The following is a 144,179-nucleotide window of genomic DNA, read 5'->3' as shown; positions in this document are numbered from 1 at the left end:
TGATAAACCCTAATACGAAATTTGGAAGCATGACAACTGTGGTGTTCGGACAGTAGATTCCGACGTGTGTTTGACTGACCAAACGATCTTGTTTTGGTGCGATATTTTAACTGAGTAAACTTCAAGGTCTCTTCTGTGTTGTTTGTGAAAATCAGCCTTTTTGGTCGAAAGATGAAATTTTAATGAATTTTTGAAATCGACTGCGCAGTTCTGTCAGAATTTATATTCTCGACCAGTTTGTTTCGTTTTTGATTTGACCGACCTAAACATGTGATTTTGATGTGAAATTTTAACTGGATGAAATTTGATGTGTATACTGGGTTGTGGAAAAATTTCATTCCCAACGGAGGTTGGATGGATCTTTAATGATTTTTACAAAACGACTGCACTTTTCTGCCAGATTTAAGTCATGCAAAGATAATCTATGTTGTTAAGCATTGAATGATATACATGATGCATATGTGTTAAGGAACCCATTCTATGATGTAGTGATGTGTTGTATGTTGATGTATGCTATGGTGTGTTTCCTTATGTTGATAAAATGAATTGATGGGAAAAGGGAAACGTTGGAGACATGCAGGATTTTGAGTCGATAATTGAGACTGATTTATAATACACATAAATTTTAAAGGTGATAACTCGCGCTCTCAGCGTGATAGCAAGGGGAAGAAAGTACTTGAGATCTAAGCCGTCGAGGTGGGCTTTCTTTTAAATAAGGACCATGTCCTAAATATCTTATCGATGGGAATGCAACTATATTTATCATGTGGTATTTTGATTTTAACGTGCCTATCTGATGTGGCTTTTGCCACTATTATTTAAATCGAATTCGGGTCCTCGTAGGGCCGCAAACCCTACTTGGATTAGTGTACACCTATGGTAGACTGTATGCTACCGTACGGGCTGGCCGGTCTAGTGACTTGGTTTGTGGCCACATTCCAAGTCATGTATTGGCAGATATGGTTAACGTCTATGGGAAAATGACTCATCAGTCGACTTTTACAATGGGAAATGATTTTAGTGCCTCGGACCTTTCTAAAGCTAAACTCCGATGGTTACTTATGTGTAGCATGATAAATAATACTTTTATTGAAAATGTTTTCGGCATGAGCTCACTGAGTATTTTATAGTACTCAGCCCTGCATGTGTTTTCCCTATGTGCAGGTTGAGCGAAGACGAGAGTATGGTGGTGTTGAGCAAGTTAATTGAAGAATGAATTGTTTATCTTTGATCTGTGAGTGTCGTTGTGTCTTCATACATAACTTCACTCTTCTCTTGGATGCTTCCGCTGAAACCTGTTTTACTTATTGTTTAATCTTGACACTATTTTGAGTTCCGTTTTAGAATCTAAAGACATGATACATTTTGGAGTACGTTGAACCCGTATTATTTTGAATACCAATGATAATAATTGTTTTCTCCTTTTGGTTTATCTGTCAAAGCATCATCCTTTTCTCTTGATTTATTGTTCATTTATTTCCTTGGTCAAACCCCTTTTTATAAAACCCTAGCCCTTTTCTTTGATTGCATTTAAGTCCTGTTAGGTCACGATCGCCGCATTTAAGAGCACCCGCAACACTGTGCCGTTGCGGTGCCTATGCCGTTCTGGAGGAACGGTTCCGCTGCGGCACGCGTTGCAGCCGCCGTGTCGTCGTCATTCCGTGCCTATGCCGTGCCGGGTGTCGTTGCCGCGGCACGCGGCATGACACGTTCCGCCACGCGCCGAGGCGACGTGGCGGGCTCTCAGCGCACGCGTGACGCCCACTCGCTGCCCCGCGAGTGGGTTTTGTCACGGTGACGCAATAATTCATTTTTTTTTAAATTCGAATTTAATTTAAAAAAAAATTTTGCAACGGTATTGTGACCGTTTTTTTATCCGTTTTGTATTTTTTTAAATATATTTACTCTATAAATACTCCTATTTCATATTCATTTCACTCACAAACACACATCTATTCCTCTCAAATCCTCTCTATTTCCACCCCAATTTTCATCTCAAATCAACTCTGTTTTTCTTCTCTCAAATTTAATCAAACTAATGGATCATTTTGAACAAATGTGTCAAATATTGGAACAATCACTTCAAGAAGATCGACGACGGGAGGCGGAAGAAGCCGCACCGCCCCAACGACGCTCCCGTACGTACATCCATTGTAACCGGGAGGAAGCCGCCGCAAGGTTAGTACGCGACTACTTCTGCGATAACCCGGTTTGGGGAGATACGTACTTCCGTCGCCGTTTTCGCATGGAAAACCATTATTTCTCCACATCGCGAATACTTTGGCAGCCCGGGAAGAGTTCTTCCAGGAAGCGGTCAGCCGTCCCAGCCACACGACGCTGCAGAAATGTACTGCAGCAATCCGCCAGCTTGCGACTGGACAAACGGCCGACATGTTCGACGAATACCTCCACATCGGAGACAGCACTGGGCGAATGTGCTTGCTCAAATTCTGCAAAGGCGTCCGGGCAGCCTTCACCGACGAATTTCTACGGCGGCCAAGCACGACCGATTGTCAGTTCCTGCTCGACCTTCACGAAACAGTGCACGGATTCCCCAGGATGCTCGGCAGCGTCGATTGCATACACTGGCAATGGAAGAATTACCCGGTGGCGTGGAAGAGGTCCTACACTAGCGGCCACAAAGGCACCCACCCAACCGTTATACTCAAGGCCGTTGGCGACTACCGCCTTTGGATCTGGCACGCGTACCTCGGGGTCCCCGGGTCGAACAACGACGTAAACGTGCTCCACCAGTCCGACCTCTTGACCGAAGTTTTGGATGGTAAAGCGCCGGCCATCAACTTCGACGCCAACAACCGGCTTTATAAAATGGGGTACTATCTCGCCGATGGCATCTACCCGAAGTGGCCTACCTTCGTGAAGATGTGCAATGGGTCTGCGAACCCAAAACAGGCTCTTTTTGCGCAGAAGCAGGAGGCTGCTCGCAAGGATGTGGATAGGGCGTTCGGGATTCTCCAAGCGCGCTTCAACATCATCAAAGCCCCGGCTCGTACGTGGTTCATGGAAAACATGGTCGACATCATGTATACGTGCATAATCTTACACAACATGATTGTCCAAGACGAAGGACCCTAGGCGGGAAATTGGTTCTACCCCGAATCCCCCGAAAGCTCAACCGCAAGTAGTCCGCCTCGAAGTGGAGCGCATCCGTCTATACAAGAACGATTATCTATTCGTGCAAGGACACGCGACTCTAGCGCCCACACCCAACTCCAACAGGATCTAATTGAGCACATTTGGGCAAACTTTGGCGGATGAAATTATTAAAATTGTGTACTTTTATTTTTTTAGGATTTTAAGTGTGTGCTTTTTATTTTTTAAGTTTAAGTTGTAACTTTGTTTTAATGTTGTGTGTTTTTTAATAAAGTGTGTTTGTTTTTTATTAAAGTGTGTTTTTTAATTGAATTGAGTTGGAAATTAAAAAAAATGAAATTGAATGAATAGTAATTTAAGGAACGGTTAAGGAACGGAGGGTTGCAGGTTCCGTTCCTTAGTTAAAGAATGGAGTAAAAAAGTACAGTGGGACCCGCAAATAGTAGTTTAAGGAACGGTATAGGAACAGCGTTGTGGATGGCCTAATTACCCTAGAAGGGCGGTTGTGACAATTATTTTAGTTTGATACCTCTAAAAGGAAATACAAGTCGATTAAGTTGAGGTACATAACAAATATTAATTAATGGAAATAAAAGAAATTTTTTTAATTAATTAATAATATAGCCCCACTCTCCATAATCCACTAACAATATTTTTATTACTATTTATTTTTTTACTTTATCAATTGCATATTAAAATTCATATTTAATAATCCATATTACTCGCACTTTTCTATTTCGTCTAGTTCCAAACTACTAACATTATTTATATTTTAAGTAAGAACTAGGATATTTAATTAATATACTAGAGTAATTAAGTATTCATTATTAAGTGATCTCTCATTGCACTTAAAGTACTAATTTAATTACACTAAAAAATCAATCTCAAATTAATGACCTAAAATGAAAAGTATGAGTAATATGATACGGAGGAAGTACATGAATAAGAAATAATAATTACATAGATCACTGTTGGTCTTATTCAATGTTATAACACACCAGTGTCATTCGTAATCCCAAGACTAAGATAAAGGCTAGACACTACAATCGTGCAAGATAGATAGTCCCCTTCTTCTCTAGATTGTGAATTCTTTAGATTGTGAATTTTGTTTTATATCTAGAAGAAGGCCAAGAGACTTTTAGTGATCACAATTTATTTTATAATGCATAATGTGTAGACTCTTCTTCAAATTAATCACTCCCTCCGTCCCAAGGAAGATGACCTCTTTCTTGGGCGGCATTAGATTTTATGCAACTTTATTTTTGGGTGTTAAGTGTAAAGAATAAAGTACGAGAGGAGGAATACAGTACAGATAAATGTGTTTCTATTTTTAGTAGTAATAGATTATCTTAATTGTGACAAATAAAAAGGAAAGTGAGTCATCTTCAGTGGGATGGATGGAACGGATGGAGGAGTATTTTCTAATTCAATGTAATGAATTTTTTCCTCATATAGCTTGAAAATAAGGTTACTGACATCTTGAATCATGCTATTATTTTCAATCCATTTTTCTACATTTAACTGATAAAACACCAATTTAATTAAATTAGAATGAAGGAAGTAATATAGTATAGTTTATTAATTATTTTCTTATATCGAAAATAATCATTACATTTCTATATGTATCTTAATCTCATTCTTCCCTTGTTTCATTCTAATATCGAAATATGACGATAATGGCTCTTAATTAATTCCTTTCCAATCCACTCTTAGCATAAATCCGTCTTCTTGCTGCATTATTTAACTACGTAATTTCTCATCTAAATTGATGTAATCTAAAAGTGAAAAATATTAGTAACAAGTCTTGCATGAAGATGGTTGCCAATCTGCGGTTTATTATTCAAAGTGAAATATCCATCTTTCTATACTAGGCAGAGTCTTTTCAATTTATCGTGGCCAAATTTATTCATATGTTTTTCTATGTCTATAAATACTCTTAATATCCACCCACTTGAGCACCTTGGCTTAATTAAGCTCCGTAGCTCGCACTTATATAATCATATTTACATATTGTCGGTTGATTTATTTTGTTTCATCAGAATCCGGAGTATACACATTAATTGAGTAGGAAACTTGATTTAGTTAGAACAAGTTACACTATAGTAGTACATGATGAGCTACAACATTATTAGAGTCGTTTCTTAATAAGACTCAACACCTCACACACAACATAAAAACACACACACACACACACACACTATTTAATATTTATATAAAAAAGAAAACATCTCTTTTAGAGTAGTAGAGAAGCTAGTCTGCCCGCCGTGGCAGCGCAGTTGATTCCAGAGGGGCAGAGTTGCAAGAGAGAGGCTAACCAAGGCAAATGCAGTACTTTCCTTTCGGACCGGTTGCACATGTTGCGCTAGCAAACTTTCCCTGCAAAATTTTCATGCATGCAGTGATGCATTCCGGAAGTGTACAAGGATTCAGATCTATCCCAATTGCACACTCTACAGATTTTGGAGCCAATACTAGAAACACCATCATTATTGCTAAACCTACAACAATCATGTTTTTATTTTTGTAACCCATAATGTATAACTGTCTATTTTGGGTAGGTGGAGGCAGATGCTCTCTTTATTGTGCAAATATGGACAGCCAACTCAACGGTATTTATAGAGGTACTGAGAGTCATGATGAGTCATGTAAAGTTTGGTATAATTTTTAATTTTCATGTTACATTATTCGACATCTAAGTGGTGCACAAATGCCAATCAAATTCTAGGATTTCTCCACCGCAATCGTCACGTAATTAATCTAATTTACACTGCATCAAATGTTTTTTGGAGTGTGACACTCATCAAGCTTCATTACTAACCATCCACCAAAGAAGCCTCACTGTTGATCAAAACTGACAGGTCAATGATCTATTGGTCTAACGAATGTATTAAAAGTTGATCCAAACTGACAGGACAATGATCTATTGGTCTAACGAATGAATGTATTAAAAGTTCGATCCTTATATGAATAAATAAAATTATAAAAGTTCGATCCTTATATGAATAAATAAAATTATCGATTCATGATTCAGTCGAACATTAAAGCCTGCCCACTAATTTGGCCGAATTACTATAATATAATATCTAGTATTGAGTAATGATAAAATAGAAACTCTAAACATTATATAAACTTTAAATTATAATCTGGACCGGCAGAAAATGTCAACAGATGACAAAATAACAACAAAAAATGTTAACATATTGTCAACATAGTATCAACCGTTGACACTGTGTTGACATTTTTTGTTGTTGATATTTTGTCATCTGTTGATATTTTCTAACAATCCAGATCATAGTTGAGAATTAGTACAATATTTTAAAGTTTGCATTTGATTACATCCCTATAAGTATATATATATATAGAAACGTGGCAAGAAAATATTACTACCTGTAAATACTATATAAATATATATATATAGGGATGTATTCATTTCCTTTTCCTATATTTCCTCCTTTTTCCTTCTTAATATCAGTCATTAGATTAGAAAAATGGACGGTCCAGATCAACATTGGGTAATTAATCCCGTGTTGCATTATTTGTCCTATTTTGTGCATTAGGAGGGCACAATAGTAATCTAATAATGGCTGGAAACCGCTACGAATAATGCACCACATGGTCACGAGTAATGCATATAATTGCCTATATAATGCACCATATGTGAACTGCAATGCATACGAACAAGATGTGTTGTGTTATGATGTTTGACACACGTTTCTTGTTTCCCCTAAGGGTTTAATAAGCTTAGGGGCTAGGGTATAGTACGTAGACATGTATGTAATCTTCACATGGTAACGAGTAATGCATATAATTGACTATATAATGCACAATTTGTGAACTACAATGCATACGAACAAGATGTGCTGTGTTATTATGTTTGACACACGTTTCTTGTTTCCCCTAAGGGTTTAATAAGCTTAGGGGCTAGGGTATAGTACGTACGCATTAATAACAAATTATAAAACGATACGAATAATTCACCAAATTGTCACGAGTAATAGATGTTATTAACTATATAATGCACAATATGTGAACTGCAATGCATACGAATAAGATGTACCATGTTATGATGTTTGACACACGTTTCTTGTTTCCCCTAAGGGTTTAATAAGCTTAGGGGCTAGGGTATAGTACGTAGACATTACTAAATGCACGTATGTAATCTTCAATCCGTTGATTAACCCATATACACAATACCTCTAATAATGCATAATATACTGAGATAATGACAATTAACAGCTACATAATGCACTACCTAAACCAAATAATGCACATACGTATATTCCAATAACAACAATTTGTTAGTAATGTCTACGTACTATACCCTAGCCCCTAAGCTTATTAAACCCTTAGGGAAACAAGAAACGTGTGTCAAACATCATAACATGGTACATCTTATTCGTATGCATTGCAGTTCACATATTGTGCATTATATAGTTAATAACATCCATTACTCGTGACAATTTGGTGAATTATTCGTATCGTTTTATAATTTGTTATTAATGCGTACGTACTATACCCTAGCCCCTAAGCTTATTAAACCCTTAGGGGAAACAAGAAACGTGTGTCAAACATCATAACACAGCACATCTTGTTCGTATGCATTGCAGTTCACAAATTGTGCATTATATAGTCAATTATATCCATTACTCGTTACCATGTGAAGATTACATACGTGTCTACGTACTATACCCTAGCCCCTAAGCTTATTAAACCCTTAGGGGAAACAAGAAACGTGTGTCCAAACATCATAACATGGTACATCTTATTCGTATGCATTGCAGTTCACATATTGTGCATTATATAGTCAATTATATGCATTACTCGTGACCATGTGGTGCATTATTCGCAGATACCAAAATTTGGCAGTTACTTTTCCGTCAAATGTCAATAATAACCCTGTAATGCATACAACCACCTTCTATAATACAACACAGAACCAGTTTTATAGAATCAATCTGATCCGTTGATGCCTTAGATCTAACGCGTAATATTAAGAAGGAAAAAGGATCTAAGATGTGAAAAGGAGAATAACGCTCCCCTATATATATATATATATATATATATATATATATATATATATATATATATATATATATATATATATATATAGAAATGTGGCAAGAAAATATTACTACCTCCATTCCCTTGTAGCTGAGTCACTTCTTTTTCGCACTCGTTTTGGAAAAATCATAGTAATAAATAGTTAAAGTGGAGAAAGAGTAAAGTAAGAGATAGAATAATGTAGATGGGATTTTTTCTTTCTTTCTCTGCTAAACAATATCTCAATAACTTTTTCTTCCTATCTCTAAATCACACTTTATAATACCAGCTATTTCACACAATATCAATATACGTCAGAATAGTTTTCTATATCAACATACTAACATGGAGTACATCAGTACAAAAATACTCTCTCAATCCTATAAAGATGATTAACTTTCTTTTTTGATTTGTCTCAACAAAAATGACTTATTACTAAAAATAGAAACACATTTATCTCTACTTTATTCCTCATCTCTTACTCGACTCCCTCCACTATCACACAAAATAAAGCTACATAAATTTTGTGTTGCTTGAGAAATTGGCCATCTTCCTTCGGAATTTGGTATGGAAGTAGTATTATTTATGCATAATATCAGTATCTATCACACACAATATTAGCAATTTCTTTCACACACTTTCGCCCGGTCGGGTGATTTTCATGGTGAAAAACACCCGGCCGGGTAATTTCTTTCACACGGTGCATAGTATACGTATTGACAGTTTTATTTCACAACTAGCTTAATTTTAATTGACAATTGTACACTTTTACCAGTAATTATTGATGTCATTAATTTATAGATAACATAAAAAGTTACTCCCACTATACTATACAAATAAGTATTTCTCTTCTCATCTGACCCATGGAAATAGTCTACATCTATATACGTTAATTGTTTTCTCCTTCTAATTTACTTTATCATTTATAGGTCACATCATCCACTACACAATTTCAACTATTTTTTATCTTCTCTCATAATTTACCAATCACGCATTAAAACATGTGTCAACTCTAAATGAGCTATTTCTATAGGATGGCGGGGAGAATAATTTAATTTATTTTGTTTAGTTATTTAAAGTTAATAGAGAAAATAAATAAATCAAGTTGATATTTATGTTATTTATAAAATTAATAACGTTAATTATAATTTTGATGCATTAAAATCACACAAATATACTAAACAAAAATAATAATGTTATCCTAGATCAAACTAGACTAAATAATAGCAATATTGATGCATACTTTGCCTTCAATATTAAAGTAAACCCGATGGCCTTTTAGTTTTAGAGACCTCTAGCGAAAAAAAAATCCTTTTAAATCGAGGAACCAAATCTAATTGTTTATAAGGTCTTGTCTATATTTAGTGAATTAGTGTATATTTGGAAATGATCACTACCCATTAATTAGTTATTTATAAGTGCACCTTATTTTGATGACTATTTGTAATTGGCCACTTATTATAACATGCTATGTCTAGTGATTCAACGTCCGTAACGATGATGCATTTGATTGGACACCAATCTCATCATATGATTAACTTTTCATTTGTGTGTTCTTTTAAAATTAAAGCAAGATTTAGTAAGAGTTAAAAATGGAAGTTGGGCTGAAAAGCATAGTTTTATATTATTGAGGCACCAAAGTTTTAAGGTTTGTGAATTAAAGAACAACAATTGCTGGCGCCTTTCCACGCGTTGGAGTTCGATAATACTATGTTTTGAGCACTAATATAAGCCAAGATCCTCTAGTATCTCACCTGAATACTCAAATATTTTTTATATTAAATAAGTATTTCTAGAAGGGAAAATGACAGTGTATAGTCTGTACTTTCCTCCAATTATTAGAGGGAAGATACACTCTAGTGCATGAGTGTGTCGACCTTAATTAAATCACATACATAACTAATCATATCTAATTAAGAATTCATAATATATTTAATATTATTGAAATTTAGTAATATGTTGTATACATACACTTATTACAATAGGGCATCTTACCAAAATTTAGTAATATGTTGTATACATACACTTATTACAATAGGGCATCTTACCAAAGTTAATATGTCATGTGTAATTTAACACTCTCTCAGATGTTCATAATAAACACAATTTTTTTATTATTCAAAATGCTCGAGCCAAGAGAAGCGAGTTGTGGAGTACAAATAGATACAAAACAACATCAAAACAGCAAGGAAAGGAGCTAGCAACAAACTCCACCTCAATCAAAGCTAGAAAAGAAAACCACAATAAGCGAAAGGAGCCATAAAACCACATACAAGAAGGCCACAAAAAGCTTACCACCTAGCCTCATGTTGACAAGAACTTGCCCACTTCCTAACTTCCTCCAAATTATCAAGAATTGTCTGGGCAAGAAGGGAAAATCATGGCACCAACCTCGAGTCCACATATGCCGAGGCGCCAAAACAAAGCTTAAAACGTCGTGACATTCTTGGTGAGGACATTACCATTCAATCCTAGATATGCCAACAAAAGAAATTGAATTTAGTTAATAATAACACAGTATGTATATGTCTTAACTCATCAAAGTAAGACCTATCTGAAAAGAAAAAAATATAATAGTACTTCTTTTTTCTTAGAAATCAATATATGAAAAAAAACTATTAGCAATAATTATAGTTTCCCCATATTTGGCAATATTCTATTTAATAATTAAATTAATTGTAATTTTATTAGTTTTAGTTGATTTACGGTATATATTAAATACTCCCTCCGTCCCGGATAATTCGTCTCACTTTAACAAGGCACGAGTTTTAAGAAATGTAATGAAAAGTGAGTTAAAAAAATTAGTGGAATGTGGGTCCTACTTTTATATATTAGTTTTATAATAAAATGTGAGTAAGAATGAGTTAGTGGAATATGTGGTCCACTACCAGAAATGGTAAAAAGTTAAATGAGACAAACTATGTAGGACGGACCGAAATAGAAAAATGGGACAAATTATCCGGGACGGGGGGAGTATTATTCTTTTTAATTATTCAGTGTGGTTTTTATTCATAATATATACTCCGTACCACATTTTGTTAGGATCTACTATGTGTGAACAAATTATGGTACATACGAATACTATGAATATATTTATTTTAATTATATAGTAAAACATTGCTAAACCTTTGAATACTAACATCAAATCGATGGCATAGATCTAAAACTCTAATTATATGATACTGCGATCGAATACTTTTAATACTTTATCAAATAGATCGTCCATGTATAATAAAAATGAGAAACACCTGAAATGCATCATTTTATAATGAACACATAGATTTATATCACTAAACCTTTAAACAACATGAATTTATTTACAAAAACAAAGATTACTACTATTTTTTGAGAACATAAATTTTAAAAATAAAAAATTTAATCTTAACATAAAATGCAATTCCTTACATGTTCCCTTCCAACTAATAAGTTGCAAGCTTGAATTACTACGGAAAAATATGATAAATTATTATTGATGTTTAATTGATAGTATAAGATCAGAAAAAACTCTAATTTTTTATTTTGTGTCTATAGACTATAATATTTTAGGTGCATGATTCATGATTGGCCAAATTAGTTGGTCACAAATCTAAATCTTACTGCCGCATATATTTACTACTTTAATCGTAAATTAACGTTTTCTACATTGTCACGGGATCATGGAAGAGAAAATGTATCTCTAAAGAGTATGTTAAAACATAAGAAATGGTATTATGAAAATAATTATATATTCGAAGTTCGAACCTTAATTTGTACTTACTCTGTCTGGATCTGATCCAAAATTAATAGAGCTTGTGCTGCCTCCCTGATGCTCGATTAGCTTACTCTCAAACACAATTAAACAAAATCTCTTAATTCATAATTAAAGACGGTGATCAATTATTAATGAAAAATAATTCATGTTGGATAAAAATTTCCGAGCAGTTTACAGGCAGTACTCTAACTATTACAACCGAAGAGCAATACAAATACAAGAGAAATGGAAATTACAACAAAAATAGAAAATAACTGTACTAACTATAAGTCGAGTTGAGGAAAGCCCTCTTTCCGCAAGACAAATTACGCCCTGGCTAGTGCTCACGGATTGGCGTAGTGTCCCCAAAGATAAAACGACTTCGTCCTAGTGAGTAGAAGCACCTCAAACTCACTAGGCACTGACGAACTTTCGGAGTTTCGAGAAAATGAGAAGACGATGCTCCTAAAGAGGCTATATGAGAATGAGAGAACAAGTTTAGAGAGGAAATGGAGATGTTGTGATGTTGATGTTATTATGATTTCTCCTTCAACCTCCACACATATATATAGGCTTAGGAAATGATGAAGTGATAATCATCTTGAACTTTGCTTCCACAAAAGGTGATCATTTTTTATTTTACTACTTAAGAGGTAGTTATCAAATTGATAACTAAGTGGTTATCAAATTGATAACTCCTTAAGAAGCTTCTAACTTAATCAAATTGATAACTAAGTGGTTATCAAATTGATAATTCCAACAATCCCCCACATTGGTTAGAGCTTCACAAGCTCAAACCAACATCTTAGTCACACTTCCATCGGAAGAATGCATATGCATGTATGCAGACGCTAGCCTCAATTCTCAAGAAATAATATTGCATTTGAAATGGTAGCTTGGGGCTTTGAACCTTCCATAGTCAATACGATCGGGCATACCGGCGGCCTGGTGGACGTGATGCCTTGAACCATTCCTCCTTGGTGCATACCGAGACAATAGTATTGACACAATATTATTTACAAACTCATCAATTCTCACGTTTGTGTCCTTTTCTGGCCATGGAACACCACTTTGGATTCATTAGTGATTTTACATATTTTGAAGCGGCCCTCACTTCTCACTTATATAGGTGATTCTTTTTCGAGTATCCTGCTATACTCTACCTCCTAGAGGTTTCCAAGAATCATTAAAAGTTAAAGACTTAATCTCTTACCACGTGCAGGTTACAACACTCAATGCTTTCTAAGGAATGGGCGAAGACTAAGATCTTCTGAGTGTTACGACTAGATTCATATAGCTTCGTTTTCCCATTGAACCAAGCCCATGGGATCTCTAATCGTATGGTTGGGTTACCACTATAGTCATCCTTTAGATGTGGTTTTCAACCCCATTCCTTCTAGCAGCTTAGCATTTGATCACGACATAACCATTTGGTTAATGGATCCGCTAAGTTATCTTTTGACTTTACATAATCAACTGATATAACACCACTCGTGATCAATTGCCTCACGGTATTGTGACTTCGACGTATATGTCGAGACTTTCCGTTATACAAACTATTATGTGCTCTCCCTATAGCCGCTTGGCTATCACAGTGTATCACTACTGTGGGTACTGGCTTCTTCCAACATGGGATGTCTTCTAGGAAGTTTCTAAGCCACTCAGCTTCTTCCCCTGCTTTATCTAGAGCGATAAATTCAGATTCCATGGTGGATCGAGCTATACAGGTTTGTTTCGTTGACTTCCATGAAACAACATCACCCCCCACAGTGAACACATACCCACTTGTTGAAAATGAGTCTTTTGAATCAGAAATCCAATTTGCGTCACAATACCCTTCAAGTACTTGGGGATATCTGGTGTAATGCAGCCCAAAGTTGAGAGTATACTTTAAGTATCTCAAAACTCTACGAAGAGCTTTCCAATGTTCGTTACTTGGATTGCTCGTAAATCAGCTCAACTTGTTCACTGGACATGCAAGATCAGGTCGGGTGTAGTTTGTGATAAACATCATACTCCCTATGATCCTTGCATATTCTTCTTCAGCAATAGGCTCACCCGTGTGCACGCTCAATGGAGTCTTAGCTGGCTCACAATCAAATGAGCGGAACTTCTTGAGCACTTTCTCAGCGTAGTGAGATTGTGTCAAAGTAATTGCCTCGTGATCTCTTACAATCTTGATTCCAAGAATCACATCAGCTAGACCCATATCTTTCATGTCGAAATTTCTATTCAACAGATTTTTCATCTCGTAGATAATGTGATTATTACTGCCCATAATCAACATATTGTCTACATAAAGACACACAATAACAAACCCATTATATGTGTTTTTAATGTAAACACACTTATCACACTCGTTGATAGTAAATCCATTTGACAACATCACTTTGTCAAACTTCAAGTGCCATTGCAATGGCGCTTGCTTTAATCCATATAGAGACCTCACTAGTTTGCATACCTTCCTTTCTTGGTTAGGTACAACAAACCCTTCAGGTTGCTCCATATATATCTCTTCTTCCAATTCACCGTTCAGAAATGCAGTTTTCACATCCATTTGATGAATCTCAAGATTGAGCAATGAAGCAATCGCAAGAAGCATCCGAATAGAAGTGATTCTCGTAACCGGTGAATAGGTATCAAAGAAGTCATATCCTTCTTTCTGCTTAAAGCCTTTTACGACTAAGCGAGCTTTGTACTTATCAATGGTACCATCAACTTTATATTTCCTTCTCAGGATCCACTTGCACCCTAAAGGCTTACAACCTTCTGGCAAGTCCACTAACACCCATGTGTTATTTCTCATGATCGATTCAATTTCACTATTGATCGCTTCTAGCCAGAATGGTGCATCTGGGCCAGATAGAGCTTCTGCTAGTGACTTTGGCTCATCATCCAACATAAAAGTAATAAAGTCGGGACCAAAGGTCTTTGCAACTCTGGCTCTTTTGCTACGTCTTGGTTCTTCATTCTTAGGACTTGGCTTCGTCCTTTCTAGAGAATGAGAACTAGTAGCTTCATCCACCATTCTTTCACTAGAACGGTCCTCTTGTTTCTTGGAAGGATAAACATTCTCAAAGGATATAGCATTCCTTGATTCCATGGTCGTTCCTTCAGCTATGTCAGACACAGCTGACTTATGGACCAAGAAACGATAGGCGTAGCTATTGAGTGCATAACCAATAAAGATACAATCGACAGTTTTGGGGCCAATTGCAACTTGTTTTGGAAGAGGCACTTCCACCTTCGCTAAACATCCCCAGACTTTGAGGTATGAATACGATGGTTTCTTTCCTTTCCACAACTCGTAAGGAGTTACATCCCTACCTTTAAGTGAAATTTTATTCAAGATATAATTCGCTGTTAACACAGCATCCCCCCACATGTTCTGGGGTAACCCTGAATTAATCAAAAGAGCATTCATCATATCTTTCAATGTTCGATTTTTGAGTTCAGCAACGCCATTCGACTGGGGAGAATAAGGAGCCGTCGTTTGGTGAATTATACCACTCGCATGAAATAATTCTGCAAACGGGGCTACATATTCGCCACCTCTATCACTTCGAACACACTTAATTTGACAACTAAGTTGATTTTCGGCTTCATTTTTGAAGTCTTTAAACGCTTCAATTGCCTCATCTTTACCTCTTAACAGATAAAGGTAACAATACCTTGTGCAATCATCAATAAATGTGATAAAATATTTTTTACCACCTCTAGTTTGTACAACTTTCAAATCGCATACATCAGTATGGATCAACTCTAGAAGTTTCGTGCTCCGTTCTACCGAGTGAAATGACAGCTTAGTCATTTTAGCTTCAACACATACCTCACATCTTTCAGGTGAGTTGAATTTGTTGACTTTTAGTAAATCGAGATTCACTAATCTTTTTATAGCATTTAAATTTACATGTCCCAATCTACAATGCCACAAATCGGAGCACTCAAGCAAGTAAGAAGAAGATGCATCATTTTCATTACTTGATAATTTCGGAGTGCGGCGCACAACCGTTACATTTAGTTTGAACAGACCATTGGAAAGATAACTTTTTCCAAGGAAAGTACCAAACTTAGTCAATACAAACTTGTCAGACATAAAAACTAACTTGAAACCATGACTAACAAGTAGGCTACCCGAAACTAGGTTCTTCTGGATGTCTGGGACATGCAGCACATCCTTCAGTTTCAGCTCATGACCTGACGTCATCTTGAGCTTCACTTCTCCCAAGCCGATAGCTTCAGATGAGTTTTGGTTGCCCATGTGAAGCTTTTTCCCTTCGACTTGTTTGTATGTTGAAAACTGATTTCGATCTGAGCAGACATGTACAGTCGCTCCAGTGTCGATAAACCAAGACTTTGGGTTATCTACATGGTTCACTTCAGAGACCACAACCGCCAAGTCATCCTCATCGAAGTTCTTCTCGACCAGGTACAAGTCTTTCTTGGCTTTCTTTTTCTTGGGTTTTCGGCAGTCCTTCGCCATTTGCCCGATTTGTCACAGTTATAGCAGTTGCCTTCAAACTTTCGGGCAACTGCCTTCCCTTTATCTTTCTCATTCGGGCGGGGACGTTTTGAGGATCTTCCTCGCTCTATCAGATTTTCCTTTGAGTCTTCCGAGCTTCCCGGCTTCTGATGATAACGCCTGTTGTCCTCTTCTACACGAAGACGAACAATCAGGTCGCTTCATCTCTTTTCGTTTGTGCTTCAGATAATTTTTAAAATCTGTCCAGCACGGAGGACGTTTCTCAATCATTGCCGCAACAATGAACTGATCTGGTAAGACCATTCCTTCGGTGTGGACATCATGGATTATGATTTGCAGCTCTTCAGCTTGCGCCACCACTGGACGAGAGTCCACCATCTTGTAGTCCAAAATTTTTGCAACTACATACTTTTTTTGTACTGGCGTCCTCGACGCGGTACTTCTTGTCAAGAGCCTCCCACAATTCTTTTGAGGTCTTAGTCCCTGCGAAGATAGAATAAAGACTATCCTCTAAGCAGTTCAGGACGTAATTCTTGCACAAGAAATCGCCTTGATGCCAAACATCATAGGCATTCCGGACATGGAAGTCCGTCTCTTCCTCTGATACGACTGGCGCATCTTTTGTGAGGAAGTTGGCAATACCTAACGTAGTTAGGTAGAACAACATCTTTTGTTGCCAATGTTTAAATTCAGAGCCCTTAAATTTCTCTGGCTTATCGGCCTGAGGCATCACCCTCGAGGTCGAAACAGGTGTCAACACCGACGTTTTGGCAGTAGAAAAAGTAGATCCATTTTTTTTGTGTTCGTTTCCTCCAGCTCCATGGTTTCCGTTCATCGTAACTTCGGTCGACATCACCTAGAGTACGACTAATTTGTCTTGCGACTGTTGGATAAAATTGGGAAATTTTCCGAGCCGTTTACAGGCAGTACTCTAACTATTACAACCGAAGAGCAATACAAATACAAGTGAAATGGAAATTACAACAAAATTAGAAAATAATTGTACTAACTATAAGTCGAGTCGAGGAAAGCCCCCTTTCCGCAAGACAAATTACGCCCCGGCTAGTACTCACGGATTGCCGTAGTGTCCCCAAAGATAAAACGACTTCGTCCTAGTGAGTAGAAGCACCTCAAACTCACTAGGCACCGGCGAACTGTCGGAGTTTCGAGAAAATGAGGAGATGATGCTCCTAAAGAGGCTATATGAGAATGAGAGAACAAGTTTAGAGATGAAATGGAGATGTTGTGATGTTGATGTTATTATGATTTCTCCTTCAACCTCCACGCATATATATAGGCTTAGAAAAGGATGAAGTGATAATCATCTTGAACTTTGCTTCCACAAAAGGTGATCATTTTTTATTTTACTACTTAAGAGGAAGTTATCAAATTGATAACTAAGTGATTATCAAATTGATAACTTCTTAAGAAGCTTCTAACTTAATCAAATTGATAACTAAATGGTTATCAAATTGACAATTCCAACACTTCACAATGAAATTCGAATTTACATTTCACTCGAATATGAAATGCACGAACACGTTCTCCACGTTGCAATTATGTTGTACATTAGGTCTAGAACAATAAACAATTAAACACACTGGCAACAGAAAGACTTCATGTGCTAGTCAACAACCGAACAAAATCATGATCTTCTTATTTATTTACTTTTGAACTTAAGTGATGAATATTTTGACTTAGTTATCTTTGTTACTTCAATTAATAAAATGAGTTAATAATATGATTAAGCAGCTAGCTAATGGATTCCAGTTCCACGCCATATTTTAAATTTGAGGATAACAAGATTGATCTTTCAACGGCTCAAATCTTTTAGAGAATGATAATATTACACTTTATATTTTAAATTATTAGAGTTTGTTACTTCAAATTTGTAGAGAGTTATATAAACTAAATAAGTTAGAATAATGTTAAAACTACAGTTAACAAAATATACTCCACATATTTGCTAATTTATCAAATATAACACTACCCAAAGTTCAAATTAATCCCTTAAAAATCGAATGATGAAGAAGGTGTAGCAATGACAAGTCGAAACGTTGCGAACTGGGTAAATAAGGGCACCGTTAACGCGTCGGGCCGGGCAGCAAATCGCGAGTCCCGGCCCGTCCTGCGCGTAAGAGGAGGGCGACTTGCGGCCTGGGCAGGTCCCGAGGCCGCGTTTGCGGCCTGGTGACGGCCACGGGGTCCGGCCCGGCCTTGCGTTAATCGGAGACGGGACGTGACGGAGCTGCAATTTTTTTCAAAAATTGGAAGAGGAAGAAGAGGGACAGGGAGATGGGTGACGGAGCCTGATTGCATTTCTACACGTCTCTAAGGTGTGAATTATTGACGGAGCCTGATTGCATTTCTACACGTCTCTACGGTGTGAATTATTGATGAGATGTAGGATTGGACGTGTTGGAATATTTGACTCACTTCAACAAAAAATATTTACACTAGAATTTTTTGCTTTTTGTGGTGTAAATAAAGTCTGTCTTCACATTGCTGTGAAGGGATGACAGGTTATACATGTACAGCTCTGTGGTCCGGTCAACACAATTAGATTGGGTCATACAAGTGACGGATTATTTAATTTTAAAATAATTAAATAATTTATAATTGATCTACGCTCTGAGTAGATGATTGTGGTATATTCACTTTCTCTAAACCGATTCCCGGTGAGTGAGAAATAATATACTCCCTCCTTCCACAAAAAATAGGGCACATTTACCATTTTTGGCCGTCCACAAAAAATAGAGCAAATTCATTTATGGAAAGTTTTCAACAAAATAATAACCTTACACATCATTTTATTTACCACTTATGCCATTAGAAATAAAACTTCTCTCTTACACTAACACTACTTCTTTCTTACTTTTTTATCCTTCTCTCATACTTTTTTCCCTTCTCTCTTACTTTACTAATTCTTCCAATTGCCCTATTTTTGTGGACGGATGGAGTATTAAAATATGTCACGATATATGAACATATGAAATTAATTAATTAACTTATTAATTTATCTATTTTGGACATGCAGACAAAACAATGTGGTAAATTAGCACGCGGACAAAGCTTCGTAGAATGCGTGAACATAGTCCATGAATGACGTTTGTAACGTCCGTAACGGCTTGTAACCCCCGGCGGTTACAGATCATGACACATATAGTTGGTGTTGACTCCATCAATACTAATGAAAGGACTTGGCCTATAAATAGGCATGCATCCCTTACTTTCCACACAACCATATTGCAAACCAAGCATATCATTTGCATAGCCCTCTCCCTCTCTGCGCATAGTCTTCCGTCGAAGCTCTACCCTCGCCATCATTCAGTTCACCAGAGCTTGTTCTGTTTGCGGTGCTGCAACGAACAAGACGAATCTGTTTTATCTTTGGGGACGACACGCCAATCCGAGAGCACTACCGGGGCGTATCTCATCTTGCGGAAAGAGGATTTCTCGACTCGGCTTACATCTTTACGGTTTACAGTTTCGATTATTGTTTTGTTATTTCAATTCAGTTTATTGTACTTTTATCTTCGTTCTTCATTTGGGTTGTATTAAGTCCGGTTAGTGTAACTTGTATCACAGTCAATAATTTTAAGAAGAACCAACAATCGCAAGACGAGATATACTTGTCGTTGAAAAAGGAGTTTGGACTTTAAACTAAATCTAAAACTTTTGAAACTAATGCCTTAACGTGGAAGATGGATCCCTTAGCCGCTTTCTCCGACTCTAACACCGATGTGCCCACTGTTCCCCCACTGGGTCCCCGCCGTGTCCATAAACCCCGTCGGGTCTACAATGTTATCCTTGAATACCCAGGCGCCATGGGCGCTAGCGAACCTGTTGAGGTCGACTGGTGCATCCACCTTGGGTGGCACCGTTGGTTCCACATTAAGTTGTTCCATTAGATCCTTGATAGGATCGAGTGTTGGACCATTCGGGGTCAACACGGGTGTTAGGGCCTTCAGGGCCAACACGAAAGTGACGGTTCCACTATTAGTGGTTCCGTGAGATCCTACAATGGATCAAGTGTTGAGGCCTTCGGGGTCAACACATGTGTGGGGGCCTTAGGGGCCAACACGAGAACTTGTGGTTCCACGTTTAGTGGCTCAATAGAATCCTCTAATGGATTGAGTGTTGGAACCGTCGGGTCCAACACGAGAGTTGATGCATTTGGGATCAACACGACTGACTCCAATATGGGGGAGAGACCTCGTGAAGGTCAATGGATGGGAAGTCCTACTGGACATCTCCCGTCGACCCATGGACAGGGTCCTTGGGCGTGTCCCATTGGTCCCAAGGGACATCTCCCGCTTATCGGGAGACATTTGGCTCCTTTCCATGCCTTAGAATATGTAGGGAGACATTTAGCACACGCTAGTCCCTTGGAAAATGTCAGGAGACATTTGGCACTCGCCCATTCCATGGGAGATGCGGGAGACATTTTGCACCAGTCCAGATGTCGGGAGAAAGATGACTCCAATATGAAGCCACCAGCCAAAAGGCTTGGTGGAGCCAACTTCATCAAACATGCCAAATGCAACATGGTCGTCGTAGCAACTGAAGAAGTCAACCACAACGAGAGCAAAGGTGGTTGGCATATCGATACGGGCGCTACTGCCCACGTGTGTGCCGATAGAAGTAAGTTCTTCAGTTACAAGACTGTTGAGGCGAGGAATGTAACATCCCTAACTAAATTAAATCATGTACTTTATTTTGCGTAGGTGTGTATAAGCTTTGTAAAATAAATATGTTAAGTGAATATCATAGAGGATAATATTTTTAATATATGGTAATTGTGGTTAAATATGGCTACCATATATTTATGTGTAATCATATTATATACGTATATAAGCTTACAATTGTGTTAATTATTAAGTTTAATTTAAATAAGTAAATAGTACATGCAAAATAAAATTGTAACGTGTGTTTGCATGGGAGCGTATTAGATTATTTAATACACATATGTTAATAATTAAATATTTATGTATATGATGAGTGTATTTTGTTAGGAAGTAAAATGCAAACATGTGGCTGAATTTTGATTAACGTACGAGTGACTAAGCTCATAGGATATGTTACTAAATTATTTAAATTAGTAAGTCGGTGGAACCGACTATGGTTATTTGATAAATAGTTGAGGTGAGTTTGTTTTGAAAAAAAAAAGGAGAGATGAATCTTTTTATATGGAGAGGGAGAATAGAGATATAGGAGGAAAAATATATGCGTAGCATTTTTTGTGAGTAGAAGCAGAGTTATGGAGTATTAGAAAAGTTCCCGCCGAGCAAATAAGAAAAAAAAAGGGAAAACAAAACAAAAGAAAAAAAAGGGAAAAAACAATGATGGAGAGTTTTAAAGCAGGAGATGAAATTAGGAGCACGATTAAATTATCAGTAATAATAAGGTGTGTATAAATCATGGTTTTAATTTTTTATTTGTTATGTGGTTGGTTTACTTATGTAGAATTAGAGTGAATAATTGGAATATATGGTGTGAATCTAATATGGCTATGTGTTATTTGATAGTGATAGTGGAATATTGTGTTATGTATATTGAATTGGTGCAATAGATATGTTTTATAGATTGTATTGGAATATATTAATGGAATATGATATGGGTATTCAATAGATATGTTTTACATATGGTATTGTGCCTATATAAATCATATGACTAAAGAGGATCTGTGACGGTCTTGTCCTGGATCTGAAATCACAATGGATATATTGGGACCTTCGGGTCAATCATATTGGGCCCTTCGGGTCAATCATATTGGGACCTTGGTCAAATCACAGTGGGACCTTCGGGTCAAATCACAGTGGGACATTCAAGTCAATCATAGTGGGACCTTCGGGTCAAATCATATCGGTATATTAGAAACCCCGGGCAGATACCAGGCTTGATTTGTCACAGAATAATAAACTATACAGAGATGCATATGCATAAGGATTTCGTCACAGAATAAAAAACTAGACAGAGAGGCATATGCATATGGATGTGAAATTATTTATGATATTTAATACTTATGGTTATATGTATTGATTAGAGAATTTGTTTGATAATGTTTAATGTGAAATTGAAGGTGAAATTTATACACTGAGTTGTGGCTCATATAAATCGCTAGTATTTTTCATGAGCAAGATATCAATGATATAGATAAATGTTGTTGATATTAGTGTTTTATTTAACATGTGGGTTAAAGGTTTTAAATTTATGGATTTATTGACTATAAGAATATACGTCAGAGGGGTTGAGGTGTGACAAGGAAGCTCAACATGGGGAACCAAGTCTCATCTGAAGTTGTCGGCGTTGGAGATGTGGTCCTGACTCAACTTTATTTTACCCAAATAATACCCGCAAGTGTACGGTGTTATCGTAGCAAATAGCAAGCAAAAGTATATCGTATCCCACAGAGACAATTAAGTGTAAACCTAAGTACCACGAACAAACTTCAACTACTATCCAGACAATCAGGAATTTTGGTTTTGAAACTAACAACTACTGAAAACATGTAAATGCAGAGATTAAATTAGAACAAATAAGCAAGAGAGCGATAAAGCAAGTTGTGTAGATGATGGAGAAATATGCAGAATTCAAGGATCCGATGCACAACTCATAGCCTAACCCAATTAAAACCAATTTACCATTTAAAGTCTCTAGAATTGTTGAATCAATCACAAATGTGGATTAAACCCCCTCCCGAGGTGAGAAATCTGTAGATTAGGTGTAATAAGTGAAGTCCCCTTCTAAATCTTAGACCTAACTCCCAAAGGTTTGATTAGATTAAAGATCCCACTCATAATCTCAACTCTCCCGAGTTTTATTGAATTAAGGTGTGAATTATTCTTCTTTCAAGATTAATTAATTCATCTCCCGATTACTCTAAGAAATCCTAACACTCCCAATTGGTGATCAAGCAATTGATAGGAAAAAGCACAAGAATAATTCAAACAATTACAAGAGCAAGATAAAAACGAACTTAATTGGATTAAAACTATGAATCAATGCATCTTCACCAAGAATTCCACATAAAGGGTTTAGTTACTCATGTTCATGGCGGAAATCAGACAAAAACTAAGAAAAACAAGAGAAACCATGATACGAATTACAATTGGCGGAGGAATCGAAGCTTGAATCTTCAATCTTCTTCCAAGAGTTCTTCAGAGAGAAGGAACGTGTTTTTTGCGGCTAGTAGAGAATGCTTTTTCATTGCCCTAGCTTCTCTCTCTTATTTTTTCCCTCAGAAAAATCGCGTCTGGGCTAAAAAACGTCAGTCAGACGGACCCGGCCGAGTGGAATTATTGCACATAAAATTCACCCGGTCGGGTAGAAGTCTCTGGACTCTTTATGAACAAAATTGTCCACCCGGCCGGGTAGAATTATTGCACATAAAATTCACCCGGCCGGGTAGCTCCCGGCAGTCCGCGCAGCTTTCGTAGATCGGCCGTATCTCTCTCATCCGAACTCCGATTGGGGCGTGTGAGGTACCCACGCGAAGCTCTTTCGATGATGAAGTCAATGGTACTCTCAAAATAGGATTTGGACCACATATTGATAGGCAGATTAACGTTTGAAGCAGACCCCAGTCAATGCTTGGCTCATTTTGACCCTTTTTTACCTATTTTAACTTCAAACACTGGATAAACTCATCAAAGCACCTTTATAGTGAAATATGGACGTAAACTCAAGTAATATGCATTTAAACACCAATTATCATCACGTTTAACGCCCAATAAAACAGTTAAAATACGAGTTTATCAACTCGAGATGACGTCCGACGTGACAATCACTCTAAAGGAAGTGTTGCATGTCTCGGACATTCGCAAGAACATAGTTTCAGGATCAATACTTGTAAATAAGGGTTTTAAACTTGTATTTGAGTCTGATAAATTCTGTGTATAAGTTTGGAAAGCCCATCGGAAAAGGTTATGTGACCGGATGTCTTTTTAAGCTAAGTTTATCAGCTATTCGCCGTATTGAAAAATCATTGGCTAATAATGAAAATGCTACTACTTCCTCTTATTTGACTGAGTATTCAAATTTGTGGCATTATAGATTAGGACACGTGAATCCAAATGCTATCAAATGGCTAGTAAACTTGGATTTACTAAAGACAAATGAAATCAATACCCAAAATAAATATGAGATTTGTCTAGAGGCAAAAATGACTAAGTTACTGTTTCACTCTGTTTAAACGGAACGCGAAATCCCTTGAATTAATTCACACCATTGTATGAGATTTAAAATTCGTGTAGATTATAAGTGGTAAAAAGTACTTTATTACGTTCATAGATGATTGCACAAGATATTGTTGTCTTTATCTTTTAAGAAGTAAAGATGAAGCAATTGAAGCGTTCAAAACAATTATAAGAACGAAGTCGAGAATCAACTTGGATGTAAAATCAAAATGATTCGAAGTGTGTTGCAAACCGCAAAAATCGAACTCTTAAAGAGATGATGAATGCATTGTTGATCGGTTCAAGGATGTCCCAGAACATGTGGGCGGAAGCTGTTTTGACAGCCAATTACATCCTAAACAAAATCTCACCCAAAAGTAAGGATGTCACTCCTTATGAGTTGTGGAAGGGAAGGAAGTCATCCTGCAAATACCTCAAAGTGTGGGGGTGTTTGGCAAAGGTGATGGTTCCTCCACCGAAAGAAATTACAATCGGTCCTAAAAAAATTGATTGCATCTTTATTGAATATGCATTTAATAGTAGTGCATATCGATTTGTTGTCTACAAGTCTGAAATATCGACTATGCTCGTAGGAACAACAATCGAGTCAAGGAATGTCATATTTCTTGAAAATATATATCCTCGAAAAGACAAGGAAAATGTTGCATCCAATTCTGAGACGAGAATTGAGGATGAAACACTAGTTCTAAATCAGTGGATGAAGAGCCAAAATCACGCAAGTGAACAAGACCCGATCCAATCAATAAAAGTAGCCTTTGCTGGCCCAGACGGATTGCATTGGAGAGAAGCTGTTCAAAGCGCAATTGATTCAATTTTGCTAAACCATATTTGGTTATTATTTGTTCGTTGTATATATTTAAGATACTCCATTTATATTCATCTTTAATTGCATGAGAATCGAGATATATTCACATAACAATTTGTGGACAAAGTTTAATCAATGAAATGATGCTATATCATTCGGATAACACAATTTTTTTAGTGTTCCCTCAATAAATGGTAGAGTGGGCTATGGATCAATTTTTGAAAATTATATATTTGCAGCTCATATACTCAATCTCTTCCCCCAAATCAGAAAATAAGTAATTTATTGAAATACAGTATTTGCAGCCCATTTACTTCATCTCCTTCCCCAAATCAGCAAATAAATCAGCCGAGTTAGAGGAGGGCATGGTGAGGGCTAAGGTGGCACAAGGTCTTTAATTATACTATTTCCTTCCCCAGAAAGATAAATTTCTAATTTTGATGAAGCATGAGAATTGGATAAAGATGGCTTCTAACTTTGCACAAGCAACACAACGGCGCTGGTTTAAATAGTTGCATTTTCACCAAATTATGTCTTATTGTTCATAATTTTTGATTGGTTCTCTGCCTGAATTCAGAGATTCATTAGATGTAGATTTTATTCAGGTATTACTCCTCCTGTTCACACCACTGTTACCTGAAGGTACTAAACCTTTAGGATACAAATAAGTCATAAAAAGGAAGTTTAAGGTCGATAGAACAGTTGATAAATATAAATTCGATTGGTAGTTGATAAGTCGCATTCTAGGCCTTGGTTACTGGTCAGTATAAGGAGCTTTATTGGATAATATCTGCAAAATAGTTGTTAAAGTGTGCAGGTTGAAGTACTAAATCAGGAGGGAAGGTTCAGAAGGAATTCGAGTGAAAAAGCTGCGAAGAGTGTGCAAACTGGTCAGTATGAGCAGAAAATACGCAAACTGGTCAGGATGGATGCTACAGAGCTGGACACGAGAAGGAAGGACTTGCTTGGAATAATCACCTATCTAAAGAAGGGCAAAATTGTCATTCCACATGAAGAGAAAGCCCTAGAAATTAGGGCAAGCCACCCTATAAATAGGAGCTGAACATAAAGAAAAAGGGGAATCTACACACCACTTTACTTAGGACTTATCATCACTTTTGAGGAGAATAGCTCCACTAGCTCTTAGTTCCATCTAAATCCAGCATCCTGACTTGAAGATTCCGGCCACCTGCCGGCGAGGAGCATCATGCCTGATTCATTCCAGCCGCCGTAGTTCCAGAAATTCCTCCAGTTTCAGTTTCCGATGAGCCAAACAATCTTTTACTTGCTTTGTTTTTAAGATTTCTTAGTTTAAGTACTTGTTTTTGCTTGCCTTTGATTTGGATTCCAGTAGCTACTTAGTTGGAATATCTTTTGGATGATAATCTTGAATGCAATGAAGTTTATTGTGGTTTTATTTTGTGTTTCAGCTTGCTTATTATTTCTTTCTGCCAAGTAGCTAGATCTGGTAGTTTTACGTTGATTTCCGTGGTTTAAGTGCTTGAATCTGCTTTGCTTAGTTAGATCTAGGTTTTCTTGGAGTGTTTACAAGTTTTAATCGAGTTAAGTTTCTAAAAAATGCATGGGAATCGTTTCTGCTTGCTTCTGTCACCTTGTCTCGCTGACCAGTTTGCGTAGATCTCAGTTTTCTTAGCTTTCGTTCTCGATTTCAAGTTAAATATTGCATTTACGAATTTTCAAGCATGATCATTCATCAATGGAGTTTTTTTAGATCTTGTTGTTTAGCTTGGTGAAGAAGATAATGTCACAATCAAAGAATGGGACCACTTGTGTTGCTTTTGTTGCTTTTTGCTTTTGTACTTGCACTTTTTCAGCTTTTCTGCACACCCAGGAGGCAGTCTGCCAGCATGTCCTTTGATTCTGTTTACCTTTTGTCTAGTCATTTTTAGTAAGTTTTGTCTAGTAGCTTCTCACATACACACTCGTACCCTAATTTACACACGCACTTTAATTTCTCTTAGCACGCAGCATTTAGAGCCCACCCTGACCTACTGGTCAGGAGGGGTATAGGTTCCAATTCATTTTCCGACTAGGTAAAACTCAACCCCAAAAAAGCGTGGTAGCTAACCAACCGCTCCCAGAATGTCATCGCAAGTGTATCTCGCCTACATCCATCTCTGTGGGATTCGACCCTTACTCCACTATACTAGCCAGTAGAAGTGGGTTGAGGTATTTTTTTGTTGATAGGGAAGATAGACACAGACCCAACGACACAGCTAGGTCTAGGTACCCTCCTGGCCAGCTGACACACACACACAGAGTCATAGTCTCATCTTTTCCCTCCTATCAAATGGCGCCGTTGCCGGGGATGGATGGCGTTTTTGCATACATTTGTTGCATGACACTTTGGTGTACATATAGTTAATTGTTTTTCTTTTCTTTTGTTTCGTAGTTTATGAGGAGTTTTGTTAAGAATTTGGGTGTGAATATTGTAGATAAACTTTTCTTTATTTTTTGTGTTCCGCAGTTAAATGAAACTGAGTCCAACTGGCCAAAGGAAGAAGGGGTAAATCCAGTCACCACTCATTCAGAATTAACCACTTCCTTGCCTGTTGACTTGGATGCGAGCGGTGAGGAGGATCGCGGCACAGCTATCAAGAGTGAACCGGAATCAATATCCGCAGCTGAAGAGGAGAAAGCCAACATGGCTGACGACCAGGAAGATGATCCCGAGATAAGCTCATTGTACGCCCACTTGGATGGTGAACACCACAAGCAATCGTCGTGACCCTAGGACAAGAAGTAGACTACGTGAAGCCTCGTATTATGGCCGTTCTGCCTGTGTTCTTGGGGAGGAGTTGTGACAACCCATACGAGTTCTTGCATGAATTTTGCAAAATCTGCAAGGCTCAAAAGCGGCCAGCAGGGTCGAGCGAAAATGACTACAGACTGAAGGCCCTTCCCCTTGCCCTTAAAGGGGAGGCGAATACTTGGTTCAAGAGGCTGCCACCAAATTGTATCAGAACCTGGTCTGACTTCAAGATGATGTTCTTGGATCAGTTCTTCCCAGCGGCCAGGATAAGCGCATTAAGAGAAAAAATCCGAGGAGTTACACAAAGTTATGATGAGACCCTTACTCAGTACTGGTCAAAATACATGGGTCTGTTGGATGCGTGTCCGAACCATCGCATGACGGATATTGAGATACACCATACCTTCTATGAGGGGATGAACAAGGCAACCAAGGATCTTGTAAACTCATCGTCCGGAGGAAGCTTCACGCAACTACGGGTCAGCGAAGCGAAGAGGGTCCTAGGGAAGCTACTAAGTGCAAAAAAGGAGTACGACAATTCAAGGGATGGATACAGCCGAGAAAGGGTTGCAAGTGCCTCGTTTACTGATCAGGAGCAGAAGCTTGAACAGAAGATGGATTTGAAGATGGAAGAGTTGAAGAAGACACTTCTGAGTGCAATTGAGAAAAACACTCCACCACCTTCCCCAACTGGGAGCTACAAGGGTGCAAAGCAAGGGAATCAAGGGTTGACCTATGATCAGCCAAACGACTTGGCCAGTATGGAGCAGGTCAATGCTGCCGGCTACTTTAATTCAAGTGGGAATTGGATCCAGGGTAGGCAACGGGATGCACCATGGAGGGATCACCCGAACTTTCGTTGGGGAGATGGGAACCAGAATCAAAACCAAGGTCAAGGTCAGAACCAATATAACTCCCATCCGAACCAGAACCAAAACCCAAACCGTGGCCCAGCAAACCCTGACCACCAGTTTAGCTGGTCAGGAAGGAACCAACAACCCCAAAACCAAAACCCACAGAACCAAAACTCTAACCCTAACCAGCATCACTACCCCAACCAGTTCAGTCAGTACCCTTCATACCGAAATCAGCCAAACTACCCTTACAATAAAAACCATCCCATCTACCAGTCGCATCCCAACGGCCAGTATAACTCCCATCACCAGCAAAATCCCTACCTACACCAACTGAATCCCAATGACAGTCAACACCACAACTCTAACCAATTCGGCCAGTACCCATCTCATCAAAATCAGCCAAACTATGCCTACCACCCATACCCTACCACCCAGTATAATCTCCACCATCAGCAAAACCTTAACCATTTTCTACACCAAAACAAGTCAGGAAGATCTATGGAAGAGATGATGGGAGAGATGCTTGCTTACCAACAAACCATGAGGAATGAATTTCAGTCAAATAATGAAGTGGTGCAAGGCATGCAAAACGCCCAGAAAGAGCATAAGGAAAATATGGACATGCTGAATAAGCAACTGTCCTACCTGGCCAGTTCGATGAACGAGATTTGTGAGAATGAGGAAAGGCTCCCAGTTACGGTGCAAATACCTGATAAGGCTAATGTGAGCAAGGTGACATTGTGGTCAGGAACATCCTACAAGGAGCCTGAGCGGAAGGAGTCATTTGGGGAATCAAGTAAGACGAAGGATATGGGGGACATACTGATCAAGATGAGTGGTCCTGATGAAAATGAACCAGTTGCTGAACCTGAAATCAATCAAGGCCCGGAAGAGAATTCAAGGGAAACCACTAAAGAACCTGATGAAGAGGTGAAGGAAGAAAAGTCATTCCCTTACTGTTTTGAAAAAAAGAGGAAGGAGGGAGAACCCGTAGACTACATGTCTATCTTTGGGAAACTTGAAGTGACCATACCTTGCATCCAAGCTGTAAAGCTACCTCCATTCGGTACAAATATAAAGGTGTACATAGTTGGAAGTACAAGGGATGAAGAAAAGATTGTGATAGAAGGCAACACTCCAACCATGGTCTTAAAGAAGCTACCACCCAGGAGGAGTGACCCAAGATGGTGTGATCTAACCAATAGCCAAACGCTTACTGACCAGGATATTGAAGAGACTATTTGTCAGAAGTCAAGATTCGCTAGAGCCATTGGGGCTCTTCAACTGGCCGAGAAGAAGGCAGAGAGAAAACTAGGGCTGAAGCGCGCATCGAGGCTAATCATCGGGCGTAGCATTGGGAAAAAGAAGGGGCCCAGCAAGGTTCATGATCTTGTAGAGATCTCAAGTGAGGAGGACAAGACTCCTTGCAACAAAAAGAAGAGCAAGGACACTGATATTGGCCAGGAAGATAGTGGACCTCCTACAAAACCTGGGGAGGATCCAAAACATGCTACAATTAAGTCAGAGACCCTTGCTGTTGTTGGACATCCGTCATCGACCCTTACTATCCAGGAAGGGGGTTCTCCTACAAAGCCTGGGGAGAACCCGACTGCAACTTTCTCCCAGCCAGTACAGGAGGCCAACATCGACAATCCACTTGCCATCCCTGTTGCCCAGAAAGAGACACCAGTACCAGAAACTGACTTACAGGAAAATCAAGACAAAGAAGGAAAATGCAACCAAGAAAGAAAGAGGAAAGACAATGGGGCAGCAAAACAAAAGAAGGAGACCAAGAAGCCCAGGGTAGTCCTATCGGCCATTATGATCAAGAAGCTGGGACAAGTGCCCAAACTGATCGGGAGCAAGGTCCCCAGCAACCATCATCTGCGGCCCATGGAAAAGAGGAAAATCAAGGGGACTTTCAAGAATCATAAGAAAAAGAGTGACACCCTGATGTGTACCAACAAAGGAACCCGAGAAGGAAACTGCACAAGGCTCCTAACCAGAGAGGATCCAAAGGAGAAGATGACCGACCCTACCAACTGACCAGTTAGCTTTCTTTTTATTTTCAGTAAACTTAAGTTTTTTTTCTAGTTGTGTTATTTTTTTTTTGTACGTGTTTTAGCATGCGTATACCCTCATTCATAACACTTAGTCTATTCCATAGTCTAAGTGTGAGAAGAAGAGGGTTTACAACTTTATATGTGTTTAGGATGTTTAGAAGTTGTCTTTGTTTTGTGTTTTTTTTATGTGAGTCATATACCTTCTCCCACTTAGCCTATTGCATAGTCTAAGTGTGAGAAGTTTTTGTTGACATAGTATGTTTTGCATATTAGTTCTTGTTCCACATTGTCTATGTGTTCTCTATGTTCGTTATTCTTCTCCCACTTAGCCTATTACATAGTCTAAGTGTGAGAAGTTTCATATATAATATGTTTTCCATGTATTATGTGCTTTCTGATCTTTTGTGTTTCTATGTGTTGGATACTGGTCATCCTGTTTTCCACTTCACTAAACTTGCGTGAAGGCAAGCAAGGATGAAGTGGGAGGAGGAGATAATGGCCAGTATAATTGTATATATGTGTTGTCATGTGTTGTGTCAGTCCCTAGTAAGTCAGTTTAGGTTAAGTTTTGTTTTTTTAGGACATGTGTTAAAACACGGGCTTAAAACTCAACTGCCTCAAACTGACGGTGAGGGGAATTGAGGGAGATAAGGCATGCTGGACAATGGAAACCACCCCCCTTAGTATCTCCTAGTCAGTATAGATGACGCAAGTATGAGAGAAAAACTCATCCTTAGAGCCAGATACAAAAGCCCTCTTAAATTGTGAGTTATAAGCCTAAGTGGAACCACTTTCCACCAATTTAGAAAAGAAAAGAGTGCCTGCCACATGATGCCTAGGGTAAGGTGACTGCGTGTAGCAAGTCCTGAAGGCAGTAGGAAACCCCCCATCTTAAAAAAAAAAAAAAAAAAAAAAAAAACCATCCTTTAGAACCCCTCTTCTAGCCAAATCTATACCCAGATATATAACCCACTAGCCACTGGGACTGTGTGTGCGAGGCATAAGGCAAGAAGGCGACTGGCCAGGAGGACATACAAGAAAAAAAAACAACTAGAAAAAGAAATCGAGAAGGAAGGAGAAAATCGATCAGGAGAAATTTCAGGTCCAAAAAATATAAGAAGGAATAAGGGTGGCGAAGCCACATAAAGAAATGTTGAAGAAAATGGTCAAAAACACTTGACCACAAAAAGAAAGAAGAAGGAATAAGGGTGGCGAAGCCACAAAGAAGCTACTGACCAGTTGGAGTCCAATATCAGAAAACGTCCAGCCAAAGAGAAGCAACAGCCAAGAGCTCAAATGCACACAGTTCCCCCACATCGAAATAAAGTAGTAGTTTTTGAACCTTAGAGCCTTAGGAACATCTACCCCATACACTACAAACCAATAGCCCCGTTACAAACCTTAAGGCCCTTCAGGAGCCGCACGTGAGGTCTGAGTCCAAAGCATCTGTGGTTCAGCATTTTGAGAGAAAACAGTCCTAATATCCCTAGTGAGGAATGAGCGACTGAGCGAATCTGGTGTTTGGCCGAGAGTTTGGGTGATCTTGACGAGCAGATATACTGACTGGGAAGGAAAAGGGGGGCGGCAGAAGTTCAAGGCTGTCTAAGGCCGGATTGCACCTAATCCCAAGGGGAGGGATGGTTGAAAATATAGCCCGTTCAATGTGTTTAAGTGCTTGTGAGTCTGTTTATGTGTGTTATCCGTCGTTTATGTGTTTTTCTTTGCGTCCAAGTTTTAGAGTCTTAGGTCGGTCAGGGGTGTAACCAGGCTAGAATTCGACTTATTTCTTTATGTTTGTTCTTCACGCTTGAGGACAAGCATGTGGTAAGTGTGAGCAGTTTGATAAGTCGCATTCTAGGCCTTGGTTACTGGTCAGTATAAGGTGCTTTATTGGATAATATCTGCAAAATAGTTGTTAAAGTGTGCAGGTTGAAGTACTAAATCAGGAGGGAAGGTTCAGAAGGAATTCGAGTGAAAAAGCTGCGAAGAGTGTGCAAACTGGTCAGTATGAGCAGAAAATACGCAAACTGGTCAGGATGGATGCTACAGAGCTGGACACGAGAAGGAAGGACTTGCTTGGAATAATCACCTATCTAAAGAAGGGCAAAATTGTCATTCCACATGAAGAGAAAGCCCTAGAAATTAGGGCAAGCCACCCTATAAATAGGAGCTGAACATAAAGAAAAAGGGGAATCTACACACCACTTTACTTAGGACTTATCATCACTTTTGAGGAGAATAGCTCCACTAGCTCTTAGTTCCATCTAAATCCAGCATCCTGACTTGAAGATTCCGGCCACCTGCCGGCGAGGAGCATCATGCCTGATTCATTCCAGCCGCCGTAGTTCCAGAAATTCCTCCAGTTTCAGTTTCCGATGAGCCAAACAATCTTTTACTTGCTTTGTTTTTAAGATTTCTTAGTTTAAGTACTTGTTTTTGCTTGCCTTTGATTTGGATTCCAGTAGCTACTTAGTTGGAATATCTTTTGGATGATAATCTTGAATGCAATGAAGTTTATTGTGGTTTTATTTTGTGTTTCAGCTTGCTTATTATTTCTTTCTGCCAAGTAGCTAGATCTGGTAGTTTTACGTTGATTTCTGTGGTTTAAGTGCTTGAATCTGCTTTGCTTAGTTAGATCTAGGTTTTCTTGGAGTGTTTACAAGTTTTAATCGAGTTAAGTTTCTAAAAAATGCATGGGAATCGTTTCTGCTTGCTTCTGTCACCTTGTCTCGCTGACCAGTTTGCGTAGATCTCAGTTTTCTTAGCTTTCGTTCTCGATTTCAAGTTAAATATTGCATTTACGAATTTTCAAGCTTGATCATTCATCAATGGAGTTTTTTTAGATCTTGTTGTTTAGCTTGGTGAAGAAGATAATGTCACAATCAAATAATGGGACCACTTGTGTTGCTTTTGTTGCTTTTTGCTTTTGTACTTGCACTTTTTCAGCTTTTCTGCACACCCAGGAGGCAGTCTGCCAGCATGTCCTTTGATTCTGTTTACCTTTTGTCTAGTCATTTTTAGTAAGTTTTGTCTAGTAGCTTCTCACATACACACTCGTACCCTAATTTACACACGCACTTTAATTTCTCTTAGCACGCAGCATTTAGAGCCCACCCTGACCTACTGGTCAGGAGGGGTATAGGTTCCATTTCATTTTCCGACTAGGTAAAACTCAACCCCAAAAAAGCGTGGTAGCTAACCAACCGCTCCCAGAATGTCATCGCAAGTGTATCTCGCCTACATCCATCTCTGTGGGATTCGACCCTTACTCCACTATACTAGCCAGTAGAAGTGGGTTGAGGTATTTTTTTGTTGATAGGGAAGATAGACACAGACCCAACGACACAGCTAGGTCTAGGTACCCTCCTGGCCAGCTGACACACACACACAGAGTCATAGTCTCATCTTTTCCCTCCTATCAGTAGTCAAAGGCTTTAAGCAAAGAGAATGGTACAATTGCTTTGATACCTATTCACCTGTAACGAGGATTACATCAAGTCGAGTGTTTCTCGTGATTGTTGCTATGCACAATCTTGAGATTCATCAAATGGAACGATGACCTTGAAGATGAAATCTATATGGAACAACCTGAAGGTTTGTAGTACTTGGACAAGAGAAAAAAAATGTATGCAAACTGGTTAAGTCCCTCTTGGATTGAAACAAGTGACGTTCCAAATACACTTGAAATTTGATAATGTGATGTTATCAAATGGATTTAAAATCGACGAATGTGACAAATATGTCTACATAAAGAACACTAATAATGAATACGTTATAGTGTGTCTCTATGTCGATGATATGTTATTCATGAGTAGTTACACCCAAGTGATTAACGACCCGAAACCCATTTTAAAAAGAAACTTTGACATGAAGGATATGGGTCTAGTCGATGTGATTTTTTGGAATGGAAAATTCTAAAAAAAAATCGAAGGAATCATCTTGACACAATCTCATTATGTTGAGAAAGTCCTAAAGAGATTCAACTCCTATGATGGCATGTCGGCTAAGACGCTTATAGAGCTCAATGTTCACTTGAGCAAGCACAAGGGTGAGCCTGTTTCACAAGAAGATTATGCACGGGTCATTGGGTGCATTATGTATTTGACTAATTGCACTAAACATGACATTGTCGGTGTCGTGAACAAGTTGAGTCGTTACACGAGCAATCCAAGCAAGAAGCATTGTAAATCTTTTGTAAGAGTTTTGAGGTACTTGAAGTATACTCAAAATCATGGGCTACATTTTTTGAGATACCCCCCGGTACTTGAAGGGTACTGCGATGCGAAATGGATATCTGATAACAAAGACTCACTTTAAACAAGTGGAAATGTCTTTACTATTGGGGGTTGTGCTGTCTCGTGGAAATCCACGAAGCACACATGTATAGCCCGTTCAACCATGGAATCACAATTTATAGCTTTAGACAAAGCTGGTGAAGAAGCTAAGTGACTTAAGAACTTAAATATTCCATGTAGGTCAAAGCCAGTGCCTCCAGTGTTGATTCATTGTGATAGCTAAGTTGCTATAGGATGGGCAAACAATGGCTTTTACAATGGTAAGTCTTGACATATTTATCGACGACATAATACCGTGAGACATTAGATCACAATAGAGGTGATTACATTTGACTATGTGAAGTCATTGGGTAATCTAGTGGATCCGCTAATCATATGGTTAAATCGTGATCAAATGAATAAATTGCTAGAGGGAAAGGGTTTAAAATCCACAAACTAAAGAATTATCATAGTGGTAACCCAACCATGATGACTGGAGATCCCAAGAACTTGGTTAAATGGGAAAACTAAGCTATAAGAGTTCGTGTGAAACACTCATCTATATCTATTCCCTAGAAATCAATAGAGTGTTGAAAAACTTGCCTAGTGGTGAGGTTAAGTCTATGACTTTTAATCATTCCTAAAAGATCTCGAGGAGATTTGAGTTCTCAAAGGAGACCGAGTATGGCAAGATACTCGACGAGAATCACCTATATAAGTGTGAAGTGTGGCCGCTTCGTATAACACGCTTATGAATCCAAAGTGGTGTCCAAGGCCACAAAGGACACAAAATGTGAGAACGGGTGAGGTTGAGGTGTTTAACTGTTGACATCATTGTCTCGGTGCACGCTGTGGAAGAATAGTTTAAAGCATCGAGCTACTAGTTCACTTGTGTATCCGATGGTGTTGACTAATGGATGGTTCAAAGTCAAAAACTACATATCCTTATGCTTATATACCTCTTGAGGGTTAAGCTTGTGTCTGCATACATATGCATTTGGCTATTTCCACTCATGTGGGGGATTTTTAGAATCGTGGTCCGGTCAACGCAATTAGACCGGGTCGTACAAGTGACAGATTATTTAATTTTGAAACAATGAAATAATTTATAATCGATCTACGCTCCGAGTAGATGATTGTGGTATACATACTTTCGTAGAATACGTGTACATTTATCGGGTCGTCCAGATACATTTCTAGAATGGACAACTACGTGAGAGGTGTCTAGATACATCCGTCTAGGTTCATGCTCTATGATTGACGTTTGTAACCTCCGTAACGGCTTGTAACCCCCGGCGGTTACAGTCAAGCCATCATGACACACATAATGGGTGTTGGCTCCATCAATACCAATGAGTGGACTTGGCCTATAAATAAACATGCACTCCTTACACTCCACACAACCATATTGCAAACCAAGCATATCACTTGCATAGCTCTCTTCATCTCTCTGCATACTCTTCCGTCGAAGCTCTGCCCTCGCCATCATTCAGTTCACCGGAGCTTGTTCTGTTTGCGGTGCTGCAAAGAACAAGACGAAGCCATTTTATCTTTGGGGACAACACGCCAATCCGAGAGCACTATCGGGACATATCTCGTCTTGCGGAAAGAGAACTCCTCGATTCAGCTTACATCTTTACGGTTTATAGTTTCGATTATTGTTTTGTTATTTCAATTTAGTTTATTGTACTTTTATCTTCGTTCTTCATTTGAGTTGTATTACGCCTGATTAGTGTATTTTTGTATCACAGTCAATAATTTCAAGAAAAACCAACAAGCTCTTTATTGAAAAAACAGATTGGAAGGAGCATTTTCAAGAAAAATAATCAACTTTTGTCATCATATCCAATTTATTTCATTTCTCGACAATTTGATTTGTTGTTATTAACTTTGTCGTTATTTATAAGACAACTATTTGAAATGACATGGTTGAGAAAAAAAATCTAACAAATTAAAAGGTTAAGAATTCTTCTCAACTATTTCAAGATTTAAACCTAAAACGAGTTTTGTGTTGTCACAACTTACCACTTAAGTTGCATCATACGGAGTATCAATTTTTATATTTATTTTATTTTAATTTAATTTAATTTAATGTTGCATTCACTTTGGTTGTAACTTGTAAGGAATCCTCGGCAACAAAAAAAATTCCATCTTTTATTCCACTCATGCGTTCAATCCTTATCTATAAAATATATTCCCCTATCCTATAGAAATAAGCAATTTAGGGTTAAAACGGATTTTAATGTGTAATTGATAAAATAAGAGAGAATGAATAAAATAGTTGGAATTGTATAGTGAATTATGGGACTCATAAATGACAAAGTAAAAGAGAAAGAGAAAAATAATACAATAAATAAATATGGACTATTTTTTTGGAACGGACAAAAAAATAAATATGACCTATTTCTATGGGACCGAGGGAGTAATTTCAATCTTTCTTATTCATATTTTCAGTCCAAAAAAGGATAATATTATCACACCAATACATCACGTTAATAATAATAGTATTCTTCTTCGAATGAAAATAAAGACCGAGATGTTGGAATCGTGCTTGGTCAAATGATTTTTGACAAATAATAAATATTACAAGCCATTTAATTTTGTGAAATTAAATGCAATAACGTCGATCTACGTTCCGAGTAGATGACCGTAGTATATTCATTTTCTCAAATCCGATTCCCAGTGAGTGAGAAATAATATATTAAAGTTGGTCATAATAAAGCTAGAAATGAGCTATGTGAAAAGACTAAGGGATTAATTAACTAAGTGTTAATTATCCCACATAGGGGATGATAGACTTCTTTGATGAAGTATTTAATCAGATAAATTATTATGTGTAATAATTATCGTGGAATAAGACGGGTGACAGAGCCCACACGCGCGCACACGCGCGTGCCGCCGCCGCCCGCCCGCGAGCCGCGAGCCATGACCCGTGACCCGTGCACCGGGTGCCTTGTACCTTGTGCCTTGGTCTTTGGGTGGTCGTTGAGCGTGGTTCGAGCCCCCCTTGTTCTTTTTAGACTACCCCAAACTCCATGTTATCCCCGACAGGTCTGGTCCACGTCATGGTCCCGCTGGACCCCGACGCATAACGGGAGACAAAAGGTTCCCGCTAGACCCCGACGCATGACGGGAGACAAAAGGTCCCCGCTGGACCCCGACTCACAACGGGAGTCAAAAGGTCCCCGCTGGACCCCGATGCATAACGGGAGACAAAAGGTCCCCGATGGACCCCGACGGTCCATGGTGTATCCCGTCGTGTAGCATGTTCAGGTGCGTCGTGTCTCTTCAGCTCCCACTGGCTAGTGCACCAGTAAATAACCCCCGGCGGTTACGGTCAAGCCATCATGGCACACATAATGGCTGTTGACTCCATCAATGCCCTGCAGGTGGACTTGGCCTATAAATAGGCATGCATCCATTGCATTCTAGAAATAGAATACACAAGCATTCCTGCATACACGCTATCTCCCTCTCTGCATATCTTCCCGTCGAAGCTCTGCCCCCGCCTTACTCCCGTTCGCCGGAGCTCTATTGCTAGCGGTGCTGCTACTTCAGAGACGAAGCCGTTTTATCTTTGGGGACGACACGCCAAACTAAGAGCACTACCTGGGCGTATCTCGTCTTGCGGAAAGAGGACTCCTCGACTCGGCTTACCGCTTTGCACAGATATTTTCCCGTGTAATTGTTTCAGTTTTTCCGTGTAATTTTCCTTTATTTATTTTCATTGTAATTTTCGCCCGGCAAGACTTGTATCTCATTTCGACAACAATCGCAAGACGAGATATTCTTGCCACTAAAGGACTTTACACACACCAACTAAACTGAAATCAACACCTTTGCTTGGAGATGTCGACTGACCCGTCTACCGCCGCTGCCACCGTTCCATCCACCGTGTCCCCCGTCGCTCCCGTCAACACGTCGTCGGACATAACGATGATTCTGACTCTTGGCTTCTCAACCTCTTCATCAACAGCCCCTTGGGTGTTTGACAACCCATTTGGGACGGTTTCTGGATTCACCTCGAGTGGGTCGGTCGGTTCCACTTTCAGTGGTTCCATTGGATCCTTCATTGGGTCAAGTGTCGGGGCCTTCGGGCACGGCACAGGTGCTGGACCCTCCGGGGTTGGCACGGGTGCTGGACCCTTCGGGGTCGGCACGGGTGCTAGCTCCTTCGGGGGCAGCACGGGTGTTGGACCCTTCAGGGTCAGCACGGGTGCTAGATCCATTGGGGTCGGCACGGGTGCTGGATCCATCGGGGTCGGCACGGGAGCTGGATACTTCGGGGTCGGCACAAATGCGGGGGCCTCCATGCTCCACGCAACTGTGGGGGGTACTACGCCCCAACCAATTGTTAGCTCCTACGGAGGCAACGGATTTGGTCCATTCCATGGGACAAGCTCGGCACCAATGGCACCAAGGATGATGCCACCCACTGAGAAGCCGTCGAAGTTCACTGGAACGGACTTCAAGAGATGGCAACAGAAAATGTTGTTCTACCTAACAACGTTGGGCGTCGTTAACTTCCTCAATGAGAACGAGCCAACCCCGCCAAGCGAGGATGAGGCACGTGTCGAGATGTACGTCGAGTATGACGCTTGGCGCAAAGGAGACTATCTTTGTAAAAACTTTATTTTAAGTGTTTTAGATGATAGTCTCTATAACGTGTATTGTACTATTCCCACATCAAAACAAGTGTGGGAAATGCTAGATAAGAAGTACCGTAGTGATGATGCGGGTACTAAGAAATTTGTAATAGCTAAGTACTTGGACTACAAAATGATCGACTCCCGACCAATCATGGACCAAGTGCAAGAGTTCCAGCTTATCATCCACGACCTCGCCGCCGAGGGAATGGCCATGCCTGAAGCTTTCACGGCGGGCACGGTCATTGAAAAACTTCCACCCGGCTGGAAGGACTTCAAGAGCTACCTTAAGCACAGGCGAAAGGAGATGAATCTTGAAGACTTGATTGTGAAGTTGCGCATCGAGTCAGACGTGCGCAAACGCGATGGTTTGGCTAAGGGCCATGGCCCACCTGTTGCAAAGGTCAATCTGTTGGAGCGGGGCGGTCCCTCCAACAAACGCTCCCGTCCAACTGCAAAGGACAAGGGCAAGAAGAAGCAGCCTGCGAGGAAGGTTCAAGGCAACTGCTATAACTGTGGCAAACCTGACCACTTTTCCAAGGACTGCCGCAAGCCGAAGAAGAAGCCGGCTGCTAACGTTGTTGAAAAAGAATTCAAGGACTGGGATGAAAGTGACCTTGTTGCTGTGGTCACGGAAGAAGTCAACCTTGTTGATAACAAAGGTGGCTGGTATATCGACACTGGAGCTACTGCCCACGTTTGTGCCGATAAGAGCAAGTTTGCCTCCTACACCGCTGTTGAAGGGAGGAAGATCAATATGGGGAATCAAGCCTCGTCTCAAGTCCTCGGCATTGGAGACGTGATTCTCATGATGACGTCCGGCGTCACCATCACTTTGAAGGATGTGCTGCACGTCCCGGACATCCGGAAGAACCTAGTGTCGGGATCAATACTAGTGAATAAGGGGTTTAAACTTGTATTTGAATCTGATAGGTTTTCTTTGTACAAGTTTGGGAAGTCACTCGGAAAAGGCTTTGTAACCGACGGACTTTTCAAGCTTAGTGTAGTTGTACGCAATGTCCCTAAGCCGTTGGCTAATAACAAGAATGCATCTACTTCTTCTTACTTGGCTGAGTGTTCTAACTTGTGGCACAATAGATTGGGACGTGTAAATCAAAATGTCATTAAAAGATTAGTAAGTTTAGATTTACTAAAGGCAAATGAAGTAGAAACTTAAAACAAATGTGAAACTTATCTTGAGGCAAAAATGACTAAGTTACCGTTTCATTCGGTTGAAAGGAACACGAAACCCCTTGAATTAATTCACACGGACGTATGTGACTTAAAATTGGTGCAAACGAGAGGTGGTAAAAAATACTTTATCACATTCATAGATGATTGCACAAGATATTGTTATGTCTATCTTTTAAGAAGTAAAGATGAAGCAATAGAAGCGTTCAAAAATTATAAGAACGAAGTCGAGAATCAACTTGGATGTAAAATCAAAATGATTCGAAGTGATAGAGGAGGTGAATACGTAGCCCCGTTTGAAAAAATTATGCAACGCAAGTGGTATAATTCACCAAACGACTGCACCATATTCACCACAATCTAATGGTGTTGCAGAACGCAAGAATCGAACTCTCAAAGAGATGATGAATGTGTTACTGATAAGTTCGGGGATGCCCCATAACATGTGGGGGGAAGCTGTTTTAACAGCCAACTACATCCTAAACAAAATCCCACTCAAAGGTAAGGACGTTACTCCTTATGAGTTGTGGAAGGGAAGGAAGTCATCCTACAAATACCTCAAAGTGTGGGGGTGTTTGGCTAAGGTGATGGTTCCTCCGCCCAAAGAAGTTACAATCGGTCCTAAAACGGTTGACTGCATCTTCATTGGGTATGCACTTAATAGTAGTGCATATCGATTTGTTGTCCACAAGTCTGAAATACCGACTGTGACCGTGGGAACAACAATCGAGTCAAGAAATGATGTATTTCTTGAAAACATATTTCCTCGCAAAGACAAGGAAAATATTGTACCCAATTCTAAGACGAGAATTGAGGATGAAGCCACTAGTTCTAAATCAGCGGATGAAGAGCCAGAATCGCGCAAGCGAACAAGGCCTGATCCAAACGATGCGGTACCAAGACATGGTAGCAGGGTCAGAACACCAAAGACATTTGGTCCTGACTACATTGCATTCATGTTGGATGAAGAACCAACATCGATAAAAGTAGCATTTGCTGGCCCAGACGGGTTGCATTGGAAAGAAGCTGTTCAAAGCGAAATTGAGTCAATTTTGCTAAACCACACGTGGGTGTTGGTTGATCTACCTGAAGGTGCTAAACCTTTAGGATGCAAATGGGTCCTTAAAAGAAAGTTTAAGGCCGATGGAACAGTGGACATATATAAAGCTCGACTGGTAGTCAAAGGCTTTAAACAAAAGGAAGGGTACGATTTCTTCGATACATACTCACCTGTAACGAGGATTACATCAATTCGAGTGCTTCTCGCGATTGCTGCTGTGCACAATCTTGAGATTCATCAAATGGATGTTAAGACTGCGTTTCTAAATGGTGACCTTGAAGATGAAATCTATATGGAACAACCTGAATGTTTTGTAGTACCTGGACAAGAGAAAAAGGTATGCAAGCTGGTTAAATCCCTCTATGGATTGAAACAAGCGCCATTGCAGTGGCACTTGAAATTTGATAACGTGATGTTATCAAATGGATTTAAAATCAACGAATGTGACAAATGTGTCTACATTAAGAACACTGATAATGGATAAGTTATAGTGTGTCTCTACGTTGATGATATGTTAATCATGGGTAGTAACACCCAAGTGATTAACGACACGAAAGCCATGTTGAAGAAAAACTTCGACATAAAGGATATGGGTCTAGCCGATGTAATTCTTGGAATGAAAATTCTAAGAACATCTGAAGGAATCACCTTAACACAATCTCATTATGTTGAGAAAGTATTAAAGAGATTCAATGCCTATGATGGCATCCCGGCTAAGACGCCTATAGAGCTCAATGTTCACTTGAGCAAGAACAGGGGTGAGCCCGTTGCACAAGAAGATTATGCACGGGTCATTGGATGCATTATTATCTTACTAATTGCACTCGACCTGATATTGCTTGCGCCGTGAACAAGTTGAGCCGTTATACGAACAATCCAAGCAAAGAGCTTTAGAAAGCTCTTGTAAGAGTTTTGAGATATCTCAAGTATACTCAAAATCATGGGCTACACTTTTCGAGATACCCCCGGTACTTGAAGGGTACTGCGATGCAAATTAGATATCCGATAACAAAGACTCACTTTCAACAAGTGGATATGTCTTTACTATTGGGGGTGGTGCTGTCTCGTGGAAATCCATGAAACAGACATGCATAGCCCGATCCACCATGGAATCTGAATTCATAGCTTTAGATAAAGCTGCGGAAGAAGCCGAATGGCTTAAAAACTTCCTTGAAGATATTCCATGTTGGTCAAAGCCCGTGTCTCCAGTGTTAATTCACTGTGATAGCCAAGCCGCTATTGGGAGGGCAAACAGTGGCTTGTACAATGGTAAGTCTCGACACATTCATCGACGACACAATACCGTGAGACATTTGATCACGACAGGGGTGATTACAATTGACTAAGTGAAGTCATTGGATAATCTAGCGGATCCGCTAACCAAAGGGTTAAATTGTGATCAAATGAATAAATTGCTAGAGGGAATGGGTTTGAAATCCACAAACTAAAGAATTGTCATAGTGGTAACCCAACCATGATGACTGGAGATCCCAAGAACTTGGTTCAATGGGAAAACTAAGCTATGAGAGTTCGTGTGAAACACTCATCTACATCTGTTCCCTAGAGAGCAATAGAGTGTTTGAGAAACTTGCCTAGTGGTGAGGTTAAGTCTATGACTTTTAATGATTCCTAAAGGATCTCGTTGAGATGAAGTTCTCAAGGAGACTAAGTATGGAAAGATACTTAACGAGGAATCACCTATGTAAGTGTGAAGTGGGGCCGCTTCAAACTATACACTTATGAATCCAAAGTGGTGTCCAAGGCCTGAAATGGACACAAAACGTGAGAACGGATGAGGTTGAGGTGTTTAAGTGTTAACATCATTGTCTCGGTGCACGCCATGGATGAATAGTTCAAAGCATCGCGCTACTAGTCCGCATGTGTATCCGATGGTATTGACTATGGATGGTTCAAAGCAAAAAACTACATATCCTTATGCTTACATACCTCTTGAGGGTTGAGCTTGTGTCTGCATACATATGCATTTGGCAATTTCCACCCATGTGGGGGGATTGTTGGAATCGTGCTTGGTCAAATGATTTTTGACTAATAATAAATATTACAAGATATTTAATTTTATGAAATTAAATGCAATAACGTCGATCTGCGTTCCGAGTAGATGACCGTAGTATATTCATTTTCTCAAATCCGATTCCCGGTAAGTGAGAAATAATATATTAAAGTTGGTCATAATAAAGCTAGAAATAAGTTATGTGAAAAGACTAAGGGATTAATTAACTAAGTGTTAATTATCCCACATCGGGGATGATAGACTTCTTTGATGAAGTATTTAATCAGATGAATTATTATGTGTAATAATTATCGTGGAATAAGACGGGTGACAGAGCCCACACGCGTGCACACGCGGGCGCCGCCGCCGCCCACCCGCGAGCCACGCACCGCGCACCGTGACCCGTGTCCCGTGACCCTTGTCCCATGCACCGGGTGCCGGGTGCCTTGGATCTTGGATCTTGGATCTTGGCAACTGGTCTTTGGGTGGTCTTTAGGCTGTTCTTTGGAGCTGGTCGTTGAGCGTGGTTCGAGCCCCGCTTGTTCTTTTTAGACCACCCCAAACTCCACGCTATCCCCGACGGGTCTGGTCCACGTCATGGTCCCGCTGGACCCCGACGCATAACGGGAGACAAAAGGTCCCCGATGGACCCCGACGGTCCATGGTGTATCCCGTCATGTAGCATGTCCAGGTGCGTCGTGTCTCTTCAGCTCCCACTGGCTAGTGCACCAGTAAATAACCCCCGGCGGTTACGGTCAAGCCATCATGGCACACATAATAGCTGTTGACTCCATCAATGCCCTGCAGGTGGACTTGGCCTATAAATAGGCATGCATCCATTGCATTCTAGAAATAGAATACACAAGCATTCCTGCATACACGTTCTCTCCCTCTCTGCATATCTTCCCGTCGAAGCTCTGCCCCCGCCTTACTCCCGTTCGCCGGAGCTCTGTTGCTAGCGGTGTTGCTACTTCATAGACGAAGCCGTTTTATCTTTGGGGACGACACGCCAAACCGAGAGCACTACCGGGGCGTATCTCGTCTTGCGCAAAGAGGACTCCTCGACTCGGCTTACCGCTTTCCACAAATATTTTTCCGTGTAATTGTTTCAGTTTTTCGTGTAATTTTCCTTTGTTTATTTTCATTGTAATTTTCACCCGGCAAGACTTGTATCTCATTTCGACAACACGAGAAATAGTAAAATTATTTTTTATAGATAAAAATGATAACTGTATTTTCTATATTCCTCGTTATTCTTTATAATCAAAATGAATACAGCCTAAGAAGAAGAATGGTTATAAATGGTTAAATTATTGCTCATCCTACAAGCAAGAAAAATTGTACGTAAAGAAGTCGAATAATTGGAATCTAATACCGTCAATGTAAATAGTAGATTAGATCGTACGGACGATTTTTTTAAAAAAAAATTATCAAATTAAATATTATAGATTCAATTTGAGTTCTAAGCAGATGATCGTGATAAATACATTTTCTCTAAAACGATTAATGATGATTGAAAAATAATATATTAAAGTTTGGGAGTATAATATGAAGTTCTAAAATTAATTAATGTATATGTTATTAATACTGCATTGGAAAAAAAGTAAATTTTTTTTAATCTTATATTTTAGAGCTACAATATTACTTGTAGTCTTATGTGCATAATTTAATAGCATTGCTCATCTCCCCAAACCAAAAGCAATTTAAAAAATACATAAAATCCTTATCTTGGCTCCAAGTTCGATTAATGGAACATTTCAAATCAAATAACTAAATATCATACCAAAATCAAATAAAAACACTATTGCCACTCGTATTCAACCCAAATCATACCATAACTAATTAAGGACAATGTTCCTACAATTTCTATTCAATCCAGAATATTGGATTTAAAAGAAAATCCTAATCTCAATTTTGCATCTAAAAAAGGGCAAAAGAAAATCCAGAGTCAATGGAAAATAACGCGGCTCGCCTATACTCCGTCGTCTCAGTGTCTTGCCGGTTTTTGTAACTCTCACTGTGGTAAAATTCGTTTCTTTTTATTCTACTAAGTACTACTCCCAGAAGATGACAAGAGCAGTGGGCTATTTTAATTACTAACCAAGAAGCCTAGCCCCAAACTTGAAGTTCGATCAGATTATAGAAATAGGGTTTAGGGTGACATGGACTTGTGTGGGCAATTTTTAATTAATACTCCCTCCGTCCAAAAAAATAGGCAAAGTTGTAATTGACACGGGTTTAATGCATAATTGGTAAAACAAGAGAGAAGGAGGAAAAATATGGTGGAAGTAGTGTTAGTAGATTATAAGTTCACATTTCGAATGATGTGTATGATTAGTATTGGTTTAAAACTTTTCTTTTTTATAATTAGTCTAATTTTGGTGGACGACCAAAAATGGTAAAATTTGTCTATTTTTTATGGACGGAGAGAGTAATCAAGAAGGTGAGGCTCAAAATTTGAAGTCCTATTAAAATAAATACTAAAGTCCAAATTTTGTCGTTTACATTTGCTCTAAAATATTCTTAGGTCATTTACATTATGTTTGTTAACTTTTAGTCTCAAACAATATGTTTTGGTTTAAAGTTAACATTTTCCGTTAAGCTTAACGGTCAAACATGATTTGATCAAATTAGTGACTTAATTATGAATTTAATTAGTCAGATTAATCTAATCAATTTAATATTAAAATTTATAATATTTTTTCACCTAAAGGACCAATTGTAGACTTTAGTTTAGAATAAATCATAAACACGGTGCTTCTAAACATGAAAGATAGTGTTATAGTTAACTAGATACACTTGGTATGAATTGTTGATCGTATTTACTTTTACAAGCTACAACTTGTACAAGCTAATTGTGATCATCTTTTAATTATCACTGCCCCATTTATAATTATTTGTCTGTATTACTACTATTGTTCATATTTCAATTTCATTATTTTAGTAAATGAAAATTTCATTTCTATTTTCATACATGTATATTATAGTACTACTAGTTATTAATGGTTTATTCTTCCATTTAATAAGTTAAGTAGTGGAGTACTACATTTCTATTTAGCAGAGTTTTAGAAGAAAAAATCATTGTTTTAATAAAAAGAAAATCCTACCCCGTTGTATCCATGAAGAAACAAAACAATGCAAGCCATGCCCCTCCCAAAGAAAGAAAACATCATTCCAAGGCTTAAGAGCATCCACAACGGTGGTGTCCGTCGCCACGGCCGTCCGCGCCGCTGGCACGGACGCTACCCGCCGCCGCTGCTGCGCTCGTGCCAGCGAGCAGCTGACGTGGCGCGCTGGGATTCGTCAACGGCATAGCCGTTGTGTTTAAATTTTTTTTTAATTAAAAAATTGGTTTTTAATTAAAAAAACCCTTAAAAAAATTCACTTCCCAAAAAAAATATATCCGTTTATAACCGTTTTTTTCCACTTTTAAATTTTTTTCATTTTTTTACCCCAAAAATACACACTTTCATCTATAAATACCCCCAATTTCACTTCCAAAAATTCACATCAAACTACACAATTCTCATCTTCATTCTCTCATATCCATTTTCATCTTCAATCTCTCATATCCATTTTCATCTTCATTCTCTCATACCCTACAACATCACTATGTCTGGCCAAGACGATAACCCTACGGGCTCCCACGGTTGGAACCCCGAATGGTTCGGTTCACAACCGTTTCGTAGTCCAGAAACGGACTATTCAGCCCCTCCTCTCACCCAAGATTAGGAGTTTAATTATGTAATTTTTAATTTTTAGTTTTTTAATTATGTAATTTTTAATTTTTATGATTTTAATTATGTGGTTTTTAATTTTTAGGATTTTAATTATGTCTTTTTTTATTTTATTTGTAATTTGTAATATTTATTGTGGTTTTTTAATGAATTTTAGTATTATGGAAATGTTTTTGTGTAATTGAATTTTAAATTAATTGTGCTCGTCCTTGCGGAAGAGCACAGCTGTGGGTGTTGTGCTCTTGCCAGAGAGCAGGCAGAAAAAGTGGGGTCGGGCCCACAACCGTGCCGCTGGCAAGAGCACGGTTGTGGATGCTCTAAGTTTCTCCATTCCTTCTCCATCACAACAAATTCCAACCCCATAAACAAAACAAATTTCCCAGAAAAAATACCAAAAAAAAGAAAAGAAAAGAAAAGAAAAGGAATATTCAACATCAATCCTGCCCCTTTGGCTCGTATCAATCGCCATTTTCACGGTTAATAGAGCTTGCTCACCCCTGGTAATTTCAATCCATTTTGCATGCATGCATGCATCCCGATTTCGTTAATTATTTCTTTTTTTCAATACAGGAGGAGTTGTTAATCGGAGTAAATGATGACGAGTCAAGGGGGATTGCCATCGTCCACCAAGAGAACCTTGTCGACAGGGACGGATCCAGGAATATAAATGAACGGGGGCAAAATTATATGTATTGGAAATTTGAGAATTTGAGAAGGGGCAAATATAAAGAAATTTCAAAAAAAAAATTACAAAATTGACAAAATAGCATATAGTAAAAATATTTGAGGAGGGGCATTTGCCCCACCTTATATTAAGGTGGATCCGTCCCTGCTTGTCGACGTCCTTGACTATGCATCCTCCGCCCCGCAAGAAATCCCTCGCCGCCTCTGAAGGCGCCGCAGCCTTCTTGGGCTCTCCCCCTCACCGCTAATCTCAATCTCTTTCCCTATCCACTCCCCGCTCCATGTATCTTCTCTAATTATTTCTCTTACTTATCTGCTTTGTTTTGCATGTTATTTGTGTTTTGCCACAAAACCCCAATTTATAAAATTTGTGAATAATGAAATAATTATGTGTTCATAATTGCAAACACATGTCACATCAGACAGTATCAAACTAATATGCAGTTGACGGTCATAGCAATAAGTTTAGAATATACTCAATTTTTTCTTCATCTCCCATTACAACTTTTTATCCTTTAGCTACAATTTGAAGAGAAGCAATAGTTTTAGTGTTTGTGAAACTACTAAAGTATTGTGATTGACAGAAACAGGGGAATGTCAGGGGAGAGGACGGTGAAGAGGCTGCGTATGTCGAGAGCCGTGACATTGCCTGAAACTACAAGTATCAAAGAAATCTGTCAGAGGATGGCTGCAAGAAGAGTTGATGCATTGTTGCTCACTGATTCGAATGCGTTGCTCTGCGGAATCCTCACAGATACGGTATCAACGTTCGTTTATAATGTTATTATTGTTTCTTCTTATTTCCTTTCTTAATCGTAATGTTTGTGTCAATGAAGGATATAGTTAAAAAGGTCATCGCTGGAGACCTCAACTTGGAAGAAACACCGGCTTCCAAGGTTATGACCAGGAACCCCGTCTTTGTCCTCTCCGACACTCTTGCTGTCGAAGCACTCCAAAAGATGGTTCAAGGTAGCTAGCTACTCTATGCATTGCCATTTGCAAAATTCATGCTGCCTTAATTTTCTCCTGATGTTTGTTGACAGGAAAGTTTAGGCACTTACCTGTTGTGGAAAATGGTGAGGTGATTGCGCTGCTCGACATTACAAAATGCTTGTACGATGCCATTGCCCGCTTGGAGCGTGCAGCTGAGAAGGGGAAGGCCATTGCAGCAGCTGTTGAAGGTGCTGGGAAGCAATGGGGACCCTCAGCCTCTGGTTAGTCCTTCATCTATGTCATCAACGAAATACGAGATTTGTTATTGATGTTGCTTGTACAATTTGCAGCTCCCAACACGTTCTTTGACACACTTCGAGACCGATTTAAACCCTCCTTGTCTACCATAATTTCTGAGAATAGAAAGTAGGTAATATCTTCACTTGTACTAATTATTATTTCCTTATGTCAATTTGATACTATGTAACAAAATAAATTTTCTTCTTTTTTTGTGATGTTTAGGATTGCTACAGTCGACTTAACTGACACGGTGGTAGCTGCTGCAAAAAGGATGCAGGAGCAACGAGCGAGCTGCGTTGTCGTATCAGTAGATAACAAGCCTCGAGGAATACTAACGTGAGCTAATAATGAGATTATATGCATTATAAACTATGTGGATTTTAGTGCTTGGATTTTTCTTTTAGTTCAAGAGATATAGTGAGGAGAGTCATCGCGCTCAATCTTCCGGTAGAAACCACTCTAGTTGAGAAGGTAAACCTTTAAATATTTTGCAACGGTTCGATTTATCGACTAGCGATTTGAGTCGTTATTCTTGATGTATAGGTGATGACTGAAAATCCAGAATGCTCTTCAATTGATTCTTCTATAGTTGAGGCTCTTCATAGCATGCATGATGGGAAGTACATGCACCTAATAGTAGTTGATAAAGGTAAATATCCAAATTAATCACCCAAAATTAACATTGTTTGTAGACTAAATAATCTCATTACTGCAGATGGACTGCTTGTAACTGTGATTGATGTGCTCAATGTAACGCATGCGGCCGTGACTCAGGTTCGAATTTTACTATTGCCAAAAACTACAACGAGCTTGACACTTTAGCATGTTCTTAGGTTGGTAGTGCTGGATTTAGCAATGAAGGTGCAAGCAGCATGATTCAAAGCTTCTGGGACTCTGCGATGGCGTTAGGCCCTGAGGACGATGATGAGATCCGGAGGTAGGTGCATCGTGTCATTCTTGCTGATTGATTATGTGTTGCTGATTTTTGCCTATGTTTTCGCAAGTGTGGCTTCGACGATGAGGCTGCAATCTGAGGGAGGTGAGACTGCTCTCTTCTTTCAGCAAAATTCTTCCGCGGCCAACGTTTTCGCTTTCAAGATCCAAGACAAGAAAGGAAGAATGCATAGGCTCATTTCCGGTGAGTTTTTCAAAACTAGAAAATGTTTGCATAATGATGCAATATAGGACTCGGCTTAATTGCAAGTAGACAACTCTGATCATCGTCCTCTTACAAATGATTCTCACATGTCGGAGCTCATGACGGCTATCCTTCAGAGAGTAGGAGCTGAGATTAATCGCAACAACCTTCCATAGATTCTGGTAAACTCTCCATTTCTCGAGTGGTGTTTACCTTAACTGACGGTTTTGCTATTGGAGTACTCCTCAAAATGCCTCATATGAATCGAGTTGGGGTAGCTAATATATATATGCTTGCAACTCTTACTCATTCTCCCTCCGATGTGGGATATATGGTTTGCACCCCATTTTCATTCACTATTTGAAGAATAAGATGGTCAAATCAATGAAAATGTAATCAATTCATCAAAATAACTAGTGTTACATTTCAATGACTTTCTAACTCTTGAAGAAAAAACTCTCATCATCTATGGCAGTACGAAGATGAAGACAGGGACAAAATCATCCTTGCAGCCGTGCACCATGCAAGGCTACTCGGCTTGAAGGTAGCACCTCATCACGAAAAGAAAAGATAATTTAGTGACGACGCAGCTACATGATTTTATAGTAATGTATACACTAACGAACTCCACATTATTGATGGCAGGGATTGAGGCTACATTTAGACTACTCGGGAACACCGCAGAGAGCGTCCAAGTCAAGAAGCATGCAGTATGCTCAACACGATGCATCGTCTCAATCATACACCGGCAGCCTTGCAGCCGGGGCAGTACTAGTCACCGTTTTAGGCGTCTGTACGGTGTTGAAGCGAAATCGGAACTGATAAAATTGATTTGTTTTTGTATGTTCTTTTGTCTGAAGGTGTCTACTTGCTGGAAGCATACATTTATATCTATCTATCTATCTATAGAGATTGTGATCAATTGATATAATTCAAACCGAGTTTATATATGCAGCCTCATTGATATATGATATATTTTGTAATTGAAATTTTGGACTTAGTTAGATGCATAATACAGTATTAAATGTGAAACAAACAAAAATGGACTAAAAATAAGGAAAAAAATAGATCGTCGACAGCAGGGTTCGAACCTGCGCGGGCGAAGCCCAACAGATTTCAAGTCTGTCTCCTTAACCACTCGGACATATCGACTAATTTGATTTGGTTATGCTGCAAATTAAATTAACTATTGTTTAATACACATACTCACAAAATTTACGTTACCAAATTTTGTGCGACAACTATAGTGATATTCCTTATATGTTCTCAATCCACAAGTCGATATTAACTTCACACAATATGATACATTTTGTTTAATGAATACAATGATATTAAAAATAAATTAGTTGTAATTTTATAATGAATTGATACATTTTTTTACATAGGGTATCTTTTAAGTTGAAATGTGATGATTTAGAGCATCCGCAGCGGTGGCGAAAGACGCCACCGCCGTCCGCGCCGTTGGCAAGGCGCAGGACCGCCGCCGCTGCAGCCGCGCCGCTGGCACGGCGCTGCTCGATGTATCGAGCACGTCCGTGCCAGCGGACGCACACGTGGCGCGCTCCCATTCGTCAACGGCATAGCCGTTGTGTTTAAACTTTTTTTTTTTTTTTTAAATCGGTATTTAATTATAAATAATGCTAAAAAATAAAAAAAAAATATTTTCCAAATCCCAAAAATATGGCCGTTTTTTTCCCGTTTTTTCTGAATTTTTTTTATTTTTTTTTATTTTTTTTTCCCCAAAATCATCTATAAATACACACATTCATCATCCATTTATCACATCAAATCATCTCTCATTCATCTCTCATTCATAATTCTCATACAAACTATCAACACATTCATCCCCCACTCAAAATCTCAAATGGATTTCACCCATATTATGGCGGAAGCGGAACGCGAAGAACAAGAATACTACGAACAACATCGTGCCGCTTACGAAGCATATGTCGCGGCGAATACCCCTGCTCCTCCTCCTCAACGAACCAGATCAAATCGACGGTACATCCATCGTGACCGGGAGGGAGCCCACGAAAGGCTCGTTGCCGACTACTTTGCCGACCAGCCGCGGTTTCCGGCAGATTACTTCAGGCGCCGTTTTCGCATGTCAAAGCGCTTGTTCATGCGAATTGTCAACACATTGTCCGCACGTGTTGAATACTTTCAAACAGGTGTAGATGCAGCCGGCCGGCAAAGTATCACGGCGTTGCAGAAGTGTACGTGTGCCATCCGACAACTCGCTACTGGGCAAACGGCCGACATGTTCGACGAGTATTTGCATATCGGTGAGTCCACTGGAATCCTATGTTTAAAGAATTTTTGCGAGGGCGTTCGTTCTGCTTTTGGGGATGAATTCCTTCGAGCACCCACCACTGATGATTGCCAACGGTTGCTTCGTCTTCATGAATCAGTCCATGGCTTTCCCGGAATGCTTGGCAGCATTGACTGCATGCATTGGAGGTGGAAGAATTGTCCGACTGCTTGGAGGGGGCAACACTTGAGCGGTCACAAAGGCGGCGGCCCAACGCTTATCCTTGAGGCGGTCGCCGACTACCGCCTATGGATTTGGCATGCATATTTCGGCGTTGCTGGATCCAACAACGACTTGAATGTGCTATATTCGTCACCACTCTTCAATGATGTGATGAATGGTGTAGCACCGGCGATCGACTTCACCATCAACGGAAATATATACCGCATGGGTTACTATCTCGCCGATGGTATCTACCCAAGGTGGTCGACGTTCGTGAAGACGCTCCACAACCCGCACGACCCGAGACGAGTTCTTTTTGTGCAGCGTCAAGAGTCAGCGCGGAAAGATGTCGAAAGAGCCTTCGGGGTCCTTCAAGCTCGATTCAACATTGTGAAGGCCCCGGCTCGGCTGTGGTACGTGAATAATATCGCCGACATCATGTTCACGTGTATTATATTACACAACATGATTATAGCCGACGAAGGGCCGAGGGCGGCTAGCTTCTACGACGAGGACGAAGCCGGAAGCTCAACAGCGAGGTCTCCCCTACGCCGAGGCGAGCATACGACGGTTGGCCAGAGGATCGAGACAAGACACACAATGCGCGATACTCGAATCCACAATCAACTACAAGAAGACCTAATCAACCACATGTGGGCGAAATTCGGCAACGAGTAGTGTCATTTTTAATTTTTAGGATTTTAATTATGTAATTTTTAATTTTTAGGATTTTAATTATGTAATTTTTAATTTTTAGGATTTTAATTATGCAATGTTTAATTTTATTTGTCATTTGTAATATTTATTGTGGGTTTTAAATGAATTTTAATATTATGGAAATGTTTTTGTGTAATTGAATTTTATATTAATTGTGCTCGTCCTTGCGGAAGAGCACAGTTGTGGGTGTTGTGCTCTTGCCAGAGAGCAGGCATGAATAGTACCGCCCGGGCCCACAACCGTACCGCTGGCAAGAGCACGGTTGTGGATACTCTTAGTCATTTTCATTCGGAGTGTCCAAGTTCAATTGATATATCAGCTGGTGGTACAAATTATATCAGTTGGTAGTATAAAATATTTCAGTTCAATTAATATGTTTTGTACTATCAATTGATTATTCTCAAAGTTCCATTTCAAGATAGTTATTAAATAAACTATATCCACCAAAATTAAGATTAATTAAATAGTAATGCGCCTCCACAATGTATCCTTTCCTAGTTAGTATCTCTAGTCAAAATATTATTCACTCTAAACTGGGAATTGTGTTGACTAGCTTCTCAATCATGAATCATTAAATGGACTTATGGGTATTGATTTCTTGCTCAACCAATAAAACCCAATCATGAAGATACAAATGCATCTATGCACTTTGAAAATGGAATTTTGAATTTGATTTGATCACGTTGAAAACTAAAATATTCAATATTCTAACTTATACCAATGAAAAGTTACTGAAAAGAAAGAAAATTAAATCGCTAGGCATCAAATTCCATTCATATAATCATAAAGTGGACGACAGAATTTATTGGCTATGATTTGTGCACCTAGACTTTATCTTTAAAAAGTTAAGAAATTGTACTTTTAAAATATGGGTACTAGCATTATAATATATTCTCTCACCGTCTAAAGGACATGTACGAATTTTTATAAATAGTACTCTAATAGAACCATTATTATATTTGTTTTGCGCTGTTTGCATTTACAAATTTTATTATCCACAATCAATGAAAATAATAATTTATCACGTAACTTATCACATATTATTATTTATTAATTTAATACATGAAAATAATAAAATAAATAAGTTATTCTTTTACATTGTTGATAGGTCGGTACATTGATGGTTACAACAGATCTTTCAGACGATACTTTAGTAAAAGTAAGCTATCGATATTCTCAACCAATATAGGCGTAGAGAATCTGTTGTGGATTGTTGGAAGTATCGATCCGAAGTCACTTTCTATCTTAGATAACTGTTGACAATAGAGTGTGGTAACATTGAATGGATCATGTCGAAATAAGTATTGTTTACTAGTTAAACCAAGTACGAGATTTTGATGTTTATTTATTTTTTAATCTATACAAGTAACATTGAGCATACTGTGTTGGTCGTACACATGCAGCTGCGCGTCAAGCACATAGCGAACTATTATTTCACCTTTTACTAAAGAATATTGTGTGCTCGTCGCTTATAAGCGGCTTACGCCACTTTTTGGAGGGGTGTCTTCTTTCAAGGAGGCCCTCTAAAAAATACTTTGTTAGCATGTTTTTTGCAACCCAATAATCATGACATTTTGGGAAGCGGTGAAGAGCGTGTAAGAAGAGCTAGTATTGTTACTTTACATAATAGTGTCCTCGCTTTGATGGAATTGATATTGTTTGCAAAAAATTGTTCTGATCAAGTCTTTATTGTACATAAACCTAGCTAGTTCAATTTATTCCGGTGCATTAAATAAGGTCAAACAATAATATATTTGAAAAAATTCCATATAGAGATGACAATAAGCTCAAATAGACATAGAATATCTTAAACACAAATAATAAATTCAATTAAAAAGATGCCCAAATTTGATAATATAGATTAAATGTTAAATCAATATTAATCACGACAGTGACACTTATTAATATTCTTTAAAGACTTATTCAACTCTTTTTAATCTTTTGTCAATCCCAACAAATAATCTATAAATATAAGAAGAAAATCATATCACAACTAATCAGCTCAAAAAGCTTGTCTAACAATCACACTAGTTAAATTTAAAATTTCAAAATTAACAAGAAAACAATTTTTAAAGTTCATCTCTTCCCATATTTTCAGATTAAAAGTACAACTCACAATACCTGTTATCTTAAAAATTTTTTAAATATCAAGAAGATCTTAGTGAATTATTATCTTCCATTCTTGCTAACTATGCATCTAGATTGATTTAGTTTGTGAATTGTATTGATGATCCCTATAACATTCTTGACTTGATCTTTGACGTTGAAATCAGTCTTATTTTTACTCTTTTTGATAATAAACCTGATATTTAAATAATTTATTTTATTCATATTTTATTGTAAAATTAATATATAAAAATATGAATATAAATACACTAATTTTTTTCAACCAATTTTTTACTACATTTATTAAAACTTGTAGCAAGCCACGATATTAATTAAAGAGAGACGCAAAAAGTACAACTGAGTATAAATCCACAAGGGCATCCCAGTAAACTCCCGCCAATCATACTCATAGATAAGATATAAACCATTGGCTCACATTTTTTTCTATTTTTATTGCAAAAAAACAAAAGTAAATAATTAAAATATTGGTACTAAAGAATCTAATCTAACAAATTTTTAATAATATCGCAATGCATAACCTGACAAAAATCGAATTTAAATATACTATATGAAAGAATACCAAAAAAAACCCTATCCCCACTCCCTTTGAATCGTAATCATTGTACCATTCGCATCAGGAAATGTACATCTACCTGGACGAAGGAAATTACTCCCATTCCCCATTTATTAAACTTCCCTTGGCCCTTTCCATTATTAAATCCAATTAAAAAAAGAAGAAAAGTAGAAGAAGAAATTCCCAATCTGAAAGAGTAAATGGAAAACAACCCGCAGCAGAGCGGCGTGCCGGCGGCGGGGTACCCGTCGCAGGCGCCGTACCAGCACCTCCTACAGCAGCAGCAGCAGCAATTGCAGATGTTCTGGTCGTACCAGCGGCAGGAGATCGAGGGGGTGAACGATTTCAAAAACCACCAGCTGCCCTTGGCGCGGATCAAAAAAATCATGAAGGCCGACGAGGACGTCCGCATGATCTCCGCGGAGGCGCCGATCCTCTTCGCCAAGGCCTGCGAGCTCTTCATCCTCGAGCTCACCATCCGCTCCTGGCTCCACGCCGAGGAGAACAAGCGCCGCACCCTCCAGAAGAACGACATCGCCGCCGCCATCACGCGCACCGACATCTTCGACTTCCTCGTCGACATTGTTCCCAGGGACGAGATTAAGGATGACTCCGCCGCGCTCGTTGCCTCCCCTGCTGGAGTCACCGGTGTGCCCTACTTCTATCCGCCGATGGGGCAGCCCGTCGATCCCGCGGTCTACGCGCAGCCGCCGTCCCAGGCGTGGCAGTCGGTGTGGCAGACGGCGCCTGAGGATGGCTCGTACGGGAGTGGTGGTGGTGCCAGCGGAAACCTCGACGGTTGAGGGTAATTTGCTCTATTTTACCAAGTTTTTATGTAGATCTGGTGATTCTGATTCAATCGGTTTTACTTCCTGGTGTTAAGGTCAAATTTGGTCATTTCTTTACCTTAATTTGATTTCTGTATGCTAGTTTTATGGAGTATGTGAATAATTTACTAATGGAGATTTCACATGCGCCTTTGAAATTTACTAATGGAGAATTCACTGCTTTCCTGAATTCGTTTCCTAAAATTATTCACTCATTCTGATTTCTGAGCGTTCTGCGGAAAACAATATTAAACATAAATGCATAAGATGATCAACATTACTAATGGAGATGAAACATGTTGGCCTTTCAATTGTTTAACATCCATATCTTAGAGGGTTTTGTATACTCGTGTCATCTCCTTAAGTAGGCTAACTTTTGTTAGTTGGACTTGGTTGGTAAGTTTTCTCGAGTAGTTGCGAATGAAGTCTTAAGCAGGTCCTTAAGCTGTTGCAAAATCCAGACACAACTTATCAGGGTTGCAGAATTGTTATGACTTCTGTTATGCTCTGTTTTTAAAGCTTCCATTTTGCTTGCTTCAATGCCATCCTGATGCGATTATTATTCAATTTTTGAATTTTTTATATGGATTTCTACATGTTGCTGTATGTGCAGCTACTCTGTAAACATTCTTTGATTGTATGGAGTTGGTGTTCTCCATAAAACATTGAAAATTATCAGTGGCTCGTAGGTCATGAACTTTCATTACATATATACATTGACCAGCCTATTTAGGCTAATTTAGTGACAAGCAAGACAGCTTAGGAACTTAAATACTTCTAAATTGGAAGCTATTAGCCATAGACTTGCAAGAAATTATGTATATTGGTTTGATAGAAACTGTTTCCTTGAACTTTGAAGCACATACTAGTCTCTAAATGTCCACATTATTTCACATTTCCCCATAAATATCTTGTTGTTCACTAAGCTTATGCATTGCTATGTGTACTGTAGCTTCCTGAATCAAAATTATCCATTTGATGTTATTAATATTTACATGATCCAACTGTCATTCAAGAGGCTTCTGGTGAACTTCCTCTTTTCCGTAGGTGTGTTTCTCTCATTCCTGGATGCCTAGGCATTATGGAATCAATTTCTTCATGCAAAACTCTTAACTGTCTCACAGCTTTGTCTGCATATAATTTAGTTCTTTTGCATGTATTATATCCATGCCTTCATTCCTCATTCAGTTTTTCACTCTCCACCCATGCTATGTTTCAATTTTCAGAGTAGCGTTATACAAAGTGTGCTGTCTCAGTCACCTTTCTCTATCTGTATGCTGTAATCCATTTGCATTGCATGATAAATCTGAAAGATATACTAGAAGAATGAACCCGATGGAAAGCTAAGCAATAATGTCTGTTGGTAGTTTTCCTGAACCATCTTTGTAATCAGATTCCTGGTTTTCCCTATTTGCATAGGCAGGCTACCGCCTTCTTTGTGTCTTCCTTTAAATTAATCATATTCATTTGAAGAAACTAAATGTGATGTATCATTATGTGGGGATAAGAAACATAAAGGTGTTGCGATCGGTAATTGATTTGTTTCCGTAGTAAATGGAAATCATTTTTGATCTAAAATTTCCCAATAGTGATTGGAGAATTTTTTATCAGGAACTGATACTCACATAGAAGAAGGATGTGGGTGGATCGACCTTACATAGTAAACATGAGTTATAAAACATGCAATTTTTTTTGGCACCGTTTGCTGTTCCAGAAACTTGTACAATAGAATTATTTTGTTCTATTCTTTTATTGACTGGTTGTTATGATAGACATAAGGCACCCTCATCACTAAGAATCCGATAGTTTATTGTGTTCGCGTGATTGTTGTTGCTTGCTTTAAATTAGAAGGTTTGCAAATATCTACTACTCTGGTAGAGTAGTGTTAGTGTAGCCTATTAACCATATCAAAGTTGTTTTCTTTACTCGTATTTTTCTCGACATTAATGATGGTGCTCTTGTTTCATGCAGTTGAAACAAGTGATGTTGAAGTGGTGAAGTCAGGAATATGATTTTCATCTATGATTGGGGCTTGAATTCTTGGTGAGGATAAGGTGAAAGAAGATGTATTGTTGGTTTTAGGAATTTGTATAAAACTTGATATCTTGCCTACTAATGCCATCAAAAAGCATGTGCAGAATGTTTCCCGTGATTTTCATCAATACACTGAGCTGATTCTTAAATCCCGTGCCGAAAAAAAACGCCTCAAGTAATGTGGGACGGAGGGAGTATCTTGTTTCATCTCCACTCCACCCACTATTTTTAATTTATACAACAAGTATTAATTCAACATCAAACTGAACCAAAAGTTTGGCAAAATTACAAAAGTTATTCTCCTTTTAATTTTAAATACACTTTGTCAAGTTAACATATTGACCGAAATTAGTGCATTTGTTTTAGAAAATTTGATGTTTTGGATTGATGATTTAATTTTCCATCACATTGGGGCTTTATTTCCATCACATTGGGGCTATTGATTGTGAATTGTCATACACTCATACACCATTCAATAGAATTGTATCCTTATGAAATTAACTAACACATTACAATAAAAGGAACGAAATCTAGAAATTTTACACTATATAGGCGTCTAGCTAATAGGAATGATCAACTATTAAATTAAGACTATGGAAGACAGGCTTATTATAAACATGTAATGGAAAAGTGCAAAAAATAAAATTATACTACTAATAATTGCAAAAGAAATGAAAATTGAAATTTAAAAATATTTGGCCCATGCAGGTTTCGAACCTGCGACCTTCGCGTTATTAGCACGACGCTCTAACCAACTGAGCTAATAGGCCATCTTGTTATGATGTTTAATGGTTAGTTTTATATAACTTTATTTTTTCCTTGTTTATTGATTGCCAACCACGTTTAATTCCAAATTCAAATTACTCTGAACAAGCATTTATATAAATAACATTTTTTCTTTAAACTAGCACAAGATATTTCTTCATTTATTTTAGGCTCAAAAGAACCTAAAAGTTGTCCTACATCGATTTACATTTTATTTATATTTATATTCTAAAAATTCAATGCAGATATGAAATGCCAATTTTAGTTTCCCTTTAAACCGATCCCAACTTGATGAAAAATAGTATAGTAATAGATATTTTTATTCTTAAAACCAACAACTTAGCTCCGAATCTAGACTAATAGCAAATGTTTTTTACACTAAATTGATCTAATTATAATTTATTTCATATTTTCAGATAAAAAAATATCGAAGATACAATAAATGTTTTTTTAGGTTTAACTGTTTAAGATTTAAGTAGCTTAGGTATGTAGTTAATGAAATAGTAAGAAAACAGTATAAATAGAATCTGAATTACAATTATTTAATTAACATATTTATAATGAATTAATGCATGATTCATTTGTAAAACCGCAAAAAGAGATATGGAAGAAAAAAGAGAACTATATTGATAATTTCGAAACTGAGCACTATTTAAAAGAGGAAAGAGGTAACACTCAATAAAATTTAAAATAGACTAAAACTCAAAATTAGTCCCCTTGTATTAATCTAGAAAAAAATACATTCAAGATTGATCGCTTCTAATCCCAAACAACATGTATTGGTCCAATTTTCACGGTTCCGTCTAATAAAATGCATTTTTCACCGAATTAGTAGCAACTTAAAAGGCTACTTAAAAGAGGACATGAGCGTGACCATAATGTAGAGGAGTACCATATAACTAAACTTTTGATTCATTTCACCATACATAATAAAAACAATCAATCCATGCACTAAAATCTTACATACATAAATAGCATTATTAGTTAATACACCCTAGATCAAAAGTACATTTATCATCAAATTCCTCAATAACAGATGATTTTCAACCTCTCCAATCACCTAAATACAAAAAACAGTGACAACAGAAACAAGCAATACCTCTTCCTGCTTGATAGCATATCCTCATCTACCTCAATATTTAGTTCTTCCGTCGCCTTCAGTGATCACATCTTTAAAAGCACCGCCGCTGGGAATCATAGGCAGCACGTGCTCTTGATGCGGGACAATCACATCCAACAAGTACGGGCCGGGGGTGTCCAGCATCTTCTGCAACGCCGCCCTCAGATCTTCCTTCCTAGTCACCCGGGCTGCTGGTATGTCGCACGCCTCTGCAAACTTGAGCATGTTGGGGAATATCTGCGACTCATCCGAAGGGTTTCCCAGATAAGTGTGAGCGCGGTTGGCCTTATAGAAACGGTCTTCCCATTGGACCACCATGCCCAGGTGCTGGTTATTCAACAGCATTATCTTGATCGGAAGGTTCTCCACTCTTATCGTGGCCAACTCTTGAACATTCATCATGAAACTCCCATCGCCATCAATGTCCACCACGACAGCATCAGGCCTCGCAACAGCAGCTCCAATGGCTGCAGGAAGACCAAACCCCATAGCGCCAAGACCAGCCGAGGTCAGCCACTGCCTCGGCCTATTGTACTTGTAGAACTGCGCAGCCCACATTTGGTGCTGCCCCACGCCAGTGCTAATGATAGCATTCCCCCCTGTCAACTCGTCAAGCATCTGAATCGCGTATTGAGGGGGAATTGCATCTCCAAACGTCTTAAAACTCAAGGGGTATTTGATCCTCTGCTCCTTCAACTCATCCCTCCAGCCTGAAAAGTCGAGGCTAACACCACCACCGTGCATTTTATCCTCAAGTATCGAATTCAACCCCTCAAGAGCCAGCTTGATATCTGCACAAATCGACACATGAGGCTGCTTGTTCTTCCCAATCTCAGCCGAGTCAATATCAATGTGAACAATCTTCGCCCGGCTAGCAAACGCCTCGAGCTTACCAGTCACACGGTCATCAAACCTAACCCCAAACGCAAGCAACAAATCACTCTTGTCCACTGAATAATTCGCGTATACAGTGCCGTGCATCCCCAGCATTTGCAAGGCGAAATCCTCATCAGAACCAGGATACGAACCGAGCCCCATCAAGGTGCTTGCAACCGGAATTCCAGTAAGCTCGACGAATTTCCTCAGCTCCTCACTCGAATTCAAACAACCCCCTCCTACATAAAGCACCGGCTTCTTCGATTCGGATAATAACCTAACAATCTGCTCCAACAACATCTGGCAAGGGGGTTTAGGCAATCTAGACAAATAACCACTCAATCGCATTGGCTGATTCCAATTCGGAACCACCATCTGCTGCTGAATATCTTTAGGAACATCGATCAGAACAGGGCCGGGCCTACCGGATCGGGCTATAAAGAAGGCCTCTTTCACAATTCTAGGAATATCATCAACATCCAATACAAGGTAATTATGCTTCGTAATTGACCTAGTTACCTCGACAATTGGGGTTTCCTGAAAGGCATCGGTCCCAATCATGCGGCGGGGGACTTGGCCGGTGATGGCGACCATCGGGACGCTGTCGAGGAGGGCGTCGGCGAGGCCGGAGACGAGATTGGTGGCGCCGGGGCCGGAGGTGGCGATGCAGACGCCGGGGAAGCCGGAGGCGCGGGCGTAGCCCTCGGCGGCGAAGACGCCGCCCTGCTCGTGGCGGGGGAGGACGTTGCGGATGATGTCGGAGCGCGTGAGGGCCTGGTGGATCTCCATGGAGGCGCCGCCGGGGTAGGCGAAGACGTCGGTGACGCCCTCGCGCTCCAGGGCCTCGACGAGGACGTCGCTGCCCTTTCGCGGCTCGTCGGGGGCGAATCGGGAGAGGAAGGGGGGATCCTGAGGTTGGGTGTTGGGTTTGGGGGAAAATAGGACGTTCGAGATTTGAAGGTGGCGGCGGCGGAGGGGGGAGTGGGCGGGGTGGTGGGGGGATGGGAGAGTGAATCGTGCGATGAGGTTGGGTTTGGGTAGGAGTGAGGTGTTGTTGGTGATTGCTGGGGAGGCGGAGGTGGAAGCGGCGGCCGCCATTGTCGACGGTGTAAAGAGAGGGCGGCGTAGGGTTAAGCTTAAAATTATGAGGAACAGAAAAGAAGGCAACTCTTATTAAAACTGAAGAGAGTATCTGAAATGACGAAAATAACCTTGCTGATGGCTTTCAATTCCATAATTTCTGGCTGCTACTAATCAATCTCAACTTGCATACATTATGTACCACTACTGTCGGTCTAAAACTAGAAAATATCACCTGTTCCACTAATCTCAATTCATTCCTGCTCCACACTTACGACAAAATAAAATGAATCTACTATCACTTATTAAAATTGCTCATATTTATAGGATTATTTTATTTTACTGTGAGTGTGGAGTATGAATGGATTAGGATTAGTGGAGTAGGTGATCCTTACCGATCTAAAACGTTGTAAATTTTAATTTTGATAAAATAATTCCAACTAGTATAAATGTATTATTCATATATATGGAGAATTACGTTAGTGCATTAGCAGTTGGCATGCATAAAATACTTCCACATTAATCAAAATTCACCATTAACATTAAAGATATGGTTGGCATGCTGCATCTCATACTACACACATAAGGATGAGTAATGGACTCCATCATCACTTATAATTTTTGTGTTTAGTAAGAGATGTTATAGGTGATCTTCTTCGTCGATATGACAACTTTATTTATAAACTTGAAATATCCACTAGTCAGTTACATATATAAATAAATCTCAATAGGCTTGGTTGAGTAACTACCTCCATCTCATGCTATTTGTATTTTTTTCGGTAAATTATAAATTATTTAACTATTTTTATTTTAAATAAAAATTAGATTATTTAATTAAAATATTATAGTTAATTAAATATTTATATATTAAATGTCTGCTTACTACATTTAAAATACTAGTAATTTAATTACACTAATTACTTATCATTAATTTACGATAAAAAAAATTGTGCGAATACTACAGTTTAGTCCATGAATAGTGTCTCAAGTGAAGACCATTGTAACGCTCAAACCCGACTCAGAAAATACGGTTAAGGCCATCGTCATTCCTCCACTTAGTATTTTAAATTTTAATTGCCTAACAAAACACTTCACAAAAGGGAAAAAAACAAACTTACTTTAACATAATTAAGTCATATGTACTTAATTAGTGACACTATAAGTTATATGAATAATAATGTATTAATAACTCACACACAACTCCACATGTAACCGAAAAGCGTAACTGAATGCTTAAATGTTAAGAAAATATATGTAATGATTTAGGCTCTTATAATAAAAGGCATTAAATCAAAACACATGGAGTGTTTAAATTTCATAACAGAAATAGGAACCAAGCCATCCATAGAAGGTACAGAATGAAAGATTGACCATCCATAAAGTTCTTACACAATGGAGGCCAAGTCTTCCATAAAATAGGATCGGAGAATTCATGATACAACACAACCATTGTACCATGCCACATAATCCCAAGGTTATAATAATTCATCATCTAAACAAACAAGTGTGATGAAAATATTATGAACACATACTTTCCATTCCACACTTTCATCCACTAATTATAAATTTGAACTCAAGTAATTATATCAATAACGTCAATCATCCACAACTTTCCATGATCATAAATAAACAAGAACTTCCATGATTTGCATTATTTAAAGAGAGCATCAATAGTGATGTCGATAATATGAAGATATTCTCTACATGGGTGAACTTGTGCTGAGTTGCTATATACCTGTCATTAACCGATTACGAAGATTCGAGAATCCCTTTGCCCTTGATGGAATGAGAAGCTCTTCCACTGCAATTTACTTCTTCAGCTCCAAACACATATAATAGTAATAACACAAATAAATTAGTAGCAATTACTCAAAAATCAAATTTCTCCAATGTGTCGAGTAACTTAAAATGAAAGCCCAAAAAAAGAGTAATTTAGCAATCATTTACATCTATGAATTATTCTCTTGTGTGGATGAGAGAGAAACTTAGAGAAAACAAGTTTGAGGCAAAAATCCCCAAAACAACAAACCAACAGTTTAAGTCATTCAAAACTATCAACTATTGGGAAAACAATAAATCAATTCTATGATAAATTCTGAGTCCAAAATATATATTTATAGGATTTTGTTATACTCGCTTTAGGCTTAGTGGGCACAAATACAATTGAAACCCGCTTTACTATCGAGACACGTTATACTCAAACAAGAAACACACATACTAGTTATGTTCAAACCTAAGTTTCAAATATATATTTATAGGATTTTAGGAAAACATCTACTATCTATAAAAAAACTCAAAATTCAGAAAAAATAAAAAATTCACGAAAGTTCAAGTATTTATAGACAATATACCCTTCTTGTATAAAAACAATGTTGTTTTAATGATAACTATTTTTGTCGCACTGGAATTTTTGATAATCAAATTATATTCAATTTGGAGAAAATTTAATTTTGGATAATAATAATAATAATATAAAATAGTCAAAGTTAATACTTATATTCAAAATAAATTTAGAGAAAAAACATGAAATATTAAAGTTCTCTTATTTATAGTCAAATACTCTAATAAATGTATTGCTACTCTATATAAATATAACGTCTTCTTGTATAGTAAGATTATGGGATCATCAATGTTTTAAAATTGGAATGGAGTGGGATTTAATTGGTTGGGTCGCAACCAACGAAATGTTCGGTCCCATTTTATCATAAAAATTTTCTGAAACACGATGATTAGTGCCAAAGTCTTAGCATTAAGCCTATCCAATTTCGACCCGAAAATGTGATGATACAGGGCGAACACACTCAAGCCTAAAACTAGTTATATGTGCACTTTCCTTCGTTACATAAAAATATGTGCACTTTCTATTTTCATTCGTCCCATAAAAATATAGCATATCTATTTATAGAGAGTTATCTCAATTTATTACCCCTATACATCAACTTAGTTACAACTTATACCATCAATAAATACTAATATTAATGTGGATCTTACTATCCAATAACACTACTTTAACTACATTTCTCCTCCTCTCTCTTACTTACAAATTTTGTTTTAATTCTCGTGTCATATCATATGCCCATATTTTGATGGAATAGAGGGAGTGTGATTTGATTAGTAGCATGAATGGGGCTTGGATGTGTTATGATTATAATTGTTGCAGACCTAAACGAGGGGAGGGTGGCACTCCAAATAAAGATGGATCGTACTCGTAGAAGTTGGTCTATCCGTGAAGAGGAAGTGCTGCTAGGTGCCTTCAATGGCCTAGATGGAAAGTAGATAACGATTTCCGTGGCGACTACCTATTTCGTATTTTGGAGGCGTTGAAGCGTGAATTCCTTCGTGCTGACTTGAAGATAAGCTTTCATATCACATCCAAGATTTCCCAACGGAAAAAAACTATGGCTCTCTCTCTGGAATCCTCGGACGAAGCGGTGTAGGCTTCAACCTGACTAATGACTTCAAGATTGACTGTGACAACGAGCAATGGGAACAAATCATTACGGTATGTATCTTGATGGTTATTTGAATGCTACTCCCTCTGTTCCATAGTAGTGGAGTCATTTTGCCATTTTGGTACGTTCCATAATAGTGGAATCATTTCTCTTTTTAGTAAAAGTCAACACATTTCTTATCACTTACTTTACTCTCTCTTACTTTATTCTCTCTTCATTTCTCTACCTTTTTCATTTCCTACTTTATTCTTCATTTACTTAACACAATTTTTCTTAATCTTCGTGCTGAAAAAAATGCCCCCACTACTATAAAACGGAGGGAGTGTGTTTTTTCGTTGAATTTATACCATGAACAGTAAATACTCAGTTGATCAAATTACATTGTTTACTATTACGGTGTCAGGCGGATAAGAACGTTCGCAACATGCGATTCAAGTCATAGCTTATGTGGGATGCATGGAAGGAGACCTTTGGATCTTTGGAAAAGATTGTGTTGTAGGAACTACTGCCATGGACCTGCTTGAAATATTTAAAGAAGTTTGCTCACATGCTATCACAAACCTCAAAGTGGAGGTAGTGAGTATGTTGCAAGTACTGATGCACCTTCTGGTGCCAATCCTCAAAATAACAAGAGCTCTCCTCAAGGCCTGGATCAAAGTGCAAGTGACAGTGATCACGAAACTCGGTCAGCTAAGAAAAAGAACAAGAAGCGTAAGACCGTCGATAGGTCTGATATCCTTCTAGAGATGCTTGCTAAAAATGATGAGGACATTAACTCAAGGCTTGATAAGTTGACGAATATGATCGGCTACGAATTTGATGTTAGCAAATCAAGGAATTAAGTTTTTGCAATTCTCGCAAATATACAAGGCGTCACTCTTGGGTAGCAGCTCGATGTCGCTGGGATAATTCTTGAGAAGGTGCAACGCTTGGACTTGTTCATGTGTCTTCCTGAAGCTTTTCGTCATACGTACGTGGTGCGTATGTTGGAGAAGCACACTTGATCAAGGATTTAGGTGATGATCTACTAGGTTATTTTGCGTGACAAGAATATGTACTCATAATGGTATTTTTCTTTTGGTGTGTAAGCCTAAAACTATTTGGTGTATAGGAATCTGTAATCCTCCAACTCTTTTGCCTCTGCAGATGTATGTTTTGCTTTTGGTATGTAAGCCTAAAACATTGGCATTCAAGTTTCTTTGGAGTTGATGTAAATTATAGACTCAAAGTCTTGGTATGTGTTGATCTCCATGCTGCTCTTAACCAGATCAATTAGTTTGGCAACATGTTGCATATATCTATTATCTATATTCTAATCCAACATGTACAAGCACATTTGCTCTGCATTTAGCAGCTTCTATAACCTGAAAAATAATGATGAACTTGCAGAGAGTTGATCACATGATAAGAACACTTGTACAGTCAAATATTACACTTCAGGTTTCATATGCACATTGGGACTTCCATACTTTGTTATGAGACATCTTATTTATAGTTTATTAGATTTTCCACATGCATCATTCAAGCACATTGAAGTTCTCCCAAATAATTAAAGACTTGTCTAGTCACATACCATTCTCATATTCATTTACATTGAACAGCATAATAGACCACTAAAGGATATTGTATACTAGCATATCATAGATTAAACATAACTGCTCTCACTCAACTACCCCTCGATGCTCAGTTATTTCGTTAACTCAAGGCACAATCAGACTCTGAAAAAAAAAATATTGTAGTACCACTACCTGTTTGCAATGTGCAATAATGGTGCAGAGAGGCTTCTCCACCAAAACATGTGGGGGTTTGGGGTGGTTTATAATATCCATCAAGATTTCATAGTGAGTTTTGTTTGGGGTTGTGATACGGAGGTCATCCCTGCTCTAGTGGGTGACAAGCCGACGGAGGAGGCCGAAGCCCGGCAACCGGCAGAGGAGCCGAGAACGGGGAGGGATGGCGGAGGAGTTCGCGACGACGGCATTCGAGAAAATAGCGAGAGAAGTGCCAATGATGACCCAGCGACCTCGAAGACAGCCGAAGCCGATAGCCCGGTATGGGGACTTCTTCTCGCGATGAAGAAGCAGAGGACGAGGGTGCCTTAGTTAGTTAAATTATTTCCTTAGTATTAGTAATAGTTTTTTGGATATTGTTATTTAGTTTTGGACGTTCTTTTCATTATTAATTGAGTCGGGCCCAATAAGCCCCTTTCCGGGTTTTCTTGGTGATTCTTTCCCGGATCGCAAAAGAGAGTCGAATCATCTTGGGTCCTTAGATATAAAAGAGAGTTATGTGAGAATTTGTCATTAAGAAATAACATAATATTTTCCCTACTTCCTTGTTCGTTAAGTTTTCCGCAACCCTACATCGGAGCTGTTCTCAAGGCAAACTTGGGACGTCTGCTTTTGTTATCGCCTTCGTCGACTCCGCGTCGCCGATCACATCACGTTGAGGGGAACCTCCTTAACAACTGGTGCTCTCATTGTTGTTCTCATGTCTGATTCAAGTTCGTTCGAAGGGCGCACGGAGCCCTTGTGTTCTATGCCCGTGGTTACCGATCCAGTACTAGCCCCAGTCGACGAGTCGCCTGGCCTTGATCCGATTAAGGTTATGTTTGAGCACATGTTGGCAGGGATGGCAAGGTTGGAATCGCGGATGGACGAGTATGATCGTCTCCCGTCGGCGCGCCGCACGCAACGTCCGGATCCAGACCCGCCTTACAGTCGGCCGTTCAGTGGGGGTGTCCCTACCGTTTAATCCTCCGTCATCCGCGATAGTGGTGTCTACACCAGCCCTACCGGCGGCGGCTGGCTCTTCGAGCCGTTTTGAAGGGTTTCGGCCGAACCCTAATTTTGCGCCGGGGGCGATGCGCCATGACTGTGCCCAGCCGCAGAGATCCGCGTGGGACCTACCACCCACATCTTGGTTCCAACAGTCGTCGTGGGAGACTCCGGGGCCGCAACGGCCACAGCATCCGTCCGCGTGGGACTTCCCGCTTGCAACGTGGGCACCCCCACCGTGGGACCCTTGGGGGAACCGGTTTCCAGATTTTCAGGCCCCCGGCAGCCGGCCGCAGTGGGAGCCCTCGGGTCATCGGCCGCAGTCCGCGGAGAAGCCTCCGGGGGTGTCGATGAAGCCACCTCGGTTTGATGGATCGAACGTGGCAAGTTGGATCGCGAGGATTCAATTCTATTTCGACCACTGTGCCCTTCCGGATGATCAGCGCTTACACTATGCGGTGATGCTGTTCGAGCCTCCCGTAGCGGAGTGGGTTTTTAATTATAGGGAAGGGAACCCGACGGCGAGGTGGGGTGATTTTTTGGAGGACGTCCGCCGTCGTTTCGATCCCAAGTGCTTTGTGGATCATTTTGGGGTGTTAGCAAAGCTTTTCCAAACCGGCTTGGTAGCCGACTATAACTCCGAGTTTGATGGTATGCTAAACCGGGTTCGGGGGGTTCCTGAGCGTCGGTTGGTGACGTTGTACGTCGAGGGTTTAACGCAGCCAGTTCGCAACCAAGTCAAATTTCAGTACCCGCCCTCGGTGGCAGCCGCCATGGCTTTAGCAGTTGAATTCGATGCAGCGATCGAAAGGCCACCTGCCCAGCAGCCTCGTGGGGGACAGCAACCCCAGCAGCTCCAACTGGGGTCCAGTCACCAGCAACAGACCCAGGCGCCGGCAGCACCGCCTAACCGCACGGGTCCTCAACGGGGCAGCGACTACGCCGGCATCCCGGTCAACCAATTGAGTGCAGCGGAGAAGGCTGACCGGACAAAAAAGGGGCTTTGTTGGTATTGTCCCGAGAAGTGGGTGCCCGGGCACGTATGTAATAAGACCTTCTTGGCATATATGGGCGTAGAGGTCGACGAGCCGGAGGAGTTGGAGGGTGACCAGCCGCATGAGGAGCTAATGTGCACTGATTTGTCGCACATATATGCACTGGGAGGCCGTCCGAGCCCGAATTCCTTGTTTCTTGAGGGCCGGATTGAGGCAGAGGCGGTACAGGTGCTGGTGGATACGGGCAGTTCTCATGATTTCCTACATCCGCGGGTAGCCGAAAAACTGAAGTTGCCTCTGACAGCGATACGACCCTTTCGGGTTTATGTCGGCAATGGAGCTTCATTGATCTGCTTCTTCGCGAGTGTAGCGACGCAGCTCTCGATTCAGCAGGAGTCCTTTGTGGTGACTCTGCATATTTTACCGATTCACGGTCTCGATGTGGTGTTGGGCATGGAGTGGCTGCGTTCCTTGCGTCGGGTTACAAATGATTTTGTGGACGGTACAATAGAATTCCTGCGAGGAGGTGTGCCGGTGTGCCTCAAGGTGGCACCCGCTGATCCGCGGGAGCTGTCGTTTCGGGCAGCCTCGATACTATTGTTGCGGGGTTCCGATGCCCGTGCTTACGAGCTGATTCAGGTATCGCCGGGCGCCATTGGTGCGGATGATAAGGCAACATTTCTGGCCGACCTGCCACAACCGGTTTTGGCGGTTCTGGAGGCTAACCATTCGGTCTTCCGCGTGCCGACGGGTATGCCGCCGGCGCGGCCATTTGATCACAGGATACATCTGCTGCCTAACGCGAAACCTGTGAATGTGCGCCCCTATCGATATCCTTATTTTCAGAAATCAGAAATCGAGCGCCAAGTAAAGGAGATGCTAGACGCGGGAATTATGAGGAGAAGCCACAGTCCGTTTTCGTCGCCAGTGCTGCTGATCCGAAAAAAAGATGGATCGTTTCGTTTCTGTATTGATTACAGGGCTTTGAATGCGGCCACGGTGCCCGATCACTTCCCCATCCCGACGACGGATGAGCTATTTGACGAGTTGGGGGCCGCTCGGGTGTTTACTAAATTGGACCTTAGAGCCGGGTACCACCAGATTCGAATGCACTCGGAAGACGTGTTCAAGACGGCTTTTCGCACTCATGATGGCCATTTTGAATTTTTAGTGATGCCGTTCGGGTTGACCAATGCGCCATCAACATTCCAGGCTGCGATGAACGACATTTTCCGGCCTCTACTCCGCCACTCCGTCATTGTGTTCTTCGATGACATTCTGATTTACAGTCAATCCTTGGAGAGCCACGCTACTCATTTACAGGAGGTTTTATCCATCCTTGCTTCGCATTGTTTCTTTGTTAAATTGTCGAAGTGCTCTTTTTGTTGCTCTACAGTGGATTACTTGGGTCATATATTGGGAGACGGGACCCTGCGAGCGGACCCGGAAAAGATCAGGGCCATGGAGGCCTGGCCGATTCCCACTACAGTCAAGTAGTTGCGGGGATTTTTGGGACTCACGGGGTATTATAGACGCTTTATCGCGGGGTATGCGGCCGTCGCGGCTCCGTTAACAAAGTTATTGAAGAAGGACGGGTTTGAGTGGTCCACCCAAGCGGGGGAGAGTTTTGTCGCTTTGAAGGCGGCTATGACCTCAGCGCCGGTTCTGCGGTAACCGGACTTCTCCAGGACATTCTACTTGGAGACCGACGCATCTGAATTTGGGGTGGGGGCGGTTTTGCTCCAGGATGGGCACCCTATAGCGTTTTTCAGCAAGAAGCTGGGTCCGCGACGGCGGGTGACGTCGACCTATCATAAGGAACTTTATGCGATCGTCGAGGCGTTGCAGAAATGGAGGCAGTACTTGTTGGGTCGGGAGTTTGTCATCCGGAGTGATCAGAAAAGCTTGAAGGAGTTACTGCAGCAAGTGATACAGACGCCGGATCAACAACTGTATGTCCGTAAGTTGATGGGGTATAAGTTTCGGATCGAGTACAAAACCGGAGCGTCGAATAAGGTGGCGGATGCGCTGTCACGACGGGATATGGAGGTCGATGAGGGGGACACCCGGTTGATGGCCGCTGTGAGCCATCCGATCCCGGATATCATGGAAATATTGCACGAGGAAAATAGGACCTTGGGGGAGTTGTTGGAGTTGCATACTGCCGTGGGGAAAGGGACGGCTAGCCCACGTTTTTCGGTGGTGGATGGCTTGCTTTATTTTGACAGACGCGTGGTGGTCGCGACGGCGTCCGTGGCGAAGGAGGCGCTTTTGTATGAGCACCATAGTACCCCGTTAGCCGGTCATCCGGGAGTCGACCCCACCTTTCGACGCCTAGCAGCGTTCTTCTTTTGGCGACGGATGCGCAAGGACGTTAAGCGCTACGTCGAGGCGTGTTTCGTGTGTCAGACGACCAAGTATTCGACCCAGAAACCGGCGGGTCTTTTGCAGTCTCTACCCATCCCGACGCAAGTATGGGAAGATGTTTCAATGGACTTCATCACTTGTTTACCGCAGTCTCGGGGCTATACCACGATTTTAGTGGCAGTGGATCGGCTTTCAAAGTATGCCCACTTTGCCCCGCTCCCGGCGAAGTTTAATGCTTGGCGGGTCGCCAATCTCTTTATCGACACGGTCGTCAAACATCACGGCTTTCCAAAGACGCTCGTGTCCGACAGAGATCCAATATTTTTGAGCGAGGTGTGGGGGCACATGTTGAGGTTGAGTGGTACAAAGCAGCATTTCACTACCGCCTACCATCCTCAGTCGGACGGCCAGACGGAGGTGAGGAATCGAGGCCTGGAGCAGTACTTGAGGTCTTTTGTAGCTGACCGGCCGGCGAAGTGGGCTAATTTTTTGCCATGGGCGGAGTTAGCATTAAACTGCTTCTACCATGAAGGCTTGGGGACATCGCCTTTCCACGCATTGTACGGGCGTGAGCCACCTGCGTTGATAGCAGCCCCGCCATCGGCCGCGACACCGCCGGTTGTGGCGCGATATACGGCAGCGGGGGGATTTAATTGTGGAGCTGCGTCGGAATTTGGAGCGAGCTCAGCAGAGAATGCAGTCCGCGGCGAACAAGCATCGCCGGCACGTGGAGTTTGCCGTGGGGGACAGGGTGCTGTTGAGATTGCAGCAATATCGCCAGCATTCAGTGGCTCGACCGGTCTCGGCAAAACTGGCTCGACGTTTTTACGGGCCGTTTGAAGTCCTTGAACGCATTGGACAGGTGGCGTATCGACTAAAGTTACCGGAGGGGAGTCGGATCCACAATGTGTTCCACGTTAGCCTGCTGCGACCTTTTGTGGCTGGGGCGGGAAGCGAGACACCGAAATTCCCGGTGGTGTTCGCGAGGGGTCACCCCATCGCGCGTCCAACGAAGTTGATAGAGAGGAGGCAGGTTCTTAGCGGCGGGGCTGTCCGAGCAGAGGGGTTACTGCAGTGGAGCGACGATGGAGGGGCGGCGCCCACTTGGGAGCCGATGCCGGTGATTGAGAAGCATTTTCCGTATCTCCTTGAGGACAAGGAGGTTTCCAACGACGGGGGAGTTGATACGGAGGTCATCCATGCTCTAGTGGGTGACAAGCCGACGGAGGAGGCCGAAGCCCGGCAACCGGCAGAGGAGCCGAGAACGGGGGGGATGGCGGAGGAGTTCGCGACGACGGCATTCGAGGAAGTAGCGAGATAAGTGCCAATGATGACCCAGCGACCTCGAAGACAGCCGAAGCCGATAGCCCGGTATGGGGACTTCGTCTCGCGATGAAGAAGCAGAGGACGAGGGTGCCTTAGTTAGTTAAATTATTTCCATAGTATTAGTAATAGTTTTTTGGATATTGTTATTTAGTTTTGGACGTTCTTTTCATTATTAATTGAGTCGGGCCCAATAAGCCCCTTTCCGGGTTTTCTTGGTGATTCTTTCCCGGATCGCAAAAGAGAGTCGAATCATCTAGGGTCCTTAGATATAAAAGGGAGTTATGTGAGGATTTGTCATTAAGAAATAACATAATATTTTCCCTACTTCCTTGATCGTTAAGTTTTCCGCAACCCTACATCGGAGCTGTTCTCAAGGCAAGCTTGGGACGTCCGCTTTTGTTATCGCCTTCGTCGACTCTGCGTCGCCGATCACATCACGTTGAGGGGAACCCCCTTAACAGGTTGATACAATCACTACATCACACACTCCATAGTCCAACAGCTCCTTGTAACAACAAAATACTTTCAGAATAACTATCAATATAGAATCTAAACACTCAAACAAAATAATCTAACAAAATATATACCAAATTCTCTTTTGCCGTACCAATGAAAAAGTAACTCAAAAAGTAAATAACTCGCATTTCATCGATCAATTTAACCAAAATGAAAAAAATTAAGAGCAAAATATATTCAGAAAGCTACTTCAAGATTGATTGAAAATTAATCTACCGGATTTCATGGCAGAGTAGGGCGGAGAGTGGCGACGAGGGGACTACCGACGGGGACGACGAGGGTACTGGCGGCGGGGAATCCAAGGAGTGAGACAGCGGTTTTTTTTAACTATGTAATTTTTTTTAATAATTATATATATTTTTTTTGTACTATGCATGTTTTTTTTAAATAAAGTGGTTGCAATTTCTCCGTATTTGTGTCGAAATTTTAATTCCGTAAATTGTTTAATTTGGTGAATTTGTAATTTTTTATTATTGTGGGAAGTCCGTCGGGATGTCCTTGGGGATGACGTGACAGTGCAGTGGGAAGTTCTTATGACGTGACAGTGCAATGAGAAGTTTTTATGACGTGACATGAGGTGTTTTTGGGATGTCCGCGGGGATGTCCGCCGGGATATCCGTACCACGGTGGATGCTCTTATACTACTTCTTTTCGGACAAGAATGTTATTGTGAAACCAGTGGCGGACTTACATGGGGTGCATGGGAGCAGATCCTCTGCTGTGGTACAAATCACAGCACCAAGTGCCGTGCATAAAACGCTGAAGATAACAAATGAAACGCAGCACTAATTCATTTTGTTCAAACACCACTACCTCCTTGGGCCCCACCTCACCGATCCATTCTCATTTCTCTCCACAAAATATATAAGTAGTGGAGTAATGTATTTATAAAGCTGATTCCAACATATTTATTCATTAATTAAAAATAAATTTGCATTATTAATATTTATAGCAAAATTTTAGTCATCAGTTATCAACAATGAATTTGCAATATTAATATTTATAGCAGAGAGTGAAATATAATATTTAAATATATTTATATAAAATTGATTCAATGTTTTTGTCATAGATTACTAAAAATGAATTAGTGGTAATAATCATAGTTATAGTCTTATAGGAATGGGTGTAATTGTGAAAAAAAACTAAATATTATTGGATGTAATTGGGATAAAAACTAAATACTATTGTAATATGTAAAATTATTTAATCATAAAGGAATCATTATTATAAAGAAATTTTCTTCACCGGGAAAATCGATATTTGATATACATATTTAGTCCCAATCAAAATCAGCTTTATTGAAATCAACTTAAAAATATTATTACTAGAAATATTGATAATGTAAATAATTTTTAACAATTAATCACAAAAATATTAGATTAGCTTTATATATTACTACTAATATATTTTGTGGGAGAGAATGGATCGGTAGGTGGGGCCCAGGGAGGTAGTGGTGTTTGAACAAAATGAATTAGTGCTGCGTTTCATTTGTTATCTTCGGCGTTTTATACACAGCACTTGGTGCTGTGATTTGTAGCAGACCAGAGGATCTGCTCCCGGGGTGCATTGGTGTTACACCATTTAGCCCAGTTGGTTTCCAAGTTCGGTATATATCCTTGCGGATTAGTGATCGACTCCCAGCGCTGAAGTAGGCAACCTTTTCTCATTTCTATTGTTCACAATTTGTTGATTTTCAATCCTTTACATTAGTGCATTTTGTGAACTTTCAATTTTTTTTAAAAAATAACTTAATACTAATAACTTTGTTTATATTGTTTCACATTACCAATTTTATAAGATAACTTTTGTTATTTTCTTAATTGAAATTTTTTTTATCATACTAAAAACTTTGTTTATATTATTTCACATTACCAATTTTATAAGCTAACTTTTGTTATTTTCTTATCTATGTATTCTTTATAATCTAAGAATAAAAAATAGAAATTATTTAGCCCATAAAAATTATATGTATCATAAGTACTCCCTAAATTTGATTTTAAAATTGTGTTTTTATTAAAAAAAGTTATTTTTCAATTATTTCGACACCGTCATTATTAGTGTACGTATCTTTAATTTATATTGCTCATTTTCAAATTACTTATTTCTCACTATCAACACTTTTATCGGCTCTATATTATTCATGTCGGAATTTGTCGTTGTTGACATTAAAAATATGCAGCAATTGTTGACAGTAGTTTGGACTCCCAGTATAAAAATCCTGCGTCCGCCATTGTGTGAAACCTTACTGTAAGACACGTCTCATTCACTTTTAACACGTACCTCCTTGCATGTAGTAACTCTCTTCGTTTGAAACACGTAGGTAGCAAGTGCATTATTGATCAACACGTAGGTGATAAAGTCTTCAATATGTACTTCATTTCGCAGGGTATTTGCATGATGTTTTTGGTCCATTCTATTCCTTACTATTCACACTATGCATGAAAAGATACATTGCATATATATACACACATATATATTTAGTCACGTATATCTGCCAAAATAAATTCATATATGTATCAAAATATATATATATATAGGGGTACATTATAATTATAACCCCAATTTCCGTAATAACCCTATAATTAAATCTGGACCACACATTTTTAAAATCACGCGGTCTAAATTCAAACTTAGATTTACTTCATAAAAAAAGCGCGGGGTAAATATGTCATTTCGCTCCTAATAAAATTTACGTATCCAAATTTCGCTCATTTAATTTCTGAATTTCACTCATTTTATCATTTTATCAGTCAGTCAAAAGTATCATTTTATCAACTCAGAGTATCATTCTATCCGGCAAAACTATCATTCTATGAAATAAACCTATCATTTTATCACAAAGCAGTAAACGTATCATTTTATCAACTCAGAGTATCATTTTTATAAGGTTACTGTCATTTTATCCGCTTAGATTATCATTTTATCAGGTAAAAGTATCATTTTATTAAACAAAAATGTCATTTTATACACCAAAAATACATATCATTCTATCGGCCGAAAGTATCATTCTACTCGGCAAAACTATCATTCTATCGGCTGAAAGTATCATTCTATCCGGCAAAACTATCATTTTATGCAGTAAACCTAACATTTATAAGCTAAAAGTATCATTTTATCAACTTAGAGTATCATTCTATCCGGAAAAACTATCATTCTATGCAATAAACCTAGCATATATCATTTTATCATTTTATCAGTCTGTCAAAAGTATCATTTTATCAACTCAGAGTATCATTCTATCCGGCAAAACTATCATTCTATGCAATAAACATATCATTTTATCATTTTACGTGATATTTGGCGAAATTAAGAAATTAAATGAGGGAAATGACAGTTTTACTCCCGCACTTTTTTATGAGGAAAATCTAAGTTTGAATCTCAAAACTATCATTCTATGCAATAAACCTATCATTTTATCATTTTACGTGATAATGGGCGAAATTCAGAAATTAAATGAGGGAAATGACAGTTTTACCCCGCGCTTTTTTTATGAAGTAAATCTAAGTTTGAATCTCAACCGCATGATTAGAAATATATGTGGTCCAGATTTGGTTATAGGGTTATTGCGATATTTAGGGGTTATCATATAATATATATATATATATATAGGGTTTTGATCCATGCAAAACCATTCTTAATACAAAAATACAGAACCAAGCATACAAAAGTCATTTTTAGGTCATTGTAAGCTTATTTTTACGTCATTATAGTAAGGATGACATGAAATGATCTTAACAGGACCTCAAACCCAAAGTTTATAATATGACCTAAAACTGCTTTACAATGACCCTCCGTGTTTTTGTGTTAATTATTGACCATTGGATTGTCAAATCTCATGGTCAGGATTTGGTCTGGATTTTGTATTGAGATCAAGTTTTGTATTGATCATTTTCCTATATATATATATATATATATATAGGGTTTTGATCCATGCAAAACCATTCTTAATACAAAAATGCAGAACCAAGCATACAAAAGTCATTTTTAGGTCATTGTAAGCTTATTTTTATATCATTATAGTAAGGATGACATGAAATGATCTTAACATGACCTCAAACCCAAAGTTTATAATATGACCTAAAACTGCTTTACAATGACCCTCCATGTTTTTGTTTATTTATTGCCATTGGATTGTCAAATCTCATGGTCAGGATTTGGTCTGGATTTTGTATTGAGATCAAGTTTTGTATTGATCATTTTCCTATATATATATATATATATATATATAGGGTAGTGTTAATCTCCTTTTCTCCCCTTAGATTTAAGTTCCTTCTCCATTTAGAGCGTTAGATTAGACGGATGGACGATCCGGATTAGAAGCATAGATATAATCCCGTAGGTTCATTATTTGGTGGATTTCGTGCATTATGGGGTTGAATTAGTAAATTTATATACTTAAAAACTCCCCAAAACGGTATGTGCGAGATTTAAGCGGGATATACCCACGACCTTCCATCTACTCCAACAATCCATTCACTCCAAACGTATTAACTCCCCATCTCTACCGCTGCGTCTCCCCAATTTCCATCTCATTTTAAAACCCTAGCCGCCTAATCAAGGTTCCGCAACATCTCAACGGAATTTCAAGCGCCGTCTGATTGACTGTCCAACAACCCTTCTCTTTTGGTGCAAGTGTCTTCTGTGGTCGATGAGGAGGTGGGGTTTCTCAAAATTTAATTTACTGGTTTACTGTCTGACTTCCATCAAACGTTTTCCCCGATTTTCGCTCCTTACACACCTGCCACACCACGATTCACCCATTTTTCCACATAAAGTTGTGGTGAGCGAATTTGTAGATGAATTCTTATAGGGTTATGTTTATTTGGTGTCTTTTCAGATTTAAAATGTCTAAAAGTGGACGTCCTTCGACTTCACAACAGTCGCAGACGGAGGGTGAGAAATCAATTTCATTTGTGGGTCGAATAACTGGAATAGTGGACGGATTCTATGCTTGATATTTTGGGTTTATAGCTAATTTGATTCCCGCAGTATTTAATCGAATACTTGGAATAGTGGACGGATTCTATGCTTGATATTTTGGGTTTATAGAAAATTTGATTCCCGCAGTATTTAATCGAGTTTGTACATTATTTACCTAATTTTGTGCATTAATTAACCTTATGTAGCCATTATATGTCTGCTATTGGACATTAGTCTATGAGTGAATGCAATGTTAGTGTGTTAATAACTACTGTTTGATGATTGAGGTCTTGTTCTTGCAATCTGAGTCCATTATTTCTGTTGTATTGTTGCATTATTTGGTTGGTGTGGTACATTACTGTAGTATGAGTGAAGGCTGAATGTTTATTTTCTAAATGTATATTACTGGGTTAATGTTATGCATTATTAGGTTGATGTTGTGCATTATTTAACTATTTCTATGCATTATATACATGTTTCATGCATCAAGTGCCTGCTGTTGTACATGGGTTAAAGAGTGAATGCAATATTTTTATGTTCATAACTAGCCTGAATCTGTACATTATGTAGCTATTTCTATGCATTATTTATCATGTTTTATGCATCATTTGACTGATGTTGTACATGAGTCTAAGAGTGAATAGAATATTTTTATATGTTCATTACTTGAGTGATTCTGTTCATTATTTGGCTTTTTGAATGCATTATTTATCTTGTTTTATGCATCATGTGACTGCTGTTGTACATGGGTCAAAGACTGAATGGAATATTTGTATGTTCATTACTTGACATGATCTGCACATTATTTAGTTATTTTAGTGCATTATTTATCATGGGGTATGCTTTATGTGACCGTTGTTGGACATGGGATAATGGGTGATTGCAATATTCATGGTGCATTTGTTGATTTATTATGAACATTATTTGATTATTAAAATGCATTATGTATCTGTTTTTAGGCATTATTTTGATGCTTCTGTACAAGAGTGTATAAGTGAATGCAGTATAACTGTCCACATTATTTTATTCAGTTTGTACATTATGTAACTAATTGTATGTTATTATTCCGTATGTTGTACAGCATCAAAGCAGCTAAGATTGGACATCGACGAGGCGGTCGATGATATACTGCCAGGAATTGCACAGAAATTCCGGGAGCGATTATCAGAGGTCGGGACTAGTACAGCTCCGGAAGAGACATAAGATTGGAAACCAAGGGGTAGGAACGTCGACCATCTGTATTGTCGACGAACCCCTACCGAGTTTCTGAATTGTATAAAGAGTTTAACTCCACGACAGAAGGAAGCCGTCGCGGAACTTGTACATGAGTCTAAGAGTGAATGTAATATTTGTACATTATGTAGCTATTTCTATGCATTATTTATCATGTTTTATGCATCTGTAGATTGCTGTTGTAAATGAGTCTAAGAATGAATGCAATATTTGTATGTTCATTACTTGAGTGATTCTGTACATTATTTGGTTATTTGAATGCATTATTTATCTTATTTTTTGCATCACGTGGTTATTGTTGTACATATTAGACCCTAGCCCATGGGCTTGTTAAACCCTTAGGGAAAACAAGAAACGTGCATCAAACATCGAAACCGACACAACTTAAATGAAACGGGGCCGGATAAATGTTCATTACATATTACAAATAATGCATCACAGAAACTAAAACTACGCATTATACTGCATAATATGTACATTATGTATATCTGTTTTAAAAAATGCCTACGCGCTATGCATGTGCAACCCCAGACGAATTACTGCAACTCGTGTATTTGGACAACGTTTTTTAGACTTAGAATATACTACACCCCAGCCCCTAGGCTTGTTAAACCCTTAGGGAAAACAAGAAACGTGCGTAAAGCATCGAAACACGGCACAACCTACATTAAGTGAGTAAGGATAAATGTTCATTACATACCACAAATCATGCATTACAAAAACTAAACTACGCATTATACTACATAATATATACATTATGTATATCTGTTTTGAAATATACATACGCGTTATGCATGTTCAACCCCAGACGAATTACTCCAGCTCGTGTATTTGGACAACGTTTTTTAGACTTAGAACATACTACACTCTAGCCCCTAGGCTTGTCAAACCCTTAGGGAAAACAAGAAACGTTCGTCAAACAACGACACACGGCACAACTTAAATGAAACGGGTCAGGATAAATGTTCATTACATATCACAAATAATGCATTATAGAATTTAAACTACGCATTATACTATACAAAATATACATTATGTGCAACCCAGACGAATTAATGCAGCTCGTGTATTTGGACAACGTTTTTTAGCCTTAGAACATACTACACCCTAGCCCCTAGGCTTGTTAAACCCTTAGGGAAAACAAAAAACGCGCGCCAAACATCGAAACACAACACAACTTAAATTAAACGCGTCAGTATAAATGTTCATTACATATCACAAATAATGCATTACCGAAACTAAACTACGCATTATACTATACAATATGTACATTATGTGTACATTATGTGGATCGACGACCAAGTTCACGTTCACCAGCACTTCAAAGTCCCCGAGTTGAACCATTCAACTCAACAACGCAACCTCTTCTACCGCCGCGAATGCAAAATCTAATGATTGGAACTTCTGACCAACAACGGGCTTTAATTCCGCAGAACATTCAGGCACAACGCTAATTGTTTATAACCTCAAAACAATACACATGTTAAGCTTAATAAGCATTATATGACATATACTGTACATTACCGATCACATATAGTGCATTATACAATTATACTTATACATTACATGTAACACCCCTTACTCGGTTAGTTTTAACCAAATAAGTGATGTTACCTTTCGGTACGATCGATAAATAAAACCTGCCTATTTTTTTTAATCATTTTGCAAACACTCATCATAACAACACTATCATATAAGTAACTAAACCTGATAACACAACTGATTACAACTATACATAACAAAATAACATTAACCTGTTTAGATAGATATATACAACTCCACTAGCAAAAAGAATGTTATAACCTTACGTTTGTAACCCAACTATTTACAACAAAAGATAACCTAAGCATGCCACGTGTAAACTCCGACTGAACCAGCAAAAAAAGGAGGTGGTGACTTGACACGTGCTGCTGCCAACTAGCGAGTTCACTCGCTTCTATACTCTGCAAGAGGGAGAAGAAAAGGGGGTGAGCTTCTAAAAGCTCGTAGTGTAATCGCATTCCAGAATAAAACCTCTAAAACTTCAATCCATAACACTAACACAAGTAAACACTTTATTACCTGGAATGTCGTACAACACATATTCAATTTAATCATGTAATACTTTCAATAATAGCCATCTATCACGTATCAATCCGAACTATATAACACAATACAACATACTTTTACCTGAGGAAAACATAAACACAACCATATTATTTCAAAAATAGAAAGTCACATTCAGCCCCCAAGTTATGCTTAGTGATGGACACGGGTACACGGACACTATCTGTAGCCCTATGAGGGCGTCTATCATGTAAGTCCGTATCGGACACTGTAATCTTCCATATGGCCTATGCAAGGCAACTGTCATATATTACCCCTATAGGGTACATTTCAACAATCGATATATCATATAGATCATCGCTTCGGTTATCCAGAAGACGAGTGATCAACATGTGTGCAGTACTGCTGTCCTATGGCATGCCAACTATACCATGTGATTCACTCAAGCAATGGGGCGTAACGCAACTATTTCACATCAACTTTCACATTATTCAACACATATAGCTATTTGCATCACTTTGAAGTATACAAAATCCACACAATCATTTTTAAGCTCTATGGCATAAGTATACGAATCACACAAACAAATAGTAATATTTATCGAAGTTAAAGGAATTAAATTCTAGAACACGCGTACACTACCTATACACGTAAAAAAAACGCTATTACTGGCTTAGTCAACCATGGAGGTGCACCTTTCCCTTATTGCTTGTGCTTGCACCGTGTTCACCTAAGTTTAAATAGCCACATATACACTTCATAAATAAACACTTAAAGCACAAATATAGAAGCCAAAATATCACATCTATCTATCTCCCTTTTAGCATAAAAACCTCTATTATCAACTTTTAAAGCTTTAAAATCATTGACTGCATTACATCATCTTCATATAATAAACTGACTTAGCTCGGAGACAACTAGGGGTCGAGCCCTACACCAAAATAAACCTCTAGATGTCTATTTTAATTACAAAAAAGGTTTTCCTCAAAATTCCAAGGGATTAGGGAGTTATGGACGTTTTACTACAGCCTGCCAGTTTGTGACAGATTCTGGCGACTGTTTAACATGAATTTTTAAAAATAGCAAACGTTGATGAAATGCTCTGAAATTTTGCAGACAACTTCCCAACACCTGATGGTATGCATTAAAACTTTTTAGAACATAAATTCTAGCATGTTAAAGTGGCCGAAACTGATCAGTACAGCAGCACCAGAACAGGCTACTTACAAGCTATTTCTATTTGTGTGTCATTGGGTAATTTTCTCAAACACTTCATGTTCAACAACAAAAATTACATGGGTTTAGCCCAATTATGATTCATCTCCAACAAAAGAAATCCCCAAATCAAGAACCCTAATTTTTGACCAAACAAGAAGAATCACATAAAAAAAACACCAATTAACATCGATACTACACATAAAAACAAGATTAAAGAGTTCATGGGATAATCTAACCTCCCACTTCACCTATTTTGGATATTGGTTTGATGTGGGTTTGAATTTCAATTTCTGATATGGAGATAAACTAATGGGAATTGGAACTTGGGTAAGCTATGTGCGCTTTCGGCATCCCGACGACTTTGTCGGCGATTTCGGGGCTGAGGTGTGTAGCTGAACGGAGGGAGAGAGCAGGGTGGTTGGATAGATTACAGAGAGAGAGAAGAGACGTGGAGAGAAAGAGAGAAATGAGGGTGAGAGGGAAGACTCAAACATCTATCCTTATTCTTTTTCTCACACACATTACACGTATTACTCCCCTTCCACCTCACTTATTTCTTTTTCTTTTTCTTTTTCCTTAGCTTATTTTTCCTTCCTAATTTTTCTCTATAGGGCAAGTTTCTTTTCCTTCACTTACTCATCAATCTTTCAAATCTTTTTTCTTTCTCTTATTCTTTTTCTAATTCTCTCATTAATTCTATTTCCTAATTAAAACATATACACATAAAACCTCTAACTAAAAAAATCTAATTACTAACTCTAAACTTCTAAAAGATTAGGATATTACATTACATGTACACTTTAATCCAACTAACAAGCCAATATGAAACCACACGCTATAGGGATGGCTCTAACTCGAGGTCCTACGTAAAGGTTGTGTTTCTCACACTATACTACACCCCTAGCCCCCAGAATTGGGCAACCCTACGGGAATGAATGAACCCTAGAACAACCACAAGTTCGAACACTGCCAAACATGTTTAAACCATGCTACAACCTATCCCCAAGGATGTCTGAAACCTTGGGGAATGATTAAAACAAAACACAAACATGTAAACCGTTACATGTAAACTTGTAAACATGTACATATACAACCAAACATGCATTATATAGTCAATAACATCCATTATGTATGTATACGTTGCGCATTATTTGTAGCGGTTTAAACTATTAACCAAGCAATGCCGAAAAATATATACTAAAGGAATGCCTCCTACTATACTAAACCCCTATCCCCCAGGATTGTACAACCCTAGGGGAATGAATGAACCCTAACCCCCACATTACCATAAACTGCCAATCATGTTTCCATAAAAACGTAGGGAGACACGCCAACACGAAAAACGAATTTCTTGCTATAAAACGTTTGGGATCTGCGACTGATGTGAAAATAATTTACAACCTCCGAACAATAAACATCACCGGAAACCACTGGATTACCTTCTTCCATAATTAATCGAAAGACGTCGACGGTTGATTCAAAGCCGTAAAAAAACAGTTTGTTGGAAACAAAATCTGTACGAGTTCGATTGTAGACACGATGTGAAATTGATCTTCTCGAAGGGCGACAGAAATCGTGCAGTGATGGAGAAGGGAGAGAATGAAATCTCTACAATTTTGTTGGAAAAACCGCAGAGATGCTGAAGGGAGGAAATCATGGAATTTCCATAACAACCCAATTAATTGAATCTCTATTATGCCCTTTATGTTTTTTAAAATGATTAAATTTAATAATTTCAGCAAATCATTTAGACCGTAGGATTTGATTAAATCTACGGCATAGATCTAGAAGGAAATAGGAGAAATTATGGGAAAAGGATTTGAACACAACCCTATATATATATATATATATATATATATATATATATAGGGGAGCGTTATTCTCCTATTCATCCCTTAGATCCTTTATTCTTCTTAATATGGGTCGTTAGATCTCATTCATCAACGGTCCAGATGATCTGCATTATTACACTATAATGGTGCATTATTAGTCGGTGTGCATTATTCAACTGAAAATCTGCATTATTAAATGACACGTGGCACCAATCTAACTGCCGGATGACAAAATCGTGGGGCTGGGATTAAAAAGAACAAAGAACAAAAGATACAAAAAGGAAATGAATGCATCCCTATATATATATATATATATATATAGGGGCCTTATTCTCCTTTTCCACTCTTACATCCTTTTTCCTTCTTAATAATAACCATTAGATCTAGGGAATCGACTGATTGGATTGTGTGACTAAATTTTCATCCGCGTTGCATTATAGAAGTTGGCGTAATGCAGTACAGGGGTAATTTGGCCATTTGACAGAAGCTGAAGCGCCAAATCTTGGAAACTGCTAATTTTACGGGATTTCGAACGCAACAATTCTCCTTCTTCCATCAGTCATTAATCCCACAACCCTTACATCTACTCCCACTCTCTCCACTACGAAAACCCTATATTTCAACATCCCCAGCGCCGCTTTTGGAGATTTTTGATTTTCTCGACCAAATTTTCCGATGGTATTAGCTTTCAACGCTGAAATCGACTCGGAAACCCCGACTAATTTCCAATAGGTATGTTTCAAGAGTGATTTAGGCGTCTTTTTTTTTGATTTTGCAGACCAAAGCGGTGGTTTCGTGATTTCGCAGACCCGTTTTTGGGTTCGGTTATATAATGATGAATTCCAGTACCATGATACGTGTTTGTTGGTTTTGCCAGATCGAAAATGCCGAAGAGGGGTCGTCCGCTATCGCAAGTAACAGAGGCTGCAGGTATAATTTTACATCGTCCCGCTTCAAATCAATATTTGTTTTTTCATATTGTGAGTGATGGTTTTAGCAATTCTGTTAAATCCCCAGTATACATGTTGTGTGGTGTGATGACTAAATACTTCACACGGTTCATAATTTCAGATATATTCAATGATTTGTGGAACTATAAGCATGGGTTTTTGGAGTTATTATGTGCATTATTTGTGGTATATTAGTTACAAATTGAAAAATACTTTTTTTATATGGAGTTTAATTCATATGAACTAAGCATTATGTAACATATGTTATGCATTATGTTTATCAAAACGTGCATTACAGATTAATTGTCGAACTGAAATTGTGTGTTTTGTATTACAATTTGTTGGTAACACAAGTACATTTGCATTTTGGATGAAATGCGTGATAAGGTCATTTGAATTTCCGAACATAATGTATGAATTGTGTTTCATAAAATATGCAGTACAGAGGTTCTGTGAAAAAATGTGTAGTCCGATGAAATAATAACGCATTATCAGGAGTATGTAATGAATTATCAGTAATATTTTGTCAATTATCAGTAGTATTTTATGCATTTTAAGTAATATTTAGTGCATCATCAGTATTATCTAATGCATTATCATTATTATTGATTGCATTGTCAGTGGTATCTACTGGCATTACCAGTAATATTGAGTGCATTATCAGTGATTATTAGTGCATTATCAGGGATGTTTAATGCATTATGCGAATGTGTTACGCAATCATTCATGTGATCTGATTAAGTACGCCGGTTGCATTAATATGAACACATTATGACGAACACATCATTACACATATCGTACTCTACTGTATGGAAAAGGTTTGAATTTGATTCTTTGTTTGTGCAATTTCAGAAAAACGAGTAAGATCGGAACTCGATGATGCAGTCGATGATTTGATTCCGGTAGCTTTGGCACAGAAATTGAGGGATCGGTTGGCAGCGGCTGCCCCTAGTACCTCAGTAGCTGATGTTCAACAGAAGCAAGTTAAGGGAAGAAAGACTGACCGACTTTACTGCAGACGAACACCATCGGAGTTTTTGAATTGCTTGAAGCAATTAAATCCGAGGCAGAGAAGGGCTGTGACAGAAATAGGTTTCGGTGCAGTACTCTGTTTCGACATTAAAGAAATACCCAGCTTTCTTGCGTTTTGGGTGTTGAATGCCCTCAACCTCGCCCGCTGCTAAATACAGCTTCCTGGTGGTGAAGCACTCACTTTGGACGAAGAGGACGTCCACTTGACATTGGGATTTCCAAGGGGCCCTACACAGATATCGAGACCGGACGTCCCTCAGACAAATTTTGTCTATAACGACTTGGTAGCTGAAAGGTGTCAAAAGGGACGGTTTAAGATGTCCCCGAACGACATCTCAGAGTTAATGATGGCTGACACTGAGGGGGTGAAGATTTCAAGAAGCTCTTCATGTTCCTCCTGGAGAATGCGTTAATCGAGACACCTAGTGATGGGCATTGCAAGCCAAAAATTCTACACTTCATCGAGGATGTCCAAGATATTAAAAACTTGAATTGGTGTGGGTATGTGCTATCCGTCCTAGAGGCAACGTTTCCAAGCTACGCAAAAGGACAAAGTGCTTTGTTCAATGGACCAATACATTTCTTAGTGGTATGTGAATTTCTAACTCCATCACATAAGTAATATCTTGCATTACAAGTATTCACATGCTGCATTATGCATACATAAATAACACAGTAGTCAGTTTCAATCGATTTGGGTTGTACGTGGAGTCGAAGGACACAGTATCACCAAACATGTGGTAATTTCTCTTCATTACACCGTCGCACCAAAACAAAGCAACCAACTGGTCAGATTCGTTAACTTCGTAGTGATAGGTGTAAGCCTCGGAAATCTCCTTCTTCCTCGCCATGTCATCCAACACCATTTGTACATCATATCCTTGTGCATATTCTTTGATGTCCCGTGAGGCATTCCTGATATCCCCAACCGTGCAACCAGCCAGTTCGAACCCACCAAGAATCTCCTTCAATACCTTAAATGTAAGCGTGGGTCCTATATTCGCCCTTGAACAGTCGAGGATAAATTTATGATGAACATCATCCAACTTACGATTACTAGACATGAATTGCTGATGTTCCGTCTCAACCATGTGATGGTTATGAATCTCATTGAACTCGTGAATTATGTATCCCGACGAGCCATCTTCCGAGAAAAACCTGAAGGATATACTAGCTGTGCAACCACACCGCTTAGATAACTTCCTACGCTTGATAGTGAAACCAGAACGAGCATTCAGCTGGTCATCCTCACCACCCTTTTTCCTTCATTCCCTGTTGCATACAACTTGATACCAGGTCGTGACATCATCAACCTTCCTCATAGCTTGTTTGCGCGTATCGAAGCCAACTGCACGGGCATATATGTCGTAGAAAGCAAAAGCAAAATCCAATGATTGGAATTTCTGACCTACAACAGGCTTCATCGCGGCGGAACATTCAGGTACAACAACCACTGCACACAATTGGCAACAAAAAGGGGTCAGCAAAAAATAACAACTTTGGAATAAAATAAGCTGCCAAGCAATGCACGATTTGCACACATTCAATCTGTCAAATGTTTCAGTTGGACGAACCCTTGATGTATGCATACGTATAACACACACTATTAAAAACGTCGTTTTTTATTTGTACATACTATACCCTACCCCCTTGGCTTATGAAAACCTTCGGGAAAAACAAGAAACGTGTGCCAAAATCCAAAGCTAACAACTGATATTTAAGCCCTAGTAAAACGAGGCATAAAATCATACCTATTTTAATTCGTACAACATACACATTCCAAATAATATATTATGCATTATACAAACAATATAGTGCATTACGGTTAATCAGTTGATGCATTATTGTTAAAAACTTTATTCATTAAACTATGTACGTTATAGACCTACGTAATTTATTACTGGGTCAGACACAAAGCTTTGTTAAATGTTGTTATTAATGTTTACATACTATACCCTAGCCCCTAGGATTATTAAACCCTTACGGGGAAAAAAGCAACGTGCGCCACACATCGCAAACCAGAAAAAACCGTTTTACCCCGAAAACATAGCAGTTCAAAGAATTATGCATTACATATGATCATAAGTTCATTATGCTTCATCTAGATGTGCATTATATGTCTCGTTTCAACCTAATACCTTCGACATGCCGAGAGCGAATCCATGGAGGAAGGTTTCAGAGCAAGCGCTCATGTTATACCATGGCAACACAATACACTTAATTATTGCTGGTTAAAAATCAGATAATCAAACTGCTACAAATTGAGACAGAAACATCCGCAATAAAAACAGAATCGTGAAGCTTCGAGATTTACCTTCTTCCATTGATTAGAAACGAAAGCTGTAGATCCAAAGCCAATTAGACAACCTTACACTCCCGAGGATTAATTGAGCAAAGATTTGAGAATTGTGATAATTGAAACCTTGGAAAAAAATAGAGATTCGAAATCATATACACCGCAGCATTACCTTCCTTCATCGACGTGTTTTTTGGAAAAAAACTGCCGTATATGTAATATCCAAATCTTTTAGAAGTTTAGAGTTAGTAATTAGATTTTTAGTTAGAGGTTTTATGTGTATATGTTTTATTAGGAATAAAAGAAATAAATTAGGAAATAGAATTAATGAGATAAAGAAAAAGAAGAAAGAAAAGGAATAGGAAGTTGATGAGTAAGTTAAGGAAAAGGAAACGTGTCTTATGGGGGAAAATAGGAAGAAGAATAAGAAAAAAAAAGAAAAATGAAATAGGAAAATAGAAATTTCAAAATTTTTCCTTATCTTTCTCCTCTCCCTTTCGTGCTCTCTCTCCCTCTCTGTGAAGATTTTTGACAGCCATCCACTCCCTCCGATCAGCCACCGCGACTCCTCCGATCGCTCCACCGCGTAACATGTAAAACACTCCATCAATCCAAGCTCTCAATTCCCCTTCTTTCCCTCAATTTTGGAGCTTAGGTTGCAAACCCACTTCCACTAATCTTTGGAAAATTGTTGAATTTAGAGGTTAGCTTCCTCCATAACCTCTTCAATCATGTTTCTAAGTATAGTAGTAAATAGTTGTGTTATCAGGTTTAGTTTCTTTTATGATAGTATTGTATGTTGAGTGTTGCAAAATGGTTAAAAAAAAATAGGCAGGTTTTGTTTATCGATCGTACCGAAAGGTAACGTCACTTATTTGGTTAAAACTAACCGAGTAAGGGGTGTTACAGTATATTCCCATGAGAGAATCATGGGATTTCCATAACTATCAAATAATCATGTACCAAATCTACCCTTAATCGTTTATTAAGGTATTATAATTTAATGGAATCAGTGATTAATTTCAGCCATCCGATTTATAAAATTAAAGGTTGAGATTAAGAAGGAAAAAGAAGAATATATGAGAAAAGGATATAAATACATCCCTATATATATATATATATATATATATATATATATATATATAGGGTAGTGATCTATGGCTAAAGCCCCTTAAACCTATAACTAGAGAACAAATCACAGCCACATGATCAAGAAAATCAAGGGCTAGTATTAATACATGTAATTTTAGAGTTTAAGGAGAAATTAATTCCACCAATCACAAATTTACTCCACAATAACAAGGCAGGGTATAATTGTCATTGCAGCCAAAATTACATCATTGGCAAATTCACAAATTCAATTCTTTGAGAACGAACCTGCGTTCTTCGTTGAGCTCCGAGAATCCGAGCAAGCGGAAGTAGGCGGCGGAGAAGAAGCCCTACCACGGGGATTTCAGCGACGGCGTGCCATTTTTTTCATTTTGGCAATTGAATTGCGGCGGGTGGTTGGCGGCGTGAGGTTGGGGGAATTCAGAGGGGTGTGAGAGTGAAGGGATAGGATCTGTTGGGAGATAAGAAGGATGTTTGGAGCGGCAGGACTGCAGAGTGGTGGCGATGGCTCTGCAAATTCTGAGCTTCAAATTCTTTGCCATAGCTATTTTAAGCTGCTGTAGAATGCAGTGTAAAAGGATTTAAATATAGAGGGAATTGAAGCTCACTTTTCATCTACCCTGGTTTTGATTTTTTTTATTTTTGTTAGTTTGAAGATTTAAAGCAAAAAGATGTAAATCTGGTGGGGGAAATGGAATTAATTATAGAGAAGGTATTTTTAATTTTAGTTTCTTGATGAAATTAATTTAGTGACTCGTGTTTTGTAAACAAGAGTGAAGTAAAATCACGCTAAGAGTGAAGTGTTTTGTAAACAAGAGTGAAGTAAAATCATGATAAGAGTGAAGTGTTTTGTATACAAGAGTGAAGTAAAATCATGCTAAGAGTGAAGTGTTTTGTAAACAAGAGTGAAGTAAAATCATGCTAAGAGTGATGTGTTTTTTAAACAAGAGTGAAGTAAGATCATGCTAAGAGTGAAGTGTTTTGTAAACAAGAGTGAAGTAAAATCACGCTAAGAGTGAAGTGTTTTGTAAATAAGAGTGAAGTAAAATCTGAGTAAGAGTGATGTGTTTTGTGAACAAGGGTAAAGTAAAATCTGAGTAAGAGTGATGTGTTTTGTGAACAAGAGTGAAGTAAAATCTGAGTAAGAGTGATGTGTTTTGTGAATAAGAGTGAAGTAAAATATGAGTAAGACTGATGTGTTTTGTTAACAATAGTGAAGTAAAATTATGCTAATAGTGATGTGTTTTGTTAACAACAATGAAGTAAAATTATGCTAATAGTAATATATTTCCAAGGCCAATACTAACTCGATCGTGAATCTTGAATCTGACATCTTGAACTTTATCACATGGCTAAAATCGCCATTATCGTCCTTGGAGCTACTCACACTATCATTCTGTTCAGATTCTAATTCAGGCATCATATTTCCTCTCGAAGCAAAGCATCCAATTTTCAACCTCTGCTTCTGGAGGCTCTTATTATCTCTCAAAACCACAGGCAAAAACACGTCTTTTCGACAAATTACCACTTCTCAAAAATGGCACATCAGCAAAATCGAAATACGACCTCGAGCATACTCCCGCACACAACGCCATCAAAATCAATTCAAAGTAAAACTCTCGTCAACTGCATAAACCACATATTGAGCTGAATCAGTAAATTCTCAGCTCAAAACACAATCAATTCAACATCTCAATGCTTAATTTCACAAACCGAACCAAAAATAATTCAAATTCTACACTGTAAGGAAACCAATAGCTCAACTAGACAGAGAAAGAAAGGAAACCACATAATTGATCGCAGATTTAAATTTGATAATATAATTTCCAAAAATACTCTTGGCATATTTTTTATAATTAAAATAACTAATATTTGTTCCATTAAGATGTGTGGCTGAGATTTGTTCTCTAGTTATACACTTAAGATTAGTTATATCTTGATCACTATCCTAGATATATATATATATATATATATATATATATATATATATATATATATATATATATATATATATATACTCTTGGAGTTGTAATCATATGATAACCCATATTTATGGTGATAACCTAATAACCCTCATTTTATGGACGAAAATTATCATTTTATGGATTAAAAGTATCATTTATGCATGCTAAAAAAATATCATTTTATAGTGTATAAATATCATTTTTAGTAAAAATGATATTTTTAACCCATAAAATGATAGGTAATATTATGTTATCACCGTAAATATGGTTATCATTCTAACGTACCCCTATCCTCATATGTATTGATGTCACTTTCAAGTGAATAGTACCATCTTTGTCTTTGAAGGCTATTCATGATTGACTTGGGTGAAAGAAAGGTAAGAGTTATTTTCTTACCGTGTCAATATTTCTTTTACTTGGTGTAGGATCATGATTTGAAGAAAAAGGGATGACATGCAAAGAGTGTAGCATTGGCTGTCCCAAAAGCCATGATTCTTCTTTCTATAGATATAGAAACATGTATTATATTTTTCAGTTGTAGAGAAGAGACTATTATATTTAAATGGACGTTTAATATCCACTTGGACTATAATTGTATATGGACAATCACTGGCGGATCCAAGTAGGAACAGGGGTACCACTGTACTCCCAAATTTCATACTAATATTAATACTAGTTTTAGTAATTAGTTCGATAAATCTTTGGTGGTCGGGTGGCAACTGCCTTACTTTTTCTATCTCCTATCCCGGGTTCGATTCTATTGAGGCGCACATTCCTTGAAATTTTATTCTCCTTTTCAATGTTTTTGTGGTATGCATTGCATTATTATATTTTTACCACTCCTTTCCAGTTATGTTATTATTAGTTAGCCTAGTACTAATAATTTGCACTCTTATTTTTTTTATTTCTGTAGTCATATTTTCTTTTTTTTTTGTATTGTAATTATTTTTTTTGTTTTGTAATTATTTGAAGTCCTATTTTCTTTTATAGATATTAGGCTGTTTACTATTGCCTTAATGATTTTGATTTCCCATATTATGCTCTATTATTTTTAATTGCTTTGATTTTATAATATACTCTATTACTACTTTTTTCATCATTTTATGTGATATTATTTGTAGTAAAATTCATACTTTAAATAAAAATAATCTTACTTTTATTAAATGCTTTGAATTTTTTATATTATAATATTATTTTTATCATTTTATATATTATTACGTTTAGTACAACTTGTACCTCAAATAAAAAAAATTCTTTCTATTTTAAATTATTTTAATATTTAATGCTATTTTATTCATATCATAATCATTTGTTGTACAACTTCGTACCCCCGAACTAAAATTCCTGGATCCGCCACTGTGGACAATTATTTCATAATTTCTTGTATGCTCTTCCACATTAAAACTCTTCGACAAATTTTTCTTTCTCACATCAACACTTTGATTATTAGTATAAAAATTATTAGTATAAAACCAAGAACAAAATTAAAGCAACAAAACATAAAGTAAAATAATACATACTTTACTTATTTGACACGTCGGACGTTTAATTAATTAATTAATTTGTTTTTTATTTTTTATTTTTTTTATTTACCATATGTATCATTTGCAATATTTTATTTCACTTCTTTGTCGTCTCCCCTCACTCCATCACAAATTTGCGGCAAAAGTAAAAATTTGTTCACATCATGAAATTCACATTCCTTAACGATCTACAGCCTAACAATACTTCGTCAGTGATTCGAGTGTTGTGCATGCATGTTTATGTTTATTAAACGTGGACAAACCAATGTAATCTTCTTGGAATGTGTGTTCCACGATCGGATGGTATGTGTGTCGATGCTTAGCTTATTACTAATTTTTAGTTATTTATCTAAAATTAAAATCATTCATTGTTTATTTTTACATGCATGCAACAAGTATAATTTTTAGTTATTTATCTAAAACTAAAATCATTCATTGTTTATTTTTCCATGCATGCAACAAGGATTCAAAGCACGGTTCCAAGGAATTTACATTATACTTTCAACTTTTTGTCTATAAATATGTTTCATTTGCTAGCTTATAATTCATTCCTCATTGTCATGTCCCATTGCATCACGGATTCTTTCCAAAAGGCAGAATTTTTCTCGATATGGTTATTACTCTTTACCTATAGTAGTACATTTATTTGAGATTAATTTGTTTCAACGACGTTAGTTCCTATTTCAATTTTTTCTTGATGTTAGTTTGTTTTATTTTTATTAGTTTTGTTTTAATTTTTCTGTCCAGACTATAATAGATCTATTTTTACAAATATAGAAATCACATAAGCTCTGACTATTTATAATAATTTGAAGCTTCAACATTACATATTTGTCACCAACTTCATCACTCCATAGTTTTCATGCAAAGAAAACATCTAAAGCAACGAAATGACAAAAGGAAGCAAAGAAGACGAATATAATAAACTATCACATTTATTTTTGCGCATATACATAAATCATTAATTTGGAGATGAAGGAGGAAAATAAGGCTGAGTGATCGGGATATCGGAGTTTGTGTTGTATCACTTATTTTATTTTCTTTATTTTGCTATTCTTATTAATTTACAATTAAGATTGTTCACATATAATTTTTTTTATGTCTTACAAACTATTGTTTTATTGTTCTAATGTTTATGTTTTATTTGTTTTGTACATCATTTTATCTTTTTATGATGATGTTATTGTCGTTATTATATTTTTTAGTTGCATATTTAATATTTCATATCAATTTAATATTGATAATATTTTAGTATTGAAGTGTGTATATTGTAACTATAAGTGTCGTAATTAACAAATATTTTTATGTTATTTAATTTAAAATTTATTTAATTTTATATCAATAATTATTTAAAATATTATAGTACTATATTTTTTGTATTTTTTAATCTTATGTAATGATGTTATTTTTAAGGATGGGCTAACACTAGTAATAATAAAACCAAACTTAAACAATTTACAATTTGGCTGCTCAGGCAAATGGGGCAGATATCTAAAACTGGTATAGTAAAAGGGTCAAATAGCAATAAACCCAGCCACAATCATTTGAAAACCCTAGAAACCCAAGCTTCAAACTTCTTCCCCATTGCCAAATCCGCACACGCTGCCCATCTTGTAAGTTTCTCTCTCTGAATATCCCGAATATGGCAGCCGGATATGGTTTTTCTAGTTTCACTCAGTGCTCTTTGTTCGATGCAGATCATCCAAATCGTCATTAAGAAATGGCCGTCAGTTTCTCCGACCTCAGTTCCGCCGCCGGCCTTAAGAAGCTCGATGAGTACCTTCTTACCCGCAGTTACATTACTGGGTTAGTGTAGCTTAAGCCTTTCAACTCTGCGAATTTTAGGATTCTATTGGTTGCAAATGCGACGCTGCTATTTGTTAAAATTTTGGGCATTATAACACAGTGATCTGATTCTAATATTCGATCTGAAACTTGATCACTATGCTGTTGGTTTAGGTTAGGGTATACTGACGTCGCATTGTAATTGGTGGTTGTCGATAAAAGCAATAGTCTTTTAGATACATCTGCGTTGAAAGTTGAGTTTCAGTTTGAAAATGCATGTTGATGCTGTCGTTTTGAAGTGTGTATGATTTGTTTCAGGTACCAAGCTTCAAAAGATGATTTGACTGTCTATGCTGCTATAGCCAAGCCTCCATCGTCGGACTATGTCAATGTGTCACGGTGGTTCAACCACATTGATGCGCTGTTGAGGATTTCGTATGTCCTTTCCTTCAATTATGAATCTCACGTGCTTAAACTGTTAGATTGTTAATATATATGATTGTGTTGTAGTGGTGTTTCTGGTGAGGGAAGTGGCGTAACTATTGAGGGATCGGCTCCCGTCCGTGATGCCATTGCAACTCCTCCTGCAACAGACACTAAGGCAAGATTTGATGGATATGGTTACAGATTTATAATATTTTTACAATTGTAATGATGAAGGTTTTCTTGAATGTTGATTTGTATACTTTTAGTTACTGAGTGACATTTATGACATAGAGTTAATATAGTTGATCTTGAAATTTGTGTACAATGTAGATTTGATTATCTTTAATTTGGTGTAATGTGTGGAGTCAGGCCGTTGCTGCTGATGACGATGATGATGATGTGGACTTATTTGGTGAGGAGACTGAAGAAGAGAAGAAGGCTTCTGAAGAGCGTGCTGCTGCTGCAAAGGCTGCTGGAAAGAAGAAAGTTGGTTAGTTCCTCATTTCCACTTAACTAGGAATTGTATACTTCTGCATTTGCCATCATTAAAAGCATTCAAATTGTTTTCAAAAGTTGATGTTACAAAAAGCTAATATTTTATCCATATTTTATATACATTTGTTAATCTTGCATAAAATGTAACCCTATCTTTGTTTGTTATTCCTCAGTTGGGAAGTCATCGATTGTTTTGGATATTAAACCATGGGACGATGAGACTGACATGAAAGTTCTCGAAGAAAAAGTTAGAAGTGTGCAGATGGAGGGTCTCCTTTGGGGAGCATGTAAGCTCTCTAACCTCTGGGAAATAAGTAACCGGTCACATTATGCTTGCTAACACTACATTTTGGATTCAATATAATGTATTTTGTGATTCTATAGCCAAGTTTGTTCCGGTTGGGTATCTGATCACATTTTCAAAATTGATTATTTATGTATTTTGTGATTTTACAGCTAAGCTTGTCCCTGTTGGATATGGAATCAAGAAACTGCAAATTATGATAACCATTGTGGATGACTTGGTATCAGTTGACAGCCTCATTGAGGACTATCTTACTGCAGAGCCAATCAATGAATATGTCCAGAGTGTTGACATTGTGGCCTTCAACAAAATTTGTAAGTATCTTCTATTGCAAAGATGTGCATCCCTTTCTCTGTGAATGTTCTTGGCCAAGCCCATAAGTTAAGTTACTTAGATGTAAGTAAAGATATCTTCCTAAAATCATATGCTGAGTGAGGTTGATGAGTTCAGGGATGGCTATTACGTGTGCTTAACAAATCCTGTAAGGCTGTAATGATCTATAAATTCATGTGTACAATGTAGGGGTTGTATAAATTCACATTGTCATCCTATTTCTTTGAGATTTGTTCGAAATTTGTACAGGATCTTGTGTTTTCAAGCACTGTGACACATTCATACGATACGATAGACAATTCGTCTTATGGTTGAAAATTACTATATGCTTCTTGCAAATTGCTCTTTTACTGGATATTTTATGTATATAGGAGTACTATCTAAGGGACTAAGTGGAAACATTTTATTTTGCAGAAATTTCCTGGTTCATGATTATATAGCTGGGCGGACATGGCATCACAGCAATGCAGCTTATTTACTCTGTTATATTTGGTTCCTTTTGAAACGTAAATTGTTGGTGGGGAATAGTAGTAGCCTTGTGGTGAAATTTCGACTTTGCTTGGGCGTATAATATTTTGTTTTTGTTTTTTGTTTTTTGTTTTTGTTTTTGTTTTTGTTACACTAACTAGCTGATCCGTTTTCATATCAAAATAACGGCTACAATACAGACACCTTTAGATTTAATTAAAATTCGTAAATATAATCAATTGATTTGAGTTACACTGTTTGTCGGGCGCACCCAAACTCTGGAGCTCTTGGCAGCTTATTTTGGGAAAAAATATACATGGAATCGTAGTACTACATTTGTGTCTCACAAAAAATATTATATTTCTCGTGAATTTAAAATTTTGTTTCACAGGTATCTTGAATGGAAAATTTATTATAAAGTCTAAGTTCATGAGCAAGTCCATGAAAATATCCAATTAAGGTAAAGTTTATGATATTATTTTATTATTTCATACTTAATTTTTGTATTATGTAAAATTTGTGCAATCAAATAGTTTATGTGTTTTAGCATATGATTTAAAATTATGTATGTGATTATATTCATTCATGTATTTAGTGTGTGGCAAGTATTTTAAATAGGAGACTCAATAAAATTAACTATTTAATTGTACCTAAAATCATAAACTTTGACCTAATTTGATTTAACTTTAAATCTTGCAAAAATCATAAACTTATCACTTATAGTGAATTTCCCATGAATTGAGGAAAATACTGATTGCATAGGAAATCTAGTACAAAGACTAAGTTTATGATTTTTTTAAAACCAAACAAAAAGAATTTAGTATATTATGGATGCATAGAGTTTAACATCAGAAAATTTAATTACATTACATTTTTCATTCTTAATTTTTTTAATTATAGTATTAAATTTAACATTAGGCGTTCAGAGATGAGAGGGAGAGCGCAAGAGAGGTTGAGATGCCGAAGCGAACGACGCATACGTATTCGAGCGAGGACGCTTTGCCGGAAGGCCCTGACTCCGATCTCTTCGTTTACTACTGCAAGCCTTGCGGCTCCCATGTTCTCATCACCGGTACTTTACCTCTTTCCAATTCTACCTCTGCTCTTCTGTTTCACTCTTTTTTTTAACTATTTGTCAATTTCATCCATTTATTCCTTTTTGAGAGGGGCTAATTAGTTGACCGGCTTCGATTGAATTTCATGATTGTTGTTTCTGTATATCATTTCCGGTGCAGCGCGTCATAAATCTTCCTGAGTTGATCAATGCTTTGTAGAAACACAATGACCTACCACATTGTAACTATTCATCTTGTTGGCTATTTGTTCACTTAGGTTTGCAATTGCCTCGAACTGATATTTTAAATCTTTAAGTTGATTAGTTATTAAGTACACTTACTAATGTAATTTGCTACCACAAATTCACTGTTTGGTTCTTTTTTAAGTAAACACCAGCCTGTTTTGCAGAAAATTACAATAGCAAATAATGTATTTTCATACAGGCATACAAAACCTTTCTCAAAAATTTTCGTTTGGGATTGCATAAGGAGTAATATTCATTTCAAACTTTTTGCTCCATATGATGCAAAATACTACCTCCGTATTTGAAAAATAGAAACATTTGAAACGGCACAAGTTTTACTGCACAATTGGTAAAGTAAGAGAGAAAAATTGGTAAATTAAGAAAGATAATGAAAAAAATGAATAAAGTAAGAGAGAGGAAGAGAAAAAGTAGTGAGAGTAGTGTTAGTGCATTGTGGGGTCCATTTCCAAAAATAGAAAGATTCTAAAGGTTCTATTTTTAAGAGACGGCCCAAAATGAAAATAGTTTCTATTTTTAAAATACAGAGGAAGTATAATGTGTTTCGATAGAAACATAGTAATATGATCAACAAGATTTGGAACACACAAACACTTAATATAAGATAACTATTGTATTGGAATCATGCCAACTCTAACCAAGATACTATACCTTGTACTACTGATTATAGTAGTTAGAGGATAGATTAGTGGTTCAAAATATTGCCCTTCCCCTATTTCACAAAGTTACAAGTTTTGGAGTTTCATGAAAGAATAATTTAACAAGATGAAGACTTTGAGTGTCTTCTCACTCCTTAGAAAGGAACAAGATGTTGTAAAATGATGTGAAATAATGAAGTGTGAGAAAGGTAAGAGATACGTGAGATACTCCAGAGAGAAGAGAGGTAGTTAGGGTTTTGCCTAATCATTCATAATAATTAAGATAAGTTAAACATATACTTATAGTTACCTGACAACCCTCTTGGTTCAACTCTCTTTTTATGATCCCGGAAATAACTGTAGAAAACCTTGAAAGGAGCTTATAATCTTGCTCGACTCTTTAAAGTACCATCTGTTACAATTAATTAATGGAATAGAAGGACTAACTAAATCCTATAATTAGCCTGAAGCGGGGGTGCATCTCGCCCTATTGCTTCACGGCTTGCTGCACCTTGTCTGCTATGTTTCCTCTTGATCAGTCCTGCCGCACTTCTTGATCCAGTATGTCTCGGCCTATTGCTGTTTCATGTAGGGCATCTAGCACATCTCGGCCCAAGTTGTTTTCTTCAGCTCACGGTTCCTCTTCGTCCACGACAGCATCTTGACTTAAATTCCAATCTTTGAAAATTTAGGCCTAACCTTCCAGTCTTTGCTATCTTCATCTTTGTACATATGTATTTTATTACATTCAAGTGCTGGAGTAATTTACTAATTTACTGAAGAATCGAACTTAGTCTAACTTGCTCTTACAGATTTGGGATTTTGAGAACTCATAGTAGTTTCTTTTAATCTAACATTTGCTCTTTCTACTTAATTTTTTCTCAGTTGAATGTAAGTGTTAGTGTCTATATACTGAAGTATACTTTTTTAGATACTCAATTGCAGAAAATGCCCAAAAGAAAAACAGATAATGCATATGTTTTGGACAGGAAGAAGCATCTGGCTAGGCTGAATACTAGCGAAGCAGGAAAGATCCTCTTGAAGCGGTAAGTTTCTGTTGGCTTTTCTGTATATACAAGTACTCCATATTTTAGTATTATCTGATGCATGATCACTGTGTCGTGGTTCTTCCCTACACTGTGTGGGAAATACTAGGTAACTTAACATCAATTTAGAACTTTACAATTAAGGAAAATGACACTTTTTAAGTAAGAGTGTTCTTCGTATCCTGTCTACATGTGCATTAACTGTGTTTCTTATTGCGGTTTGTAGCTTTATCTAATTTAAGGTGTTGTATACCTGTATAAGAAATGATCGTTTAATCAATCTGTTAGCAATTGAAGATAATCTAGATTGTTAATCATTTTGTGCCTTTTTCTTAGTAGTATAAATTGATCCGAATTGACAATGTTATTATTTATGGTGGTGCTTTTTAATCCAGTGGCGAAGGGAAAGTGGAGAGGCAGTATCGAATGAATTGTGTGGGCTGTGAGCTTTTTGTTTGCTATCGTGCAGAAGAAGATCTGGAGTCTGCTTCGTACATATACGTAGTTGATGGTGCACTCAGTACAATTGCTGCTGAAACTAATCCACAGGCAAGACAAATTGAATTCGTAAAACTGTCATATTCGGTAAAGTCTCTTATAATCAATGCGTCAGCCAGATATGCAACAAGGATTCATGCAGTCTCAGATTTTCTGAATTGCAGTTTTGTGACAATTCTTGAATTTTCGTCAAATTTCATTTTTTTTAACTAGTTGCATGCATTTTTTCTCTTCCTGCTGATCCACTCCTCCATCAGATAATTCAGATCATTGTTCTAGTAGATTGTAATTTGATAGTTCCTGTATGCTCTAGGATGCTCCTGTTCCACCTTGCATATCCCAATTAGAAGGGGGTCTTGTGCAAGTAGCCATAGAAGTGGAAGACCGTGCACAGCGTTCTGCAATCACAAGTAAGGCAATGGTCCATTTCCTAATAATGCATTTGACCACATCTGTGTTGCATTTAGCCTAAAAATCCTTACCAACAATAACCTGATAGCTTTTTTACAGGAATGAACATGCTTAAGACTAAATATTTATTGGTCAGTGTGTAGTCTGAAATGAGAAGAAAGGTATATTTGGCACGAGGTTAAAACTCTTAACATGGTGAATAGCTTTTGGTGCTGCTGCTTTTAGATGCCCTAGTTATACACATCTTAACAATCTTCTGCAAGTTACTACCTTTACAATGTAGTTTTCTGACATTGACTAATGATTGTGTTAGGAATACTTTTGTGATATCATTTCGGAAATATAATCATGTTACGCTAAATCTACTATTTAAATCTTGTATGGTATATATCTACTGTTAATTAATGAACCCCAATACATTCTAACACTGAAAAGAAGTATATTGGTGATGTTAAAAGACATGATTATGCATATATATCACTAGGTAATAGGTATCTTACTATCTTCTATTTTCTTCATTTAAGTTATTGTAGTGGTGCTCTTGACAATTGAAAGTACCCAACATGGGTCTTGTAATCTGTGAAAATAGGATTTTTACTACTCCCCGGCTGATTGTTTGATGGCTAATGTACCTGTCATAGATGCTTTTGAAATTTTATTTATATGTTGGATAGAATTTTTTTTAGAAGAGAATGTATTTGATGCTTATAATGCTGCTCCTTTACTATCCAGGAGTGAACGCTGATGACGTTCGAGTTTCTGTAGCTGCAGTTGCTGCCCGAGGAGAAGCTAACAATGAGCTTTTGGAATTCATGGGGAAGGTACAGAAAATAACATTTTACTTAAGTTTGTAAGTTACTGCAACTGATCCGGTAAGCTTCGAGACAGGTGCTGGGTCTAAAATTAAGCCAGATGACACTTCAACGAGGGTGGAATAACAAATCAAAGCTCCTGGTGGTACGTTGGAGACCAGCATTCGATTTTTCTTTAGAGTTTTGTATCTTTAACATTTGGTCTTGTGTGAAAGTAGAAGTAGCTTACGTATAAGGCCGAGTAAGAAGAAGTAGATATTTATGCACTCTGCTTTAAGTTTGAACTCTGCATTTTTCTGAACCAGGTAGAAGATATGACAGCTAGACAGGTCTACGAGAAGCTTCTCGAAGCAGCACAACCATGAGATACGCATTTGAGGAAAACTTTTCGACTCAATGGCTTGGCTACTTCTGCATGTTTTAGTAGACTTCTTCAACTGCAGATGTTTCCTCTCTCTTGTCATGTAACATGTTTGAATTTGAGGAATATGTTGTTTCAAACCCAAGAGTTTTGGACATGCCTCAATTCGATAACAGAGAACTAGAAATTCTATAAATTCGCCCAAATGTTCCAATTATCATTTTTCCTACAAACTGAAATTTACTGTTATCCCTAATTATTTCTATTATTGGTTTAAATTGTGAACCTTTCAAAATAAACACTATTGCTAGGAATATACGAATAAATTGCACGGGCATTGTGCATTTCGTGTTTCCCTTTTTTTTCCTCACTGAAAACACGAACGTTCTTAGAGCATCTCCAATGGTGGACGTCCGGTCGGAAGGGCGATGGGAAGGGCGGATTGTGAAGGGGATGTCCTAGTGACGTGACAGTGGGATGAGAAGTCCTAGTGACGTGGCAGGAGGTGTTTTTGAGAAGTCCTAGTGGATGTCCGAATGAGACATCCGTGCATTGGAGATGCTCTTATAAGAAATCTGATTTGACACTGGAAATAAATGGTTATATAGTGTAAATACAAATTATAATCTACAAGGCATATATATGGTTAATCTCCGAAACATTTGACACTGGAAATAATTGGTTATATATGTTGCAAGTCAATATAATTGAACTAATAATTATCTCAATAACGAAAAGAGAAAGGAAATAAAGATGCCATTTTCTACTATTTTGTAGTGCTAAAATTAAAATTCCGAAGTCATTATTCATTGTGATTGTCTGATTGACAATGACTTAAAATTTTAAAGCTACCCCTTTGCTTTGTACCTTTGCAAATTTATTATTTTTAATTTCGGCGCCGTAACGTCAAACAGTTTGGTATTTAGCCGATTAATTCGAATTTCGAAAGGGAGAATTTCGCATCATATATGATCATTAGATAATTAAGTCCAGGAGAGAATTTCAATATCATCGATTATCATGTTATATTCTAGTAATTATTTAGTTTATCTTACTCCTACTCCACCCTCACAAATATGAGTAATTACAACGAATTGGTATAGGTGATGCTCTCTGCTCTAGAAGCAATAATGAATTTAATAGTATAGTAGTAATAATTATCTTTGAAAAATTAGTTGGAACTTAATAATAAAGCGGTTACCAGCTAGCCAAACCCTTGATTTTAATTAGCGCTTTGTAGATCTTTATTTATAAAATTATACAGTAACACTGTAGCTCAATTATAATTACCAGCTATTGAATTGGATTTTTTTGTCTATCAACAACTTATACACCCACCGTGACTGATTTGTTTTGTGCAATTAAAATTTAGTTTGTATTCTTATGCTAATTGGCGGACAATTCGAAGCTGAACTCTCACTTCATTAACAACCCAGATTGCATCTTCAATTCTTCATATCTCATTTCGATTTGTTGCATTCTCTCGATTTCTTCACCACCTATGGACATCTCCTTGCCGCTGGATCAAATCCAGAGCAGATACAAATTCGCATGCTCGCTCATAAACCCCGCTGTTTTCAAACAAAAGTTCAGATTTTCAGACGAATTTTCACTCGGTGGGAGAAGGTGCAGACCCCCTATTGCCAAGTTTAGGTGTTCTATGTTAGACCAAGGATTAAGGCCTCGGCCGACGCCGAAACCTCGTCAAAAGGAGGAAAAGAATCTGAACAAATTTTTGGAGGATAGGAAATTGGAGAAATCCAATTCGGCTTTAGGGGTCTGTGGGCAGATTGAGAAATTGGTTTTGTGCAAAAGGTATAATGAGGCTCTAGAAATGTTTGAGATTGTGGAATGTGATGGCGACGTTGATGTTAGCTTTGATACTTACGACGCGCTGGTGGGTGCTTGCATTGCATTGAGATCGATTCGAGGCGTGAAGAGGGTATTCAATCACATGCGGAACTGCGAGGTGGATTTGGATTTGTATATGATGAATAGGGTGTTGCTCATGCATGTGAAATGTGGGATGATGATTGATGCGCGCCAACTGTTTGAGGATATGCCGGACCGAAATTCAGTTTCCTGGAATACGATAATAGGGGGCCTTGTGGACTCGGGTGATTTTTTTGATGCTTTCAGGTTGTTTTTGACTATGTGTGAGGACATTTCAGATGTTTGTTCTAGGACATTGTCCACGATGGTTCGGGCATCAGCTGGCTTGGAACTTATATCTCCGGGTCAGCAGCTGCATTCTTGTGCTCTGAAGATGGGGATGACTGGAGATGTCTTTGTGTCGTGTGCCTTGATTGATATGTATAGCAAATGTGGTAGCATTGAGGATGCGAGGTTGGTTTTTGAATTGATGCCGGAGAAAACTACTGTAGCATGGAACACTATCATTGCTGGTTATGCACTCCATGGGTATAGTGAAGAAGCACTGAGCATGTATTATGATATGCAGGATTCTGGCGTCAAGATGGACCATTTCACCTATTCAATGATTATACGAGTTTGTACTAGGTTGGCCTCGTTGCAGCATGCAAAGCAAGCCCATGCTGGCCTGATTCGAAATGGTTTTGGATCTGATGTGGTAGCTAATACAGCACTTGTTGATTTCTATAGCAAATGGGGGAGGTTGGAAGATGCTCGGAATGTTTTTGATAGGATGCCCAGTAAGAATGTTGTGTCATGGAATGCCTTGATATCTGGATATGGTAATCATGGCCGTGGAGCTGAGGCAGTTGATTTGTTTGAGCGGATGGTTGACCAAGGAATGGTCCCCAATCATATCACTTTTTTGGCAGTTCTGTCTGCCTGTTGTCATTCAGGATTGTCAGATCGTGGATGGGAAATATTTGAATCCATGAGTAGGGATTATAAGGTGAAGCCTCGTGCTATGCACTATGCATGTATGGTTGAGCTATTAGGGCGAGAAGGGCTCCTGGATGAAGCTTTTGCGCTGATTAGAGATGCTACATTTAAGCCCACGATCAATATGTGGGCTGCATTGCTCACAGCTTGCAGGGTCCATAAAAATTTTGAACTTGGGAAATATGCAGCTGAGCAACTTTATGGGATGGGACCTGAGAAACTATCTAATTATGTCGTGCTATTGAATATCTATAGCAGTTCAGGGAAATTAGATGAAGCAGCTGCAGTCCTCCGGAACTTGAGGAGAAAAGGTCTAAGAATGGTACCTGTTTGTACTTGGATCGAGATAAAGAAGCAGCAGTATGTTTTCTCCACTGGAGATAAGTTTCATCCTCAGACAAAGGAGATATATGATAATTTGGATAATATGAAGCTGCAACTCTCCAAACATGGATATGTACCTCAGGGAAATAATTTGCTTCCTGACGTAGATAAACGTGAAGAATCTATGCTACTTCATCACAGTGAGAAATTGGCTATTTCATTTGGGCTTATTAGCACTCCTAGCTCAACTCCTCTGCAACTTGTCCAGAGTCATAGGATATGTAATGACTGCCACAATGCAATCAAATTGATCTCCACTGTCTACAAACGAGAAATAGCCTTCAGAGATGGTAGTAGATTTCATCATTTTAAAGAAGGCCATTGTTCTTGTGGTGATTACTGGTAATAATTGTAGTTTTATATCAGAACATAGAAATAATTTTTTATTCAACAATGTAGGCCTTACCTAGCATTCTTTCTTCCAAAGAATGTCAGCCATCTGTTGACTTACTTTTCATATTGCTATAGAAACTGAAATTATATAGTCTGTAAGCTTCAGGAAAACTATATTTTGCTTTGAGTTGCATGATTCCTTTGTCTGAAACTTTTTGATGGACCAAATTACGAGTGTAATTGGGTTTTGGAAATATTGTGAATCCCAGTTTATACTCCTGGATCAAATCCTGCACTTCATTAGCAAGGATTTACTTTTATGTTCCCCTTCCTTGTTGTTGATATTCCTTTTCTTGTTTCCACCTTCCTTATACTTGGTTCTATATTTGCTATCTCAACAATGTACATATGATTCCTTCAATTTAAACAATTTACTGCAGCATATGCTGAATCTTCTTGTACATGATGATAGAGTTTATCATTTTCCCATTAAAAGATCGCAAGTTATGCTTGCTATTAGCAACACCTCGTGTTAACTGTATTAAAGTCCGTATCATATAATAAGATGAATGAATGTATCACTGTATTAAACAGTTTAATATAAACCTATGTGATCAATCATACCATTTATATACAATCCAAAACTCAGTCACTTCAGCATGATTTCATTTCAACTGTTACAGTTGAATTTCTTATTTTCCTGGTATTTTGTGTCTTATTAGTAGCATGTAGTTTCATCACTAGTTTGTATCTCAAAGTTCTTGGCACAGTGTCTTTTGGTTCATGTGTTCAAGCCTTTTTTACAGAAGTCATACTATTATTTGTTATGTCTCAATTATACTGCAAGTTATTTGTTTAGTTAAAACGGATTATCTGCAGATTAAAAATAAGATTGGTAACCCTAACCTGATCACATTCATTTAGGAGCAAACAGTTGGCAAGCCTTAGTTTAGGAAGAGGAAGATCAGCAGGGAATCAGTTAGCCAAATATTACTTTTTCACAATGATCAACTTCATTACCAGCAGGATTAGGTTGCATCATTAAAATCATAACAAAATCAATCAATTAAATATAGGGGCAGCAGGCAGAGAAGAATAATCATTGTTATTCCGCACTTTAAGCTGAATTCTTCTGACTGGTGAGAAGTTTCCTGGAGTTCATTATTGCATTCCTCTTATTTTATCTCCGTGCATTTCTGATGTGAGCAACTTAGGGAAAAGTACATTCCATTTCAGTTTACTCATTGCTATTGTTATGTGTGACATGTTTTCTGAAGCCATGGTTAGAGGTTGAGAGTTGAAACTTCTTCAGCAAATAGCAGAATGAAATTTCTTATTTTCGTATTATGCATTTGATTGTTAGTCTTTCGACTTCAGGATGAAGTGGATACCTGCCTTACTATGTTGTATCAGTAAAGTTGAAGGAAAGCTCTTACTACATAGCCTGAATATCTGTTTTGGAAATCGACCCAAAATTTATCTGTTTATACATATTATTCTAATATACATAAGGCTTGAATGGTAGGGCTGAAAGTCCCTGAAAAGGCACTGTTCACCACTTTCCCCTGTTTGGTAGCTATGAAAACCAACTTTGTGTACCCGGTAAAAAACCTTCGGGTTTCAGGCTCTCAGCATTAACTAATGTGGAGGATGGTGTAACTCTAATCACAGTGGGAGCAGGTTTAAGGATTTCCCCTTATCTCAATACTCTTGAAAACAATCTGTTCTCCCATTTTCACCCTTGTATCTCGTCGATTTCAAGCACCAGATGGCCGAATCATCAACCCCTGCATTCGAATTTCACTAGACTGCGGAATTGGAAATGATTTTCGCATCAGGTGTGTGGTTCTCGTTGAAATCATCATTTACCTGTTTCGCCTCTGTAAATGCATGTATTAAGTTTGATTTCTTTCCCGATTTTTTCCCTTTGTATGCTTGTTCATCGGAATCGCATATACTTCAATTGTATGTATTTTGGGTAGTCTCCGTCGGACCTGTCGACGGAGACTACCCGAGGTACATTAAATTGAAGCATATGAAGTCGTAATTTGAGATTTGATATATGTCCAACGGAGACTACCCAAGGTACATTAATTGAAGCATATACAGGCATGATTTGAGATTTGATATATGCAGTAGTTAATTGAGATGCGGATGTACTGTTTCCAAAAAATCTTATTGCGGACAGGCATTACTTTGTGTTTTTCATCCTTACATATCTCGCATTTAAGATTAAGCTTCTTCAATCCGTGCTGCATAATGCTGTGGAGGATTGATAATATTGTTGTTGCGTATCTGTGATGTAGCTTCATAATATCAAAAGATTCATATTCTGCATCCACATCACTTTGTATCTTTCATCCTTACATAACTCTCATTTGCGCTTTACCTTCTTAAATCTGTTGTGCTTATATCTGTGGAGAATTATGTGTATTGCTGCTGCATTTTCATGATTTAGCTTCCTAATTCCGTGATTGAGCTTTGTTTCTCAATTATTCATATTCTGCATCCCCATTAGTCTGTGTTTCTCGTCCTATCATCCTTTTATGGAGCACTGAACCTGAAGTAGTAATGATACATATAGTCACTAATAGAAGATTTTGGCGACTCATGATTCCCTAAGGGATTGATACGTATATTATACAGTAGTAAGTTGATTATCTAGCTGACTTAAGTATGGAGATCTATCGTTTCTGACTTTCCTATCATCCTAAGGCGAGTATATCCGAACCTGTTCTTGATTGTGTTTGAAGGCAATCTGACTGTTGGGTTGCTGGTCATTTGCATGTTAGTATAAAACTGAACCATTTATGTGCAGAAGCTCTGTGAATTTTGGTTGAGGGGGTTAGGCTGGTCTTTAATTTTGGCTTCCTCTTTTAACTCTTTTAGTTTGTTATCTTCTACCATAAAACCTTTAAGGAAGATTGAACAGATATCATTGATGTGTGTGAGGACACCAATTTTGCTAACAATATGATATATGTGGAATTATTTTGGAAATTCTTTTATTTCTGATTCAACGCATTTATTTCATCAATGCTCTTACTTTGAATTACAGACGCCAGTTCATATTGTCCTTTACTATCTGGTTTGGCTGTTGTAATCAGTTGATCAATGTTCAGTCAATTGCTAACATATATACTTGTTCTTCGTCTGAGATCACAGAACCTACATGTAGAGTGGGAAGTTCTTGCAGAGCCAATTTCAGTTAAATGTTACACTGTACTGTTTCTCTCAATTATTAGCTTTTATATCACTATATGTCATAAATGTATACTCAGTCTTACAAGAAATAATAACCTAGTATGCTGGCTACTTTTCTTGCATCTATTTGTTTCTACAATCTTGACAATGTCATTTATGTAAGGCACTCTAATAGAAAGATGATATACATTGCTTTGACTTGTAAAGGAGTCAATTGTGGGTGGCCACTGGCCAGTTCCACCATATTCAGGTTATAATATATTTATATGCATGTATACAATCTTCTGAGTTGGATTGTTGCTGAGCAGAAATAAATACTGTAATGCTAGGGTTGAAGCAAGAAACAAGGTCTTGCCCTGTAAAGTTGCCACTCATTGATTCAATGATCCTAGACTTGTTTATGTATCTCTTGTTTCATAATTATGTCATGTATGGAATGAACAAATGTGCCGTTGTTGGGAGATGAGGTGGGAGCTTCTCAGGCAACTTTTTCTGTCTTAAAATCCTTTCTGATGCATGATTGAACAAAAACCATTTTCTCGTTGACTAATTAATCTTATTTTTCTTGTTTGAGCTGCTGTTTATGAGGTTTATTAGGATGCTGCAAGCCAGCAGGCTTTCAGGTCTGATGGAAATTCCAGATGTATACAGTAATCTTGTCAAGGTGCATCACTAGTGCTTTTATGGCCTAGGTGGCTGAGATTATAATCTCAGTTTTATAGATTCTGAAAATGTAGAAAACTGCCAGTATGTTCTTTTAACGAGGGAGAGGAACTCAAATCGTTCTTTGCATAGTTTTAGCTTCCACATGTCTGAAGTAGTATGTTGTAGCTCTAAACACATTAACTTTGTCCTATGATCACCTTTCAAGACTAGCAACTGAAGCTTAACTTTCCACTACGGGAGATAAAGATCATGTGCTTTAAAGTGAGCCAATGGTCAGGGTTGCAAAGTAAAAATTGCTAATCATTTTAGCATGCATCATTATCAGTTTGTCACAATCATGGCCACAAAGTAAGAATTCCCATTTCAATTTATTATGCATCACTTGCACCAATCGCTATTTTGGTCATGAAGTGACAATGCTGATTCCTTTTATGATACTTCATAGTCGTATTTGTGAATATTCTGCTACAACTACAGGTAACAGATGATCATTATTTCATCGGTGCAGTTGGTATCCTCTCATTTCAAAGGTCACTCTAGCAGGCTGGTCGATTTGATATTGGCTCTCACCAAAAGTCTGATTGAATGTGATGTTAACTGCTCAAAGAGATAGCACCAGGTAACTTGATCAAAACTTTTATTTTTCGGTGTGTGGCATGTGTTTTGGCCAAGATTATACCATAGTTCTGTGGATTGAAATTCTCCAGTTTAGAAAGGTGATTGAAATATTGTGAAAGCAATAGGATGGTGACCACAGCATTAGTACAAGTTGCATGTGCAATTAGGCATAGATCTACATTCTCTCATCACATCAAGATCTTGTGTAACATGGTCATTTGTCTATTATCACTATTCTCTTATGCATTCTTGTTCTTTCATAAAAATTTTAAATCATAGCCCGCCACCGAGTTTCTATCTTGAACTGGTTTTTCTGTCTTTTAGACATCGCATTTCGTGTAGAATTAATATAAGATGCAATATGATATATAGTGCTTAGTCTTATTGTATAATGCACGCCTCTGTCAAATACATATGCTTGTGAACTAGTGTTGGATACTTGGACCACCATGAACCTTTTCTGGCTAACTAGCATAAACATATGTAGTTAGAGGTTAAAAAAAGCCTTGATATGCAGCCATTAATGCTATAGAAACAAGAGGTAGCCTTTCCACAGCCCAATTTTCATCAACTCGGATAAATCTCTCCTTTACATCAACTGAAGTCTTAGTTGGGTGTCTACTTTGACTGATAGATTGAATTGCAATACATATAATTAAGTATTTTCAAGAGTTACACTATCCAACAACTTAAAAAATATTCACTCCGTCAAAACATGTGGTAGATTAGCATCAACCATTGACTTTGTGATTACATTTTTTTGTTGCTGTTATTTTGTCATCTGTCGATATTTTATAACGGTCCAGATCATAGTTTGGAGTTTGTACAATATTTAGGGTTTGCATTTGATATTTTGATTACATCCCTGATCCCTATATATATCCATAATATATACGTGTGCAGTATCTGTGATAACCTGTGATTAGCACAGGTTACATAACATGACAACTAGAACCAAGTTTGACTCTTATGATTTATCAAGAGAAGAAGCTAAGTTTGCCAATTCATGTTATTTTCATGTTTGTTTGTTTTTTTGTCGGTTTTATGTTTAGGAAAAAAATTCAGTAAAGTGGCATAAGATAGTATATTTGAAGACAAACAGGTGGGACTAAATGAAATTGGGACTGACTATATTGGGTTTCTCCACGAAATTCATGTTCGTTATGTTGTTTTCATGTGTTTATTTGCCCAGCCTCTTAGCCTTGCACTAAGATCAGAGGCGGAGACGAGACTTGTACACGTTTAGTAGTAGCAACATCCCACATGAAGCTGGCCGGCAGGAACAAGACAAGAGCAATAATAATTGAAGATTTGGAGTGAATAATGAATCACTTTATGGTATGTACACTTATTTGTGGGCAATGATAAAAGCAATATATAAAATTTCCAGTGCAAAGCCATTTCCAGATTGTCAGTGTTTGAGTCCCACAAAAAGATGAAACTTTCATACTCACCTTCAAAAGTGATCTCTGCCATGATGCTTTCTGAACATCTTCTAAAATGGTTGAAATTAATGAATCAATCTCTCTCTTGAAACTTATTTCTGCCACTTTTCCCTTTTCAATTTTTTGGAAATTTACTGTGTATGCATGGTCTCATGTACACTAACTATTCCTTGATCAGAGGCAGTAAAAACAATAGGAATACATCCAAATATGTAAACATCTGAAATCTTTGTCATTAAGCTTTTTCCAATAGGAATACTGCGTCCTATGTACAGTTATTTTTCCAAAAAAGAATCAATGCAAGTAATTTCGTTTCTATATATGTGTCCTTTGGTACGTAGTGCAAGTTCGAATATCTTCTTACGGTAGAATATTTCAGGCATTGAAAGTCTCACATCTGGGATCTTGCAAATGGAACCTTCAGCCCCAGTGACATTTTTTAACTTCAATCTTTTCAAAAAATTCGTTGTGATGAAAATATATAAAGGAGTGGCATTGGCATACAACTCAAGTTTTAGGGCTAGGAATATAATTTTATAACCTGATAAAATAACAATTCTTATTGATTAGCATGCATTCAATTAACCTAGAACTCAAGTATAGCTGATCTGATCCGAACCTGATGAGCCGACCTGATTGAGATCCCTATCATAAACACAATAAATGAAGTACTACTATTAAGAACACGTGAATTCAAAATTGTTAAAGTTGTGAAATCTGCTCACGCGTTGACCAACCATAAAAACACAAAATCCAACAATCAACTTCAGCTTCTATGCATTAACGTTGAAGCCAAATAGTATAATTTTTAAGCATTAATGACTAATGAGTATTAATTTGCTTGTAACTAGATAGCTATGTAAGAAAGAAGATTAAGAAAAACATGGATCATGTCATCAAATGATGTGATATATAGATGGAAAGAAATTTAGATAGATATGGTTGATGGTTTTAGTAAAATTTATCATTTTATCACATAAACGTCGTCTTCTTATTCAGTGTAGGATCACAGACATGAACAGTGGGTGTTTCATGTTTGGTTTTTGGGTGAATAAAAAAGCTGAATGCATAGCAATTGCATGGATATAGGGGTGAAACTCATTCATTTGCGGGGTCTAACACATGTTTTAAGCCAGGTATGTAGAAGGTTTTCGCCAGTTCCAGGAATAGAGAAGGACAATTGCATGGTCCAAGGAAACTGGCGAATAAGTGAGCAATTTGAAGAAAAATTACAAGACGGAGGAAATCAAAGGGCTGAAGGGTAGAATGGAGATTTCTACGAAGACTTCTAGAAGATTATGTCCGCACCTATATAAAGAAGAAAGCATGCAATCAGAGGGGACCTTCTCGGTGGAGGCCTGATGACTAGATTGTTGCTCTAGCTCACTCTCTTCTACATACCTTTGGGGTTTTATCGGGAAATTGTAGGGATCCGGGTTTTACTTTGCTAGTTCGTAGTTGGGCAACACCGTCATCGCGGAAGGCGAAGATACACTTTAATCGCTTTCATTTTACTTTACCGTCGCGAATTTCACCGAGCTTCGCCGTTCGAAGCTCGGCTCTGTTTGCTGTTGAATTTCCGTAGTTATGCAATTTCTATTTTCTGTGTTTGAGCTGCTGTTGATTTCGATTATGGAAGTTTATCATTTTGAGTTTGTTGCGATCGCTGAGTTGGATGTCTGAATTTCATGTTGGTTGCTGAGTTTGAGTAAAATCATTGGAATCTAGCGTTGATCGGAGCAGATTTGTTGAATCTGAGACTATGGAGTTGAATCAGGTTGTTGTTGGGTTCGGATTGCTTGGATCCGGAGTGGGATAAGCATCCGACGTTTGGATCTGAAACAGAGTGATCGAGATTTATGCCTAGCTTTCATGTTTTATTTTCATTCCGTCTAGTATATGTAGATCTGTTTTATTTCCGGTTGTTTACAAGTTTCCGACGTCCGAATTTCTATATTCTGTTCGAATCTAGATACATGCTCTGTTTTCTTCATGTTCGTGTTTAATTCAGTTGATGAGATGCGTGTTGCTGTTAGTAAAATCCTTAGTTAGTTAGTTGCAGCTTTCCTTCCGTACTTGATATTTCTGGAAGTTGGTCCCCACTTTTATTCGCTTTCTATTTAGTTGAATTAGGAAGTTGGTTGCTAAGTCTAGAAAGGTAGTTGGTTATTTCGTAGTCATGAGAATGTTCGATGTCAGCATGATGTTTACAGTTTCCTAGGTCTAGTGTTTGATTTTGTGCCTAGGTCTAATAGTAGTCAACCTCAACCCAATTTGCGTGGCAGCAGCCGCTTTTTAAACCAAGGTCTCTAGATGCTTTCTTATGCGTCCATCTTCGTGGGATCGACCCCTGCTTCTCTATACTAATCTATAGTATAACGGGTTGAGGGATCTTTGAAACACGAGCTTGTGTGTCCAACGACTGAGTCTTCTATATTCCCTTGAGTTTCTAGACCTAGTGATCTAGTGGATTCATTGGACTTAGTACCTCGACCTAGAACAGTAGAACACACCGTACACACTCTAGCTCCAAGTGGCTTTTCACCTACACGCATATGATCACGAGTATATACTTTCTGAGTATCTTACGTTATTTGGATCTGAGGTGATTATTCATGTGACATAATAATTTTTTTTTTATCATGGTAAGATTCTTCCTGAAATTTATATAATGTCTCAACTCTCAATATTGATTTATACTCCTATTCAAACTCAGTAGTGCAGTCAATTTCATGGGATGAGGCCCTAGAACCACACAATTACCTTTGAATATCCGCCATCAATGACAAATTTTTTTGATGGAATTAAGCTGTAACAGTCACCTTAATTGAAATCGTACTCAAGTGAAATTAAATAAATTGATTATGCAAAATTCGGATCCAACATTTGTACTATAAGCTAGGTTTTTCATCTACAAGATTGATCAGTACTGCCTACATAAAATCCAGATTTTCATGCATAAAATAAAGGAAAAAGAAGAAAAGACCTTTTAAGAATTTGAAGAAAGAAAAATCATAGCTTTACCTGGTGAAATATGTAAATCAACCCCATATATCTTAATCATTTGAATTCGTCATGAACCCTCCCAATCCCAATATTTGACACTACAAGATATATATATATATATATATATATATATATATATATATATATATATATATATATATATATATATATATATATATATATATATATATATATCGTTGTTCTCCTATTCATCCCTTAGATCCTTTATTCTTCTTAATATGGGCCGTTAGATCTCATTCATCAACGGTACAGATGATCTGCATTATTACACTATAATGGTGCATTATTAGTCGGTGTGCATTATTCAACTGAAAATCTGCATTATTACACTATATTGATGCATTATTAGTCGGTGTGCATTATTTAACTGAAAATCTGCATTATTAAATGACACGTGGCACCAATCTAACCGTCGGATGACAAAATCGTGGGGCTGAGATTAAGAAGGAAATAGGAGAAAAGATACAAAAAGGAAATGAATACATCCCTATATATATATATATATACGATTTTGATCTAAACAAGAATGCATCTAAATCCAGAAATGCAGCCCAAATCGTGGCCTTAAGATTAGGCGATCTGATGGTCAATAACTAACCAAAAACATAGAAGGTCATTACTAATCAGTTTTAAATTATTTTATAAAATCTGTGTTTGATGTCACTGTTAGATCATTTTAGGTCACCCTTTATTAAAATGACCTAAAAATAAACTAACGGTGACCTAAAAATACCCTCTATATTATTTTGTTTTGCGTTTTTCTATTTAGATCTAGTTTTGCATGGATAAAAACCCAATATATATACATATGTTGATAAATGAAAGAGGAAATATATTGTTATTTATTAAGAGTATGAAAATGAAGAGAGATCAATTAGGCCTAAACTTGTGCCTGCAGGAGAGACATGTGATCTCCATGGCGGATGCTCTCTCTCTCATCTTGTGGGCCATCTGGACCTCCTCCCTCGCCCTCATAAACTCCGTCTGCGCCACCTCTATCTCCCTCCGACTCATCTCCATCACTTGCTCCGCGTACGCCTTCTCCACGCCCGCAAGCCTAATCTGCTCCGCTGCCTCCCACTTAATGGCCTCCACCGACGGCCCCCCCCCCCACGCTTATCGATAGCTGGAGGTCCACCGAGGGGCTTTGGCCCGGCCACGGAAGAGGATATTGTGGGGTGCTGGAGTAGGAGACTAGTTACATTTCTTGATGATCTTGTTCCATTGATGAAGAGAGAGAGAGAGAATATCAGTTAGGGTTAGGGGAAAAAATGGGGTTGTAAATTGTACTAATATAACAAAAAATTGTGAGTTGCCAGTAGAAGATACCCTACTTTCTTTCCCCATGCAAAAGGACTGGGGGGGACCAACAATGTATGTTAGGCTCATCAGGAGGTGGACTACCATGATTTTTATTTTTTAATTTTACTATTTTTTTAGACATTATTGAATGATCCTATGGATTTGTATATGTGTGATTGATTAGTGATAATGTGTGTTTTGGTTGAGTTTGGACTGTAGGTTAATTATTATGAGATGCTTGTTTTAGAATTTCGTTTCATCATATAAGAAAACTGGGGTTTTTGTTTCATTATATAAGGAGCATTTTTTTCTTTCCCCGAGAGTTGAGTTTGATTAGTATTGTCTAGAATTTGTTAGGATACACACCACATTCCACGTTAGGGAATAGTTGCTGTTGGGAAATAAACACAGACGATCACGAATATGAAAGAGAATGAACACAAGAAGTTGTTTACCCAGTTCGATACAATGTGTATCTACGTCTGGGGGCGATGGCAAGCCAGGGATTTCACTATGTAATTTCAGGATGATTTAACAATGAGGGAGCACCTCTATTTATAAGTAACTAGAGAGCCCTAATTCTAGTCAAACTAGGAAACATATTCCATAAGGAAATATCTTTTAAGGAATAAATCTATCACAAGGAAATATACTTCAAGGAAACAAATCCTAAACATGGTAGGAGATATTTTAGGCTCCATAATTAACAATCTCCCACTTGGAGACTAACAACTCCTAAACAACCATTTCCTCGTGATCTCATCCCTTCATCCGCTTAGCATCGCCTAACCTTCTCTTCAAGTTCCAAGGCCAATTGAAGCTATGCATAGCTTCAATTTCTCTAAGGTCACCACCTTAGTAAATATGTCTGCAGGATTCTCACTTCCAAGTATCTTCACAAGTTGCAGGATTTTCATCTCCACTAGGTGTCGGATGTAATGATATTTCAACTCCACATGCTTTGTCCTAGAATGAAACGCTGGATTCTTCGCCAAGAAAATAGCACTCTGACTATCACTGTAGAGTATGCTACTCTTGTTCTCCTTCCCAAGTTCATCTAAGAAACTCTGCAACCACACCATCTCCTTGCTTGCCTCTGTCGCAGCTACATATTCAGCCTCCGTAGTAGACAAAGCAATAGTCTTCTGCAACTTAGAAGTCCATGAAATAGCAGTACCACCATAAGTAAATACATACCCGGTTGTGCTTCTTCTCCCATCAAGATCATTGGACGCCAAGTCTGCATCCACATAACCTTCCAGCTCGACATTCTTGCCATTGAAACATAAGACACTTTCTGTAGTACCTCTCAAGTATCGAATGATCCATTTAACTGCTTCCCAATGTTGCTTGCCCGGATCACCCATGAACCGGCTCACTACTCCCACTGCTTGTGCAATATCAGGCCTCGTACACACCATTGCATACATAATACTGCCAATTGCTGAAGCATAAGGAATTTTCTTCATTTCAGCACGTTCTTCTTTTGTACTCGGCGACTCCTTCTTCGACAGCTTAAAGTGACTGCCCAAAGGCACACTTACTGGCTTCGAATTATCCATGTTGAATCTTTCCAAAACCTTACCAATGTAAGCAGCTTGCGAAAGATACAATTTTCCTGCCGCCTTGTCACGCTCGATTCTCATGCCCAAAATTTGATTAGCCTCTCCAAGAGAATCGTTCAGACAATTGCCTTTTCAACTTATCCATCTCCTTTTGATCACCTCCTGCGATCAACATATCATCAACATATAATAACAGAATAAGATAGCTCTTGTCAAACCTCTTGTAGTAACAACAATGGTCAGCTTAGCATCTTTTATAGCCAATCTCCATCATGAATCCATCAAACTTCTTGTACCACTGCTTTGGAGCTTGCTTTAAACCATACAAGCTCTTCTTCAACTTGCATACAAGGTTTTCCATTCCTTTTACTATGAATCCTTCAGGCTGTGTCATGTACAACTCATCCTCCAAATCACCATGAAGGAATGTCGTCTTTACATCCATCTGATGTAACAATAGATTTTCTGCAACTACCATACTCAACACTAAACGAATAGTAGTTAGTTTCACAACAGGAGTGAACACATCTGTATAATCAATACCGTATCGTTGCTCAAATCCCTTGACAACCAGCCTAGCCTTGTAGCGCTTGCTACCATCAGCTTCACCTTTGGTTCGATAGACCCACTTGCAATGCAATGCCTTTTTCCCTTTAGGAAGTTCCACAAGCTCCCATGTGCCATTTAGGAGAAGAGAGGCAAACTCGTCATCCATGGCAATTTTCCACCTTCGTTTATCAGGGCCTTCTCCTGCCTCTGCATAACACTCGGGCTCACCACCATCAGTAAGTAACAAATAGAAATTAGAGGGCGAGTACCTATCAGGTGCACGTCGCTCTCTAGTCGATTTAGGCAGCGGAATAGTCGGTGGTGGAGTGCTTGGTTCTTCTTCAAGCACCTCTTCAGCATTCTGACTCTCCTTGCTCCCACTCGAGTTTGAGATGTCTAGCTCGACCACTTGTGGCTCAGAACTGCTGGGACTTGACGCCTCCAATCTATCCTTGTACAATACATGTTCATTGAAGATGGCATCTCTACTGCGAATAACCTTACGGTTCTGCTCATCCCAGAGTCTATAACCGAACTCATCGCCTCCATAACCAATGAACGTACACTTAATAGATTTAGCATCCAACTTACTTCTCTCAACGGAACTAACATGAGCATAAGCAACACAACCAAAGATGCGTATGAAAGATAGATTTACCTCTTTTCCTGTCCAAACCTCCTCGGGTATCCGAAACTCCAAGGGAACTGATGGACCTCTATTAATTAGGAATGCAGTTGTGTTGACTGCATCTGCCCAAAAACTCTTTGGCAATCCACTTTTCAACCTCATGCATCTTGCTCGCTCATTCAACGTTCTGTTCATGCGCTCTGCGATTCCATTCTGCTGTGGAGTTCCTTTCACAGTTTTCTCCATGCGGATTCCATTCTCGGCGCAGAATTCCTTGAACTTTGCAAGTTCATATTCTCCTCCATTATCGGATCTTAGACACTTCACCTTCATCCCGGTTTCAGTTTCAACAAGGGCTTTCCATTTCCTGAAAGCGTCAAACGCATCGGATTTACTCTTCAGAAAATAAACCCATAGCTTTCGAGTAGAGTCGTCGATGAAAGTCATATAATATTCAGAGCCTCCTAGGGACTTCACAGGTGCTGGTCCCCATAGATCAGTGTGGACCATCTCCAACTTCTGTGTCTTCAATTTTCTGCCTCATCTTGAGAAACTCACCCTTTTCTGTTTCCCAAACACGCAATCCTCGCACAGGCCAACTTCAACAGTTTTCAAGCCAGGCAGTAAACCTCTTGAGCACATTATCTTCATCCCTTTCTCGCTCATGTGGCCAAGACGACAGTGCCACAAATCTGCATTATTTGCCTCACTTGCAATATCAATGCAATCTTTGGAGTTAGTTGTAGTATACAACGTACCCTCCTTCTTACCTCGAGCTACTATCATAGCTCCCTTGGTAATCTTCCAATTGTTGCAGCCAAACGTCACGGTGTACCCTTCTGCATCAAGCTGCCCAATCGAAATCAAACTTCTCTGCAATCCAGGAATCTGTCTGACTCCATTCAGTTTTATTACGGATCCATTGGACGTCACTACCTTCACGTTTCCCTTTCCCATGATATCTAAGGGCTCGTCATCAGCCAGACGTACCTTCCCAAAATCGCCAGAAACGTAGTCTTCCATTGTTGCAGGAGTGAAACGACGCCCCAGAATCCAATACCCATGATTCCATCGGACTACTGACGCTCAAGACCAACGCCTCGCCATCGTCATCAGACATGGTAGCGTTTGCTGTCTTCTTGTCCTTCTGATCCTTATTCTTATACTTCTTCGGTGCCTCACATTGATTTCTAAAATGCCCAAACTCATCACAATTCCAGCATTTAACTTTATCCAAATCCTTCTTGGATTGACTCCTTCCTCTGGAATTTGATCTTCCACGATTTTGCTTTCCCTTCGATCTGCCTCTCTGTTCTGTATTCAGTGCTGATCCCGAAGTAGAAGATCCTGATTCTCTCCGGAGAACTTCCTCACCAATCATCAGATCTCTTACTCTGTCAACTGTTAGTTTTGTCTCTGCAGCAGTAACTACTGTCACTGTGCCAGCCCAACTCTCAGGCAGAGACGATAGCAAAATCAGGGCACGAATTTCATCATCGAATTTTATATTAACCGAGTTCAGTTGCAAAGTAATCATGTTGAACTCGTTGAGATGTTGTTGCACCAGCTTTCCCTCTTGCATTCTAAAATTAAACAATCGTCTAATCAGATGTACCTTGTTTGCCGTTGATGGTTTCTGATACATGTCCTCCAAGATCTTTATCATCTCCTTTGTCGACTTTGCTGCAGTCGTGTGATAAGCCACATCCTTGGACAACGATAGTCTAATCGCGCTCATCGCTTTTCTGTCCAGCAGCTCCCACTCCTCATGTTCCATCTTTTCGGGTTTGGTTTTTAAAGGCTTCCAGAGATCTTTACCGTACAGGTAATCCTCAATCTGCATCTTCCAAAATCTGAAATCAAATCCATCGAACTTCTCTACAGCAATTTTCTCGTCGATCCCCATCGTGATTTCTGCCTCTTAAACCTTAGGCTCTTGATACCAGTTGTTGGGAAATAAACACAGGCAATCACGAATATGAAAGAGAATGAACACAAGAAGTTGTTTACCCAGTTCGATACAATGTGTATCTACGTCTGGGGGCGATGGCAAGCCAGGGATTTCACTATATAATTTCAGGATGATTTAACAATGAGGGAGCACCTCTATTTATAAGTAACTAGAGAGCCCTAATTCTAGTCAAACTAGGAAACATATTCCATAAGGAAATATCTTTTAAGGAATAAATCTATCACAAGGAAATATACTTCAAGGAAACAAATCCTAAACATGGTAGGAGATATTTTAGGCTCCATAATTAACAGTTGCAAGTTATACTCATATATATATAGGAGTTATCTCAACTCTATTAGTATACAACCTTTTGGAAAGTGTCCTATAAACAAACCGTAAACCCTAAAATTTATTCTGAAACAGACAATATCATACTAATGTAGAATTCGGGTGGACATCATCACTAAATCAATCCCACGGCATCATGGTTTCTTACACTGATTCCAAATTTCTATATTGTTTGTGCGTTTTTCACTACTATCTTAATTGTCACTAGCTCTAGCTTATTTTTAGAAAGGTGAGATTTGTCATTTATTTTATCCCATTGTTTTTCTGTTTTTTGTCATTTCTTTCATTCCGTCGTTTTTCTATGGGCAAGAGATTGCAAGTGTCTCATCTTTGTCACTTGAGCTAGCTCTGAGACACAAAATATACTTATATTATAGGATTGTTATAGAGTATTATTTGACCTCGAATGCTAGTTAGTATAATAAAAGCATCCATACTCGTTACTAGTAGTTTCACACTTAATTAAACAGTCTTATTGGGATTTGACTGTGTGTCAAGTTAAACAAGACGAAAATTGTAATTTTGTTTTCTACATTACTATTAAGCATGCATTATGCATACATAGTAAAAAGGGGAAAATGCCACTATATGATTACCTCTAGCTAGCATCTTCTTGTACAAATGGGAGTACAGTATTCAAAGATTTGAATATACATATTCAAACAAAATTGAGTACAGTCATCATATCAAAGTTTGTGCATCACCTTGTACAGAATATTCTCTATTGAACTCACAAATTAGTTGGTTAATGGGAAAGAAACCGTATTTTACAAAAATGAAAAACATAAATTCAAATATAACAATAGTTCTATATATTGTTTTGGTTACATATATGCTACAACTGCATACTTTTCGAGAATGTTAATAGTTAAATTTTTGTCTCGTCACAAACAACAAATTATATACTCTATATAGTCGGCATGATCGGTGTAATTAACACTCATTTCACCATAATATATGCATATTGCATTATTTTGTCAAATGCATATTATATTCTTCACCATTTTAATTCTGTACAACACTCATAGTTCATAATTTGATCAATTTTAACTTTAATTTTGTTCACGCGCAAGTTATATAAGCTACTATATGGACTTGGAATCGAAAATCCGAATTGGACTCTTTACTCAAATCAATTAACACATTTATTGAGTTTAATTTGATAAAGAAAACCTAGTAGTACTACTCCTAGACAAATACTCATTTTAACAGCTTATTCATAAATAAATTTTTATTACTACTATAAGATACAGTTGCAATTTAAATGCATGTAATTCCCACGATCCGAAACAAATACATGTCATTCCTCAATAAATATTTTTCTGAAAAGAACTTTTAAATTCTAACATCCTACTTTTAGACCAAATTATATTACACCATATTTTTATAAAATGGTTACACTTGAAGAACGCGAAAACATTTTGCAAATTCTATGAGTAAGCAACTATAAGCTATCATTTCATCAATTTACAATTATGGAAAATCAGTTCGTATTTGAGCAATCAAATTTGGATATAGATTGTTTCCCAATTTTTTATTCAAAGAAACTTTGTGATAATCTAATAATTTATCTGTCTTGTTAATTCTAAGTCACACATATACTTTTTTTAATGTCACACTTAATGATTTAAACATTAATCTCTCTACTTAAATTACAAAACAATACTGTATAAAATTCTATGCCGAGTAAAAAATGCTCTCCTTAACATTGGACGAAGGGGTATTAATCAATGAAAGAAAGTTTTTAAAAAAGTAAATCCCATTCTAATCATATTTTTATCAACACACGGAGAGAGGATAAAGATATAACTGAAAAACAACTTAGAATAGAAGAAACCTAACTTTGGTAAAGTAAGTAGTTATTTATAAATCACATGGTTCCTAAGATATAATAATTGCAATGAAGATTTTGTTGTAATAGAGAGAGAAGTGGAATGCCAATCATTAGAGATCCACGTGCGTTTTGGGGCCTTCGCTTTAATGAGTGGTTGTGGGCCTATGCGTGTCGGCCCTCTTGTCTTAACCTTTCACATAAAGCCCAGATCGGCACGTGGGAGCACCCTTTAGGCCCATCATTATGAAGTATTTCCTCTTTTTTCTTTTTCTTTTCTTTTCTTTTCTTTTTTTTTCCAATATATTTGTATATTGTCTGTTCAAAATATATCCAGCATGTGCCACCCAGTGAAGTTTCCACTTTTTGAACTATTTTATTTAAGAGAAAGAAAGGCAAAAGGCGAAAAAAGGTTATTAACTTGTTTCGAAGGGGTATTAATTAAATTTGTGTTTTTTTTATCATATTTTACTTTGATTTATTCTCTGATCCTCACCTTGCAGCCCTTAAGATATGGGACGGTTTATTCATTTGTATAATTGTATTGGCAATTCATTTTGAACTTATAAGCTTGTTGATAGACTAGGTTTATTACACCCCTTTATAGGTTGTTTGCCTGTACTACAACAGAGAAAAAAAACGACGCAACTGGAAGCGTCCTAAAAAACAAAAGATTAAGTTTATTTGTCCTTAATTTAGGAACGTTTTCTTTTACTGCCTAAATTGTTGTTTTTTTTAAAAAAATATTCTAAAGCAAGTTATTGCTTCTCGATTTTTATGTCCTTAAAAAATATTTTTTTTAGTGTTGGTTCTGAAAGGATATGGGCTAGATTAGATTAATATGGATTAAATAATTATAGTTGAGCTACAATTATAATTAGTCCATAAGCCCAACAATCATGAAACCCTAGTGACTCTTTGTCTATATAATGATTATTTATTCTCCATTGTGGGGGAGGAGAAATATCGTAACATTAGAGAGAAAATACGTAAAGCTTTAGAGAATTCCTAGCTTTCTCTATAGAGCGATTATACCGAGGGATTGTTCCTGCATCGGATCAGAATACACGTGGACCTCGATAGTAGTGGATTCAACTTGCAGGACACAATCGTAGAAGAAAACAACACAACAAGTAAGATTTAGTTCCGTTGTGTATTACATGCTCAACTTGCAATACGATTATGAATTTAGATCTGTTATTTTTGTCTGCAATTTCCGCTGCGCTCATTAGATGAATACAAGAATGCCTAACAGTGGTATCTGAGCCCAGGGCTCGATTCTTAATTAACTTTGTAATCTAATTACTTGTGGAATAATTTTAGAAATCAGAATTATGTGATTGATCTGATTCGAAATTTGATTTCTAAATTTTCATGAAATTGGTGTCATAATTGCTTAGAAGCTGAAATTAGATTTCGATTCCTTTAACAAAATTTTGTAAAAAGTACCGCAAATTGCAAACCGTTTTGGAGTTTGACTTCAATTTACGTTTTGAAAAGGTTAACAAATCATGGTTTGAAAGGATTTATCATTGAAATCTATTTATGGAAATTAGATTTCAAAATTCTTTCATCGTCTTCACCAGGAAGCAGCCGTAGTCTTCGGACAGCGGCAGTTTGCTTTCCGGGCAGCCAAGGTAGAGAGCGAAGGGCTGGACAGCAGCTCCTTCTCAACGTGCTCCAGCAGGCGGCAACTCCGGCGTTAGGCAACGAACAGCAGCTGCGTCGTCCTCAGGCGGCGGCGGAGGAACTGTCCTCGTCGGACAGCAGCTGTGTTGTCGCCGGGCAGCAGCTGCACAGCCACTGGACAGCAGCGGCTATCAGCTACAGATCTTGGCAGCTGCGACGTTGGCACCACGTCTGACAGCCGTTCTTGCCGCTGGCTTGTGGACAGCGGCAGCTCTGATTTCGGTTGGGGCAGTGGCCACCGCGTGAAGGCAACGCTATGGAGGGGGCGACTGTTCTTTTCGCAGAACCCTAGCTGGTTTTGAAGATCTGGGTCGGATCCGAATCGTGATTTTGATCACTGTAAATCACATTATTAATTTAGAATTAATAATATTAATCAACATTATTAATTTAGAATTAATAATATTAATCAAGCCAATAAATTATTTACTATCATTATTTTGAATAATAATAGTAAGTGTGTTATAATATTATTTTAGAATTAATATTAAATATCTGTTTATATTAGTTTGGAATTAATATAGATTAGGTGATAAATTTATTAATTGAATTAATGGATTAATGAGCAAGAATTTGTTAATATTATTATTTTGGAATAATAAATAATATATGTGTGCTTGATGATGATTTGGAATTATTACTTGATTTACAAATTTATTAATTTAGAATTAATATAAATTGGATTAATTTCGTTAATTAGATTAACAAATTGGGACATAATTATCATCTGGAAATGATAATATATACTCCACAGCACAATGTTAATTTGAAATTAGTATTAAATATGCATAATTATATTAATTTAGAATTAATATAATTAAATCCACATTTAATTAGTGAATAAAATTTGATTTTATTTGTTGAGCATTATTTGATATCCTATGTGATAAGTATGCTATTTGATTTATGCTTATTTATTTAACTATAGTAGTTAGAGACCGTGTTATATTATGTCTGGGTAGGCGGCGCCCAGTATGTGTAGTCCGTGTTATACTATGTCTGGGTAAGCGGCGCCCAGTATTTGTAGTCCGTGTTATACTATGTCTGGGTAGGCGGCGCCCAGTAATTGTTTAAGATTTTAATATTAGATATTAAATTGACAATTAGTATCACAAAATTATTCCCCACAAAATATAAGTCTCGTTTTGAAACAAACGCGTCGTCCATCATAATTGTTTGATGCTCCTAGCCTTTTCGACCACGAGTTTTACGCCCTCGCGTTTACTCTAAATCTACAAGGTTTAGGCTCATTCATAGATGCATGGTTGGCATCGTGTGATGGGGTTGACTTGCTTAAATTATTTTGAGTAGCCCTCGCAACCAGAATAATTTATGGACGTATATTAATTAGATTAATAAACCAAGAATTGTAAAATTGTTGTTACAATTGTCTTGGAGGCCTACCTGGTGAATTATTGTAGTCATCAGCCCTCGCAGAGGCTGCAATAATATAGACTTGGATCTTGGACCACTAAAATTTATATTAGATATAAGTTCGTATTTTATGTTTGGGGGGCATAATATATGTTAAAATTAGTGGGAGCTAATCAATACAATAAACCCTTGTTTGATTAGTGATGCGATTGTGATCTTTGTATGCTTTTCTAATTTGCTTTTCATTTTATTTTCTGTTCAGATAATATGTCAAACTTATCTTATGAATGTATGATGGAAACAAACAAATTGACTAGGTCAAATTTCACGGAGTGGCAGAGAGACTGCCCAAAACTCAAGGCACAAGGTGCAATGGGTGGGAGCTCAGCTATGTTTGTCATTGAGATAAATATGTCTATGAATAACTCACAATCCTGGGTATTGGATACCGCTTGTGGTTCACACATTTGTAATAATGTGCAATGTTTAATTGACAGCAGAAAAGTGAGGCCTGGGGAAGTAGACCTACGTGTTGGAAATGGAGCAAAAGTTGCTGCCGAACGCGTGGGAACTTATAGCAGGAAATAGATTTACATAATTGTTATTTCGTTCCAGTTATTTCAAAGAATATTATTTCCATTCCGATGTTGGACATCGAAGGTTTTTCCTTCCATTTTGCAAACAACAGGTGCTCGTTTTCTAATAATGGATTGTTTTATGGAAATGCCTCTTTAGAGAATGGATTATATATGCTTGAATGCAAACGGGATATTCTCAATGTGCAAAATAAAAGACTTTAGCTATGTAATACGGATAATGCTACTTATCTTTGGCATTGTAGACTTGGTCATATCAATGAGAAAAGGATAGCGAGATTGAGAAAGTTAGACTATCTAAATTCATTTGATTTTGAATCATATGGTGCTTGTGAATTCTGTCTCAAAGGAAAGATGACTAATAAGCCACTTTCTGGGAAAGGGGTGCGTGCTAATGATGTGCTAGAGTTGATCCACACAGATGTGTGCGGACCGTTTCCAACTCAAGCAAAAGGTGGTTATTCGTACTTCATTACTGTCACTGATGATTTGACAAGGTATGGATATGTGTATCTTATGAAACACAAATCTGAGGCCTTTGAGAAATTTATAGAGTTTAAGTGTGAAGTTGAGAAACAACTTGGGAAAAGTATAAAACTCTTCGATCAGATCGAGGAGGGGAATACTTGAGCCGAGAATTTCTTGATTACTTGAAATCGCATGGAATTCAGTCGGACTGGACACCTCCTAGTACACCACAAATGAATGGAGTATCTGAAAGGAGAAACCGAACATTATTAGATATGGTTCGATCCATGATGAGTTTAGCTAGTCTTCCTTTATTTCTCTGGGGTCATGCTTTATTGACTGCTATTTACATTCTGAATAGAGTTCCATCTAAATCAGTTAAGAAAACACCATATGAGTTATGGTATGGCAAAAAGCCTTGTCTTAACTATATGCGGACCTGGGGTTGTCCAGCTTTTGTTAAGAAACAAATGACTGATAAGTTGAAATCTAAAAGTGAGAAGTGTTACTTTGTGGGATATCCTAAACAAACTAGGGGATACGATTTCTACTGTCCTGAAAATCACTAGGTGATAACATCAAGGAATGTGACGTTCCTTGAAGACAGTTATGTCTGCAAGGAACAAGGTCAAAATACAGTAGATCTTGAAGAAATTCAAGAACCACAAGTTAACAATGAGGATGATGTATTGTCAAATGGTTTGAACAATAACTCAGTGGGAGTTTTTGATGATCTATTGGGAGGAGAAAATACTATTAGAGGAGACCTTAGAGGGACTCTCGAAGAACCTCCTCAAGACAATGAGATGCATCAAATACAAGATGATACAATAGTTGCATCACCTCTACCTCAAGAAGATCATAGTGATATTCCTGGGCCTACTCACAATCAGAATGAACAGCCCGAACCAGAAGGAAACCAACTCAATAGGCCTAGAAGGATTCGTCGTGCACCTGAGAGACTGAATCTAATGGTTGAGAACCAAGATGATGAAGTTGATTTAGATGATGATGAGCCTAAGACCTATACCGAGGCGGTGCCGGACACCGATCGAGAGAAGTGGCTTGAAGCCTTGATATCTGAAATGGACTCGATGTACTTCAACTTAGTCTGGGAACTAGTTGACTTGCCAGATGGGGTTTACCCCATAGGTTGCAAATGGATCTTCAAAGAGAAGAGAGATGCAGATGGCAAAGTACAAACCTACAAGGCTAGGTTAGTGGCAAAGGATTATAGTCAGCGCGAAGGCATTGACTATGATGAAACCTTTTCGCCAGTTGCTAAGATCAAGTCCATTAGGATATTACTTGTAATTGCTGCATACTACAATTTCGACATTTGGCAAATGGATGTCAAAACCGCATTTCTCAATGGAGAATTAGAAGGCGATGTCTATATGACACAGCCAGAAGGTTTTGTATCGAAAGAAAGGCCGAATGCAGTGTGCAAGCTAAAGAAGTCCATCTATGGACTTAAGCAAGCTTCGAGGAGTTGGAATATTTGTTTTGACAGAACAATCAAATCGTTTAGTTTTGTCAGAAGCAAAGAGGACCCATGTGTTTACAGTAAATGCGAGAATGAAAACGTTGTCTTCCTCATCATATATGTTGATGACATCTTGATTATGGGAAGCGATCGTTCCATGATGCAATCCGTGAAAGAGTGGTTGTCTAGTTCCTTTATGATGAAGGATCTAGGTGATGCTTCCTATATCCTTGGAATTAAGATCTATCGAGATAGACCAAATAGGATGTTAGGATTATCACAATCCACTTACATAGACAAGTTGCTAAGGCCCTTCTCAATGGAGAATTCTAAGAAAGGTTTTCTTCCTATGGGACATGGCATTGTATTGTCAAAGAAGGATTGTCATTCTAATGACAAAGAAAGAGACAACATGAAAAGGATCCCGTATGCTTCGGCGATAGGATCTATTATGTATGCCATGATTTCTACTAGGCCAGATGTGGCCTATGCGCTTAGCATGACAGGCAGATTTCAGCAAAATCCCGGTGAGGAACATTGAAAAACTGTTAAGACTATTCTTAAGTACCTTAGAAGGACTAAAGAATATTTCTTAGTCTATGGTGGACAACCAGAGTTATCAGTTACTGGGTACACTGATGCTAGTTTCCAAACAGACCATGACGACTATAAGTCTCAGTCTGGATATGTTTTTGTCCTCAATGGTGGAGCAGTGAGTTGGAATAGTTCCAAACAAGGTACAACTGCCGATTCCACCACCGAAGCCGAGTATATTGCTGCATCTGAAGCTGCCAAAGAAGCTGTTGCTTTGTTAGAGTTCGTTAAAGAACTGGGTGTCATTCCGAGTGCCAATAGTGCAATACCTTTGTATTGTGACAACACTGGTGCTGTTGTGCAAGTAAAAGAACCCAGAGCTACGAACAGGAACAAGCATGTTCCCAGAAGATATCATCTGATCAGAGAAATAATTGAAAGAGGCGACATAAAATTAGAAAGAGTACCCACTGATGATAACTTGGCTGATCCTTTCACCAAACCGTTATGTATAGCAAAACACAACAAGCACTTTGAGAGCTTAGGTGTTAAGCATGTTGGTAGATGGCTTTGAATCAGTGGAAGTTACAGTTTTATATGTCTTAGAAACTTTTTGTGTTGAGACAATATTACTTGATCACATTATATGAAAATTTTATTTTCTATGGGTTTTGTGCACTTATTGGAATAATTGTTTAAAATGTTTGCATTTATTCTAAATATTTGTTCCCTTGAATTATGACTGTCGTTAATGGTGTGAGACATTAATGATATAGTATAATTCTAAAATAGCCCTAGCCAATGATCATCAAGAATGGGATATTGATGATATGTCATAGGTTAGCATGGGGTTTGCATCACATTCTTCGAGAATGTAGTTATTCTCACAACTATGAGATATTAGATACTCGTGATGGACACATGGTATACTTTGGAGAGTATTGGTATACCCTACTATTAAACTGTTTTGTTGAGTGTCTACAGTTTATTAGTACATGAAGTATGTAATAGTCCTTGGATCTGAGGTCATTACACATTTTGTATGTTGAGTGGTGTGCTTTGACCTTGTCCAACGCTTTGCCTCCCCTCGGAGGATTAAGACACGGACTTGTGTTGGGTACATCATAAGATAAATGGAAATGGTAGTTGAGCCAAGAATGAGATTCATTCCTCGATTAGAATTTCGAGAGAACACTCAAATTCTCTATATTACTTGACCATTAAGTCATTGGCCAATGCAAAGATATATTCAATTAAAGTAATTGAATATGATCGAATGGGTCATTTAATAAAGATGAGATAAAGTGATTGAGCTATTTGGATGACACATGACAAATCTTAGGCTCAATCGGGTGGTTCGTGAATGAAAGGATGTTACTATAAACTTTGTGTAAAGGCTTGTTTACCGAATTCACGTAAACGTCCTTCATATATCGAGCTACGCTGCCAACGCAGTCTAGGAGTTTTGTGCAGACTTCGATTAGATCGTCGTCGATAATGAGGGCCTAAAGGGTCACACTATAAGTGTATTTTGATCCGCTCAAGGGTACAAAGTTGGAACTGCGTATTATATCTAATGCTAGTCCAAGTGGGAGATTGAAAGGATATGGGCTAGATTAGATTAATATGGATTAAATAATTATAGTTGGGCTACAATTATAATTAGTACATAAGCCCAACAATCATGAAACCCTAATGACTCTTTGTCTATATAATGGTTATTTATTCTCCATTGTGGGGGAGGAGAAATATCGTAACATTAGAGAGAAAATACGTAAAGCTTTGTAGAGAATTCCTAGCTTTCTCTATAGAGCGATTATACCGAGGAATTATTCCTGCATCGGATCAGAATACACGTGGACCTCGATAGTAGTGGATTCAACTTGCAGGACACAATCGTAGAAGAAAACGACATAACAAGTAAGATTTAGTTCCGTTGTGTATTACATGCTCAACTTGCAATATGATTATGAATCTAGATCTGTTATTCTTGTCTGCAATTTCCGCTGCGCTCATTAGATGAATACAAGAATGCCTAACAGGTTCTTGATCGATAATTGATAAATTCGCACAAGAAATGTGCATTTCTATTGCCTGCCTGGGCAATCTACGCTTGGGAAGGAAACATGTGTAATGAGGCCAAAAAAGGAAATTTCATTAACCTGGTAGGGGTGCTAAGCTCATCCCAAAAGATTAGCTTGTTAGGAGATAGTTCATTTAGTTTATAAACCCCACACTAGTTGCTCTTACGATCAATGTGGAACATTGAATCCGTAACAATCGACCCCCTTAAGGACCAACGTCCTCATTGGTCACGAATGGATTTTTTGTCAGACCACCACTCCGAGTTCTTGTTGGTAATGGCCACGTTCTTTGGTCGGCCACCACTCCGAGCCCAGCTACCCAATGTTTGAAGCTCAACCCACCATCCGTGAAGATTATCAATGTTCATTTTGTTATCCAGCGAAGAGTCCCTAAAACAATATTTATATTTACACACTCTTTTGTTCAAGTATTTTGGATATGCTCGAAACTCTAGATAGGACAAGTATTTTGTTATTCTAAGTTCTTAGTTTAATAATGTATTAATGTACATGTTAGTATGTTACCTTGAATCTTGTTCTTAAGCTAGTTCTATTTAATTTTCGTTATTATCTTGTTATTTTGTGTATTTATCATTCAACATTGCTATCATTTTCGTCGTTAAGCTGTGCAAAAAAGCTATCGAAAAAAAATAAAAAAAACTCTCAAGTATTTCTTGCATGCTAAACGCTGTTAGTCTTTAGTTAGGTAGAACTCTGTTTTAGTGTTTGTGTGTTCATAAATAATGTTTGGTAAAGTAGCATTGAAAAAAATGGACTACGTTTGTGTTTTTATCCGAGTTCAAATCTTGGCAGGTTGTTACACAATTATTTAATCACAAATACTACCCCAATTTTTGCACTTGTATCAAAAATAACAAAATCTCTATTTAATAGTAGCAATATCTCAGACACTGAACGGACCATCATTCTTGTGTTAGGGCTGTATGTCATGATTCTGGAGCCTTTCTATTTAGAAGATTAGGTATAGCACTTTGATCCTTCCTTTTCTCCTTTCCAAAAACAATTATGTTTAAATTTGCTGCAATCAATAATGCTTAAATTTCAAGAAAATCCCCCGCATATTCTGTTACATAATCTCAGACAAAACAATATGTCACTATGTGGAAACAAACATGGTAGGTTTATTACAGGATTATGTATACAGATGAAGAATTAAGCTACCGTCACAATTAATCCAACATGAAGAATTCCAACTTCATTTTGAGAAAAATCAACAGTATATCATATTAAGGTGGAAAAACAAACCAATTAGAATTTATTATTGTAAGTTAGCAACAAACACTACAACTATGGTACAAACCATAAAGCACATTCCACTGAAGAAGCTCGGTCATGTTTATCGAGTACACTTTTTGTGCTCTCGCTGCAAGTTACGTGAAAACACGAGTATTAAGAATCCTTGACAAAGGTGTATGATGCATTCAGTTTACATACTTAATTTGTTTTTAGTTTTTTTCAATCTGCCAATATCTGTAGTCTATGCAATGGAGCTGATGCATCTCCTCGTCTTTCAACAGCCATTAACTTTCCTATATTAGTCTGAACATCTCTTGATCACACTATCATACAACGATGAAATTAAGGATATTTGAACAGAAATTAAAAGGTTACAAAGGTACATGGGATATTATGATGCTAGAGTATGACGTCCCAAATGCAACAAAATCATATTAAAACTATATACCAAAAGATGTAACCAATCAATTGGTACTATTAGCTCCAATTTAATTGTATGCATGGTCATAGTAATTTTGATTTAAATTAACTAAGAGTTGCATACACTGGCACATTGTTATTGCCATTATTTATCTAAAGCTGCTCTTAACAGATTAGCTAAGAATAGATTGCAAAACTATGCATGAAGGTGTATAGATTAATTCAAGAGATTTTCATCAAATGATCATAGGTATTCAAGGAAAGTTTCACTGGAAGTTACCAGCTTTACTTTATCAAAAACCAAGAGGATTGTGATTACGTTATTCCCGAAGTGATGGTAAATTGTAAGCAATTTACTCAACTTCAAATATCATCGTAAATTATTTTATGACGTAAATAGGATCATATATATATAATCTTGTTATGACTTTGGTTAAACAAATTAACATATTATTTCAATTTTGTTAATTTAGCTAATTTGTGTAGCATCAATCATCATATATTATTATTATTATTATTATTATTATTATTATTATTATTATTATTATTATTATTATTATTATTATTATTATTATTATTATTATTATTATTATTATTATTATTATTATTATTATTATTATTATTATTATTATTATTATTATTATTATAATAACAGAAGTAATCTATTGCATGACCATAACACTTGCAGAAATTTGTTGTGCATTCATAACGAGGCCAAATAAACAGATTTGGATTTGTGCATTGACATCATCCAACCACTTGTTAAAAAGATCTCATGCAATAGCTAAAGGGGAAAACGCCAATCTCCCCTGAACGTGTATTGAAGTGATGGAATAATTAAAAACTACTCCCTCCGTCCCTCTCAAAGTGACGCATTTTCCTTTTTCGGATGTCCCTCCCAAAGTGACACGTTTCTATTAAGGAAACGTTGCTCTCTCTACACTTAATGCACTTATCGACACTACATAAAATCTCAGGCCAAACAAAAGAAATGTGATCCAATAGCATCTTTTGGGTTCTCTCTTTCTCTGTGATAATCATTCAACAATCAACATCGTATCTTCTATATTTCAATACAAAATGGACAATCTATATGTTACAATAGAAGAATTACAACTCCATACCTATCTTAAAATATGTCAAATAATAGGGTTTGCAGACAAAAAATAATATTGAAGACTGCTTATTGTAAGTCATTAAATTGTTCAACACATGACCAAATAACATATATATAAGAAAACAGAAAAAATGTACGAGATACAAAATCAACTAACTCATGCAACACAGTTGTGAAGGTGAATTCACCATTGCAGAAGAATCCCTGGCCTTTGTTACAGAGACCTCCAAAATCAACTCCATCTTGCATAAGTTTGTCGGAATCTCACATCAATCTTCAAATGGCAAGAGAACCTTGCCTCGCATTCCATGAGTAGGACCCCTAAAATCCAACTAAAAGAATGTTAATGTCTTGTAACATAACAAAAGCCACCAATGAATGTACATATGTTGTATGTATGTATGAAATATGGGTCAAATCCAATAATATAAAGAGACCAAATAAGGTGTCTTTTATTTACGTACAAGGAATACATAAAATAATAACTCCAGTCATCTTCAGACACAGAAACAATATATGATTGCAAAGTACATACTACTCCCTCATCTAACAATAAAAGGCGCATTTTTTCCATTTCGATTCGTCCCATAATAAGAGTCACATTTCACTTTTACCATTCATAAATGGTAAGTAGGTAACACATTCCACTAACTCACTTCATTTATATTTTATTATAAAACCAATATAAAAAGTAGGTCTCATATTCCACTAACTTTTCCAATTTACTAACCCTTATTTACCTTTCTTTAAACTCATGCCCATAATATGACACCTAATATGGGACGGAAGGAGTATTTGTTTAAAAAAAAAGAGATATCTGGGAATATAAACCCTTTAGCTTTGCTGAAACTATACCATCACTTAAATGGTCTAAAACAGGACCACGATCGAGCTAAAAATTTAAAATATCTAAGCTGAAACCAGCTATCATTTTGTACTAGTAATATACTCCCTTCATCCCATAAAATATGTGTACTTTCTATTTTCGTCCGTCCACAAAAATATGTGCATTGTAAATTTAGAAAGTTATATCAATTTAATAACGTAGGTCCAACTATCAACTAACACTACTTTAACTATCATTCTTATCCTCCCTCTTACTTTACCATACTATTCTCCTCTTCTGTCTTACTTTATCAATTTTGTCTTAATTCTCGTGCCATATCCATTGCCCATATTTTTATCGGATGAAGTGAGTAATAGTATTCAAACTCCATAATTAAATAGTCGCGATCTGACACCCTAGACCAATGGCCTCCGAAAAAAGGAAAATTGGCTTCTAATGCTTCACCCCTCACTTACATCAGTAATATTAATTATTAGTACTCCCTCCGTCCCATTAAATTTGCAACATTTGCTTTTTGGCACGAGATTTTATGTAGTGTTGTTTTGTGAGTTAATGAAGAGAGAATAAAGTAAGAGAGAAGAAAAAGTAGAGAGAGTATTATTTCCATTTTTAGAAACGTTTCATTTTTAATGGGACAGACCAAAAAGGAAAACGTTTCATTTCTAATGGGACATGGGGAGTACTACATACAAAGAGCCAGAACTAGAACATGACTGGACTTATAGGAATTCCCGAGCCTGAGGTGTGTAACTGCACTTACAGTAAGTAGTGAGGTGAAAAATGGACTACTAACCATTCCAAGTGGTGAGGCAAAAAACAAAGGCTGAGAATTCTAGAGTAGACTGAGTAAGAGCATCTCGGGGAAAGATATATTGAGAAGGTCTATTTCTCATTTACCTCCAAGAGAAGAAGGTAAATTAAAAAGAAAATAAAAAATAATTAACTTTTTACATTTTCTATTAAGAAGAGGTAAAGATACATTCTCAAAATAAAATTTTATGAAAAAGAGGTAAATATGCTAGTTATTTTTTTTACCTCTTCATTTACCCTTTCCCTTAGATACTAGCAACATGGAAAAATCATCTTTTGGAAACTGAAGCTTTTGTACAAAAATCGAGAAAGGCCATGAGATGACGAATAAGAGACGCCTATACATTCAGCTAGTCAAGGATTCACTACAAGAAAGCAAGCACAAGTATAATGGATTAACATGTTAAGGATTCTCTTCCTTAATTGTTCGAACTTCCCACACAATCAAGAAACATAGACCGTAGCCGTCGAGCGCCCAATAGATTTGGGTCGGCGATGACTTCCGGCGGAGGGTTGCTGGGTGCGAGAGAGATTCTCGTCGGCAGCGGTATAGTTAGTTTCTTGATGCACAATTAATTGAGCCAAATAAATAATTTCTTCGATAGCAAATTGAAAACAGAGTGGCTCTATTTATACTAAAGACCCTAGGGTTGGTTCGACCTAACCTATACGTTCGGGAAAGAACCAACTAAGAAAACCCGAACGGGGCTTATAATAAAATAATAATAATAATAATAAAATAATAATCTCAAAAAAATAAAGAAACAAAACGTAAAATAGAGAAATCCTATTAAGCTACGTAGTCGCCGATAAGCGGCCTAATCCGCGAGCCTCTACAGCGGCTTGATCCGGACCCTAGGCCTCAACGTCGGCGCTGATACACTCTTCTTCTGCTGCTTTTGCGAGGCTGCCTCCGGTGCAGCCGCGCGCTCCACTTCCTCGGAGGCGTCCTTCTCGCCGTCGTTAGGATTACTCGTATCAACTCCCCCAGCTTAACAGCATCCTTGACCTCAAGGTGGAGGTTCGGAAAATGCTTGCGCACGACGTCCAATGGCTCCCACGATGGGGAGTCCGAGCCATCCGACCATCGCACCAGTACATGCTCCACCGCCTTGCCGTCGTGCCACATTACCTGCCTATCAACAAAAGCCACCGGATATACGACGGGGCGACCCCCAACAAAGTCATTTGGTAATGGCACGTGCATAACAGAATCCTCCCGTGCCACAAATTCACAAAGGAGGCTGATGTGAAAGACGTCATGGATCCGGCTCCCCTCCGAAAGGAGCAGCCGGTACGCCACTGGCCCTACACGCTGCACTACTTCAAACGGGTCGTAGTAGCACCTGGCTAGCTTGGTTGATAGCGGTTTGGCCACCGAATGTTGTCGGTAAGGCTGAAGTTTTAGCCACTCCAGGTCTCCATCCTCAAACTCCACATGGCATCGCCATTTATTGGCGGAATCCCTCATCCTCTGCTGGGCGCGCTCTAGATTATCGCGTAACTCGTGAAGGAGCGCCCCCCGCTGGCATATCAAATCCGCAACCTTCGGTGGTGTGGCAGCCGACAGCGGTGATGCCACCAAAAGCGGCGGATCTTGGCCATAAAGTGCCCGGAATGGTGACGTCCCTAGTGCGGCGTGGTGGAAACAATTAAGAGACAGCTCAACCTAAGGTAGCACATTGCACCACTTAGAAGGACGATCAGCTGCGAACGCTCGCAGATATTTCTCCAAACCTCTGTTTCGGACCTTCGTCTGGCCATCGGATAGCGGGTGGTAAGCCGTGGAAAATGTAATTTGGTGCCACTGAGACGGAGCATTTCTTCCCAAGTGGCGTTCAAGAACACCGAGTCCCTATCCGAAACCAACGTCTTCGGAAATCCATGGTGCCGGACAAAATGTGCCACCCGTAAGACATCAAATTTGGTAGGCAATGGGGCAAAATGTGCATACTTGGAGAGGCGGTCCACCGCCACCATAATCACGGTATACCCTCGTGAGGGGGAGACCCGTAATGAAGTCCATGGACACATCTCCCAACCTTGCGAGGGAATCGGCGGTGGCTGCAGCAACCCTGCACGCTTTTGAGTGGAATACTTCGTCGATTGACACACCGCACAAGATTCGACAAATTTCTTCACATCTTTGCGCATATTTGCCAATAAAATCCCGCCGATAGGAGGCGAAAAGTTCGCTCGTGCCCTGGATGGCCTACAAGCGGCGTGTAGTGGTGTTCCGTCAAGAGGGCCCGATTGAACTTGGAGTTAGTCCTGAGGAGGATTCGGCGCTTGAAATAAACAAGGCCGTCGATGAAGGATAAATGTGACGGGGATGTGCCTGCCGTGATTTGGTCGACCAACTTACGTAGGTCGGGTAACTGCGACGTCTCCTCACTCAACGAATCCAATAATTTGGGTACCGTTTGAGCAATAGCAGCGAAGAAAGCCGCTTCCTCCGCCGACAACTGCTCCTCAGTCGCGTTCAATGCAGCCGCTGTCGTCCCGACGAGACAAGGCATCCGCGGCTTTGTTCGTACTTCCCTTCTTATACTCGATGCTGAACTTATACCCCATTAGCTTTCTCACATAGAGGTGTTGATCCGGGGTTTGGACAATCTGCTGCAGGAGATCCTTCAAGCTCTTTTGATCGCTTCGAATGATGAAGTCACACCCCAGAAGGTACTGCCGCCATTTCTGTACCGCCTCCACTATTGCGTACAGTTCCTTGTGATAAGTCGATGCTACGCGGCGTCGAGGTCCCAATTTCTTACTGAAATAGGCAATCGGGTTTATCCTGGATTAGCACTGCCCCGATGCCAATATCTGAAGCGTCTATCTCTATGCAGAACTGTTTGTCAAAATCAGGCAGGCTCAGGACCGGGGTAGACGTCATAGCCTGCTTGAGGGTCGAGAACGCTTCACCCGCCGACGGGGACCAAACAAATGCCTCCTTTTTAAGGAGATCCGTGAGCGGGGCCGCGATAATAGCATAATTTGCGATGAATCGACGATAATAACCCGTCAGTCCCAAAAACCCACGTAGCTGCTTGACCGACTTAGGCTGGGGCCACGAAGTCATTGCCACAATCTTTGCCGAATCTGCCTTCAAAACTCCGTCCGACACCAAGTGACCCAAATACTCCACCGTCGTGCCGCAGAAAGAACACTTGGAAAGCTTGACAAAGAACTGATGTGTCTGCAGCAACTTTAACACATCTGCCAAGTGCGAACAGTGCTCCTCCAATGTTGGGTTGTAAACAAGAATGTCGTCGAAGAAAAATGATCACATGTTTCCGGAGCAAGGGCTGAAAATACTATTCATGGCAGCTTGAAAAGTAGACGGGGCGCTGGTGAGGCCAAACGGCCTAACCAGGAACTCAAAATGACCGTCGTGGGTCCGGAAAGCAGTCTTGAAAACATCAGCGTCATGCATACGTATCTGATGGTAGCCTGAACGCAAGTCCAACTTAGTGAAAAAATTTGCCCTACCGAGTTCATCGAAAAAGTACGTCTGCCGTCGGAATAGGGAAATGATCAGGGACCGTTGCCAAATTCAGCGCTCTGTAATCAATGCAGAATCTGAATGTCCCATCTTTCTTCCTGATGAGGAGGACTGGGGACGAGAAAGGGCTGTGACTCCGTTGAATTATACCTTGCTCGAGCATGTCCCGCACCTGCCGCTCGATCTCATTCTTCTGAAAGTAGGGATAGCGGTAAGGATACACATTGACTGCCTTAGAGTCAGGAAGCAGATGGATGCGGTGATCAAGCTCCCGCCGCGGCGGCATGCCCGTAGGCACAGAAAAAACTTGGTGGAAATGGTCCAAAACGTGTCGAACATCCGACGGGTATCAGGTGGAAACTCCTCATCCGTCGGTGTCACAGCCGCAACACCTTCCGAGTCCACCCTAATAATTTCATAAAACTCATGGCTCGACGAATGAGCCGTGAGCATTGCCAATGACTGCAAGAAGATGAGGCGTGGTGAGGGCTGGACGCCGTGCAGCGTCACCCGGCGTTCCGACTGAACTCCACTGTTTTCCCTACAAAATCGGCAGAGATCTTGCCCAACGATTCCAACCATTCCATTCCCAATACAATATCCGGACCGTGGATCTCCATAATGTGCAGATCAATGAAGAAGTCAACCCCCCTGAACAGATAGCTTGGTCCGGCGTGCGATATGTGAGCAGATCAACGACGCACCATTGCCCGCATAAACATGAAACGGTCTAATAGGAGTCAGTGCTAACTGTAATTGTTTCACCACTCGTGGGTGAAGGAAATCATGTGTGCTGCCGGTATCAATAAGGATACTCACTGTCGTCTTCGTGATTGTACCCACAACATTGAACGGACGAGCTGTAGTGCCTCCTGCCAACGCGTGAAGATGCGACAAATCTGCTGCGATAATTGTTTCGCCCTCGTCATCGACATCCGACTCCTCAAACTCGTTGTCGCCCTCATCCTCGCCCACATAAGAAAGCATCTTCTGTTTGCACACATGGCCAAGTGCCCATTTTTCCGGACAATGATAGCATAGTCCCTTTCGTGAGCGCTCTGCCTTCTCTGCGTTTGAAATCCGAATCGGTCTGAAGCTTGTTTGTGTTGGAACTTTGGCCGAAATGTCCGCCTGGCTGACCGGTGGGCCTTGGCTGACAGGGAAAAACCGTGTTTCACGGCTGGGCCATTTGCCGCGATTTGGCGGGGTTTGCCGCACCTTGTGCGACGCTGCAAGCCGCAAGGCCAAAGCCATTGCCTCAGCCAAAGAGTCTGGCTGCTGTAACTCCACCTTCTCTTGGATAGGTTCCTTAAGACCAGTAATAAAAAACGGGATCATCGCTCCTCGGAAAGGCCTTGAACTCTGTTAAGGTAGCATTTAAAAGCATCATGATATTCGGCAACCGAACCCGTCTAAACCAACTTGGACAACGGACCAATGCTATTGCGAAAACCCTGCGGATCAAACCTGTGGCGCACGTCTTCCAAGAATATCTCCCATTTTGTGGTTGGGGCATGCTTGAAGCAGCCCTTGGAATCTATCACAGTATTGGCCGAGGAGTTCGTCATACTCCTGTCTGGCTTCTATAATCTCTCTTTTGAGGGCACTTGTCTTCAACGCTGGGAAGAAGCGATCTAAAAATATCATCTAGAACTCGGCCTAGGTCCTGATTGATCCCTCTGGCAACCTTGAAAGCCAGACTCCCGCATGGCCCTTCAAGACGAAGGGGATAGCCTTCAGCCTATAGTCTTTAGATGTAGATCCAGCCGGCACAGGTTGGATGTCGCAGTATCTGCAGAATTCCTCCAGGAAGGAGTAAGGACACTCCTTCGAGAGGCCATAGAAATGGGACAAAACGGCCAGTACTCCTGACTTGATTGCGATGGTTCGCATCCCAGGAGTAATGGCGATGGCATGGGTGGGCTCTTTTTCGTCATGAGCGTGTAGAGAGCCAATTCATGAGTCCTTATCGACGAGGGCCATCTCTACTTTTGCTTGTTCAAGTGGTGATGGCTGGGGTGGTACGTTCTGCTCTCCTTCTTCTTCGCTGGTCAGTTGTTCAGCGGCTGCTGCTGCTGCTAGTGTGGCTTGGTATCGCGTGGTAACAACACCAGCTTCCTGGATTCTCCAACGCGCGTCTGTATCTCTGTATACGAAGGGATGATTCCAGTGTCCACCGCGTTGGTACCTTCTCATGAACAGAAAGAAAAACAAATGAGAAAAATAAGAAAACAAAACTATTTACACCTATGCGCTACACACAAACATAAAATAACACCATGCTTCCCCGGCAACGGCGCCATTTTGGAAGGGCCTGACGAGAGCGAGCGCGGATTTAGGATTGGATCAAGCTATATGGAAGATAACTGAACCGAATGGATCAGTTAGCAAATGTCGTTGCCACTTGATCAAGTCGTTCACGCTCTCGCTAGCCAACCAATATAATTTATATAACTCCCAATTTTGCACTACTTTAACAGTAAAGCGGCAAGTTCGGGGTCGATCCCACAGAGAAGCGGGTGTATCAAGTGTGTGCGTATTGAATAGGGTTCGGCTGCTGCCACGCTTTAATTTTGGGAGTTTTAACTATTGAGTTTACACTAGACAAAAAGTAAACTATCTACTGGATCAAGTCATTGATTACTACTGGAACAAGTAATGACATGCTGAAAATAAGAACTCTACTAACTAAGCACCATACGGAAAACATGAAGCATCTCGCCACTCAACATGATTGAACACTTGGTCAAAGAGTGAAAAGCTAAACTGAACTTGAAAACAGTAAACGCGAGAACAAAAATAAAACAACTCGATTTTATACTAAGAACTCAGAACAATACAGCGAACATGCGAATTAAACTAAGCTAACATTTGGGAGAATACGAAAGCAAGTAAAACCGAGAGGTCCTCGGCGGAAAACTTGAGATTACGCCGACAGATATCGAGAATTCTGTAGCGCTTCCTTCGGTCCCCTTTCTAACTAAAAACTTCTCTATCTAAGCTATCTCTGGAACTGATCTAAACTAAAACTAAAACTAAACTAAAAGAAGAACTGTAAAAGGAACTCTCTAACTATGGTGGCACATCCTATATTTATAGGCACTTCACGCAATCTCTAGCTGGATAACGATCTTGGCAGAGGATATTCGCTCACGCTGTGAGCGAGCGACTCATCGATTGCTACGTGCTTTCCTTCTAGAATGACTACG

At 38.4% G+C, this 144,179-nt stretch overlaps 6 protein-coding genes, 2 long non-coding RNA genes, 3 other non-coding genes and 1 pseudogene across 12 annotated transcripts; 8 read left to right on the top strand and 4 right to left on the bottom strand.

Annotated features, from left to right (window-relative positions):
* The first annotated feature begins 48,375 nt into the window (after positions 1 to 48,375).
* On the top strand, positions 48,376 to 51,859 carry LOC121803182 (annotated as a pseudogene).
* A 248-nt stretch (positions 51,860 to 52,107) lies between these two features.
* Positions 52,108 to 52,189, bottom strand: TRNAS-UGA. The gene has a single exon. It is a non-coding gene; the product is annotated as a tRNA-Ser (tRNA).
* A 3,439-nt stretch (positions 52,190 to 55,628) lies between these two features.
* LOC121806083 lies at positions 55,629 to 55,748 on the top strand. Its single transcript, XR_006051618.1, has one exon. It is a non-coding gene; the product is annotated as a U5 spliceosomal RNA (small nuclear RNA).
* A 1,254-nt stretch (positions 55,749 to 57,002) lies between these two features.
* Positions 57,003 to 59,917, top strand: LOC121803058 (nuclear transcription factor Y subunit C-1-like). Its single transcript, XM_042202770.1, has 2 exons — positions 57,003 to 57,712; positions 59,706 to 59,917. The coding sequence occupies exon 1, from the start codon at positions 57,108 to 57,110 to the stop codon at positions 57,708 to 57,710; it is 603 nt and encodes a 200-aa protein (XP_042058704.1). The 5' UTR covers positions 57,003 to 57,107; the 3' UTR covers positions 57,711 to 57,712; positions 59,706 to 59,917.
* A 547-nt stretch (positions 59,918 to 60,464) lies between these two features.
* On the bottom strand, positions 60,465 to 60,538 carry TRNAI-AAU. The gene has a single exon. It is a non-coding gene; the product is annotated as a tRNA-Ile (tRNA).
* Positions 60,539 to 61,429: 891 nt separating this feature from the next.
* Positions 61,430 to 63,669, bottom strand: LOC121805375 (acetolactate synthase 2, chloroplastic-like). Its single transcript, XM_042205192.1, has one exon. It carries the CDS (start codon positions 63,625 to 63,627, stop codon positions 61,666 to 61,668), a length of 1,962 nt encoding a protein of 653 aa, XP_042061126.1. The 5' UTR covers positions 63,628 to 63,669; the 3' UTR covers positions 61,430 to 61,665.
* Positions 63,670 to 82,711: 19,042 nt separating this feature from the next.
* LOC121802658 lies at positions 82,712 to 84,963 on the bottom strand. Its single transcript, XR_006050830.1, has 2 exons — positions 84,696 to 84,963; positions 82,712 to 83,138 (listed from the first exon to the last, which is right to left on the bottom strand). It is a non-coding gene; the product is annotated as an uncharacterized LOC121802658 (long non-coding RNA).
* A 2,044-nt stretch (positions 84,964 to 87,007) lies between these two features.
* Positions 87,008 to 88,640, top strand: LOC121803300. Its single transcript, XM_042202979.1, has 3 exons — positions 87,008 to 87,023; positions 87,169 to 87,221; positions 88,094 to 88,640. Exons 2-3 carry the CDS (start codon positions 87,176 to 87,178, stop codon positions 88,423 to 88,425), a joined length of 378 nt encoding a protein of 125 aa, XP_042058913.1. The 5' UTR covers positions 87,008 to 87,023; positions 87,169 to 87,175; the 3' UTR covers positions 88,426 to 88,640.
* Positions 88,641 to 96,650: 8,010 nt separating this feature from the next.
* Positions 96,651 to 99,098, top strand: LOC121805561 (elongation factor 1-delta-like). Its single transcript, XM_042205463.1, has 8 exons — positions 96,651 to 96,779; positions 96,864 to 96,972; positions 97,270 to 97,386; positions 97,462 to 97,552; positions 97,747 to 97,867; positions 98,046 to 98,159; positions 98,329 to 98,490; positions 98,924 to 99,098. Coding segments are annotated over exons 2-8 (693 nt in total). The 5' UTR covers positions 96,651 to 96,779; positions 96,864 to 96,886; the 3' UTR covers positions 98,926 to 99,098.
* A 184-nt stretch (positions 99,099 to 99,282) lies between these two features.
* Positions 99,283 to 104,278, top strand: LOC121805560 (UPF0235 protein At5g63440-like). 2 transcript variants are annotated; one of them, XM_042205462.1, is made up of 8 exons: positions 99,283 to 99,437; positions 99,896 to 100,049; positions 101,865 to 101,979; positions 102,375 to 102,528; positions 102,791 to 102,887; positions 103,621 to 103,709; positions 103,777 to 103,845; positions 104,006 to 104,278. In XM_042205462.1, the coding sequence occupies exons 2-8, from the start codon at positions 99,935 to 99,937 to the stop codon at positions 104,063 to 104,065; spliced, it is 699 nt and encodes a 232-aa protein (XP_042061396.1). In that variant the 5' UTR covers positions 99,283 to 99,437; positions 99,896 to 99,934; the 3' UTR covers positions 104,066 to 104,278. The 2 variants fall into 2 exon arrangements, with proteins under 2 accessions (XP_042061396.1, XP_042061395.1); XM_042205461.1 differs by having other exon boundaries at positions 99,300 to 99,437; positions 101,879 to 101,979.
* Positions 104,279 to 105,403: 1,125 nt separating this feature from the next.
* On the top strand, positions 105,404 to 107,937 carry LOC121805968 (pentatricopeptide repeat-containing protein At5g50390, chloroplastic-like). Its single transcript, XM_042206025.1, has one exon. It carries the CDS (start codon positions 105,563 to 105,565, stop codon positions 107,660 to 107,662), a length of 2,100 nt encoding a protein of 699 aa, XP_042061959.1. The 5' UTR covers positions 105,404 to 105,562; the 3' UTR covers positions 107,663 to 107,937.
* A 1,675-nt stretch (positions 107,938 to 109,612) lies between these two features.
* On the top strand, positions 109,613 to 113,677 carry LOC121805969. Its single transcript, XR_006051561.1, has 2 exons — positions 109,613 to 112,138; positions 113,330 to 113,677. It is a non-coding gene; the product is annotated as an uncharacterized LOC121805969 (long non-coding RNA).
* The last annotated feature ends 30,502 nt before the right edge of the window (positions 113,678 to 144,179 follow it).

This window comes from Salvia splendens, chromosome 5, assembly GCF_004379255.2.
Source record: "Salvia splendens isolate huo1 chromosome 5, SspV2, whole genome shotgun sequence".
Taxonomy (NCBI): domain Eukaryota; kingdom Viridiplantae; phylum Streptophyta; class Magnoliopsida; order Lamiales; family Lamiaceae; genus Salvia; species Salvia splendens.
Note: the sequence above shows the minus strand (reverse complement) of the source record. Positions and strands in the feature narration are given on the sequence as shown.

What these genes read in the sequence shown, in the direction of transcription:
- LOC121803058 (XM_042202770.1), top strand. Translation starts at nt 57,108, where the DNA reads ATGGAAAACAACCCGCAGCAGAGCGGCGTGCCGGCGGCGGGGTACCCG.
- LOC121805375 (XM_042205192.1), bottom strand. Translation starts at nt 63,627, where the DNA reads ATGGCGGCCGCCGCTTCCACCTCCGCCTCCCCAGCAATCACCAACAAC.
- LOC121803300 (XM_042202979.1), top strand. Translation starts at nt 87,176, where the DNA reads ATGCCGAAGAGGGGTCGTCCGCTATCGCAAGTAACAGAGGCTGCAG. An exon ending in GCAAGTAACAGAGGCTGCAG is followed by an intron (nt 87,222 to 88,093) that starts GTATAATTTTAC and finishes GTGCAATTTCAG; the next exon opens with AAAAACGAGTAAGATCGGAA.
- LOC121805561 (XM_042205463.1), top strand. Translation starts at nt 96,887, where the DNA reads ATGGCCGTCAGTTTCTCCGACCTCAGTTCCGCCGCCGGCCTTAAGAAG. An exon ending in ACCCGCAGTTACATTACTGG is followed by an intron (nt 96,973 to 97,269) that starts GTTAGTGTAGCT and finishes GATTTGTTTCAG; the next exon opens with GTACCAAGCTTCAAAAGATG. An exon ending in TGCTGGAAAGAAGAAAGTTG is followed by an intron (nt 97,868 to 98,045) that starts GTTAGTTCCTCA and finishes GTTATTCCTCAG; the next exon opens with TTGGGAAGTCATCGATTGTT.
- LOC121805560 (XM_042205461.1), top strand. Translation starts at nt 99,906, where the DNA reads ATGAGAGGGAGAGCGCAAGAGAGGTTGAGATGCCGAAGCGAACGACGC. An exon ending in CTCCCATGTTCTCATCACCG is followed by an intron (nt 100,050 to 101,878) that starts GTACTTTACCTC and finishes ACTCAATTGCAG; the next exon opens with AAAATGCCCAAAAGAAAAAC. An exon ending in CTGCTGAAACTAATCCACAG is followed by an intron (nt 102,529 to 102,790) that starts GCAAGACAAATT and finishes TGTATGCTCTAG; the next exon opens with GATGCTCCTGTTCCACCTTG.
- LOC121805968 (XM_042206025.1), top strand. Translation starts at nt 105,563, where the DNA reads ATGGACATCTCCTTGCCGCTGGATCAAATCCAGAGCAGATACAAATTC.